Below are 131,120 nucleotides of genomic sequence, written 5' to 3'. Positions count from 1 at the left end.
CGCCGCGTTACATAACCCGAATGGCATTCTTAAGAATTCGAACAGACCAAACGGAGTTATGACAGCAGTTTTTGGAATGTCCGCTTGATTTACTGGTATCTGGTAATAAGCTTTCAGCAAGTCAAATTTTGAAAATACAGTGGAACCAGATAATAACATGGAAAAATCGTTAAGGTATGGTATAGGGTAACTATCTGGGACAGTTATTTTGTTCAGTGCCCTATAGTCCCCACAAGGACGCCAAGAACCATCCGATTTGCGGACCATATGTAATGGATTGGACCAATTACTATTACTGGGACGAATAATACCTTTTTCCATAAGATACTGAAACTCAACCTTTGCAGCAGCTAATTTCTCAGGATCTAATCTTCGGGGCCTTGCCTTAACTGGGTTTCCGTTAGTAGTAATTTGATGTAACACTTGGTGTTGGACATCTATTTTGTTAAGGTTATGCGAAAGTAATTCAGGATATTGTTTTACAATTTCGTGATATTTGCTTTCATCTGTAACCATTTTTATTTGAATATTAGAGCAACCCAAGCTTGATAGTGGTGAATTCAAAAAAGTGTTCCCATCGACTAAGCATTTTCTTTGAAGATCTGGCAATAAATGAAAGAATTTTAAAAAATCGGCACCAATGATTGGTTTGGGTACATCGGCCAAAATGAATACCCATTTAAATTCTCTTCTTAAACCCAAATCGAGAACAATAAGTTTCTCACCAAACGTTGAGATAGGAGTATTGTTGGCAGCATATAAAACTAGCTTTGAAGGGTTTTTTGAGGATTTGCATGGAAAAATTGAAATGTCAGCTCCAGAATCAATCAAGTATTTTATTTTAGTACGGCGTTCAGTAATAAATAAACGATTATTACTACCATCGCCGAGAGACGCCGAACTGTCACACGATGGTTTTACTAGTTTTTTGATAATTGAAACTTACATGGTTGAACGCATTTTGATGCTTTATCAGCAAATCGCCAATGATACCAACACAAACCCGAGTCTTTACGGCTTCTAGATTTAGATCGAGCTCGTGGGACTTGCACAATTTGTTTCGCTTGGTGTTGACGGGAGCGCCGTTCGAGCGCATCAATTCGATGAATAATTTCGTTCAACTTACCATCCAACCCGGATGAATCTTGGTTAGTTTTATTATTTGAAGAAATTTCGGAAATTGTTGTTGATGCTGAAAATTGTTCGTAAATTTTGTCTGCTATACCAGATAGATTATCTAAGTCCATGGTATCGGTTACAGCGAGGATGCATTTAACATTTTCTGGAAGACGGTCCATAAACAACGTGCGCATAATTTCATTGCTTACCCTGGTGCCAGCAAGAGATTTCATTCTATGTAGAAGATGTGACGGCTTTTGATCACCTAATTCCAAACCGCTCAGCAATTTCTTCAACTGCGACTCATCTGATTCAGCGAAATGTTTGATTATTCTAGCTTTCATTGCTGCGTATCTTCCAGTTGATGGTGGGTTTATCACGATATCCTTCAATACAAACAAAATTGATGGGTCCAGATGACTAATCAGATATTCATATTTAGTAGAATCTTGCGTAATTCCATTTAAATTGAAGCTGGATTCGACTTGTAAGAACCAAATTTCGGGCTCCTCACGCCAAAATGGGGGCAGTTTTGCAATTCTAGCAGCAAAAATGTGCATTGAATTCGAGGGATGAGAATCCCCAACTAAATGCGTATCTCCTCCTGACTGCGATGTGCGAACGTTTTCTTCAGCCATTTCAATTATCGGGGTCACCAAATTGTGGTTAAAACACAATTTATTATAAAAATATTAATAATTATTTATTTTAATAAAAACCAACTTCGTTAGTTGAAAATATTTTTAAGAATGAAAAAATGTGTATTACATGAATTCAAAATATGTATAAACCAAAACCTAAGGCTACATAGTTTCAATTAAAAAGCAAAGTTAAATGTTCAAAGTAAATATGGGAAAACCCCTACACATCCCATTTCGTCCAGCCATTTTTGTTGGATTTTCTCAGAGTAATATCTGTGAATAATAATAACGAAAAACGCAAGCACATCATTTTCTTTTGCAATCAATTTTGTGTTGTAATTAACTATAGCACTTTTAACCCTATGTAAATGGCTTACTATGAGATTTGAATAGAAAATGTTGTGTAGAATACTTCTTGGTTTGACACTTTCTGCCTAAAAGTAAATGTTATGTTTCTTTCATAAAGCAAATCAAAAAAGTCGTTACAATTTTTTTTAATAAATTTAAAATAAAATAAATTTAAAATTTTGGGCAACCTTGATACAATTTTTTTGAAGATATTTTTTTATTTGATTACTTATAGTGAAGTCTGATGAAAAATATCATAGTCGTAGACGTCATGGTTCTAAAATGATTCTTTGTACGAGAATTTTGCGAAAATCACACGAAGTACTACAAGTCTTAAGGTGCCATAAGTTGTATTTTATGTCACACTCTTAAGACGTATTTCATGCCATAGAAGACGACCTTAGGTGTCTTATATGCCATAGACGACACTTTAGGTTTCTTGTATGCTGTAGAGGACTGTTAAGGCGTCGCCTGTGCTATAGGAGATTTCTTCCCCAATCTTACACTACAACCCACAATAATCCCACAACCAAATTTCAGGATTCCAGCTCTATCGGTTCACCGAAATCCAAATTGTACCAGATTTAGCATACATAAGTTCAACATTTCCAAAACTATCTCAATATACCAATACAATACTCCGCCAGTAATGACAATTTAAAATTTCAGGATTGCAACTCCATCCGATTCTTCAAATTCAAATTGTACCACATTTATTACCGTTTATTAATTTTCGTATACATGCACTGCATTGCATCACATGCAGATCAGATAATTAACTGTACTTTTTTTCAGGCTCTCTCAGAGCTCGCAACGAATACGGCGAAAAATCATCCATTCTCCAAAAAGGACGCACATTTTATTTACGAATTCTATTAGTTGACGTACTTTAGAGATTTTTTTTAGAAAATAAAATGAAATAAAATCCTATTGCCATTTTTTACTTGAATTTTAAATGAAATAATATTCTAAATATGGTAATTTTAATACCCCCACTAGGAAGTAAAGACAACAATAAAAAAAGATCGTAATCAGGAATTTATATTTCATTTAATATTTAAAAAATTATATTTTTTATAATAAAAAATATTTCATTTAAGAAATGCATAATCGTGTCACAACAATGTCAAATGGGAAACCAAAATTTATTTTTGTTATTCTTTTAAAATTGTTGTATGAAGAAAAAACAAGATTGTACAAAGATAGTATGAACAGTTGTATTTATGTATAAAATATTGTAATTAAACTAAAAAAAATAATTATATTTATAAAAAAAAAAAAAATTCATAATATGGAACATTTAAGAAGAGATAAGAAACACTTTTAATTATGTGTTCTTCTAACGGCTTCGGCAAACATCATAGAGACATCAATGCACTGTATTTTGGGACAATCTCTATATGGCCATCCTGGGGAATAGTATTTGTAACAACCACAGCCTCAAAGCAGGCATTCTTTATGCGAGAAATCGCTGGTCCAGAAAAGATACCATGTGTCAAAATAGCATAAACCGTTGTAGCACCTGCTTCCACCAAACGATCGGCAGCATGAACAATTGTACCGCATGTATCGGCCATATCATCGACCAATACGGCAATTTTATCTTTGACATCACCGACAAGCACCATCGAAGCAACTTCATTGGCCTTCTTGCGTTTTTTGCGAATCAGTGCAAATTCAACGTTCAAACGATCAGCAATGGACGTCACACGTTTAGCCCCACCAGCATCAGGTGAGACAATAATAGAATTCTTCCATTCTGTAATATTTTCTTTGATCCATTTTAGAACGGCTGGTTCAGCATAAAGATTATCCACGGGAATATCAAAGAAACCTTGAATTTGAGATGCATGCAAGTCCATAGTAATAATGTGATCTGCTCCGGCCACTTATAGCATATTTGCAACCAATTTCGTGGATATTGGGGCGCGACTCATATCTTTCTTATTTTGGCGAGCATATGGGAAACAAGGAATCACAGCTTTTCCACGGGATGCTGATGCGATCTCACCGGAACCAGATTGTACAATGTACACATCAAGGTAGATGTAACAGGTAACCGCATCGGCGATTTGCTACAACAAAACAACTTTTGTGGTACCCTCAAATGTCAAAATTGACATCTAAGGCGAAAAACATGCATTCGCTATGACATTTAAAGTTTGCGGCGAACTTGTTTCAACCAATCAGAAACGAAGTCTTTGTTTACATTTTATGTTTTGTTTGGAAATTAAGCCAAGTAATAATACGACTCTCGGGAACCATTGTAACAATCCCCAGTTGATTTTTTTACTTTTTTTCTGGTTATTCACTCTAAACTTGTTCTTACATTTTGCAATATCAGAAAAAAATATTTTTAGTAAAGAAGACATAAACAAACTTTGTTTTTTTGTTGCATTTATTTAGGGCGAATCAGCATTACAACAACTTTTTTTTACATTTAAAGGTGCCTTCAGCTGGGGTGATGCAACTACCTAGTAGATCTACATTGGTACACATCTTCACCACGCACAGACTCACCAATTTCAACACATGTTTCCAAGTTGCTGAATTTATTGGTGATCACTTTGCCTAAATCGATACCCAAACTGTCAACAATCCTTTGAGCCAGATATGGATGCCATGTACCCGAAAACACTTTAATGTTTGGCATTCTTGTTTCTCCAATTTGCAGATTTTGCGCGTAGAGAAGTGGCAGATTGAACTGAGAACTGTAAGGTCTTTTATTATTGTTTCGAGGAAATACCAACGGAATGACATGGTTATAGCATGATGGAGGGTATTCGAAATAATATTGGTAGTTATATGAATTTAATGCATATAGGTTTCAAATCTATAAAGAAACATGAGTACGAAAACTGTCTGACGGACTTGACAACGCTGTCGTCGAGGACGCCTTAAGGTGCAATCTGGACGCTGAAGGCCTGAGAGGTCTCAGGCAACTGCCTTCTGGTGCCTTAAAAAGGCTGCTTAAAGAAGGGTTGTTGTACGTTGATGGGGAACTCCGTTTTTACCATCGGCGTCACAACACCCTTGATGTACATAATGTTGTGTACACAGTACGTGGCCTCAGAGGTCATCTCTAAAATTGTAAATACTGTAATAGTAGTTGTAGTTCTTAGATATTAGTTTTAGATTTTAAGTCATTCTAAAAGTAGTAGATTTCGCCCATTTTTTAATATTGGAATTTTTTGGGTCATTTATGTTTTAAGTTTCATTTCTTTATATATATGTTGATAGTTGCTAATTGCCAGGAGCATAGCGAATTTTTTGTAATAAGTAGTAGATAGCGAATAGCCATATATAGTTAAGAAAATAGTACAGTAAGCCATTTCTGTTAGTATGTAAGACTATTGTCCAAATAAATATGGTCATAGGCAATATCGAAAACTGTGTGGTGAAAAACAACTGCGCATCTTTTGCTTAACCAATTTCAAGGAGTGGTGAGTTAAAAAATGCATTTAATTCATATTATTTCGAATATCCTACATCATGCTATAACCTTTGTCATTCCGTTTGTAGACTCTCGAAATACCTATGCCATGAGGCCAAAATTACAATTAAAAAATTACTGGAAAACACACACAAATTTACCTTTACATGTTTTTATATTTCAGTTGCTTTTTGAAAATAGCTCCAATATGAGCAATGAAAAACGATAGTACAATCTTTGAAACTTTAGTAACTGGTAATCACTTGGGCTGAGAGTATGTTACATTCTAAACAAAATCGTTGTTATGCCTTATACGTTTTACGAAATTAATAAATAAGACAAAAATTTGTTAAATCGAATATAATAAAAGAGAGATTAATTTTAAATAATTCATTATTTTTTGTGGAAATTTAAAATGAAAAATTGATTTGAAATATTTCTTTTTTGATACTTTTACCAACAAAGACAAGGATAAGGATTTTTACTGCAAAAAACCTGTTGATGTTTTTGTTTATGTGTGTGTGGGTGAAAAATTGGGACCTGCCTCAATTTGGCAGAATAATATGTTTTAGATTTTTCGAAGGCACAACAAATTTCCAGCGATTTCCAGCTCAGTAAAAAGAGCTTTTTGATTTTTTAATTTCACTGAAGTTTTAAAGCCGGTTTAGGCTCTTTGTAACTTCTGAACTTTATTTTCGATTTCGCCCTTACATATAAAACATAACGGTACTTAATCCTAGATTTTGTTTTCTTAATATGTCCTTAAAATTAACAATCCTTAAGTGCCCTGGAGACGTTCAAATTTTTTCGTCAAGCTGCTTATATTTGTGTGTCCATGTGAATCTAATCGGCTTTCGTCGGCTACACACATTTGTTGTCGGCTCTGCTTGATGGAAAATCAAAATATTTTGATATTTTTATTAGTGTTTGTCAAACAAAATGCCATTTGCGTTGTAACGTTGAGGAGAAATGTGCGGACAGACGCGTACAGTAATAGGAATGAGAAGAAAAAAAAAAAAAAAAAAAAAAAAATATATATATATATATATATATATATATATATATATATATATATATATATATATATATATATATATATATATATATATATACCCCGATGGTACCGTTCGCAAAAGGTTTTCATTTGTAAATCTTTTGCGCTGTTTATATCACCTTTTCATCCATATTTTCTTTTTCATTTCCAATTTTTTTAACACAACTGCTGTCACGAAAAGTCACTCATCTTCCGACGACATGACTGCACTCAACGAAAATAGTTAAAAATGAATGTTTGTCAAACTTGTTTGTACGTTTGCGGGCAAAACACGAAGTTACACACTAATACATACGCACTTGCTTGATGAAAAAATTTGAACGTCTCCAGGGCACTTTAAAGCTACAGCAAAAAATTTAAATGTTTTTTTCAATTATAAGTAGATTTTTATATGTTTTCTTATACTGCGTCAATCGGAGGCTATTATAATCAACGTTTTTCAACAATTTTTATAAATTTAAATAATTTTTCATTCAACATTTTCAATTCCAAAATTGAATTGACAGTTCATTGTCCCAGCAGCTGTGTCGACGCGTCTACCTATATTCTTCTACCATGCTACAGCTGTTAATCAGTTGTCTACTTAGCCTAGTTACTGGTGATCAATACAAGGGAAGTTCGGATGCATTAATTTATCGTAACATTACACCCTTACCATTAAAAATATGTTTTGTTTTGTAAAAATTATTTTGCATTATTCTTTTCAATATAAATTAATTAACTATAACTCCATTTTTTAAAACATTATTGTGGTATTTCTTGAATTTACCATTTATATCTATTACAGTATTGACTCCAGCAGTACTAATGACTAATACGGTGATTGAAATTTTTTTCTATTTATTAATCTTAATAAGACTAAAAGTACGTTTATATATATGATGGTTAACCCACTGGATTTGGATTTAAATTGTCATATCCATTACTTTTGCTTCAAATAAATCCTCTCAAAGTAGGTTAACCCTACAAAAAGTTCAAGCGTAAACATGGCATAAATCACCTTTATTTATTTTTAGTGGATTAAAAGTTTCGGTCTTAGTAGTTCTTTTAATTTTAGATTTTTCCAAATATTCCTTAGATTTACAGAGAGAAAACCTAAGTCTTCGCTTAATTTCATTTGAATATTCTTCAATATTGTAAAATTTCGATTCTTTTATAATTTCATCATTGGGTAAATATGACAGTTTCCCAAAAACTAACTCATAAGAGGAATAGTTAGTATCAGTATGTGGTGTGGTATTGTATGCAAAGGCAAAATATGGAATCCAAATGTCCCAGTCTTCACTATTTGAAAAAATTTGTAGAAATTCATTAAGAACCCTATGAATTCTCTCCACCGAACCCAATGTTTCATGATGATAAGGAGTGCCAAATATGCGTTTATTTCCAATAAACGACATACCTCAGACATTAACTGATTAGAGAACTCTGAACCATTATCAGACTTTAGTGTTTTAAAATTTCCATAAATCAAAATAAAGAGAACGGCCCTTGTAAGCCATCATCCACATCAAATATGCCTGATGAGCCGCTTAACCAACGGCGAAACGCGTCGCATAGTGGTGAGTGTGTGATAGTGTCTATCTGGCTTTCCTTTTCACTGCAAATTTCTGATCATTAAGCTCGTCTCGAAAGAGAAAACAAACATCAAAATAAAGCTCTCCATAACAGTCTTTGCCACAGTCCTTACATCTTTTGTTTCCATAGGACATGCTACTATGTATTTGGTTAAATGACATTGTATTGTTAGTATGTATCTGTAACAATTTGATATTCTCGGTGGACCTACCTCAAAACTAGTTCCTGGTGTATCTGTTAATGTCATTGTTTCTTTTGTGTGTATAGTTTGTTTATTGATTCTACATTGTGGACAATTTAAAACATATCCTTTTATCATTTTCGACATATTTATACCCTACACCACAAGGTGGTCAGGGTATTATGTCTTTGTGCATTTGTTTGTAAAAGAAACAAGATAGACCACATTCTGCGTCGATTTATGCATGTCCGGAAGTCTGTCTGTCCGTCTGTCCATGTATTTTTGTGAACAAAGTACACTTCGTATTGAATACCCGATCCAGATGAAATTTTGCACAAATCAATTGTTTGGCTCAAGGACGAACCCTATTGAAATTGGAAATAATCGGTGAAAATTTAAATATAGCTCCCATATATATTTCGTCCGATTTGCCTTTATTGTGAACCAAATAATATAGAATTTTAGTATGGAATTTTGCACATACAACCAAACTAGGCCTGAAAATAAGTATGCCAAATTTGATCCAAATCGAGATATATCTCCGATATATCTTGTTCATCCGATTTGTTATTTTTGTTCTCCGCAGCCGTAATATGCACTCTGTAACAACAATATTTGGGGAAATATATCAAATACAGCTTAGAAATACATTTGCTAAATTTTATCGAGATCGGTTCAGATTTGGATATAGCTCCAATATATAACTTCGTCCGATTTAACTTTTATTTGTCCAAATGGGATGGACCGAATTGAGTCATGTATGTCAAATTTGGTGACATTTTTGTTTATGTGTGTGTGGGTGAAAAATTGGGACCTGCCTCAATTTGGCAGAAAAATATGTTTTAGATTTTTCGAAGGCACAACAAATTGCCAGCGATTTCCAGCTCAGTAAAAAGAGCTTTTTGATTTTTTAATTTCACTGAAGTTTTAAAGACGGTTTAGGCTCTTTGTAACTTCTGAACTTTATATATATATATATTTTATATATATATATATATATATATATATATATATATATATATATATATATATATATATATATATATATATATATATATATATATATATATATATATATATATATATATATATATATATATATATATATATATATATATATATATATATATATATATATATATATATATATATATATATATCTTCCGACGACATGACTGCACTCAACGAAAATAGTTAAAAATGAATGTTTGTCAAACTTGTTTGTACGTTTGCGGGCAAAACACGAAGTTACACACTAATACATACGCACTTGCTTGATGAAAAAATTTTAACGTCTCCAGGGCACTTTAAAGCTACAGCAAAAATTTAAATGTTTTTTTCAATTATAAGTAGATTTTTATATGTTTTCTTATACTGCGTCAATCGGAGGCTATTATAATCAACGTTTTTCAACAATTTTTATAAATTTAAATAATTTTTCATTCAACATTTTCAATTCCAAAATTGAATTGACAGTTCATTGTCCCAGCAGCTGTGTCGACGCGTCTACCTATATTCTTCTACCATGCTACAGCTGTTAATCAGTTGTCTACTTAGCCTAGTTACTGGTGATCAATACAAGGGAAGTTCGGATGCATTAATTTATCGTAACATTACACCCTTACCATTAAAAAATATGTTTTGTTTTGTAAAAATTATTTTGCATTATTCTTTTCAATATAAATTAATTAGCTATAACTCCATTTTTTAAAACATTATTGTGGTATTTCTTGAATTTACCATTTATATCTATTACAGTATTGACTCCAGCAGTACTAATGACTAATACGGTGATTGAACTTTTTTTCTATTTATTAATCTTAATAAGACTAAAAGTACGTTTATATATATGATGGTTAACCCACTGGATTTGGATTTAAATTGTCATATCCATTACTTTTGCTTCAAATAAATCCTCTCAAAGTAGGTTAACCCTACAAAAAGTTCAAGCGTAAACATGGCATAAATCACCTTTATTTATTTTTAGTGGATTAAAAGTTTCGGTCTTAGTAGTTCTTTTAATTTTAGATTTTTCCAAATATTCCTTAGATTTACAGAGAGAAAACCTAAGTCTTCGCTTAATTTCATTTGAATATTCTTCAATATTGTAAAATTTCGATTCTTTTATAATTTCATCATTGGGTAAATATGACAGTTTCCCAAAAACTAACTCATAAGAGGAATAGTTAGTATCAGTATGTGGTGTGGTATTGTATGCAAAGGCAAAATATGGAATCCAAATGTCCCAGTCTTCACTATTTGAAAAAATTTGTAGAAATTCATTAAGAACCCTATGAGTTCTCTCCACCGAACCCAATGTTTCATGATGATAAGGAGTGCCAAATATGCGTTTTATTTCCAATAAACGACATACCTCAGACATTAACTGATTAGAGAACTCTGAACCATTATCAGACTTTAGTGTTTTAAAATTTCCATAAATCAAAATAAAGAGAACGGCCCTTGTAAGCCATCATCCACATCAAATATGCCTGATGAGCCGCTTAACCAACGGCGAAACGCGTCGCATAGTGGTGAGTGTGTGATAGTGTCTATCTGGCTTTCCTTTTCACTGCAAATTTCAGATCATTAAGCTCGTCTCGAAAGAGAAAACAAACATCAAAATAAAGCTCTCCATAACAGTCTTTGCCACAGTCCTTACATCTTTTGTTTCCATAGGACATGCTACTATGTATTTGGTTAAATGACATTGTATTGTTAGTATGTATCTGTAACAATTTGATATTCTCGGTGGACCTACCTCAAAACTAGTTCCTGGTGTATCTGTTAATGTCATTGTTTCTTTTGTGTGTATACTTTGTTTATTGATTCTACATTGTGGACAATTTAAAACATATCCTTTTATCATTTTCGACATATTTATACCCTACACCACAAGGTGGTCAGGGTATTATGTCTTTGTGCATTTGTTTGTAAAAGAAACAAGATAGACCACATTCTGCGTCGATTTATGCATGTCCGGAAGTCTGTCTGTCCGTCTGTCCATGTATTTTTGTGAACAAAGTACACTTCGTATTGAATACCCGATCCAGATGAAATTTTGCACAAATCAATTGTTTGGCTCAAGGACGAACCCTATTGAAATTGGAAATAATCGGTGAAAATTTAAATATAGCTCCCATATATATTTCGTCCGATTTGCCTTTTATTGTGAACCAAATAATATAGAATTTTAGTATGGAATTTTGCACATACAACCAAACTAGGCCTGAAAATAAGTATGCCAAATTTGATCCATATCGAGATATATCTCCGATATATCTTGTTCATCCGATTTGTTATTTTTGTTCTCCGCAGCCGTAATATGCACTCTGTAACAACAATATTTGGGGAAATATATCAAATACAGCTTAGAAATACATTTGCTAAATTTTATCGAGATCGGTTCAGATTTGGATATAGCTCCAATATATAACTTCGTCCGATTTAACTTTTATTTGTCCAAATGGGATGGACCGAATTGAGTCATGTATGTCAAATTTGGTGACATTTTTGTTTATGTGTGTGTGGGTGAAAAATTGGGACCTGCCTCAATTTGGCAGAAAAATATGTTTTAGATTTTTCGAAGGCACAACAAATTGCCAGCGATTTCCAGCTCAGTAAAAAGAGCTTTTTGATTTTTTAATTTCACTGAAGTTTTAAAGACGGTTTAGGCTCTTTGTAACTTCTGAACTTTATATATATATATATATATATATATATATATATATATATATATATATATATATATATATATATATATATATATATATATATATATCTCCCGACGACATGACTGCACTCAACGAAAATAGTTAAAAATGAATGTTTGTCAAACTTGTTTGTACGTTTGCGGGCAAAACACGAAGTTACACACTAATACATACGCACTTGCTTGATGAAAAAATTTGAACGTCTCCAGGGCACTTTAAAGCTACAGCAAAAAATTTAAATGTTTTTTTCAATTATAAGTAGATTTTTATATGTTTTCTTATACTGCGTCAATCGGAGGCTATTATAATCAACGTTTTTCAACAATTTTTATAAATTTAAATAATTTTTCATTCAACATTTTCAATTCCAAAATTGAATTGACAGTTCATTGTCCCAGCAGCTGTGTCGACGCGCCTACCTATATTCTTCTACCATGCTACAGCTGTTAATCAGTTGTCTACTTAGCCTAGTTACTGGTGATCAATACAAGGGAAGTTCGGATGCATTAATTTATCGTAACATTACACCCTTACCATTAAAAAATATGTTTTGTTTTGTAAAAATTATTTTGCATTATTCTTTTCAATATAAATTAATTAACTATAACTCCATTTTTTAAAACATTATTGTGGTATTTCTTGAATTTACCATTTATATCTATTACAGTATTGACTCCAGCAGTACTAATGACTAATACGGTGATTGAAATTTTTTTCTATTTATTAATCTTAATAAGACTAAAAGTACGTTTATATATATGATAGTTAACCCACTGGATTTGGATTTAAATTGTCATATCCATTACTTTTGCTTCAAATAAATCCTCTCAAAGTAGGTTAACCCTACAAAAAGTTCAAGCGTAAACATGACATAAATCACCTTTATTTATTTTTAGTGGATTAAAAGTTTCGGTCTTAGTAGTTCTTTTAATTTTAGATTTTTCCAAATATTCCTTAGATTTACAGAGAGAAAACCTAAGTCTTCGCTTAATTTCATTTGAATATTCTTCAATATTGTAAAATTTCGATTCTTTTATAATTTCATCATTGGGTAATATGACAGTTTCCCAAAAACTAACTCATAAGAGGAATAGTTAGTATCAGTATGTGGTGTGGTATTGTATGCAAAGGCAAAATATGGAATCCAAATGTCCCAGTCTTCACTATTTGAAAAAATTTGTAGAAATTCATTAAGAACCCTATGAGTTCTCTCCACCGAACCCAATGTTTCATGATGATAAGGAGTGCCAAATATGCGTTTTATTTCCAATAAACGACATACCTCAGACATTAACTGATTAGAGAACTCTGAACCATTATCAGACTTTAGTGTTTTAAAATTTCCATAAATCAAAATAAAGAGAACGGCCCTTGTAAGCCATCATCCACATCAAATATGCCTGATGAGCCGCTTAACCAACGGCGAAACGCGTCGCATAGTGGTGAGTGTGTGATAGTGTCTATCTGGCTTTCCTTTTCACTGCAAATTTCAGATCATTAAGCTCGTCTCGAAAGAGAAAACAAACATCAAAATAAAGCTCTCCATAACAGTCTTTGCCACAGTCCTTACATCTTTTGTTTCCATAGGACATGCTACTATGTATTTGGTTAAATGACATTGTATTGTTAGTATGTATCTGTAACAATTTGATATTCTCGGTGGACCTACCTCAAAACTAGTTCCTGGTGTATCTGTTAATGTCATTGTTTCTTTTGTGTGTATACTTTGTTTATTGATTCTACATTGTGGACAATTTAAAACATATCCTTTTATCATTTTCGACATATTTATACCCTACACCACAAGGTGGTCAGGGTATTATGTCTTTGTGCATTTGTTTGTAAAAGAAACAAGATAGACCACATTCTGCGTCGATTTATGCATGTCCGGAAGTCTGTCTGTCCGTCTGTCCATGTATTTTTGTGAACAAAGTACACTTCGTATTGAATACCCGATCCAGATGAAATTTTGCACAAATCAATTGTTTGGCTCAAGGACGAACCCTATTGAAATTGGAAATAATCGGTGAAAATTTAAATATAGCTCCCATATATATTTCGTCCGATTTGCCTTTTATTGTGAACCAAATAATATAGAATTTTAGTATGGAATTTTGCACATACAACCAAACTAGGCCTGAAAATAAGTATGCCAAATTTGATCCATATCGAGATATATCTCCGATATATCTTGTTCATCCGATTTGTTATTTTTGTTCTCCGCAGCCGTAATATGCACTCTGTAACAACAATATTTGGGGAAATATATCAAATACAGCTTAGAAATACATTTGCTAAATTTTATCGAGATCGGTTCAGATTTGGATATAGCTCCAATATATAACTTCGTCCGATTTAACTTTTATTTGTCCAAATGGGATGGACCGAATTGAGTCATGTATGTCAAATTTGGTGACATTTTTGTTTATGTGTGTGTGGGTGAAAAATTGGGACCTGTCTCAATTTGGCAGAAAAATATGTTTTAGATTTTTCGAAGGCACAACAAATTGCCAGCGATTTCCAGCTCAGTAAAAAGAGCTTTTTGATTTTTTAATTTCACTGAAGTTTTAAAGACGGTTTAGGCTCTTTGTAACTTCTGAACTTTATATATATATATATATATATATATATATATATATATATATATATATATATATATATATATATATATATATCTCCCGACGACATGACTGCACTCAACGAAAATAGTTAAAAATGAATGTTTGTCAAACTTGTTTGTACGTTTGCGGGCAAAACACGAGTTACACACTAATACATACGCACTTGCTTGATGAAAAAATTTGAACGTCTCCAGGGCACTTTAAAGCTACAGCAAAAAATTTAAATGTTTTTTTCAATTATAAGTAGATTTTTTATATGTTTTCTTATACTGCGTCAATCGGAGGCTATTATAATCAACGTTTTTCAACAATTTTTATAAATTTAAATAATTTTCATTCAACATTTTCAATTCCAAAATTGAATTGACAGTTCATTGTCCCAGCAGCTGTGTCGACGCGCCTACCTATATTCTTCTACCATGCTACAGCTGTTAATCAGTTGTCTACTTAGCCTAGTTACTGGTGATCAATACAAGGGAAGTTCGGATGCATTAATTTATCGTAACATTACACCCTTACCATTAAAAAATATGTTTTGTTTTGTAAAAATTATTTTGCATTATTCTTTTCAATATAAATTAATTAACTATAACTCCATTTTTTAAAACATTATTGTGGTATTTCTTGAATTTACCATTTATATCTATTACAGTATTGACTCCAGCAGTACTAATGACTAATACGGTGATTGAAATTTTTTTCTATTTATTAATCTTAATAAGACTAAAAGTACGTTTATATATATGATAGTTAACCCACTGGATTTGGATTTAAATTGTCATATCCATTACTTTTGCTTCAAATAAATCCTCTCAAAGTAGGTTAACCCTACAAAAAGTTCAAGCGTAAACATGACATAAATCACCTTTATTTATTTTTAGTGGATTAAAAGTTTCGGTCTTAGTAGTTCTTTTAATTTTAGATTTTTCCAAATATTCCTTAGATTTACAGAGAGAAAACCTAAGTCTTCGCTTAATTTCATTTGAATATTCTTCAATATTGTAAAATTTCGATTCTTTTATAATTTCATCATTGGGTAAATATGACAGTTTCCCAAAAACTAACTCATAAGAGGAATAGTTAGTATCAGTATGTGGTGTGGTATTGTATGCAAAGGCAAAATATGGAATCCAAATGTCCCAGTCTTCACTATTTGAAAAAATTTGTAGAAATTCATTAAGAACCCTATGAGTTCTCTCCACCGAACCCACTGTTTCATGATGATAAGGAGTGCCAAATATGCGTTTTATTTCCAATAAACGACATACCTCAGACATTAACTGATTAGAGAACTCTGAACCATTATCAGACTTTAGTGTTTTAAATTTCCATAAATCAAAATAAAGAGAACGGCCCTTGTAAGCCATCATCCACATCAAATATGCCTGATGAGCCGCTTAACCAACGGCGAAACGCGTCGCATAGTGGTGAGTGTGTGATAGTGTCTATCTGGCTTTCCTTTTCACTGCAAATTTCAGATCATTAAGCTCGTCTCGAAAGAGAAAACAAACATCAAAATAAGCTCTCCATAACAGTCTTTGCCACAGTCCTTACATCTTTTGTTTCCATAGGACATGCTACTATGTATTTGGTTAAATGACATTGTATTGTTAGTATGTATCTGTAACAATTTGATATTCTCGGTGGACCTACCTCAAAACTAGTTCCTGGTGTATCTGTTAATGTCATTGTTTCTTTTGTGTGTATACTTTGTTTATTGATTCTACATTGTGGACAATTTAAAACATATCCTTTATCATTTTCGACATATTTATACCCTACACCACAAGGTGGTCAGGGTATTATGTCTTTGTGCATTTGTTTGTAAAAGAAACAAGATAGACCACATTCTGCGTCGATTTATGCATGTCCGGAAGTCTGTCTGTCCGTCTGTCCATGTATTTTTGTGAACAAAGTACACTTCGTATGAATACCCGATCCAGATGAAATTTTGCACAAATCAATTGTTTGGCTCAAGGACGAACCCTATTGAAATTGGAAATAATCGGTGAAAATTTAAATATAGCTCCCATATATATTTCGTCCGATTTGCCTTTTATTGTGAACCAAATAATATAGAATTTTAGTATGGAATTTTGCACATACAACAAAACTAGGCCTGAAAATAAGTATGCCAATTTGATCCAAATCGAGATATATCTCCGATATATCTTGTTCATCCGATTTGTTATTTTTGTTCTCCGCAGCCGTAATATGCACTCTGTAACAACAATATTTGGGGAAATATATCAAATACAGCTTAGAAATACATTTGCTAAATTTTATCGAGATCGGTTCAGATTTGGATATAGCTCCAATATATAACTTCGTCCGATTTAACTTTTATTTGTCCAAATGGGATGGACCGAATTGAGTCATGTATGTCAAATTTGGTGACATTTTTGTTTATGTGTGTGTGGGTGAAAAATTGGGACCTGCCTCAATTTGGCAGAAAAATATGTTTTAGATTTTTCGAAGGCACAACAAATTGCCAGCGATTTCCAGCTCAGTAAAAAGAGCTTTTTGATTTTTTAATTTCACTGAAGTTTTAAAGACGGTTTAGGCTCTTTGTAACTTCTGAACTTTATATATATATACATTTTATATATATATATATATATATATATATATATATATATATTATATATATATATATATATATATATATATATATATATATATATAATATATATATATATATATATATATATACCCCGATGGTACTGTTGAAGACGTTAATTAAAAATAAATATCCTCAAAAAATTTCTGTAGTCATCAACACTACTCATTCGCAAAAGGTTTTCATTTGTAAATCTTTTGCGCTGTTCATACCACCGTTTCATCCATATTTTCTTTTTCATTTCCAATTTTTTAACACAACTGCTGTCACGAAAAGCCACTCATCTTCCGACGACATGACTGCATTCAACGAAAATAATTAAAAATGAATGTTTGTCAAACTTGTTTGTACGTTTGCGGGCAAAACACGAAGTTACACACTAATACATACGCACTTGCTTGATGAAAAAATTTGAACGTCTCCAGGGCACTTTAAAGCTACAGCAAAAAAATTTAAATGTTTTTTCAATTATAAGTAGATTTTTATATGTTTTCAGTCGGAGGCTATTATAATCAAGGTTTTTCAACAATTTTTATAAATTTAAATCATTTTTCATTCAACATTTTCAATTCCAAAATTGGATTGACAGTTCATTGTCCCAGCAGCTGTGTCGACGCGTCTACCTATATTCTTCTACCATGCTACAGCTGTTAATCAGTTGTCTACTTAGCCTAGTTACTGGTGATCAATACAAGGGAAGTTCGCATGCATTAATTTATCGTAACATTACACCCTTACCATTAAAAAATATGTTTTGTTTTGTAAAATTATTTTGCATTATTCTTTTCAATATAAATTAATTAACTATAACTCCATTTTTTAAAACATTATTGTGGTATTTCTTGAATTTACCATTTATATCTATTACAGTATTGACTCCAGCAGTACTAATGACTAATTCGGTGATTGAAATTTTTTTCTATTTATTAATCTTAATAAGACTAAAAGTACGTTTATATATATGATTGTTAACCCACTGGATTTGGATTTAAATTGTCATATCCATTACTTTTGCTTCAAATAAATCCTCTTAAAGTAGGTTAACCCTACAAAAAGTTCAAGCGTAAACATGGCATAATTCACCTTTATTTATTTTTAGTGGATTAAAAGTTTCGGTTTTAGTAGTTCTTTTAATTTTAGATTTTTCCAAATATTCCTTAGATTTACAGAGAGAAAACCTAAGTCTTCGCTTAATTTCATTTGAATATTCTTCAATATTGTAAAATTTCGATTCTTTTATAATTTCATCATTGGGTAAATATGACAATTTCCCAAAAACTAACTCATAAGAGGAATAGTTAGTATCAGTATGTGGTGTGGTATTGTATGCAAAGGCAAAATATGGAATCCAAATGTCCCAGTCTTCACTATTTGAAAAATTTAGTAGAAATTCATTAAGAACCCTATGAGTTCTCTCCACCGAACCCAATGTTTCATGGTGATAAGGAGTGCCAAATATGTGTTTTATTCCAATAAACGACATACCTCAGACATTAACTGATTAGAGAACTCTGTACCATTATCAGAATTTAGTATTTTAAAATTTCCATAATCAAAATAAACCTCTCCATAAGAGTCTTTGCTACAGTCCTTACATCTTTTGTTTCATAGGACATGCTACTATGTATTTGGTTAAATGACATTGTATTGTTAGAATGTATCTGTAACAATTTGATATTCTCGGTGGACCTACCTCAAAACTAGTTCCTGGTGTATCTGTTAATGTCATTGTTTCTTTTGTGTGTATAGTTTGTTTATTGATTCTACATTGTGGACAATTTAAAACATATTCTTTTATCATTTTCGACATATTTATACCCTACACCACAAGGTGGTCAGGGTATTATGTCTTTGTGCATTTGTTTGTAAAGGAAACGAGATAGACCCATAGTTCCTTTTGATGATCTGCGTAGAATCACATTCTGCATCGATTTATGCATGTCCGGAAGTCTGTCTGTCCGTCTGTCTATGTATTTTTGTGAACAAAGTACACTTCGTATTGAATACCCGATCCAGATGAAATTTTGCACAAATCAATTGTTTGGCCCATGGACGAACCCTATTGAAATTGGAGATAATCGGTAAAAATTTAAATATAGCTCCCATATATATTTCGTCCGATTTGCCTTTTATTGTGAACCAAATAATATAGAATTTTAGTATGGAATTTTGCACATACAACCAACTAGGCCTGAAAATAAGTATGCCAATTTGATCCAAATCGAGATATATCTCCGATATCTTGTTCATCCGATTTATTATTTTTGTTCTCCGCAGCCGTAATATGCACTCTGTAACAACAATATTTGGGGAAATGTATCAAATACAGCTTAGAAATACATTTGCTAATTTTATCGAGATCGGTTCAGATTTGGATATAGCTCCCATATATAACTTCGTCCGATTTAACTTTTATTTGTCCAAATGGGATGGACCGAATTGAGTCTAGTATGTCAAATTTGGTGAAGATCGGTTCAGATATAGCTAAAGCTCCCATATATACTGTTCATCCCATTTGTTATATTTGTTACCCACAGCCGTAATATGGACTCTGTAACAACGATATTCCGGGAAATATATCAAATACAGCTCAGAAATATCTTTGCCTAATTTTATCGAGATCGGTTCCGATTTGGATGTAGCTCCCATATATATCTTTCTACGATTTCAAATTAATTGTGTACCAAATGGGCAATTCAAGTCCGAATTAAAAAAGTACAAATGCTTCGGCATATTTAGTTCTTTGAACTTTAAATTATAATTATAATCATAGCGTGTATGATTGATTTCTCCCATAAAAACTTTTAATTGTTATGCGGAGCTCTACTAAATGGCAAAGTGGTGTGGGGTATCATAACATGACTTTATTTACTGGGTTTCCAAATGTAACGCTGTTTGTGTTTTAAAGTTGTCTTTCTGACACCTAAATGTCCTCCATGCGTTTAATCATGATACTCTGATATTAATTGTAATTGTGTATTTTGGCAGTAAATTCTTTGAAGATCTCGGTGTATAGTTATTAGTAAATTGTGTTTCGTTCTTTCTGTAATTTGTTCAGTAATGTTTTAAACTCTTTCATGGCATGGATTTGAATATTTCATCATTTTTGTTCGTCGGTAGCTCTTTTATACCTTTTTGAATTGTTATTGTTAACAGTTTCTCCAAAGACAAATCTATGTTCATTGGATTATCGCTGTAACTCACAGTTATTATGTCTTTTCCAATCTCAATTGTTGGTTTCTTCCTTTCTTTGAGTAGTGTTGACTTAAGTTTTCTTATGTTCTTTATATCTGTGAGTGATGTACATTCCCAAATCAAAGTTGATCAGGCTTTGGATGAGGGCTGTCATAATCTATATTTTTATTGTTTGAGTTTTTGTTGCTTAAAAGTTTTGTTTGCTCCTGGTAATAGCAAGAACTTTATGGTCACGTTCGGGTGTCGAGATTTATGTTGAGATTTATTCTGGACAATGTGTCAGCATTCCAATTGCGTCTGCGGAAGTCTATAATTTTTATGTATACTGGTAAGGAATCTGTAATTTGTATTTTTTAGTGTAAAAATTGTTCACACTTAACGGCTCCCCAGGCAAATGAAAAATATCTTGTAATTCTACAAGGATTGTACGAACTAATTGTATAGCGTATGGATCATTTGTGCCGATGTCTAACCCATCAAGTAATGTCGAAAGCCTTTTATCTTTTTTTATTTTGTAGCTTTAGAGTAGTATATATGGTAATTTTTAATGAGTTGAGTTGGCAATTCAGTTTACGTCTTACGTATCATCAGTAGTATTTAACACCTTAACATGCACTTTACCATTAACAGGAACTAAACAACTCGCTAGAAAGACTCCTTCAGATATTTCCTTATTGAGTGTTATGCTACCCTCATCTACTATCATATCAAGCGGTAATATCGTTCCCGATCTTGCAGATATTAACAACTGCTTATTCTGAATCGGCCTTGCATTCATTGACACTAAAATCCTTCTATTATTAATATTAAATCTATGGTGTTTGTTTCAAAGTCTATTTTGCAGTAATATTTTGCCAAATATCTCGACCAATAATTCCATCTGTATGTATGGGCAAATCATCTGCGAATACGTAAAATCATGACACAATGTCTCTCCTTCAAATTCTAACATGAGTTTGAAGTCCCAACACATTGAATAGCTTCTTTAGTTATGCCAGTTAATCTTGCAGTATTTTTTTTGTTCACGGATGCAAATGTGTGTTTGCATATGGAGATATCAGCTCCGGTATCTATTAACGTTAAACGCTTATCGTTAGAATTCAAAGAAATAAAAGCGATTGTCATCAAAGTGACATTAAATATCCTTAATTTTGAATTCTTCCGTCAACCGGCCGTCTGAGTTTCCCTGTTGACATGTACATGGAAAAGCCTTATAATTTCTGACTTCAATATGCTTGATTCTGCCATTTTTACCATTATTGTATTTCACACTGCCGTGTATAATTTTATATTCTGCATTCTTATTGTTGTTTCCTTGATATTAATAGCGATTATTGCAATTATCTATTTACAAATAATACATTCTTCGTATTCAGACCTAAACTTCTCTCAGCTGTAATACATCTTTGGGTCGCCTCATTTAAATTTGTAGGCATATTAGTCAACAAAATTTGCTGAAATTCAGTGTTAGACCCTTTCATAAAAACATTTATTGCCATAAATTTCCTATTTCAAAACGGTTCAATTCATCACAAAGTTCAGATATCTTTTCCCTAAATGAGGTCATTGTTAATTGCTTGGTTGTTCCTCATTCATTTAATAGCTGTTGTAGCGTTCTTGGGTTTGGATAAGCATCTTCCAGTGCCTTTTTAATTGTACAAATGTCGCTGGCATGTATGAACGACTTAAAATACTCCTTACTTGGTCTGATAACTTGAAATTATAGATGTTCTTAATGTATAATTCTTTATATTGTTCTTGTAGTAAATCATGCAGCAATTCTGCTTGGAAAATAGAGTCTTCTAAATATTTGAATTCGCCTTCAAATACATGCAAATTAAATAAATCTGGCTTTTAAAAGATAATCTTTATCATCTTCACGTTGCTAATCATTCACCGCATTGACCAATTCTTATAATCTTCCTAATTTTTCTTTAACGTATTTTTGTAAAAATCTTATTTTTACATTTCTTTAAATTCAATTTTAATTTTTCTAATTCATTACCTATCTCCATTTATATTATTTGCAACTAACATTAATACTTAAAATAAATTGTATTAATCCTTAATAAAAATTTCAAATTTAACGGTCGCTTAATATTGAACTAATGAGTACAGGGTTGCAAAAGTAGCGTTTTTACAATGATGGTTACCAATTACTTTTACACTAATTATTTATCAATCAGTTAACACTAATCATCATTTCATTTTTTTTTTTTTTTTTGATCGACATTTTAGTTGTGTTCCAGTACTTTTTTAGTAGTAAAACTAGCAGAAGAGAGAACAGTACGAAATGCCATTCTCATTTAGATGTGCTCAAAAATAGGGGAACGGAAAATTAGAAGAAATGCGATAAAATATCAACATTCAAAATTCCAAAAGAAAACAGTCTAACTCGGACTTGTGAAACCTTTCTGAAATGGATGCCAAAAATTAAAAAAAATGAGTATTGAAAATAAGTTAAAATTTATAATTATTTTTTAATGCTGTTTATTTAGAAAGTTTTGTTTTCAAAATGCGTTGAAGAGTATTTAGAGGTGGAGTTTTCTCAAAACCCAATCCCGGTGGCCTGGAGACGTTCAATTTTTTTCTTCAAGCAGCTTATATTTGTTTGTCCATGTGAGTCTAATCGGCTTTCGTCGGCTACACACATTTGTTGTCGGCTCTGCTTGATGGAAAATCAAAATATTTTGATATTTTTATTTGCGTAAATCTATTTGAACGTCTCCATTAGTGTTTGTCAAACAAAATGTCATTTGTGTTGTAACGTTGAGGAGTAAAATTACAATAAAATTTATTGAAATGTACCAATGCCTTGATGCATTGTGAAATGTGCGGACAGACGCGTACAGTAATAGGGATGAGAAGAAAAAACAATATAATATAGTCCCAGATTTTTATAAGGAAAAAATGATGAAAAAATGTGAACGTCTCCAGGGCACTTTAAAGCTACAGCAAAAGAATTTAAATGTTTTTTCAATTATAAGTAGATTTTATATGTTTTCTTATACTGCGTCAGTCGGAGGCTATTATAATCAACGTTTTTCAACAATTTTTATAAATTTAAATAATTTTTCATTCAACATTTTCAATTCCAAAATTGGATTGACAGTCCATTGTCCCAGCAGCTGTGTCGACGCGTCTACCTATATTATTCTACCATGCTACAGCTGTTAATCAGTTGTCTACTTAGCCTAGTTACTGGTGATCAATACAAGGAAGTTCTCATGCATTAATTTATCGTAACATTACACCCTTATCATTAAAAAATATGTTTTGTTTTGTAAAAATTATTTTGCATTATTCTTTTCATTATAAATTAATTAACTATAACTCCATTTTTTAAAACATTATTGTGGTATTTCTTGAATTTACCATTTATATCTATTACAGTATTGACTCCATCAGTACTAATGACTAATACGGTGATTGATATTTATTAATCTTAATAAGACTAAAAGTACGTTTATATATATGAGGGTTAACGCACTGGATTTGGATGTAAATTGTCATATCCATTACTTTTGCTTCAAATAAATTCTCTCAAAGTAGGTTAACCCTACAAAAAGTTCAAGCGTAAACATGGCATAAATCACCTTTATTTATTTTTAGTGGATTAAAAGTTTCGGTTTTAGTAGTTCTTTTAATTTTAGATTTTTCCGATATTCCTTAGATTTATAGGGAGAAAACCTAAGTCTTCGCTTAATTTCATTTGAATATTCTTCAATATTGTAAAATTTCGATTCTTTTATAATTTCATCATTGGGTAAATATGACAGTTTCCCAAAACTAACTCATAAGGGGAACAGTTAGTATCAGTATGTGGTGTGGTATTGTATGCAAAGGCAAAATATGGAAACCAGATGTCCCAGTCTTCACTATTTAAAAAATTTAGTAGAAATTCATTAAGAACCCTATGAGTTCTCTCCACCGAACCCAATGTTTCATGGTGATAAGGAGTGCCAAATATGTGTTTATTTCCAATAAACGACATACCTCAGACATTAACTGATTAGAGAACTCTGTACCATTATCAGACTTTAGTATTTTAAAATTTCCATAAATCAAAATAAACCTCTCCATAAGAGTCTTTGCTACAGTCCTTACATCTTTTGTTTCCATAGGACATGCTACTATGTATTTGGTTAAATGGCATTGTATTGTTAGAATGTATCTGTAACAATTTGATATTCTCGGTGGACCTACCTCAAAACTAGTTCCTGGTGTATCTGTTAATGTCATTGTTTCTTTTTTGTGTATAGTTTGTTTATTGATTCTACATTGTGGACAATTTAAAACATATCCTTTTATCATTTTCGACATATTTATACCCTACACCACAAGGTGGTCAGGGTATTATGTCTTTGTGCATTTGTTTGTAAAGGAAACGAGATAGACCCATAGTTCCTTTTGATGATCTGCGTAGAATCACATTCTGCGTCGATTTATGCATGTCCGGAAGTCTGTCTGTCCGTCTGTATATGTATTTTTGTGAACAAAGTACACTTCGTATTGAATACCCGATCCAGATGAAATTTTGCACAAATCAATTGTTTGGCCCAAGGACGAACCCTATTGAAATTGGAGATAATCGGTAAAAATTTAAATATAGCTCCCATATATATTTCGTCCGATTTGCCTTTTATTGTGAACCAAATAATATAGAATTTTAGTATGGAATTTTGCACATACAACCAAACTAGGCCTGAAAATAAGTATGCCAAATTTGATCCAAATCGAGATATATCTCCGATATATCTTGTTCATCCGATTTGTTATTTTTGTTCTCCGCAGCCTTAATATGCACTCTGTAACAACAATATTTGGGGAAATATATCAAATACAGCTTAGAAATACATTTGCTATTTTTTATCGAGATCGGTTCAGATTTGGATATAGCTCCCATATATAACTTCGTCCGATTTAACTTTTATTTATCCAAATGGGATGGACCGAATTGAGTCTAGTATGTCAAATTTGGTGAAGATCGGTTCAGATATAGCTAAAGCTCCCATATATATTGTTCATCCCATTTGTTATATTTATAACCCACAGCCGCAATATGGACTCCGTAACAACGATATTCCGGGAAATATATATGTTTTAAACTCTTTCATGGCCATGGATTTGAATATTTCATCATTTTTGTTCGTCGGTAGCTCTTTTATACCTTTTTGAATTGTTATTGTTAACAGTTTCTCCAAAGACATATCTATGTTCATTGGATTATCGCTGTAGCTCACAGTTATTATGTCTTTTCCAATCTCAATTGTTGGTTTCTTCCTTTCTTTGAGTAGTGTTAACTTAAGTTTTCTTATGTTCTTTATATCTGTGAGTGATGTACATTCCCAAATCAAATGTTGATCAGGCTTTGGATGAGGGCTGTCATAATCTATATTTTTATTGTTTGAGTTTTTGTTGCTTAAAAGTTTTTGTTTGCTCCTGGTAATAGCAAGAATTTTATGGTCACGTTCGGATGTCGTGGGAATTAAACCCTTTAAAGAATAGCTGTTGAGATTTATTCTGGACAATGTGTCAGCATTCCAATTGCGTCTGCGGAAGTCTATAATTTTTTATGTATACTGGTAAGGAATCTGTTATTTGTATTTTTTGAGTGTAAAAATTGTTCACACTTAACGGCTTCTCAGGCAAATGAAAAATATCTTGTAATTCTACAAGGATTGTACGAATTAATTGTATAGCGTATGGATCATTTGTGCCGATGTCTAACCCATCAAGTAATGTCGAAAGCCTTTTATCTTTTTTTATTTTGTAGCTTTAGAGTAGTATATATGGTAATTTTTAATGAGTTGAGTTGGCAATTCAGTTCGTTTACCTTTACGTCTTCATCAGTAGTATTTAACACCTTAACATGCACTTTACCATTAACAGGAACTAAACAACTCGCTAGAAAGACTCCTTCAGATATTTCCTTATTGAGTGTTATGCTACCCTCATCCACTTTCATATCAAGCGGTAATATCGTTCCCGATCTTGCAGATATTAACCACTGCTTATTCTGAATCGGCCATGCATTCATTATTAATATTAAATTCTATGGTGTTTGTTTCAAAGTCTATTTTGCAGTAATATTTTGCTAAAATATCTCGACCAATAATTCCATCTGTATGTATGGGCAAATCATCTGCGAATACGTAAAAATCATGACACAATGTCTCTCCATCAAATTCTAACATGAGTTTGAAGTGACAATACATTGAATAGCTTCTTTAGTTATGCCAGTTAATCTTGCAGTATTTGTTTTGTTCACGGATGCAAATGTGTGTTTGCATATGGAGATATCAGCTCCGGTATCTATTAACGTTAAACGCTTATCGTTAGAATTCAAAGAAATAAAAGCGTTTGTCATCAAAGTAACATTAAATATCCTTAATTTTGGGCCTCCTGGATGAATTCTTCCGTCATCCGGACGTCTGAGTTTCCTTGTTGACATGTACATGGAAAAGCCTTATAATTTCTGACTTCCATATGCTTGATTTTGCCATTTTTACCATTATTGTATTTCACACTGCCGTGTATAATTTTATATTCTGCATTCTTATTGTTGTTTCCTTGATATCTAGTAAATCATGCAGCAATTCTGCTTGGAAAATAGAGTCTTCTAAATATTTGAATTCGCCTTCAAATACATGCAATTTTTTGCTAACCATTGACATGTCGAATTGTGCCATATTTACGTTACTATTTCTTCTTTTATATTCAATTCATTAAATAAAACCGAAATTTCTATTTTCAATTCAATAAATCTCGCTTTTAAAAGATAATCATTCTCATCTTCACGTTGGTATTCATTCATCGCATTGACCTATTCTTCTAATCTTCCTAATTTTTCTTTAACGTATTTTTTGTAAAAATCTTTTTTGTAAAAAAACGCGTCTCGAACAATTTCGGTGGGTATTGTACCTAAACTCGTCAAAATACCGAATATCGGGAGATACCGTTATATGGGGCCTAAAGGAAGACGTGGACCTGCACAGACAATTTTGTGTCACAGATTGTAGTTTCCATTACGAACTCTAAATACGTAATTTGAAACTACTACGGTCAATAACGACACTAAAATCATCAAAATACCGAATATTGGGAACAGCTCTATTTTAGTAAAAACTTTTCAATTTTTTCGAAATTTTTTTCAGAGGTAGGTATTTTTACCCTTATTCCGGGAAACTATTCGTGGGGGACGGACTCGGAACCCCCGATCTTTTGACTCGAAAGTCCAGGTCCATGAAAACTTATGAAAATACCTATCCAACAAATGGTCACATGATGGGGTTATTTGAAGCGGTTCGGAAGTTATAGTCAAATTATCGATTTTTCGGACCCGGATTTTTTATAAATCCCCCAAAATGTCGAAAAATAGCCCATTATGTGGGTCAACAAAGTTGATGCCAAATTATAGCTGACACTCTTTCCTTTCCAAAATGGTACCATTTGTGTTAATAACTTTTCTGAGTCCAGAGATATTAATTGTATAAGTAAAACTTGATTTTTATGAAATTCGGTTGGTCATAATTATTGTACAACAACTGTCAATATGTAAGTATATTTTTATACCCTGCATCATACATAGTATGGAGGGTATATTAAGTTCGTCATTTCGTTTGTAACTCATCGAAATAATCATTTTAGACTCAACAAGGTATATATATTCTGATCAGCGTAAAATTCTAAGACGATTTAGCAATGTCCGTCCGTCTGACCGTCTGTTGTAATCACGCTACAGTCTAATCGAATTAAGATAGGAAGCTAAAATTTTGCAAAGATCCATCTTTTGTCTGCAGGCAGATTAAGTTCGAAGATGGGCTATATCGGTCCACGATATCGTATAGCCCCCATATATCGGTACCCTCTGATATTCGGTATTTTGATGATCTTAGCCACATTTTTCAACGGAATTGTCTGATAATCCACACCAGGAGTTCCTTGTGGGTAAATTATCGCTTGGAAGAGGATTATCTATATAGGTCCACGATATCGTACAGCCACCATGTAACGGTACCCCCCGATATTCGGTATTTTGATGATTTTACCCACATTTTTACACGGAATTATCTGAAAATCCACACAAGTAGTACCTTGTGGGTACTTTATACCTCGGAAGAGAATTATCTATATAGGTCCACGATATCGTATAGCCCCAATATAACGGTACCCCCGATATTGGGTATATTGATGATTTCAGCCACATTTTTCAATGGAATTGACTGAAATTTCACACGAGGAGTTCATTGTAAGTACTTTATCAATTGGAAGAGAATTATTTATATAGGTCTACGATATTATTAGCCCCCTATATAACAGTACCCCTGATATTCGCATTTTTGATGATTTTAGCCATTTTTTTCTATGATTTTGGCCATCTTTTCTATGTCTGAAAATCCACACAAGGAGTTCTTTGTGAGCACTTTAACCCCTGAATGGTAATTGTCTATATAGGTCCACAATTTCCTATACCCCCCATATGTCGGCACCTTCCGATATAAGATATTTTAAAGATTTTAACAGAATTTTTAATGGATTATATTTGTTGAAAATTTTTCTAATTCGTTCCAAATGGTGGAGGGTATTCAAAGTTCGGCCCGGCCGAACTTACTGCTGTTTTACCTGTTATCCTTTAAGCTTACAAAGCCGTTAAGTCAGTTGTAATTAGGTGCGCTTACAAATATAAATATGAAAACAAAAAAAAACCGTTATGAGAAAGATGGTTTAAGGAAAAAATAAATTTAAATAAAAAATTAATATTGAGCGAACGTATTACTGAACTTAATGATTTATTTAATCATGTGATTTGGGGTAAAATCCCCGAAAATGCTCTGAAAGCTTTAATTGCCTGGGGTATTATACCGCCAGAGGGCAAATTAAAGTGCCACAAAGGGCATTCACTAAGATTAGTGAAAAGTTCAACAACAGCGGACGGCTGGGTTTGGCGGTAAGTACATAAATTTCTTTTCAAATTTTTAATTAATACTTTCCTTTTTAGATGTACCGAACGGTATTTAAAAATCCATAAAAGAGGTGGAAGGTGTACCTTCAGCCAGTCCATAAGGAAAGGTTCCTTCCTGGACCGGTCCCACTTGTCGGCCTACCAAATACTGGAGTTTTCATATTTATGGTGTGGTAATTTACCCATAAATTTTATAAAGGAAACAGCCAATATCACAGGTGTGCAATCTGCAACGGATTGGAACAACTTCTGCAGGGAAGTGGTGGTTTTCGGTTCGTTCCAGGACACAGTGAGGCTTGGCTGCCCAGGAAAATCGTTGAGATAGACGAGAGTAAAATCGGGAGAAGAAAATTTTACAGAGGACACTGGGTAGAGGGGCAGTGGGTTTTTGGAGGAGTGGAGAGAGGCTCCAATAAATGTTTTATTGTCACGGTGGAAGAAAGGACAAGGGAAAGCCTCTTGCTCCTTATTAAAAAATATATTCTCCCGGGAATTATAATAGTCTCGGATTGCTGGAAGGTATCCTTTTTATATTATATTAAAATACAATTAATAATATTTGTGTATATATATTATAGGCTTATGACACGCTGGCGGAGGAAGGCTATACCCAACATAAGTTGAACCATTCCCTTCATTTTGTGGACCCTCAGACAGGGTACCATACCAATACAATTGAAGGGTTATGGAGACATTTTAAAGCTTCGCTGCCGCAATATAGCCGTCGAAAAATCTTTTTCAACAGTTATATACAAAAATATACATTTATACGATGGTGTAGCATGACCGGCAAGGATATATTTTCCGAATTTTTAAAATATGCCGGTATAATGTATAATCCCGCAAATCCAAAAGCGTAGGAAGATCGATTACAATTTTTGACTGAACCGCAGAAGAGGAGATCGAAATAGAAATGTGATATCTTATAATTAATAAATTTTTATAAAATCATATGATTGTTATATTCTATTTGAATAAAATGTTGATTTTTTTTAATTTTTTCGAAAATGTGCACATTTTATCTTTTCTGGGTATATTTAACCGGCTATGCTAAATTTTCTAAATTTAACAATTTTTGTAAGTAGCCGGCCTTCAGCCGGTTCTTGCGATTTTCTCATCTGGGCACGTCCCACACCGGCTAATATGCACCAAAGTTTTCTAAAATTGATACTTTTGTTAAAAACATAATTTATTGAACTGGTTAGAATCGGGATTTGCGGATGGATAGACCCATATCTCTGGACCCAGAAAAGGTATAACACGAAATGTACCATATTGAAAAGGTAAGAGTGTCAGCTATAATTTGGCATCAATTTTGTTGATCCTCATAATGGGCTCTTTTTCGACTTTTCGGGGATTTATAAAAAATCCGAGTCCAAAAAATCGATAATTTTACTATAACTTCCGAACAGCTTCAAGTAACCAAGATGTGACCACTTGTTGGATAGGTATTTTCATAAGCGATACCCATATTGTCTATATCGGGTAAGTGGATCCGGGTCCAGTTCTGGTTAAAAATCGGGGGTCCCGGATCCGTCCCCAAGAAAAAAATAGTTCCCCGGAATCAGGGTAAAAATACCTATCACTGTAATATTTTTTGAAAAAATTGAAGAGTTTTTTCGTTACGATTTCATAAAACGTATGGCATAATGCATAATGGAATGTAACATACTCTTAGCCCAAGTGATTACAAGTTACTAAAGTTTCAAAGATTGTACTATCGTTTTTCATTGCACATGTTGGGGACACTCCTCAACCTTTCTAGGGTTGACCACCACGGACCACTTATCCCTGGCCAACCTGGTTCCCTCTCTATAACGCAGGACTACTTACTCTGTCGCCAATCACTTTACGCGTTCTCTGCCTACGGAGAATCTGCTGGGCACTACATGTCTGCTGGAACTTGGTCACAAAGTAAGGCACAACTTTCACTTATTTTTTCTTCCTTTTATTCAATATTTCAATTTCACAAATTATTTCTCTATTTTTTTAAGGCTTCAGGTTTAACTACTTTGGCGGTTGCACTGTTAATGGCCGATCAAACGAAAAAACAAAAAAAAAACGAAAACAAAACAAAAGAGAACACAAAAGTTGTGTTCCAGAACCTGCCAATTAGTACTAATTAGCGCTAATTCTGCTACAACGCGTTCCCGTACTCCAAAAACTAGCAAAACTTGCAGCTCTCTCGAGAAAAAATGGCGCTGAGTGGTGCACATTTCTGCTTGTTTTAGCTACATGAATTTGGTCGAGCAGAAATGTGCAAATTGTAAATTTGACATTTAGTTAGCAGGGCTAACAAGGTTGAAAAATGTATTGATACATTTCAATAAAGAAAATGATTAACATGAAAACTAAAGGAAAAACTAATATTTGTCGTGCAAAAAACAAAAAGAGAAAATATGGAGCAACTGATGTATTCACTTTTGGATGATTCCAGCAGTGAAGAGGACTGGCAGAATGAGGAATCAGATTATAAATTACTATTATAAATTATTACTTTTAACTTATCGTCTTCAATACTAATTTTTTAAGTGTTGGCGCCCTTTTCAGTAAAGTTTCACCAGTCCGATTTAGGCTGTTTTCTTTTGGAATTTTGAATTGTGACATTTTATCGCATTTCTGCTAATTTTCCGTTCCCTTATTTATTGAGCAAACCTAAATGAGAATGACATTTCGAACTGTTCTCTCTTCTGCTAGTTTTACTACTAAAAAGTACTGGAACACAACTAATATGAGTGTTCTATGTCCGTGTCATTGCCAGTGGCCGCCGTTAGAAATAGAGGAGCGGGCGACGTTTATGGGGATCATTTTAGTGTTGCCCATTCGGCGTTTCCCCATAAACATCCTCCCCCGTTGGGATCTTTCCCAACTTAAAAAAAAAAACAATTCAATTTTAAAATAGGTTAATTCAATAATATAATATAACTCAAGGATGAATTCATCAGGTTCCAGCCTGAACGGTAAATTAAAGTCCTTCTGCTAGCCTCGGGTAAGTTAGCACCGCTTGGGAATTTCTCCAAAAAACGTCCAACCAAAAATCGTGTTTTGGACGCATGGCATACTTGGCTCCAAAATAGGCAGTCCCATATATATGCCATCAGTGGCATCTCTTCCTAAAATGACGCTAATTGGGCCAGGTCGGTAAAAGTGCGTGTCGGCTACAACCTGTTTCGGGTAAATAGATGGTATACGACGGACGTCGAGATAATGCCAGGTTTCCATGATGCGGTCCGATTGACATATCCGTATTGTGGCTGTATACGTCCTCACGTTGTTGTTCGTTGAGGTCAACACTACCTTGAGGAAGGAGCCAAATTGGGGGTCATATGCCGGCAGAGGATGGCCAAAATAAATACAGCTATCCTGGGCCATAGGGTTAAGCAGTACCCTAACTTTCACAGCGGGCTCTATTTTGCCAGGACTGTGTAGAAATGCCTCCGCGGTCATTTTCAACCAATATTTTAGGTTCGCATCCAAGGGATGCATCAAAGTGTGGTGGGCGAGTTTACAGGTACGGCAACCGGTTTGACAGGGACAGAAGGCGATACGGTGGCCCATGCCGAGACAGTTAATGCAGTACCGCGACCTGCGCACAAATTGAGCCTTTCCTCCGGGATCGAGTTGGAGGAAGGTTCTGCAGTGACGCAAAGAATATATGGTGTAACACATCGGGCATTTGAAGTCGTCGTTGAAGCTCATCTGCAAGGGAGGGAAATACAATTAATAACACAATTTCGTAGGAAAAGACATCATGGGACCATTGTGGCTGGAATGTAAAGCAAGTTTTATTCAGAGCGAGGAAGTACAACTAATTTGTGGACCGGGCGAGAAATATTACCCCACTGGGTTTTCAAGTCCACAACACGCACTCGATTGTCCTGACCATGGTGCAACTTTATGACCCGACCCAAACGCCAATCAGTTGGGCAAGAGCGTCATTTTGTATCACCACTAAGTCGTTTAAACGCAGACCCTCGTGGGCCTTTTTCCATTTGGGGCGTTTGTGAAGTTCCTTTAGATCTTGAGAAATCAACTTCACACGTCGCCAACGATTCAATAAAGAAGATTTATTTTCGACTTCCTCTGGTTCAGCTGGGGAAAGTAATGAACTTCCAATTAGAAAGTGCCCTGGAGTAAGGGCATTGAAGTCATCAATATTGTCGGATAGAGGAGTAAGAGGCCGAGAATTCAAACACGCTTCTATATTGGCGAGAATAGTCGAAAATTCTTCGAAAGTATGTCTTATCTGCCCTGCTATCTTCTTCAGGTGACCTTTACAGCTTTTGACTCCGGCCTCCCAGAGACCACCCATGTGAGGTATGAAATGCCATTCTAATTTTTGGAATCCATATCGAGTAACGGTATCCTCCTTCATTTCTGAGACAACCTTAATCAAATTAGCCCGAAGTTCTCGATCAGCACCTACAAAGTTTTTCCCATTGTCTGAGTACATATGGGTAGGACACCCACGTCTGGCTACAAATCGAGAAAGTGCGGCCATGAAGGCAGGGGTGGATAGATCGCTCACAGGTTCCAGATGGATAGCCTTTGTGGCAAAACATACGAACAAACAAATGTAACCCTTCGAAATGCGACAACCTCTACCATTAAACGTTTTTATTTCAAAAGGGCCAGCGAAATCTACTCCAGATGTGGAAAATGGTCTACCAAAGGTGGTCCTTTGGGGAGGAAGTGCCGCCATCAGCTGAGTTTGTCGTTTTCTTTGAGCCAAGACACACTTGGTACATGATCTATAATGGTTCTTCACCAAATTTCTCCCTCTGATGATCCAACATTCGAGTCTAATAGTGGCAAGAGTAAGCTGAATGCCGCCGTGATTAGTCTGCCTATGAACGTGATCGACATACAGCTTGGCAAATCGACTTCGATAAGCTAAAATTATTGGATGCCTTTCATTATACGAGAGTGTAAGAGAGGAACTTAAACGCCCGTTTGCCCGAATGAGTCGATCCTTGTCTAAAAAGGGGTTTAGAGAAAGTAAAGGGCTGCAAGATTCCAGTCGTTTATTTTTGGTGAGACAGTCGTACTCTGAGGGAAAGTGAATTCTTTGAGACAAAGACATCAAACGATTACGGGCAAAGCTAATTTCTTTGGACGAAAGCTTTATACTTTTAAAATGAGCTAACTTTTTACTGTCTGGGTGGGTTCTTCGGACAAACCGAAAAGCGTAAGCAATAGCGTGAACAGCTGTTGATAGTCGAGAAAATCTTTCTAAAACATCCTCTTCCACGGCAGATCGAGCAAGTTTAACTTTGATTGCTTTCGATTCAAGACTGGTCTCCTGAATCATTATCATTTGTTGTTATCTAGTTTAAGCCAATGGGGTCCATGCCACCACAAATCAGACTCCTTAAGCTCCAAGGGAGTCCGCCTCCGGGTTGCTAGATCTGCAGGGTTTTCATTAGTTGGCACATGACGCCATTCATTTCCAACTTTTTCCTGAATAATCGAAACTCTATTCGCTACAAAGGTTGTTCAAGTAAACGACGGTTTTTTGAGCCATGCTAATACTATGGTTGAACCAGACCACTCAAACAGCGGAGCCTTTGGTAGTTCTAATTGCGAATTAATCGAATCTATTAATTCTGCTAGAAGAAAAGCTCCACATAGCTCCAAACGAGGCAATGACATTTTCTTTAAAGGAGCAACTTTTGACTTAGCTACGAGTAAGTTTGAAAAAATAGAGCCATCAAGTTCCACCCTCAAGTAAATAGCTGCAGCATATGCTAACTCCGAGGAAAAACCATGTATTTCAATCTTACAATTCGGCGAATATTTTACCCAACGTGGTATGCTTAGTTCCTCTATTCCTCTAGAATTGGAGACAAAAGATTTCCAATTTAAAAGGGTAAGGGATTTCAGTGGATCGTCCCAACCAATATCATCCAGCCAAAACTGCTGCAATAAAAGTTTTGCCGTCACGACAATTGGAGCAAGCCATCCGAGAGGGTCGAAAATCTTTGCAATTGTCGATAAAACTTGTCTCTTTGTGTATGAAGTTTTTTCCTCTATTTTCTCAATTACGAAGTAAAAACTATCCGCAGAGGCATTCCATCTAATGCCCAACTTCTTCGCAGAACACTTGTCCCCGAGTTCAAGAAATTCTGCATGCAAGAGATGCTCACGAGCCAGACCATTCAAAATTTCTTTTGAGTTAGCTGTCCACTTTCTTAGCTCAAATCCAGCTGATTTTAAAATACCTGTAAGCTGGTCACGAGCTGTTAGTCCTTCTGAGACCTTATGGACTCCCACCAAGGCGTCATCGACATACATATTATTTCTCAAAATTTTCGAGCCAATAGGAAACTTATCTTCCTCGTCATCTGCTAATTTTAAAAGCGTTCTAAGGGCCAGATAGGGTGCGCAATTAACACCAAAAGTGACTGTCTTCAACTGATATTCAACTATTTCTTCCTCTGGGGAAGTTCTAAACAATAAACTTTGCGTGTTTTGGATTTATCCAGATTTGGCGATACATCTTTGAAATATCCGCATTAAATACATATTTGTATATGCGCCAATTTAACACCAGGGATATAATATCCTTTTGCAATGTCGGACCAACGTATAACGCATCGTTTAAACTTTTCCCATGAACTGAGGGACACGAGGTATGAAAAACCACCCTCAACTTTGTCGTTGTGCTTTCAGGCTTAAACACCCCATGGTGGGGTAAATAAAAACAATCCTGGTAGTTTACAAGTCCTTCAACCTTCTCCATATGTCCCAGAGCTAAATATTCTAAAAGGACCTCCTCGTAATCAGACTTGCGACTCGGATTTCGCAATAATGAGGTTTCGTTACGCAAAAATTGAGTAAGGGCTATATACCGACTAGATTTGGACGACGGAGAGTAAGATAAATCAGAACGGAAGGGCAAGTCTACTACATATCTTCCATCGGGACATCGCAACGTAGTAGATCGAAATATTTCCTCGCACCTCTGGTCGTCCGATGATACAATAGGGGCCTTAGGTACTTCCTCAATTTCCCAAAATTTAGCCAATTGATTTTGTACCGAAACTCTAGTGCAGTGTGAGACATGAACCGAATATTGTTTGACCAAATTCGTAGCTGGTCCGGTCAATATCCATCCAAAAACAGTTTCTTGGGCTACCAGAGATCCGGGTATATTTTTCCTAACTCCACTGAGCAATATATTTGGATATACATTTCCACCGAGTAAGATGTCAATGGGACCACTTTCATAAAATTTGGGATCCGCATAATCTAAGTCCGGAAGTTCCTCAACACTAACTTTATCTAATGGCTGTGTGGGAATATCCCCAGTTATTTCTGGCACCACAAACGCCTCTAAGTCCAATGAGAATGATCGGTTCTTAATTGATCCAATTGTGACAGATGCAATTTTTGAACATTTTGTTAAATGCTCTCCACCGAGTCCAGAAATATCGGCAGACACAGAACATGTTGGCAATTTTAACATCTTCTGAATACGAGAAGAAATAAATGTATCGTCTGAGCAAGGGTCCACCAACGATCGAATTCTATATGAAACTCCATTTTTCATAATGTTTACCCAAGCTGTAGCAAGCATTGTCCTATTAGAGACCTTTGTATGAAATATACGTGCATTTGAAGAAGTCGTTTGTTCATCCGAGGGTAAGTTTGTAGTCGAATTAGAATAGTTAGTGGGTTCATTGACATTATTCCCATTTTTCGGAGGCATTCTCTCCTTATGAAGAACAATATTATGCATTGACTTGCATTTTGAACAACACACTGATCTACAGTCTGCTGCTCTGTGACCTTGAGCTAAACAATTTATGCACCGGTTTTCTCTTTTTACAGCATTCAGTCTATTCCTAAAACCCATGCTCAGAAATTTAGGACAAGATTGCAAAGAATGAGTTCCTTTGCACAGATTGCATTTATTACCATTTGTTTTAGTATGATGAACTCTAAATGGTTTTGATTTATCATACTGGTTAAATTTGGGGCGAGCGTTTTGATTGGACTGGTTCCAATTTGAGCAAGTTATGTCGGAGACACTTTCCAAAGCTTGAAATCTGTCCGTCAAAAATTTATTCAAGTCCTCCCAATGAGGCATTTCAGTTTTATTCACTATGGACTTTTCCCAAAGAGAAAGAGTAAGCTTCGGTAGTTTAGAGGAGCATTGATATACAAAAATTGGGTCCCATGACTTCACATCGATTTTGTATTACTCAAGCACAGAAATGCAATTTCTGACATCCCGTTGTAACCTCTTTAGGCTGCTAGCCGATTCTTGCCCACAATGAGCCAAATTAAATAAATTTCTCAACTGTGTATTTACCAATATTCTCTTATTTTCATATTGGTTTTTCAGATTATCCCATGCAATCGTAAAACCTTCGGCAGTTAGGGGAATGTGATGATTTATCTCCCTTGCTTCACCGCTCGTCTTTTGAAAAAGTTGGTATAATTTCTCAACAGAGCTAAGTTTTTTGTTATTAATATATATGGCTGTAAATAAATCACAAAAACTGGGCAATGATATGTAGTCTCCTTGAAAAATTTCCGTATCGCAAGGTGGTACAGCAATTGAAGAAGAAGACTTTTGAGTCAACGAGCTCGGTACCTCCTTAATTTTCTTCTTCCAATCCCCCAGGATATTCACACATCGAATATAGCTCTCATGAGCAAGTTTCTTTTTTGTTTTAAGGAATTCCTTATTCTTTTTACTGCATTCCGGATCAGCAGTACAATGTTTGTAGGATTCCTTCCAATCGGCCCATAAACTTTGGATCTCTGCCCGCTCGGCTTCAATTGCCGATTCATTGTACCCCGACGCATCTGTATCCTTAAGATTCTCCTCAAAGGAATTAATTTCCTCACACTTTTAATGAGAAAGTTGAATAACAAAGAACGATTTTGTAAATACTCTTTGACGTGAGCAAGTTCCAAAAAATGTCCAAAATATTCCAAAAATTTAAAACTTTCCAATTTAGTTAGTGAAAGCCGTCAATTTTCAAACAAAATTATCCATTTCTCCCAGAAAAATTCTTATTGAGCAATATTTACCACAAAAATGCCCAAAATGTTTCAAACATAAAACATTCAATAAACACAGCGCAAAAAAAATTCAATATTTTCTCATACACAGGCCGCTCTGTTTGTAATATTCAGCTTAACTAAATGTAGCGTTGACATATCAATTACCAAAGATCCAAATGATCCCTAAAACGTCATTACGTTTTAACATGAGTCAGTTTTCTATGTTGAGAAAGAGAACTGGTCAGATTTGCAAACCACCAACAGTACAGGCAAACCAACAACAATAACAAATATGGATTTATTTGCTATATTTACTCGCTTCTATTTTCTCATGAGATATTAACACCAGCCGAGCAACCAGTCACACAAACAACAATCTATCTCAGCAAAACATCCACCATCATCAGTAAGAGCGAGTAAGAGAACCACATAATTATAATTATTTCACAAAAGAGCAAGCAAACTCATAGCCACTGAGAAAACGCAGCAGCAACCCAACTGCATACAAGCAGCACTGCCAGCGCAAGAGTTAGCAACCCACAGACAAGTCAGCATATAACGGGTTTTTTTTCACTAAATCAAATTATTTTTCTCACCGGTTCACAAAGGACCATATGTTGGGGACACTCCTCAACCTTTCTAGGGTTGACCACCACGGACCACTTATCCCTGGCCAACCTGGTTCTCTCTCTATAACGCAGGACTTACTCTGTCGCCAATCACTTTACGCGTTCTCTGCCTACGGGGAATCTGCTGGGCACTATATGTCTGCTGGAACTTGGTCACAAAGTAAGGCACAACTTTCACTTATTTTTTCTTCCTTTTATTCAATGTTTCAATTTCACAAATTATTTCTCTATTTTTTTAAGGCTTCAAGTTTAACTACTTTGGCGGTTGCACTGTTAATGGCCGATCAAACGAAAAAACAAAAAAAAAACGAAAACAAAACAAAAGAGAACACAATATGAGTGTTCTATGCCTGTGTCATTGCCAGTGGCCACCGTTAGAAATAGAGGAGCGGGCGACGTTTATGGGGATCATTTTAGTGTTGCCCATTCGGCGTTTCCCCATAAACAGCTCATATTGGAGCTATTTTCAAAAAGCAACTGAAATATAAAGACTTGTAAAGGTAAATTTATGTGAGTTTCCCAGTAATTTGTATACCCTCCACCAAAAAAGGTATGGAGGGTATATTAAGATCGTCATTCCGTTTGTAACTCATCGAAATAATCATTTTAGACCCAACACAGTATATATATTCTTGATCAGCGTAAAATTCTAAGACGATTTAGCCCTGTCCGTCCGTCTGTTGTAATCACGCTACAGACTAACGAATTAAGATAGGAAGCTAAAATTTTGCACAGATCTCTCTTTTGTCTGCAGACAGGTCAAGTTCGAAGATGGGGTATATCAGTCCACGATATCGTATAGCCCCCATATAACGGTACCCCCGATATTCGGTATTTTGATGATTTTAGCCACATTTTTCAACGGAATTGTCTGAAAATCCACACAAGTAGTTCCTTGTGGGTACTTTATACCTCGGCAGAGAATTATTTATATAGGTCCACGATATCGTATAGCCCCCATATAACGGTACCCCCGATATTTGGTATTTTGATGATTTTATCCACATTTTTCAACGGAATTATCTGAAAATCCACACAAGTAATTCCTTGTAAGTACTTTACCCCCTGAGAGAGAATTGTCTACACAGGTTCACGATATCGTATATCCCCCATATAACTGTACCCCCCGATATTCGGTATTTTGATAATGTTAGCCACATTTTTCAATGGAATTGTCTGAAATTCCACAAAAGGAGTCTCTTGTGGGCATTTTACCCCCTAAAAAGAATTGTCTATATAGGTCCACGATATCGTATATCCCCCATATAACTGTACCCCCCGATATTCGGTATTTTCATGATGTTAGCCACATTTTTCAATCGAATTGTCTTAAAATCCACACAAGTAGTTCCTTGTGAGTACTTTACACCCTGAGAGAGAATTGTCTATACAGGTCCACGATATCGTATATCCCCCATATAACGGTACCCCCGATATTCGGTATTTTGATGATTTTACCCACATTTTTCAACGGAATTGTCTGAAAATCCACACAAGGAGTTCCTTGTGGGTACTTTATACCTCGGCAGAGAATTATCTATATCGGTTATATCCCCCATATAACGGTACCCCCCGATATTCGGTATTTTTATGATTTTACGCACATTTTTTATCGGAATTGTCTGAAAATCCTCACAAGGAGTTCCTGGTGGGTATTTTATGCCTTTATGTCATTGCCAGTGGCCACCGTTAGAAATAGAGGAGCGGGCGACGTTTATGGGGATCATTTTAGTGTTGCCCATTCGGCGTTTCCCCATAAACAGCTCATATTGGAGCTATTTTCAAAAAGCAACTGAAATATAAAGACTTGTAAAGGTAAATTTATGTGAGTTTCCCAGTAATTTGTATACCCTCCACCAAAAAAGGTATGGAGGGTATATTAAGATCGTCATTCCGTTTGTAACTCATCGAAATAATCATTTTAGACCCAACACAGTATATATATTCTTGATCAGCGTAAAATTCTAAGACGATTTAGCCCTGTCCGTCCGTCTGTTGTAATCACGCTACAGTCTAAACGAATTAAGATAGGAAGCTAAAATTTTGCACAGATCTCTCTTTTATCTGCAGGCAGGTCAAGTTCGAAGATGGGGTATATCGGTCCACGATATCGTATAGCCCCCATATAACGGTACCCCCGATATTCGGTATTTTGATGATTTTAGCCACATTTTTCAACGGAATTGTCTGAAAATCCACACAAGTAGTTCCTTGTGGGTACTTTATACCTCGGCAGAGAATTATTTATATAGGTCCACGATATCGTATAGCCCCCATATAACGGTACCCCCGATATTTGGTATTTTGATGATTTTATCCACATTTTTCAACGGAATTATCTGAAAATCCACACAAGTAATTCCTTGTAAGTACTTTACCCCCTGAGAGGGAATTGTCCATACAGGTTCACGATATCGTATATCCCCCATATAACTGTACCCCCCGATATTCGGTATTTTGATAATGTTAGCCACATTTTTCAATGGAATTGTCTGAAATTCCACAAAAGGAATCCCTTGTGGGCATTTTACCCCCTAAAAAGAATTGTCTATATAGGTCCACGATATCGTATATCCCCCATATAACTGTACCCCCCGATATTCGGTATTTTCATGATGTTAGCCTCATTTTTCAATCGAATTGTCTTAAAATCCACACAAGTAGTTCCTTGTGAGTACTTTACCCCTGAGAGAGAATTGTCTATACAGGTCCACGATATCGTATATCCCCCATATAACGGTACCCCCGATATTCGGTATTTTGATGATTTTACCCACATTTTTCAACGGAATTGTCTGAAAATCCACACAAGGAGTTCCTTGTGGATACTTTATACCTCGGCAGAGAATTATCTATATCGGTTAACGATATTGTATATCCCCCATATAACGGTACCCCCCGATATTCGGTATTTTTATGATTTTACGCACATTTTTTATCGGAATTGTCTGAAAATCCACACAAGGAGTTCCTGGTGGGTAATTTATGCCTCGACAGAGAATTATCTATATAGGTGCACGATATCGTATAGCCCTTATATAACGGTACCCCCGATATTCGGTATTTTGATGTTTTTAGCCATATTTTTCAAGGGAATGGTCACAAGGGATTCTTTGTACACAAGGGGTTCTTTGTGAGCACTTTACCCCCCGACAGAGAATTCTCTAGCCCCCATATAACGGTACCCCGCGATATTCGGTATTTTGATGATTTTAGCCACATTTTCCAATCGTATTGTCTGAAAATCCACACACGGAGTTCTTTGTGAGCACTTTACTCCTGAAACGGAATTGTCTATATAGGTCCACAATATCGTATACCCCCCATATAACAGTACTCCCCTGTATTCGTTATTTTGATGATTTTACCCACATTTTTCAACGGAATTGTCTGATAATCCACACAAGGAGTTCTTTGTAAGTACTTTACTCCCTGAAAGAGAGTTGTCTATATAGGTCCACGATATCGTGTATCCCCCATATAACGGTACCCTCTGATATTCGGTATTTTGATAATTTCAGCCACATTTTTCAACGGAATTGTCTGAAATTCCACACAAGGTGTTCTTTGTGAGTACTTTACCCCCTGACAAAGAGTTCTCTATATAGGTTAATGATATCGTATAGCCCCCATATAGCGGTACCCCCGTTATTCGGTATTTTGATGATTTTAGCTATATATTCTAATGGTATTCCCTGAAAATCCACACAAGGATTTTTTGTGAGCACTTTAACCCCTGAAATGTATTTGTCTATATAGGTCCACAATATCGTATATCCCCCATATAACGGTACCCCCGACATTCGGGGTTTGATGATTTCAGCCACATTTCCTGTAAGCGGGAGAAGAGAGTACACGACCGTATCGTCTGGCTGTTGGTTCAATTCTAATTTTATTTTTAAAATATGTTCCTTACGTACTACTGAAACTAATCTAACTTAACCTAGTCGCAGCCACACAATTGTTCTTATCTATTATTAGATTTAAAAGAAACATTGCATGGGTGCTTGTCCCTTCATTCAAGTGGTCTTGGCTATCCACTGTACGCATCGATACTGTGTGTGTGGGTCATGACCTTTATTATCTTACACATTATCGTATGCGACAGCGCACAAGATCACTTAATTCTACACATGTGATATTTTATGACCGCTGGGAAACTGATAATTTGGAAATATTTATTTTTAATTGTTGGATTTTCCCAGCGCCTCAATCTCACTCAAAAGTATGTACAAAGTATTTTGTACATTCTCCCGGGCGGCTTAAATGTGTATATTTTTATAGTGGACTGTATTTTTTTTTTATAAAATGATTGGCACGAAATATTCAAATATAACAATATGAAATATAATCTATATATAAACATGTATATACTATGTAAAATAATATGAATGTCTCGTTAAGTAACCGCTTTCAGGAAACGACTCCATTTCTTTGCCCAGTCTCTCTTGTCGATACCGCCACCTTTATCTGCCGGCTTCATTGTCCATGCTGCCGATTTGATAGTCCATCGTTGCAGACTGTCATCATCACTGTAGAAAAGTATTGGCAATGGTTTTATGGTAAGTTTCGGTTTGTCGTCTTCTGTTTTAATGGCCATTGACGGTTTGCTATTGATTTCTTTCGGAACCGGAGCCAGAGAAATTTGTTCGGCTTTTCCCACTTCTTCGATGCGTTCTTTTCCGTTAGAATCGTTGTCGTAATAATTATATTCGCCGTAAATGTTGGGGCCTTTTGTGCATAACGGCTTTCCTTCTTTTGTCTCTTCTGCAACAAGATTATTTATTTCTTCTCTTACCAAATGTATATTTAGGTAGTCCCCATTATCAATCTTTTCGTTGTCATCGTAAAAATCCATTCGTTCTTCACCGAGTGCTTCATTGGTGGGGGCGGATTCGACCTCTGAATTTCCTCCATCATCTTGTTCCTCAAATTGAGGACTTGCCGGCGGGAAAAACTTCACAATATTACCTTCTAAGCAGCGAATCTGTTTTAGATTATCAGCATTAAGTCCCTCTCTTAAATTTGTCAGTTGTTTGGGCAGGTCATCTCTCTCAGCTTCGACGACTTGCCGCGCTCCTTCCAAACTAGCTAATTTTTCATTCATATTTTCTAACTTGGTTTCCAGATGTCGCACTTGACCTTTATGAACACGATATTTCTCTTCCAATTCTTCATCCTTGGCCCGCATGTTTTCTTCATGTTGGGCGAGCAGATATTTTTCGTGGGCCTTCGCATTTCTCAATATCCGTTCACTTTTTTCAACTTCGATTTTTATTTGAGAACGCAGTTTGATTACTTGCCCCTGCAGAGATTGTAAATTGTGTTCATAGGCTCGCATTTGTCCGTGCAAACCATCTTCCAATTCTCTGTCGTAATCTTCCTTTTTTTCTACGTAGTTTAATTGTCTGCTTTCTTCCAATTGTTCTTCCCAAGTTGAATAGTCACATTTTACGGAGAGCATCCATCCTAATGGAGGTTTCATCGACTCTTCGATTTCATCATCGATGTACATATCTGTGGATTTCCGACTCCGAGTTGTTAGAAGTTTCATTGCCGACAGTAAACACATATCCACCTCACATGGTAATGCATTCATATGGCTTGGAAGATATTTTTGGTATATCCTCAAGTACCGTCGTAACTGGTAAAATGTATTTTCTACCAGTACTTTCCATGCCTCGACGTGTTTCACTTTTTCAAAGGTTGACGTCGACGTTAACACCTCGAAATAGTCTGCCAAAGTGGTGACAGCTTCTTCTATGTCTTTGAACATTTTTGAATGAATTTAAAATTTTTTAGATGGGACTCTTTGTCCTCTTTTCAAAACTATGTATATATATTTTTTTTTATTTGGGACTTCTGTTGTCCTCTTTTCGTTTTATTTTTATTTTTGCCCCTATGGCTTTTTTTTGTTTTTGCCCCTATGGCTTTTTTTATTTTGCCCCTATGGCTTTTTTTTTTATTTTGCCCCTATGGCTTTTTTATTCAAATTAGTCCCTTCGGCTATTTCAAAATGCCCCTATGGTCTTATATTTAAAATGCCTTAACGGACTTTGTTTTTTGTAGAAATTCTCCTCTATTTCTGGAGAATATCTATTTCTGCTTGTAGTGAGTCTCTTACCACTGGTGGGGGAAAACTCCTACAATTTTTTTACGGCCGCTAGTTATTTCCACTTTATAAAAAAGTGAAGGCTCGATTGACCATATGTAAGCGGGAGAAGAGAGTACACGACCGTATCGTCTGGCTGTTGGTTCAATTCTAATTTTATTTTTAAAATATGTTCCTTACGTACTACTGAAACTAATCTAACTTAACCTAGTCGCAGCCACACAATTGTTCTTATCTATTATTAGATTTAAAAGAAACATTGCATGGGTGCTTGTCCCTTCATTCAAGTGGTCTTGGCTATCCACTGTACGCATCGATACTGTGTGTGTGGGTCATGACCTTTATTATCTTACACATTATCGTATGCGACAGCGCACAAGATCACTTAATTCTACACATGTGATATTTTATGACCGCTGGGAAACTGATAATTTGGAAATATTTATTTTTAATTGTTGGATTTTCCCAGCGCCTCAATCTCACTCAAAAGTATGTACAAAGTATTTTGTACATTTCCCAATGGAATTATCTGAAATGGAGTTCCTTGTGAGTACTTTACACCCAGACATAGATTTGTCTATATAGGTCCACAATAGCGTATATCCCCCATATATCGGCACCTTCCGATATTAGGTATTTTAAAGATTTTAACAGAATTTTCAATAGATTTTATTTTTTTGAATATTTTCTAATTCGTTCCAAATGGTCGAGGGTATTTAAAGTTCGGCCCGGCCGAACTTACTGCTTTTTTACTTGTTTAATTCTTATTTTGGTTTCATTGCGTAGGTATTTCGAGGGACTACAAACGGAATGACAAATATAATATAAAAAAGGGTGGTAGAAAGTTAAACAACACATTAAATTTATATAACTACCAATATTATTTTGAGTAATCTCTATCAGGATATAACCATGTCATTCCGTTTGTAGGTTCTTGAAATACCATTAAAAGACCTCACAGTTATCAGTTCAATCTGCTAATCCGATACGCGTAAAATCTGCAATTTGGAGAAACAAGAATGCCAAACATTAAAGTGTTTTCGGGTACACCACATCCAGATCTGGCTCAATGGATTGTCGACCGTTTGGGTATGGATTTGGGCAAAATGGTCACCAATAAATTCAGCAACTTGGAAACATGTATTGAAATTGGTGAGTCTGTGCACGGTGAAGATTTTATTCATTGTACAATCTGGTTCCGGTGAGGTTAATGACAACTTGATGGAATTGCTAATCATGAACAATGCTTGCAAGCTGTGATTCCTTGTTTCCCATATGCTCGCCAAGATAAGAAAGATATGAGTCGCGCCCCAATTTCCGCGAAATTGGTTGCAAATATTCTATCAGTGGCCGGAGCAGATCACATTATTACTATGGACTTGCATGCATCTCAAATTCAAGGTTTTGGTATTCCTGTGGACAATCTTTATGCTGAACCAGCCGTTCTAAAATGGATCAAAGAAAACATTACAGAATGGAAGAATTCCATTATTGTCTCACCTGATGCAGGTGGGGCTAAACGTGTGACGTCCATTGCTGATCGTTTGAACGTTGAATTCGCACTGATTCACAAAGAACGCAAGAAGGCCAATAAAGTTGCTTCGATGGTGCTTGTCGGTGATGTCAAAGATAAAATTGCTGTATTGGTCGATGATGTTGCCGATACATGCGGTATAATTGTTCATGCTGCCGATCACAATACTTTATACATAAATACTATTGTTCATACTACCCTTGTACAATCTTGTTTTTTCTTTACAAAATAATTTAAAAAAAATAAATTTTGGTTTTTCATTTGACATTGTCGTTAGACAATTATGCATTTCTTAAATGAAATATTTTATACCCTCCACCATACTATGGAGGGTATATTAACTTTGTCATTCCGTTTGTAACTCCTCGAAATACTTATGTCAAACCCAACAAAGTATATATATTCTTGATCAGCGTAAAATTCTAATACGATCTGGCGATGTCCGTCTGTCTGTTGTAATCACGCAATCTTTCGAACGAATTCGAAAAATATGATTTTTTATATATTAAATGAAATATAAATTCTAGATTACGATCTTTTTATTTTAATGGTTGTATTTACTTCATGGTGAGGGCATTAAAATTACCATATTTAGAATATTATTTCATTTAAGATTTAAGTAAAAAATGGAAATAGGATTTTATTTAATTTTATTTTCTAATGATAGACAACGAAAAAAATCTCTCTAAAATGCATCAACAAATAGAATTCGTAATTCGTTGGTTTTGTGTTGTGGGTAACAACAACACTGTTGTTTGTCAGTTTAGTATGTATGTATAGTAACATACATATTAATATTGTGGCCCTTTGTTTTGTTTACATTTTGTTTTGTGCGAATTTCATATTTCACGATTTGATCGTCGTTTATTTTGATGTTTTCCCCTTTTTGTAAGCTTTAAGAAGGGATTACAAAAAAGATTAGATTAGTTGATATATGACCGGCAAACATATTGAAGCGAAATAAACTTGTAATTAAATTCGAAACTTTTCTGTCATACATTTTGGCGACTTGACTGGACGATAGCTTTTAAAATTAAAAAAAATTAATTATAGAACAGTGTTGGCATGTTTGTTTGGGATACCGTAGTATTTTGTTGTTGCAAAAATCCTCTGGCTTAATCCCATTATTGTTGTTTTTATAAAACAACGTTTGTGTATTAGTGGAGAACGATGGTAATGCTTACCAGGGGGTAAGGCAGGGAATCGAGAGCGTAAGATCGTAAGCTCAATAGAAGAGGAACCAAAGAACTATATAAAACTAAAACTCTTTTGGAAAATCATTTAAATCTTACAACCGCACTTATAAACATTTACATCTTTCTCCACTAGTTATGTTTTCTTTTTACCTCAACGAAAACAAGTAAAAAACATTAAGTTCGGCCGGGCCAAACTTTTAATACCCTCCACCCTAGGGTAAAAGAACATTAGAAGAAATGTGGCAAAAAACATTAAAATGCCGAATATCGGGAGGTACCGTTATATAGGGGCTACACCAACACGTGCACCTATAATTACAATGTTTCGCCACACGAACTAGGACCCATTATGACCCACAAATACCAACTTTTACACAAATCAGTGAAAAAATGTGGCATAAATCATCAAAATACCGAATATCGGGAGGTACCGTTATATGGGGACTATACCAGAACGTGGACCTATACATGCAATGTTTTGCCACACGCTCAGGGACCCGTTGTGACCTACAAATACCAATTTTCAGACAAATCCGTGAAAAAATGTGGCATAAATCATCAAAATACCGATTATCGGTAGGTACCGTTATATGGGGGCTATACCAAAACGTGGACCTATACATGCAATGTTTTGCCACACGCTCAGGGACCCGTCATGACCTACAAATACCAATTTTCAGATAAATCCTTGAAAAAATGTGGCATAAATCATCAAAATACTGAATATCGGGAGGTACCGTTATATGGGGACTATACCAGAACGTGGACCGATATATCTCATTTTCAATACCAACCATCCTAGGGACAATACACACACTTGTGCCAAATTTCAAAGGTCTACGTCAAATAATGTGGGCTCTATCGTGATTTCAACAGACAGACAGACAGACAGACAGACAGACGGACATCGCTAAATCGTCTTAGAATTTTATGCTGATTATGAATATATATACTTTATGGGGTCTACGACGAATATTTAGAGGTGTTACAAACGGAATGACAAAGTTAATATACCCTCCTACCCATGGTGGAGGGTATAAAAACATAACCATATAAGTTGGTTTTGTCTGTTACAAGAAAAACTTTTTCGTCGACCGTGCCTTTGTCTATCAATAGAACAGTGTTGGCATGTTTGTTTGGGATACTGTAGTATTTTGTTGTTGCAAAAATCGTCAGGCTTAAACCTTAACAAGGCAAAACTTAAACCATTATTGTTGTTTTTATAAAACAACATTTATTTATTAGCTGTCCTATTGATAGACACTGGCACGGTCGACGAAAGGGTTTCTGTTGTAACAGACAAAACCAACTTACATGGTTAAGTTTTTTCGTTGAGGTAAAACGAAAACATAACAAATGGAGGAAGATGTAAATGTTTATAAGTGCGGTTGTAAGATTTAGAAGATTTTCCAAAAGAGTTTTAGTTTTATATAATTCTTTGGTACCTCTTCTATTGAGCTTACGATTTCGTCACTTGAGTAAAAAAGTTTTTTGTCATAGGAGTTATTTTAAAATAACTTCTTGGGAGATTTTCCCAGCCAAAAAACAAAGGAACTGATGAGGATTGGTGGCTCTTTCCGAAACCTAGGTATTCCCTGCCTTACCCCTTGGTAAACATTACCTTCGTTCACCACTAATAAACAAATGTTAATTTATAAAAACAACAATAATGGTATTAAGCCTGACGATATTTGCAACATAAATTAATTATTAAAAAAATTAATTAATCTTTAATATAAAGTAAACATTAGCATTTCACGTGCATATTTTTCGTTGTCATTCGTGTTGTTGCTATACACATTCGGTGTTGCAACACAAATAATACAAACTTCTTCGACTTTATTTAAAACTTTTCGTCAGTTAATTTTAATTGCTGCCGCCGTTGATAATAAAATAAACTGTTGTTCGAAAAGAATAAATATTATTCTTTAATACAGAAAGTGTTTTTTTTTTTTTGTCCTAGATAGAATTGGTGTTACGCAATCGCGATTCGGAACACATTCACAAACAAAAATATCGTAGTTCGTGGAAATATTAGAAAATACTCACCAATATACACATACAAGTATATTCTAATTGGTATTAGAAAATACAAAATATCAACTATATTGAGTTAAATTTGTGGTTTCATAAAGATTTGGCGCGCTTATTAAAAAATAAATAGTTCGATGAAGAAAAACATTTCTAACATACAAAAGAAAGTGTAACAAGTTAAAAAGCAGTAAGTTCGGGGTCTATACAACGTGGACATACATAGGCATTGTTTGTCATAAGCCATTACCATATTCAAATTCGAAACTTGAAATAAACGGTGAATAATGTAGCTAAAATCATCAAAATACCGAATATAGGGAGGTACCGTTATATGGGGGCTATACGAAGACCTGGACCCGCACAGACAATTTTCTGTCACAGACTGTAGTTCCCATAACGAACTTCAAATTCCAATTTTAAAACAATTCCGGTGAATAGTGTCGCTAAAATCATCAAAATACCGAATATAGGGAGGTACCGTTATATGGGGGCTATATGAATACGTGGACCTGCACAGACAATTTTCTGTCTTAAGGTGTAGTATCCATTTTGAACTTCAAATACCAAATTTGAAACAATTCTGGCAAATAATGTCGCTAAATTCATCAAAATACCGAATATCGGGAGGTACCGTTATATGGGGGCTATACGAAGACGTGGGCCTACACGGATAATTTTCCGTCTTAGGGTGTAGTATCCATTTTGAACTTCTAATACCAAAGTTGAAACAATTCCCGTGTATAATGTTGCTAAAATCATCAAAATACCGAATATAGGGAGGTACCGTTATATGGGGGCTATATGAAAACGTGGACCTACATGGCCCATTTACGAACTTAACCTGCCTACTGGAAAAATAAACATGTGTGCAAAATTTTAGCCACCTATCTCAATTCATTCGAAAGATAGCGTGATTACAACAGACGGACAGACAGACAGACAGACAGACGGACAGACAGACAGACAGACAGACGGACATCGCTAAATCGACTTAGAATTTTACGCTGATCAAGAATATATATACTTTGTTAGGTCTGATATGAGTATTTCAAGGAGTTACAAACGGAATGACAAAGTTAATATACCCTCCATAGTATGGTGGAGGGTATAAAAAGAAGGCTCGAAAATGGATTCAACCATTTTAGAATGTCGGCTCGAAATATTACAAGGTTATTTCAAACAGTTGTGCGATATACAAACGAAAATTTAATCAATTAATTCAAGTGACAATTCTCGAATGGAACTAGAAGAAGCATTTATAGTGGCAAAATCGAAAATCGTTAAATTGTTAAAGAAAAATCGTGGCTCGATATCTATGGAACCTAGTTTCATGAATGCTTCTATGACTAGTGGTTCTAGTTCTCGGTTGCCCTCGTTGAAGTTGCCCAAATTCGATGGAAAATACAGTGAATTTCAAAATTTCATATCTGCATTTAACAACATAGTGAATTATAACCCAACAATAAGTTTGATCGAAAAATTCAACTACTTACTGAACTGTCTCTCGGGTCCTGCGTTAGACGTAGTCGAACCATTTCAAGTATGTGAAGAAAACTATGAAAAGGCATTAACTAGACTGCAAGATCGCAACGATAACAAAGTGCTAATTTTCTTAGAACATATCGATTCATTGTTCAATGTGGCAAGAATGCAAAAAGGTGATAGTGTTTCGTTGCGTCATCTCATTGATACTGTTTCTGCAGTGCGTGGCTCATTATTGTCGCTCGGCTCCGAAACAGATGTTATAAATGCAATTTTATTGCATATGGTGTTATTGAAAGTGGATAGTGACACAAAAGAGAACTATGATGAGAAACAAGATTTAAAATCGTTGCCCTCATGGGATATGTGCTACGAACTTTTAAGTCGTCGTCGCCAGTTTCTCGAAAGTCATCGAAAAAGAACTGAAGTCTCAGAAAAAGTTGTTCCACATAAACCCAAACCAAATCCTAGATTCAATCGGTCGGCTCAAACGTTTGTCAAATCAAATTCGAAGTGTTCATATTGTAACTAAAGTAAACATAATCTCCCAACTTGCTTGCAAATATAGTCGTTTCGGAACGTTCTAATTTCGTAAAACGTAGTGGACATTGCATCAACTGCCTTCGAAAAGATCATATGGTGTAAGTCTCGGTGCAGAGTTTGTAACTCTGCGCATCATACAATTCTACATATATATATAGTATCCCAGAACAACAAAACACATCATCGTCATAGTAGCTCGCCTCAACCATCTACAAGCTCCAATCCAGTGTAATTCGCGGCTCGTTCGTTTAAAAGAGCAATAATTCCAACAGCTGTGATTCTCATGAAGGGCAATTGTGGTACATATCGACGGTAAGAGATCTGTTAGATTCTTGTACTGAACTAAATTTTACTCAGAAAAAACAACCAAGCTCATATTTCATCCATTCTCGCAAGAAATTTCGAGAACTGCAATTAAGTTTTCCATTGAAGCCACAATAAAATCTAGAAGTAACTCGTCCTCAAGTTTTGCAGTTTCTAAAACAATATCGTTTCGTCAACCCGGAGATTTGATCAATTCTTCGCATTGGAATATCCCGCAAAATATTGAATTGGCTGATCCACTGTTCTATAAGCCACAATGAATCGACGTGCTCCTCCCGATTTGTTCTTGGATGATAGAATCTCACTTGGAGACGGTCTTCTCTGTCTTACAAATACAGTCTTTGGTTGGATAGTTGGTGGTTCGTCGCCCAGTTGTCCCAATTCTTCGTTGATGACGTGTAACTTAACAGTAAATACACAAAAACAAAATATTGATGATTTTTTGAAACGATTCCACGTCTCTTACAACTTATACTGAAGAAGAACAAGCTTGCGAAGATCGTTTTGTTGCTCATAGTCTTTTTAATTCGGATGGAAGAGTAGTGGTTCGTCTCCCATTCAAGAAATCCCCTGAATGCCTTGGTAGTTCATTCGAAATGGCTCGTAGACGTTTTTTGTCGCTCGAAAGACGACTTAAACGTGACTCAACTTTAAAATCGATGTATTAAGAATTCATGCATGAGTATGTGTCGCTCGGACATATGTCGCCCTATACTAAATCGTTCGATCGTTCGATCGTTCGAATTACATAATACCACATCATTGTGTCCTCAAACCTCACAGTCTTACCACTAAACTTCGAGTAGTATTTGATGCATCAGCTCGTAGCTCTTCGAATCATTCATTGAATGATATATTGATGTTCGGTCCAACAATACAACATGATTTGATCACCACACTTGTCTCGTTTCGTTTGCACAAATACTCTCTCACTGCTGACATTTGGTCGACTTGATGAAAGTTATAAACTCATATTATGGAGGAATAATAAAAATTAGGTATTCCAATCGAGCACTGTTACTTATGGCTTATCGGCCGCCCCCTTTTTGGCAATTCGGAGTTTGTTTCTCATTGCAGATATATACAAAACATAACATCCTTGTGGTTCAGAGGTCTTACGACAAGATCTTTACGTCGATGACGTACTTACTGGCGTCGATAATATCGAAACTCTAGCCCTTAAGAGGTTCGAGTTAATTTAGATTCTCGAATTCCATGGTATCGAATTGGCCAAGTGGAATAGCAACCATACGTCGCTCACATCGAATGATGATACAGAAATCGTCATAAAAACATCACCAAAACCATGGGTATGTCGTGGAAACCTCAGCAAGATGCCTTCCTCTATCGCTTCGAGTTGCCCGATATCACAAATACTACTAAAAGATCAATTTTGTCACTCGTATCAAAGATCTACGATTTGCTTGGGCTTCTGCTGTCGCTTTTATTTTTCGTATTTCCAAAAGATAGATAGTTCTTTGAAGCCCATAGATGTCATCCATGTAGCTCCATCAGAACTATAAGATGTATTTGGAAGATTGTGTCTCTCATCCAGCAGTCTTGCTATGCCTCTGACATTCAGACACTCTCAATTGGCAACGTTGTACAACCATCTCTGCAAAAGCTGACATCATTTTTCCAAAAATTGAACATTGGCACTATAGAAATCAACATCTCACGAGTTGGCGAGTGATTAGCGAATGCCTCCATTCTTTTTGATGCTCGTTTTCCTGCCTTGTTGCCCAAAAACCATCGTTTCGTTAATATATATGTTGAACACTTGCATCGCACATATCTACATGCTGGGCCTAAAGTGCTGTTGGCCATATTGCGCCAGAAGATATGGATCGTAAACGCCAGAGAAGTTGTTCGGAAAGTAGTTCGAAATTGCGTCCACTGCTTTCACTACAAGCCAAAATTGTTGGGGCAAATTATGGGTAATTTGCCTATTGATCGTTTTCGAGCTCAACGTCCATTCCTAGTCACTGGAGTTGATTTTTGTGGTCCATTCATGACATCGTATCGAATTCGTGGAAAGTCAAAACATAAATCGCTGATTTTGTTTGCTTCAGTTCTAAAGCAACACATTTGGAACTTGTTTCGGATTTGTCAACAAACAACTTCATAATGTGTCTCTCTGTATTCCCCCAAAGCTCTTTTGCGACAACGCTACCAATTTCGTTGGAGCCCATAATCAGCTCAGAGAAATCAAAGAATCGTTTTACAAAGATGAAGTTGTCCAGAAGATGAAGTCTGTTTGCTGCCAAATGGGTCTTCAATTCAATTTCATACCCCCTCGTGCCCTACACTTCGGCGGATTGTAAGAGGCTGCCGTTAAACCGACAAAAACGTTGTTCATTAAAAATATTTCTGAGGCGTATCTCACATTTGAAGAGTTGCAAACACTCGTTGTTGAAATCGAAGCTATACTGATTTCTCGTCCAATAGCTCCCATGTCCGATGATCCTAATGATGGAGAAGCCTTAACCCCTGGCCACCTCTTAATTGGTTCCTCGATGGTGGCAATACCAGAACCAAATTTAGAAGTCACAAAACCATCTTTACTTACACGATGGCAAAAAATCTCATACTTAAAACTACAGTTTTGGAATATGAGGTCCAGAGATTACCTATTGTCGCTCCAACAACGCTCCAAGTGGTTAACCGAATCGAGAAATATCGTTGAAGGCCAACTCGTCGTCGTCCATGAAGACAACACACCCTCTCAACAGTGGCTCTTAGCGCGAATTACCAAATGTATTCCAGGTCGTGATGGCAAAGTACGAGTTGCGGAATTACAAACGAAGAATGGATCCAGTTGTCGGCCAATCCGTAAAATGGCTCCTTTACCACACCAAGATGTTTGAACCTTGACGCTTCAACGGGCGGAGGATGTTGGAGGAGAATAAATTCATGTATTTTGAGTGCTTTTCGTCGATTTGTTAATTTTAATTACTTCGTTAATTACTACTTGTGTTGGGTCGTTCATTTCATTGTATTGTTTAATTTAATATTAATTTTATATATTCTTATTTTTGTCGACCCACACTAATGTTCCATATTTCCTAAATTTATTCGTCACAACCTAATGTGTGTATTGTTATCGTTGTTTCGTTTTGTGTTATATGCGTCTCAACGAGAGACAATAACAACAATGCCAACAGTCGTTTAGGCATTTGTCTGTTATTCGTCTTCTTCGTTGGTTTTGTGTTGTGGGTAACAACAACAACACTGTTGTTTGTCAGTTTTGTATGTATGTATAGTAACATACATATTTATAACTGTGGCCCTTTGTTTTGTTTACATTTTGTTTTGTGCGAATTTCATATTTCACGATTAGTCGTCGTTTGTTTTGAAGTTTCAGATTTTGTTTTGTTCCCCCTTTTTTGTAGCCCTTAAGAAGGGATTAGAAAATAGATAGAGTAGAATTTAGTTGACATATGACCGGCAAACATATTGAAGCAAAATAAACTTGTAATTTCGGGTTAAAAATCGTTGTCCCAGGTCCGTCCCCCAAGAAAAAATAGTTTCCCGGAATCAGGGTAAAAATACTTACCTCTGGAAAAAATCGAAGGGTTTTTACTAAACTAGAGTTGCTCCAAAGTATCAGATTAAGCGAAGATTTGGTTTGCGCAGACGGTGAAATAAAAGTTTGCCCAAGTACCCGAAACCTTTTTGGGGTTTTGATCCAAAAACCCGGTACCATAAAATTCCCTTGGAGTTTTCTACAGCCTAGTGGGGGTTGAATGTTTGCAGCAAATTCAGATAAAGTGCTGACTTTGTGTAAATTAAAAATGGAAAATTGATCTGAAATATTTCTTTTATTGATACTTTTCCCAACAAAGACAAAAGTATTAAGGAAGATTTTTACTAAAAAAAGAAAAACAAAAAACGCAAACACATAATTTTCCTTTGCAATGAATTTTGAATTGTAATTAACTATATCACTTTTAAGCCTATGTAAATAGCTTACTATGATTTTGGAATAGAAAAAAAAAACATTTTCTGCCTAAAAGTAAATGTTATGTTTCTTTCATGAAGCAAATCAAAAAAGTCGGTAAAATTTTATTAATAAAAGTGCGAAATATTTTCAAAATTTTAGGCAACTTTGATACAAGTTTCTTTGAAGATCTTTTTTATTTGATTACTTATAGTGAAATCCGATGAAGGATATCATAATCGTAGACGTCATGCTTCTAAAATGATTCTTTGTAGGAGAATTTTGCGAAAATCACATGAAGTACTGCGAGTGGAAGTCGTCAAAATACAGAGTATAGTATTTATTGGATCTAATATAAGTACGTCGAAAAGTTACAAATGGAATGATACAACAACCAATTTTATTATTTGATGTTTTACATTATTAGGTGTTGCATCAGATGTTGAAGATGATGCAGATCAGATAATTAACTGTACTTTTTCAGGCCCTCTCAGAGCACGCAACGAAGACGGCGAAAAATTTGGCATTCTCCATTCTACAAAAAGCAGGCACATTTTTATTTACGAATTCTATTAGTTGACGCATTTTAGAGAGATTTTTTTTCGCTGTCTATAATAAGAAAATAAAATGAAATAAAATCCTTATACCATTTTTTACTTAAATTTATTATTTAATTTTAATACCTCCCCATGAAGTAGACAACCATTAAAATAAAAAGATCGTTATCAAGAATTTATATTCCATTTAATATATAAAAATATCATATTTTTTATAATTAAAAACATTTCATTTAAGAAATACATAATCGTCTAACGACAATGTCAAATGGGAAACCAAAATTTATTTTTGTTATTCTTTTAAAATTGTTGTATGAAGAAAAAAGAAGATTGTACAAAGATAGTATGAACAGTAGTATTTATGTATAAAGTATTATGATTAATATAAAAATTTAACATATTTATAAATATGGAACATTTGAGAAGGGATAAGAAACACTTTCGCCGTTATGTATTCCTCTAACGGCTTCCGCAAACATCATAGAGATATCAATGCACTGTATTTTGGGACAATCTCTATATGGCCACCCTGGGGAATAGTATTTGTAGCAATAGTATTTGTAGCAACCACGCTCAAAGCAGGCATTATTTATGCGAGAAATCGCTGTTCCAGCAGCATGATCGGCAGCATGAACAATTGTACCGCATGTATCGGCCATATCATCAACCAATACAGCAATTTTATCTTTGCAACTTCATTGGCCTTCTTGCGTTCTTTGTGAATCAGTATGAATTCAACGTTCAAACGATCAGCAATGGACGTCACACGATTAGCCCCACCAGCATCAGGTGAGACAATAATGGAATTCTTCCATTCTGTAATATTTTCTTTGATCCATTTTAGAACGGCTGGTTCAGCAAAAAGTTTGTCCACGGGAATATCAAAGAAACCTTGAATTTGAGATGCATGCAAGTCCATAGTAATAATGTGATCTGCTCCGGCCACTGATAGCATATTTGCAACCAATTTCGCTGAAATTGGGGCGCGACTCATTTCTTTCTTATCTTGGCGAGCATATGGGAAACAAGAAATCACAGCTGTTACACGGGATGCTGATGCGATCTTGCAGGCATTGATCATGATCAGTAATTCCATCAAGTTGTCATTAATCTCACCGGAACCAGATTGTACAATGTACACATCTTCACCGCGCTCAGACTCGCCAATTTCGACACAAGTTGCTGAATTTATTGGTGACCACTTTGCCCAAATCGATACGCAAACGGTCGACAATCCTTTGAGCCAGATGTGGATGCGAAGTACCCGAAAACACTTTAATGGTTGGCATTCTTGTTTCTCCAAATTGTAGATTTTGTGCGTAGCTAAGTGGCAGATTGAACTGAGAAATGTGAGGTCTTTTATTGATATTTCGAGGAACTACAAACGGAATGACATGGTTATAGCATGATGGAGGGTATTCGAAATAATATTGGTAGTTATATGAATTTAATGCGTTATTTAACTTTCCACCACCCTTTTTTATATTATAGGTTTCAAATCTATAAAGAAACATGAGCACGAAAACTGTGTGGTGAAAAACAACAGCGCATCTTTTGCTTAACCAATTTCAATGAGTGGTGAGTTAAAAAATGCGTTTAATTCATATTACTACCAATATTATTTCGAATATCCTATATCATGCTATAATCTTTGTCATTCCGTTTGTAGACACTCGAAATACCTATGCAATAAGGCCAAAATTACAATAAAAAATTAGTGTGAAACTCACACAAATTTACCTTTACAAGTGTTTATATTTCAGTTGTTTTTTGAAAATAGCTCCAATATGAGCAATTAAAAACGATAGTACAATCTTTGAAACTTTAGTAACTGGTAATCACTTGGGCTGAGAGTATGTTACATTCTAAACAAAATCGTTGTTATGCCTTATACGTTTTACGAAATCAATAAATAAAACAAATATTTGTTAAATCAAATATAATAAAAGCGAGATTTATTTTAAATAATTCATTATTTTTTGTGGAAATTTCAAATGAAAAATTGATCTGGAATATTTCTTTTTTGATACTTCTCCCAACAAAGACAAAAGTATTAAGGATTTTTACTGAAAAAAAAAAAAAAACAAAAAACGCAAACACATAATTTTTTCTTGCAATAAATTTTGAATTGTAATTAACAAAACAGTGTTGGCTTGTTTGTTCGGGATATCATTGTATTTTGTTGTTGCAAAATGGCCCTTTATTGTTGTTTTTATAAAAACGCAGTTTGTTTATTAGGGGAGAACGATATTTACCGATGATAGGCAGGGAATACCTAGTTTTTGGAAAGAGCCACCAATCCTCATCAGTTCCCTTGTTTTTTGTCTGTGATATTCTCCTCAGAAGTTATTTAAAAAATAACAGAATTTATTTAAAAAAATTCTATGAAAATTTTTTACCCAAGTGACAAGTGCGTAAGCCCAATAGAAGAGGAATTAAAGAATTACATTAAAGCAAAATTCTTTTGGTAAATCTTCTAAATCATACAACCGCATTTCTAAACATTTTCATCTTTCGCAACTTGTTATGCTTTCGTTTTATATGAACGAAGTAGCATAACCATGTAAATTGGTTTTGTCTGTTTTGTTTTTGCTCTTTCCAAAACCTAGGTATTCCCGTCATTGCCCCCTGGTAAACATTATCATCGTTTCCCGCTAATAAACAAACTTTGTTTTTATAAAAACATCAATAAATGGATTAAGCCTGACCATTTTGCAACAACAAAATACTATGGTATCCCGAACATCTTTTCCGTTAATTACAATTCAAAATTGATTGCAAGAAAAAATTATGCGTTTTCGTTTTTTGTTTTTTTCAGTAAAAATCCTTAATACTTTTGTCTTTGTTGGGAAAAATAAGAAGAAATATTCCATATCAATTTTTCATTTTTAATTTCCACAAAAATAATGAATTATTTAAAATAAATCTCTCTTTTATTATATTCGATTTAACAAATATTTGTCTTTCTTATTGGTTTCGTAAAACGTATAATGTTTAGTTTTGTAGAAACTGTACATGTTGTAAAAATAGTTTGTGTGTTGATTGTTCTTCTTTAAATTCCTATCTCATTTTTATTTGTCTTTCGAAGAATGTAAATTAGCTAAATAATGAAAACACTTAAGATGCATGTGTTTTTCAAATGCTATGTTGATGGTCTGTAATAAATAATGTAATAAATGTCACGGCCATAAATAAAATATAAGAAAGGGTCGATCACAAATTAGGTACGTTTCGTTTTCTCCCGCAACGTAAAGTGTGCGTTAAAGCACAGCGTGCATTAGTAAATAAAATGCATGTGTTAATGTATTAGATGTAAGCTTTAGTGTTAACAATGTGTTGTAAATAAATTGAGTTCCCATCCAACCACGGAACGAGAAACATCATTTCGCGGGGTTTTCTCTTTTGTTAGTTACATCGCTTGTGATGAGGTTAGGAGTCGACTTCATCATTTGGTGACCCCGACGTGATAGTATCTCGTGTAGTGATTCGACAGGCTATATTTTCTGTGCCCGAGAAAATATTAGATTATGCGAAATAAATAACGTGATAGGCGCACATTTTCGTAGTAGTGAAGTGTGATAGGCTTATTTGCTGTAGCGACGTAAAAGATGCACTGTTGAAGCAGATGGATTGCATAGACACCTTGGGTGTGTGCTATGCGACTAAAGATATCGAGAGAGTTCTAAACGGCATAGGTGTTTTTGTGCCCATAGAAATACCATGTTTAGATATCGATTATTTAGCTGAGGTGAACAGCTTAAGTTCATCGGAACAGTGTGGGAAAAATGTCTTACTATTCCATTCACAGCCGCCAGAAATTGGGACAACGGTTCAACTTATCGATGCTTTATTTTATTTTTGGGAGGAGATTGGAAAAGGTAATTTCTCAAGAATAGAAAAGATCGATAGAAAATTTCAAACATTATCGTCACAATACGTGCGGTATTTGGATGTAGTTGGAAACCAGGATGACTACACAAGTCATTACCATTTTCTTAGAATTTGTTACCGCATTGTGAGAAGTGGGAACATTTCAAAAATAGCACCTAAAAGGTGAACATGAAGAATCATGTTGATAACGTTTCAGGTAGTTTAGGGACTCAGAAAACAGTATTTGAGGATTTAGAAGCTATCGGAGGAAAAAATTAAAACGTTCGCGTTGATGCTCCACGAGTCGAAGAAAAAATAACGCGTAAAATTAAAAATGAAGGGCTGCCAACAAGGAATATGCTGAAACACAAAAATCTTCTATTTGCTGATCCTGACAAAGAAGAAAGTGAAATCCGTGCCAGGGATTGTATTGGCGATGGACATAAAGAGAAGATTGATAATTTCCGTCTGGAACGTGCGAAATGGTTCAGAAGGCGTGGTGAACATAACAACATGGCTATAAGTAAACGACGTATCCATGCAGAAGATATGCCATTGAATTATGGCATGGATTTAAAAATATCCCGGGTATCTGGTCATCGCTGGCGGAGAGATCCAGACTTTAAGTGGTTGGTGGATGTTATGGGTGCAATTACCTTGTTTCAAGTAGCATACTTCGGTGATTATGATTACGTTAGAAACTAATTTTAAAATAAGATATAACTTTAGCACAGTTTTATTCAATTCTTAATTAAACCATCTTAAACCACCTTAAACCATCGTTTCGTTAATATATATGTTGAACACTTGCATCGAACACATCTACATGCTGGGCCTAAAGTGCTGTTGGCCATATTGCGCCAGAAGATATGGATCGTAAACGCCAGAGAAGTTGTTCGGAAAGTAGTTCGAAATTGCGTTCACTGCTTTCATTACAAGCCAAAAATTGTTTGGGCAAATTATGGGTAATTTGCCTGTTGATCGTTTTTCGAGCTCAACGTCCATTCCTAGTCACTGGAGTTGATTTTTGTGGTCCATTCATGACATCGTGTCGAATTCGTGGAAAGTCACCCTACAAAACATACATCGCTGTTTTTGTTTGCTTCAGTTCTAAAGCAACACATTTGGAACTTGTTTCGGATTTGTCAACAAACAACTTCATAATGTGTCTCAAAAAGCTACCAATTTCGTTGGAGCCCATAATCAGCTCAGAGAAATCAAAGAATCATTTTACAAAGATGAAGTTGTCCAGAAGATGAAGTCTGTTTGCTGCCAAATGGGTCTTCAATTCAATTTCATACTCCCTCGTGCCCTACACTTCGGCAGACTGTAAGAGGCTGCCGTTAAACCGACAAAAACGTTGCTCATTAAAACATTTCTGAGGCGCATCTCACATTTGAAAAGTTGCAAACACTCGTTGTTGAAATCGAAGCTATACTGAACTTTCGTCCAATAGCTCCCATGTCCTTAACTCCTGGCTACCTCTTAATTGTTTCCTCGATGGTGGCAATACCAGAACCAAATTTAGAAGTCACTAAACCATCTCTACTTACACGATGGCAAAAAATCTCATACTTAAAACGACAGTTTTGGAATATGAGGTCCAGAGATTACCTATTGTCGCTCCAACAACGCTCCAAGTGGTTCACCGAATCGAGAAATATCGTTGAAGGCCAACTCGTCGTCGTCCATGAAGACAACACACCCTCTCAACAGTGGCTCTTAACGAGAATTACCAAATGTATTCCAGGTCGTGATGGCAAAGTACAAGTTGCGGAATTACAAACGGAGAATGGATCCAGTTGTCGGCCAATACGTAAAATGGCTCCTTTACCACACCAAGATGTTTGAACCTTGGCGCTTCAACGGGCGGAGGATGTTGGAGGAGAATAAATTCATGTATTTTATGTGCTTTTCGTCGATTTGTTAAGTTTAATTACTTCGAAGTGTTGTGTCGTTCATTTCATTGTATTGTTTAATTTAATATTAATTTTATATATTCTTATTTTTGTCGACCCACACTACCGTTCCATAATTTCTAAATTTATTCGTCACAACCTAATGTGTGTATTGTTATCGTTGTTTCGTTTTGTGTTATATGCGTCTCAAAGAGAGACAATAACAACAATGCCTACAGTCGTTTAGGCATTTGTCTGTTATTCGTCTTCTTCGTTGGTTTTGTGTTGTGGGTAACAACAACAACACTGTTGTTTGTCAGTTTTGTATGTATGTATAGTAACATACATATTTATAACTGTGGCCCTTTGTTTTGATTACATTTTGTTTTTTATGAATTTCATATTTCGCGATTTGTCGTCGTTTGTTTTGAAGTTTCAGATTTTGTTTTGTTCCCCCTTTTTTTGCAGCCCTTAAGAAGGGATTAGAAAATAGATAAGTTTAGTTGACATATGACCGGCAAACATATTGAAGGAAAATAAACTTGTAATTAAATTCGAAACCTATAGTGCGTTTTATTTATTAATTCGGGCGCAAAAATAAATAAAACCTTCTGTCATACAACCTTGATTCCGGAAAACTATTTTTTCTTGGAGGTCGATTTCGGGACCCCCGATTTTTGACCCGGTTATGAAAATACCTATCCAACAAGTGGTCACATTAAGTTTTCACGGTTTGGAATATATAGTCAAATTATTGATTTTTTGGACCCGGATTTTTTATAAAAACTCAAAAAGTCGAAAAAGGTCCCATTATAGGGGTCAACAAAGTTGATGCCAAATTATAGCTGACACTCTTACCTTTCCAAAATCCTACAATTTGTGCTAATACCTTTTTCGGGTCCAGAGATATGGGTATTTCCATTCGCATAACTCAATTCCAAAATGCTACAATTTGTGATAACACATTTTTCGGGTTCAGAGATATTCTCTTCTGGGTAAATTTAACAGTTGTTGTAAGTAGCCGGCCTTCGTCCGGGGCTCGAGATTTTCTTCTCTGGGTATGTGCCACACCGGCTAACGCGAACCAAAGTTTTCCAAATTTGATACTTTTTGTAAGTCGCGGCCATCGGCCGGGGCTTGAGGTTTTCTCCTCTGGGTATGTCCTACACCGGCTAACGCGAACTTGGACTTTCGGGTTAAAAATCGTGGTCCCAGGTCCGTCCCCAAGAAAAAAATAGTTTCCCGGAATCATGGCAAAAATACTTACCTCTGGAAAAAATCGAAGAGTTTTTACTAAACTAGAATTGCTCCAAAGTATCAGATTAAGGGAAGATTTGGTTTGCGCAGCCGGTGAAATAAAAGTTTGCCCAAGTACCCGAAACCTTTTTGGAGTTTTGATCCACAAACCCGGTACCATAAAATTCCCTAGGAGTTTTCACAGCCCACTGGGTGTTGAATGTTTGCAGCAAATTCAGATAAAGTGCTGACTTTGTGTAAATTAAAAAATGGAAAATTGATCGGAAATATTTCGTCTATTGATACTTTTCCCAACAAAGACAAAAGTATTAAGGAAGATTTTTACTGAAAAAAAAAAAACAAAAAAACGCATACACATAATTTTCCTTTGCAATGAATTTTGAATTGTAATTAACTATAGCACTTTTAAGCCTATGTAAATAGCTTACTATGATTTTAGAATAGAAAAATACATTTTCTGCCTAAAAGTAAATGTTATGTTCCTTTTTGATGAAATCAAAAAAGTAGGTAAAATTTTATTAATAAAAGTGCGAAATATTTTCAAGATTTTGGGCAACCTTGATACAAGTTTTTTTTGAAGATTACTTATAGTGAAATCTGATGAAGGATATCATAATCGCAGACGTCATGCTTGCGAAAATCACATGAAGTACTGCGAGTCGAAGTCGTCAAAATACAGAGTATAGTATTTATTGGATCTAATATAAGTACGTCGAAAAGTTACAAATGGAATGATAAAGTTAATACAACAACCAATTTATTATTTGATGTTCTACATTAGGTGTGTCTGGTTACCCTAAAATTTTTAACATTTGTTACAGATTGTTACTGGAAGTCGTCTGTTAACCCAAAAGTTCTGCAAAAGAGAGCGGTCGGAGAGAGAAATTTTGACAGTTCTTTCAGTGAGAGTTTGCAAATTCTTGCTGGACAAATTTCTTCTTGCAATCACTTGCAACTCTTCTTCTTCACATTCATCGGCATTCAATCAGATGTTTTCTATTGTTTGTTTATTTCTTTTTGTGCTTTCAATTTGAAAATATTTTTTTTTTTTTTTGGAATGGGCAAGTCTAATTGTTTTTTGAGATAAACTTTACAAAATGTGAAAAACGTAAATATTAATATGTAATAAGAAAATAAAGGCTATTTCCAACGTTTTTAGACAAACGCCATTAGAAACAAATTTAAAGGACTCCGGGAAACACTAAAATCTATCTTTCTTTTATTGCTCATATTTTTGTTTAATTGCTAATTTCTTTTTATTTAAAAAAAATTGTAAAATTGGTGGTGCTTCCTTTCTTTTTATTCTTATAATAGGGGACAAATTGGTTTGTTATGACAAATCAGCTGATTAGTTGCAAGCTTTTGCAGGAATACTGTCTGTTTACTTTTCCCGTTTTCCTTGCAACAGAGAATAAAACTACCTTACTCTCTCAGAAAGATTTTGCTGGACAATTCCTACAGGAAAAGTAACCAGACACACCTGTTATTAGGTGTTGCATCAGATGTTGAAAATACTTTTTTCAGGTTCTCTCAGAGCACGCAACGAAGACGGCGAAAAATTTTGGCATTCTCCATTCTACAAAAAGGACGCACATTTTTATTTACGAATTCTATTAGTTGACGCATTTTTGAGAGATTTTTTTTGTTGTCTATAATAAGAAAATAGAATGAAATAAAATCCTATTACCATGTTTTACTTAAATTGAAGTAGACAACCATTAAAATAAAAAGATCGTTATCAAGAATTTATATTTCATTTAATATATAAAAATATCATATTTTTTATAATTAAAAACATTTCATTTAAGAAATACATAATCGTCTAACGACAATGTCAAATGGGAAACCAAAATTTATTTTTGTTATTCTTTTAAAATTGTTGTATGAAGAAAAAAAAAAATATTGTACAAAGATAGTATGAACAGTAGTATTTATGTATAAAGTATTGTGATTAATATAAAAAATTTAACATATTTATAAATATGGAACATTTGAGAAGAGATAAGAAACACTTTCGCCGTTATGTGTTCTTCTAACGGCTTCGGCAAACATCATAGAGACATCAATGCACTGTATTTTGGGACAATCTCTCATATGGCCATCCTGGGGAATAGTATTTGTAACAACCACAGCCTCAAAGCAGGCATTGTTTATGCGAGAAATCGGTTGGTGTCAAAATAGCATAAACCTTCCAGCAAACGATCATGTATCGGCCATATCATCGACCAATACAGCAATTTTATCTTTGACATCACCGACAAGCACCATCGAAGCAACTTCATTGGCCTTCTTGCGTTCTTTGTGAATCAGTGCGAATTCAACGTTCAAACGATCAGCAATGGACCTCACACGTTTAGCCCCACCAGCATCAGGTGAGACAATAATGGAATTCTTCCATTCTGTAATATTTTCTTTGATCCATTTTAGAACGGCTGGTTCAGCAAAAAGATTGTCCACGGGAATATCGAAGAAACCTTGAATTTGAGATGCATGCAAGTCCATAGTAATAATGTGATCTGCTCCGGCCACTGATAGCATATTTGCAACCAATTTCGCGGAAATTGGGGCGCGACTCATATCTTTCTTATCTTGGCGAGCATATGGGAAACAAGGAATCACAGCTGTTTCACGGGATGCTGATGCGATCTTGCAGGCATTGATCATGATCAGTAATTCCATCAAGTTGTCATTAATCTCACCGGAACCAGATTGTACAATGTACACATCTTCACCGCGCACAGACTCACCAATTTCGACACATGTTTCCAAGTTGCTGAATTTATTGGTGACCACTTTGCGAAGTACCCGAAAATACTTTAACGGTTGGCATTCTTGTTTCTCCAATTTGCAGATTTTGTGCGTAGCTAAGTGGCAAATTGAACTGAGAAATGTGAGGTCTTTTATTGGTATTTCGAGGAACTACAAACGGAATTACATGGTTATAGCATGATGGAGGGTATTCGAAATAATATTGGTAGTTATATGAATTTAATGCGATGTATAACTTTTCACCACCCTTTTTTATACTATAGGTTTCAAATCTATAAAGAAACATGAGCACGAAAACTGTGTGGTGAAAAACAACAGCTCATTTTTTGCTTAAACGATTTCAAGGAGTGGTGAGTTAAAAAATGCATTTAATTCATATTACTACCAATATTATTTCGAATATCCTACATCATGCTATAATCTTTGTCATTCCGTTTGTAGACCCTCGAAATACCTATGCAATAAGGCCAAAATTACAATAAAAAAAATTAGTGTGAAACTCACGCAAATTTTCCTTTACAAATCTTTATATTTCAGTTGCTTTTTGAAAATAGCACCAATATGAGCAATTAAAATCGATAGTACAATCTTTGAAACTTTAGTAACTGGTAATCACTTGGGCTGAGAGTATGTTACATTCTAAAGAAAATCGTTGTTATGCCTTATACGTTTTACGAAATCAATAAATAAGACAAATATTTGTTAAATCGAATATAATAAAAGCGAGATTTATATTAAATAAATCATTATTTTTTGTGGAAATTTAAAATGAAAAATTGATCTGGAATATTTCTTTTTTGATACTTCTCCCAACAAAGACGAAAGTATTAAGGATTTTTACTGAAAAAAAAAAAACAAAAAACGCAAACACATAATTTTTTTCTTGCAATCAATTTTGAATTGTAATTAACAAAACATTGTTGGCTTGTTTGTTCGGGATATCATTGTATTTTGTTGTTGCAAAATGGCCCTTTATTGTTGTTTTTATAAAAACGCAATTTGTTTATTAGTGGGGAACGATGATAATGTTTACCGACAATAGGCAGGGAATACCTAGTTTTTGGAAAGAGCCACCAATCCTCATCAGTTCCCTTGTTTTTTGTTTGTGATATTCTCATCAGAATTTATTTTAAAAATAACAGCATTTTTTTTGCTCTTTCCAAAACCTAGGTATTCCCGTCATTGCCCCCTGGTAAACATTATCATCGTTTCCCGCTAATAAACAAACTTTGTTTTTATAAAAACATCAATAAAGGGATTAAGCCTGACCATTTCGCAACAACAAAATGCTATGGTATCACTAACAAACACGCCAACACTGTTCTGTTATTTACAATTCAAAATTGATTACAAGAAAAAATTACGCGTTTCCGTTTTTTGTTTTTTAGTAAAAATCCTTAATACTTTTGTCTTTGTTGGGAAAAATAAGAAGAAATATTGCAGATCAATTTTTCATTTTTAATTTCCACAAAAAATAATGAATTATTTAAAATAAATCTCTCTTTTATTATATTCGATTTAAAAAATATTTGTCTTATTTATTGATTTCGTAAAACGTATAATGTTTAGTTTTGTAGAAACTGTACATGTTGTAAAAATAGTTTGTGTGTTGATTGTTCTTTAAAATCTTATCTCTTTTTTATTTGTCTTTTCCGAAGAATGTAAATTAGCTAAATAATGAAAACACTTAAGATGCATGTGTTTTCCATAAGCTGTAAGTAAGTTTTAGTGTTAAGAATATGTTGTAAATAATTTGAGTTCCCTTCCAGCCACGGAACGAGAAACATCATTTCGCGGCGTTTTCTCTTTCATTAGTTACATCGCTTGTGATGAGGTTAGGAGTCGACCTCATCATTTGGGGACCCCGACGTGATAGTATCGCGTGTAGTTAGTGAAGTGATGGGCTATAATTTCAGTGCCCGAGAAAATATTAGATTATGCGAAATAAATAACATGATAGGCGCGCATTTTCGTAGTAGTGAAGTGTGTAAGGGTTATATGCTGTAGCGACGTAAAAGATGCACTGTTGAAGCAAAGAGCGTCAGAACTTTTAGTTGTGTAAAAGGAGACATGATAGGTAGCAGTGAAAGATTCTGTCGATCTATATCTCCATTTACTAACGCAATAGAAGAGTAGTTAAAAGTGATTATTCGTTTATTTTTTGAGTGCACATATATTTCGTCAATATGAATTTTGTAGACTTCATTCAACATAAAAGGATGTTGGGCGAGTATATTGTGTCACTTTATTTAGAAATGGAAAGAATTGCTCTGTGTGGTGTAACTGAAGAAGCTAGGGAAAAATGTACCGAATTAGGTAGTTCCTTTACAGAAGCAAGAAAGGAATATCTAGATAACGAGAGGGAACTTCGTCGTATGAAAAAAATTACATACTCGAATTGCATAGACGCCTTGGGTGTGTGCTATGCGACTAAAGATATCGAGAGAGTTCTAAACGGCATAGGTGTTTTTGTGCCCATAGAAATACCACGTTTAGATATCGATTATTTAGCTGAGGTGAACAGCTTAAGTTCATCGGAACAGTGTGGGAAAAATGTCTTACTATTCCATTCACAGCCGCCAGAAATTGGGACAACGGTTTAGGGACTCAGAAAACAGTATTTGAGGATTTAGAAGCTATCGGAGGAAAAAATTAAAACGTTCGCGTTGATGCTCCACGAGTCGAAGAAGAAATAACGCGTAAAATTAAAAATGAAGGGCTGCCAACAAGGAATATGCTGAAACACAAAAATCTTGTATTTGCTGCTCCTGACAAAGAAGAAAGTGAAATCCGGGCCAAGGATTGTATTGGCGATGGACATAAAGAGAAGATTGATAATTTCCGTCTGGAACGTGCGAAATGGTTCAGAAGGCGTGGTGAACATAACAACATGGCTATAAGTAAACGACGTATCCATGCAGAAGATATGCCATTGAATTATGGCGTGGATTTAAAAATATCCCGGGTATCTGGTCATCGCTGGCGAGATATCCAGACTTTAAGTGGTTGGAGAATGTCATGGGTGCAATTACCTAGTTTCAAGTAGCATACATCGGTGATTATTATTACGTTAGAAATTAATTTTAAAATATGATATACTTTAGCACAGTTTTATTCAATTCTTAATTAAACCATCTTAAACCACCTTAAACCATCGTTTCGTTAATATATATGTTGAACACTTGCATCGAACACATCTACATGCTGGGCCTAAAGTGCTGTTGGCCATATTGCGCCAGAAGATATGGATCGTAAACGCCAGAGAAGTTGTTCGGAAAGTAGTTCGAGATTGAGTTCACTGCTTTCATTACAAGCCAAAATTGTTGGGGCAAATTATGGGTAATTTGCCTGTTGATCGTTTTCGAGCTCATCGTCCATTCCTAGTCACTGGAGTTGATTTTTGTGGTCCATTCATGACATCGTATCGAATTCGTGGAAAGTCACCCTACAAAACATACATCGCTGTTTTTGTTTGCTTCAGTTCTAAAGCAACACATTTGGAACTTGTTTCGGATTTGTCAACAAACAACTTCATAATGTGTCTCAACAGGTTCGTTGGAAGACGTGGTATTCCCCAAAAGCTCTTTTGCGACAACGCTACCAATTTCGTTGGAGGCTGACGTTAAACCGACAAAAACGTTGCTCATTAAAAACATTTCTGAGGCGTACATTTCTGAGGCGTATCTCACATTTGAAGAGTTGCAAACACTCGTTGTTGAAATCGAAGCTATACTAAACTTTCGTCCAATAGCTCCCATGTCCTTAACCCCTGGCCACCTCTTAATTGGTTCCTCGATGGTGGCAATACCAGAACCAAATTTAGAAGTCACAAAACCATCTTTACTTACACGATGGCAAAAAATCTCATACTTAAAACTACAGTTTTGGAATATGAGGTCCAGAGATTACCTATTGTCGCTCCAACAACGCTCCAAGTGGTTAACCGAATCGAGAAATATCGTTGAAGGCCAACTCGTCGTCGTCCATGAAGACAACACACCCTCTCAACAGTGGCTCTTAGCGCGAATTACCAAATGTATTCCAGGTCGTGATGGCAAAGTACGAGTTGCGGAATTACAAACGAAGAATGGATCCAGTTGTCGGCCAATCCGTAAAATGGCTCCTTTACCACACCAAGATGTTTGAACCTTGACGCTTCAACGGGCGGAGGATGTTGGAGGAGAATAAATTCATGTATTTTGAGTGTTTTTCGTCGATTTGTTAATTTTAATTACTTCGAAGGGTTGGGTCATTCATTTCATTGTATTGTATAATTTAATATTAATTTTATACATTCTTATTTTTGTCGACCCACACTAATGTTCCATATTTCCTAAATTTATTCGTCACAACCTAATGTGTGTATTGTTATCGTTGTTTCGTTTTGTGTTATATGCGTCTCAACAAGAATTAATAACAACAATGCCTACAGTCGTTTAGGCATTTGTCTGTTATTCGTCTTCTTCGTTGGTTTTGTGTTGTGGGTAACAACAACAACACTGTTGTTTGTCAGTTTTGTATGTATGTATAGTAACATACGTATTTATAACTGTGGCCCTTTGTTTTGTTTACATTTTGTTTTGTGCGAATTTCATATTTCACGATTAGTCGTTGTTTGTTTTGAAGTTTCAGAATTTGTTTTGTTCCCCCTTTTTTGTAGCCCTTAAGAAGGGATTAGAAAATAAATAAGTTTAGTTGACATATGGCCGGCAAACATATTGAAGCAAAATAAACTTGTAATTAAATTCGAAACCTGTAGTGCGTTTTATTTATTAATTCGGGCGCAAAAATAAATAAAACCTTCTGTCATACAACCTTGATTCCGGAAAACTATTTTTTCTTGGAGGACGATCCCGGGACCCCCGATTTTTGACCCGAAAGTCCGGGTTCAAGACCCGGACCCGGTTATGAAAATACCTATCCAACAAGTGGTCACATGAAGTTGTCACGGTTTGGAATATATAGTCAAATTATCGATTTTTTGGACCCGGATTTTTTATAAAAACTCAAAAAGTCGAAAAAGGTTCCATTATAGGGGTCAACAAAGTTGATGCCAAATTATAGCTGACACTCTTACCTTTCCAAAATCCTACAATTTGTGCTAATACCTTTTTCGGGTCTAGAGATATGGGTCTTTCCATTCGCATAACTCAATTCCAAAATGCTACAATTTGTGCTAATACATTTTTCGGGTCCAGAGATATTCTCTTCTGGGTAAATTTAACAGTTGTTGTAAGTAGCCGCCTTCGTCCGGGGCTTGAGATTTTCTTCTCTGGGTATGTGCCACACCGGCTAACGCGAACCAAAGTTTTCCAAATTTGATACTTTTTGTAAGTCGCGGCCATCGGCCGGGGCTTGAGGTTTTCTCCTCTGGGTATGTTCTACACCGGCTAAAGCGAACTTGGACTTTCGGGTTAAAAATCGTGGTCCCAGTCCCCCAAGAAAAAAATAGTTTCCCGGAATCATGGCAAAAATACTTACCTCTGGAAAAAAATCGAAGAGTTTTTACTAAACTAGAATTGCTCCAAAGTATCAGATTAAGGGAAGATTTGGTTTGCGCAGCCGGTGAAATAAAAATTTGCCCAAGTACCCGAAACCTTTTAGGGGTTTTGATCCACAAACCCGGTACCATAAAATTCCCTTGGAGTTTTCTACAGCCTACTGGGTGTTGAATGTTTGCAGCAAATTCAGATAAAGTGCTGACCTTGTGTAAATTAAAAATGGAAAATTGATCTGAAATATTTCTTCTATTGATACTGAAAAAAAAAAAACCAAAAAACGCAAACAATTAATATTCCTTTGCAATGAATTTTGAATTGTAATTAACTATAACACTTTTAAGCCTATGTAAATAGCTTACTATGATTTTGGAATAGAAAAAAAAAAACATTTTCTGCCTAAAAGTAAATGTTATGTTTCTTTCATGAAGCAAATCAAAAAAGTCGGTAAAATTTTATTAATAAAAGTGCGAAATATTTTCAAAATTTTAGGCAACTTTGATACAAGTTTCTTTGAAGATCTTTTTTATTTGATTACTTATAGTGAAATCTGATGAAGGATATCATAATCGTAGACGTCATGCTTCTAAAATGATGCTTTGTATTTGCGAAGTCGTCAAAATACAGAGTATAGTATTTATTGGATCTAATATAAGTACGTCGAAAAGTTACAAATGGGATGAAAAGTTAATACAACAACCAATTTTATTATTTGATGTTTTACATTATTAGGTGTTGCATCAGATGTTGAAGATGATGCAGATCAGATAATTAACTGTACTTTTTTCAGGCTCTCTCAGAGCACGCAACGAAGACGGTGAAAAATTTGGCATTCTACATTCTACAAAAAGGACGCACATTTTTATTTACGAATTCTATTAGTTGACGCATTTTAGAGAGATTTTCTTCGTTGTCTATAATAAGAAAATAGAATGAAATAAAATCCTTTTACCATTTTTTACTTAAATTTATTATTTAATTTTAATACCTCCCCTTGAAGTAGACAACCATTAAAAAAGATATTTCATTTATTATATAAAAATATATTTTTTATAATTAAAAACATTTCATTTAAGAAATACATAATCGTCTAACGACAATGTCAAATGGGAAACCAAAATTTATTTTTGTTATTCTTTTAAAATTGTTGTATGAAGAAAAAAGAAGATTGTACAAAGATAGTATGAACAGTAGTATTTATGTATAAAGTATTATGATTAATATAAAAAATTTAACATATTTAAAAATATGGAACATTTGAGAAGAGATAAGAAACACTTTCGCCGTTATGTGTTCTTCTAACGGCTTCGGCAAACATCATAGAGACATCAATGCACTGTATTTTGGGACAATCTCTCATATGGCCATCCTGGGGAATAGTATTTGTAACAACCACAGCCTCAAAGCAGGCATTGTTTATGCGAGAAATCGCTGGTCCAGAAAATATACCATGTGTCAAAATAGCATAAACCTTTGTAGCACCTGCTTCCACCAAACGATCGGCAGCGTGAACAATTGTACCGCATGTATCGGCCATATCATCGACCAATACAGCAATTTTATCTTTGACATCACCGACAAGCACCATCGAAGCAACTTCATTGGCCTTCTTGCGTTCTTTGTGAATCAGTGCGAATTCAACGTTCAAACGATCAGCGATGGACGTCACACGTTTAGCCCCACCAGCATCAGGTGAGACAATAATGGAATTCTTCCATTCTGTAATATTTTCTTTGATCCATTTTAGAACGGCTGGTTCAGCAAAAAGATTGTCCACGGGAATATCAAAGAAACCTTGAATTTGAGATGCATGCAAGTCCATAGTAATAATGTGATCTGCTCCGGCCACTGATAGCATATTTGCAACCAATTTCGCGGAAATTGGGGAGCGACTCATATCTTTCTTATCTTGGCGAGCATATGGGAAACAAGGAATCACAGCTGTTACACGGGATGCTGATGCGATCTTGCAGGCATTGATCATGATCAGTCGTCAAGTTGTCATTAATCTCACCGGAACCAGATTGTACAATGTACACATCTTCACCGCGCACAGACTCACCAATTTCGACACATGTTTCCAAGTTGCTGAATTTATTGGTGACCACTTTGCCCAAATCGATACCCAAACGGTCGACAATCCTTTGAGCCAGATGTGGATGCGAAGTACCCGAAAACACTTTAATGGTTGCCATTCTTGTTTCTCCAATTTGCAGATTTTGTGCGTAGCTAAGTGTCAGATTGAACTGAGAAATGTGAGGTCTTTTATTGGTATTTCGAGGAACTACAAACGGAATGACATGGTTATAGCATGATGGAGGGTATTCGAAATAATATTGGTAGTTATATGAATTTAATGCGTTGTTTAACTTTCCACCACCTTTTTTATGTTATAGGTTTCAAATCTATAAAGAAACATGAGCACGAAAACTGTGTGGTGAAAAACAACAGCGCATCTTTTGGTTAACCTATTTCAAGGAGTGGTGACTTAAAAAATGCATTTTATTCATATTACTACCAATATTATTTCGAATATCCTACATCATGCTATAACCTTTGTCATTCCGTTTGTAGACCCTCGAAATACCTATGCAATAAGGCCAAAATTACAATAAAAAAATTACTGTGAAACTCACGTAAATTTTACCTTTACAAGTCTTTATATTTCAGCTGCTTTTTGAAAATAACTCCAATATGAGCAATTAAAAACGATAGTACAATCTCTGAAACTTTAGTAACTGGTAATCAGTTACTGAGGGCTGAAAGTATGTTACATTCTAAACAAATCGTTGTTATGCCTTATACGTTTTACGAAATCAATAAATAAGACAAATATTTGTTAAGCTGGCCTCAGACACACCAACAGTTGGCCCTACTTGTGACAAGTTGGTACAACTATTGGTACGTTTGGGGGCTAGTTGTACAACTTTTTCGAAAGTTGGTTGAAGTTGGTTGGAAATATCAAAAATTTTTGATAATTTCGTAAGTTGGGCCATTTATGTCTTGACTTTGGTGAAGCAGCACATACATAAGCTGAGCGCTGAGCGCAAGAAGAGAAACGAAAACAAAACACACAAAGTAGCGCAAGAGCATCCGAGTTCATGTTGGCGCTTCAAAAATACTTTGTAAATGAAAAGTTGGTACGTGCGAGGAGACCGACCAACTTTTTCATACAACTTAAAAGTGACAAGTTGGGCCAACTGTTGGTGTGTCTGAGGCCAGCTTTAAATCAAATATAATAAAAGCGAGATATATTTTAAATAATTCATTATTTTTTGTGGAAATTTCAAATGAAAAATTGATCTGGAATATTTCTTTTTTGATACTTCTCCCAACAAAGACAAAAGTATTAAGGATTTTTACTGAAAAAAAAAAAAAACAAAAAACGCAAACACATAATTTTTTCTTGCAATCAATTTTGAATTGTAATTAACAAAACAGTGTTGGCTTGTTTGTTCGGGATATCATTGTATTTTGTTGTAGCAAAATGGCCCTTTATTGTTGTTTTTATAAAAACGCAGTTTGTTTATTAGTGGGGAACGATGATAATGTTTACCGATGATAGGCAGGGAATACATAGTTTTTGGAAAGATCAACCAATCCTCATCAGTTCCCTTGTTTTTTGTCTGTGATATTCCCTCAGAAGTTATTTTAAAAATAACAGAAGTTATTTAAAAAAATTCTATGACAATTTTTTACCCAAGTGACAAGTGCGTAAGCCCAATAGAAGAGGAATCAAAGAATTACATTAAAGCAAAATTCTTTTAGTTAATCTTCTAATTCTTACAACCGCACTTCTAAACATTTTCATCTTTCTCAACTTGTTGTGCTTTCGTTTCATATGAACGAAGTAGCATAACCATGTATGTTGGTTTTGTCCGTTTTGTTTTTCCTCTTTCCAAAACCTAGGTATTCCCGTCATTGCCCCCTGGTAAACATTATCATCGTTTCCCGCTAATAAACAAACTTTGTTTTTATAAAAACATCAAACAATTCAAAATTGATTGCAAGAAAAAATTATGCGTTTGCGTTTTTTGTTTTTTCAGTAAAAATCCCTAATACTTTTGTCTTTGTTGGGAAAAATAAGAAGAAATATTCCATATCAATTTTTCATTTTTTAATTTCCACAAAAAATAATGAAGTATTTAAAATAAATCTCTCTTTTATTATATTCGATTTAACAAATATTTGTCTTATTCATTGGTTTCGTAAAACGTATAATGTTCAGTTTTGTAGAAACTGTATATGTTGTAAAAATAGTTTGTGTGTTGATTGTTCTTCTTTAAATTCTTATCTCATTTTTATTTGTCTTTTTCGAAGAATGTAAATTAGCTAAATAATGAAAACACTTAAGATGCATGTGTTTTCCATATGCTAGGTTTATGGTCTGTAATAAATAATGTAATAAATGTCACGGCCATAAATAGAAGATAAGAAAGGGTCGATCACAAATTAGGTACGTTTCTATATCTCCATATACTAACGCAATAGACGAGTAGTTAAAAGAGATTAGTTTATTCGTTTATTTTTTGAGTGCACATATATTTCGTTAATATGAATTTTGTAGACTTCATTCAACATAAAAGATGTTGGGCGCATATATTGTGTCACTTTATTTAGAAATGGAAAGAATTGCTCTGTGTGGTGTAACTGAAGAAGCTAGGGAAAAATGTACCGAATTAGGTAGTTCCTTTACAGAAGCAAGAAAGGAATATTTAGATAACGAGAGGGAACTTCGTCGTATGAAAAAAATTACATACTCGGATTGCATAGACGCCTTGGGTGTGTGCCATGCTACTAAAGATATCGGGAGAGTTCTAAACGGCATAGGTGTTGTTGTGCCCATAGAAATACCATGTTTAGATATCGATTATTTAGCTGAGGTGAACAGCTTAAGTTCATCGGAACAGTGTGGAAAAAATGCCTTACTGTTCCATTCACAGCCGCCAGAAATTGGGACAACGGTTAAACTTATCGATGCTTTATTTGATTTTTGGGAGGAGATTGGAAGAGGTAATTTCTCAAGAATAGAAAACATCGATACAAAATTTCAAACATTATCGTCACAATACGTGCGATATTTGGATGTAGTTGGGAAATAGGATGACTACACAAGTCATTACCATTTTCTTAGAATTTGTTACCGCATTGTGAGAAGTGGGAACATTTCAAAAATAGCACCTAAAAAGGTGAACATGAAGAATCATGTTGATAACGTTTCAGGTAGTTTAGGGATACACCAAACAGTATTTGAGGATTTAGAAGCTATCCGAAGAAAAAATGATAACGTTCGCGTTGATGCTCCACAAGTCGAAGGAAAAATAACGCGTAAAATTAAAATTGAAGAAGGGCTGCCAACAAGGAATATGCTGGAACACAAAAATCTTCTATTTGCTGGTTCTGACAAAGAAGAAAGTGAAATCCGGGCCGGGGATTGTATTGGCGATGGACATAAAGAGAAGATTGATAATTTCCGTCTGGAACGTGCGAAATGGTTCAGAAGGCGTGGTGAAGATATGCCATTAAATTATGGCATGGATTTAAAAATATCCCGGGTATCTGGTCATCGCTGGGGGAGAGATCCAGACTTTAAGTGGTTGGGGGATGTCATGGGTGCAATTACCTAGTTTCAAGTAGCATACTTCGGTGATTATTATTACGTTAGAAATTAATTTTAAAATAAGATATAACTTTAGAACAGTTTTATTCAAGTTTTAATTAAACCATCTTAAACCACCTTAAACCATCGTTTCGTTAATATATATGTTGAACACTTGCATCGCACATATCTACATGCTGGGCCTAAAGTGCTGTTGGCCATATTGCGCCAGAAGATATGGATCGTAAACGCCAGAGAAGTTGTTCGAAAAGTAGTTCGAAATTGCGTTCACTGCTTTCATTACAAGCCAAAATTGTTGGGGCAAATTATGGGTAATTTGCCTGTTGATCGTTTTGGAGCTCATCGTCCATTCCTAGTCACTGGAGTTGATTTTTGTGGTCCATTTATGACATCGTATCGAATTCGTGGAAAGTGACCCTACAAAACATACATCGCTGTTTTTGTTTGCTTCAGTTCTAAAGCAACACATTTGGAACTTGTTTCGGATTTGTCAACAAACAACTTCATAATGTGTCTCAAAAGGTTCGTTGGAAGACGTGGTATTCCCCAAAAGCTCTTTTGCGACAACGCTACCAATTTCGTTGGAGCCCATAATCAGCTCAGAGATATCAAAGAATCGTTTTACAAAGATGAAGTTGTCCAGAAGATGAAGTCTGTTTGCTGCCAAATGGGTCTTCAATTTCATACCCCCTCGTGCCCTACACTTCGGCGGATTGTAAGAGGCTGCCGTTAAACCGACAAAAACGTTGCTCATTAAAAATATTTCTGACGCGTATCTCACATTTGAAGAGTTGCAAACACTCGTTGTTGAAATCGAAGCTATACTGAACTCTCGTCCAATAGCTCCCATGTCCGATGATCCTAATGATGGAGAAGCCTTAATCCCTGGCCACTTCTTAATTTGTTCCTCGATGGTGGCAATACCAGAACCAAATTTAGATGTAACAAAACCATCTTTGCTTACACGATGGCAAAAAATCTCATACTTAAAACGACAGTTTTGGAATATGAGGTCCAGAGATTACCTATTGTCGCTCCAACAACGCTCCAAGTGGTTCACCGAATGGAGAAATATCGTTGAAGGCCAACTCGTCGTCGTCCATGAAGACAACACACCCTCTCAACGGTGGCTCTTAGCGCGAATATCCAAATGTATTCCAGGTCGTGATGGCAAAGTACGAGTTGCGAAATTACAAATGAAGAATGGATCCAGTTGTCGGAAAATCCATAAAATGGCTCCTCTACCACACCAAGATGTTTGAACCTTGACGCATCAATGGGCGGAGGATGTTGGAGGAGCATAAATTCATATATTTTATGTGCTTTTCGTCGATTTGTTAATTTTAATTACTTCGAAGTGTTGGGTCATTCATTTCATTGTATTGTTTAATTTAATATTAATTTTATATATTCTTATTTTGTCGACCCACACTAATGTTCCACATTTCCTAAATTTATTCGTCACAACCTAATGTGTGTATTGTTATCGTTGTTTCGTTTTGTGTTATATGCGTCTCAACAAGAGACAATAACAACAATGCCTACAGTCGTTTAGGCATTTGTCTGTTATTCGTCTTCTTCGTTGGTTTTGTGTTGTGGGTAACAACAACAACACTGTTGTTTGTCAGTTTTGTATGTATGTATAGTAACATACATATTTATAACTGTGGCCCTTTGTTTTGTTTACATTTTGTTTTGTGCAAATTTCATGTTTCACGATTAGTCGTTGTTTGTTTTGAAGTTTCAGAATTTGTTTTGTTCCCCCTTTTTTGTAGCCCTTAAGAAGGGATTAGAAAATAAATAAGTTTAGTTGACATATGACCGGCAAACATATTGAAGCAAAATAAACATGTAATTAAATTCGAAACCTATAGTGCGTTTTATTTATTAATTCGGGCGCAAAAATAAATAAAACCTTCTGTCATACAACCTTGATTCCGGAAAACTATTTTTTCTTGGAGGACGATCCCGGGACCCCCGATTTTTGACCCGAAAGTCCGGGTTCAAGACCCGGACCCGGTTATGAAAATACCTATCCAACAAGTGGTCACATGATGTTGTCACGGTTTGGAATATATAGTCAAATTATCGATTTTTTGGACCCGGATTTTTTATAAAAACTCAAAAAGTCGAAAAAGGTTCCATTATAGGGATCAACAAAGTTGATGCCAAATTATAGCTGACACTCTTACCTTTCCAAAATCCTACAATTTGTGCTAATACCTTTTTCGGGTCCAGAGATATGGGTCTTTCCATTCGCATAACTCAATTCCAAAATGCTACAATTTGTGCTAATACATTTTTCGGGTCCAGAGATATTCTCTTCTGGGTAAATTTAACAGTTGTTGTAAGTAGCCGCCTTCGTCCGGGGCTTGAGATTTTCTTCTCTGGGTATTTGCCACACCGGCTAACGCGAACCCAAGTTTTCCAAATTTGATACTTTTTGTAAGTCGCCGGCCTTCGGCCGGGGCTTGAGGTTTTCTCCTCAGTGTATGTCCTACACCGCGAACTTGGACTTTCGGGTTAAAAATCGTGGTCCCAGGTCCGTCCCCCAAGAAAAAAGTAGTTTACCCGGAATCAGGGTAAAAATACTTACCTCTGGAAAAAATCGAAGAGTTTTTACTAAACTAGAGTTGTTCCAAAGTATCAGATTAATGGAAGATTTGGTTTGCGCAGCCGGTGAAATTAAAGTTTTGCCCAAGTACCCGAAACCTTTTTGGGGTTTTGATCCACAAACCCGGTACCATAAAATTCCCTTGAAGTTTTCTACAGCCTCCTGGGTGTTGAATGTTTGCAGCAAATTCAGATAAAGTGCTGACTTTGTGTAAATTAAAAATGGAAAATTGATCTGAAATATTTCTTCTATTGATACTGAAAAAAAAAAAAACAAAAAACGCAAACACATAATTTTCCTTTGCAATGAATTTTGAATTGTAATTAACTATAACACTTTTAAGCCTATGTAAATAGCTTACTATGATTTTGGAATAGAAAAAAAAAAACATTTTCTGCCTAAAAGTAAATGTTTTGTTTCTTTCATGAAGCAAATCAAAAAAGTCGGTAAAATTTTATTAATAAAAGTGCGAAATATTTTCAAAATTTTGGGCAACTTTGATACAAGTTTCTTTGAAGATCTTTTTTATTTGATTACTTATAGTGAAATCTGATGAAGGATATCATAATCGTAGACGTTATGCTTCTAAAATGATGCTTTGTATTTGCGAAGTCGTCAAAATACAGAGTATAGTATTTATTGGATCTAATATAAGTACGTCGAAAAGTTACAAATGGAATGAAAAGTTAATACAACAACCAATTTTATTATTTGATGTTTTACATTATTAGGTGTAGCATCAGATGTTGAAGATGATGCAGATCAGATAATTAACTGTACTTTTTTCAGGCTCTCTCAGAGCACGCAACGAAGACGGTGAAAAATTTGGCATTCTACATTCTACAAAAAGGACGCACATTTTTATTTACGAATTCTATTAGTTGACGCATTTTAGAGAGATTTTCTTCGTTGTCTATAATAAGAAAATAGAATGAAATAAAATCCTATTACCATTTTTTACTTTAATTTATAATTTAATTTTAATACCTCCCCATGAAGTAGACAACCATTAAAATAAAAAGATCGTAATCAAGAATTTATATTTCATTTATTATATAAAAATATCATATTTTTTATAATTAAAAACATTTCATTTAAGAAATACATAATCGTCGAACGACAATGTCAAATGGGAAACCAAAATTTATTTTTGTTATTCTTTTAAAATTGTTGTATGAAGAAAAAAGAAGATTGTACAAAGATAGTATGAACAGTAGTATTTATGTATAAAGTATTATGATTAATATAAAAAATTTAACATATTTAAAAATATGGAACATTTGAGAAGAGATAAGAAACACTTTCGCCGTTATGTGTTCTTCTAACGGCTTCGGCAAACATCATAGAGACATCAATGCACTGTATTTTGGGACAATCTCTCATATGGCCATCCTGGGGAATAGTATTTGTAACAACCACAGCCTCAAAGCAGGCATTGTTTATGCGAGAAATCGCTGGTCCAGAAAATATACCATGTGTCAAAATAGCATAAACCTTTGTAGCACCTGCTTCCACCAAACGATCGGCAGCATGAACAATTGTACCGCATGTATCGGCCATATCATCGACCAATACAGCAATTTTATCTTTGACCTCACCGACAAGCACCATCGAAGCAACTTCATTGGCCTTCTTGCGTTCTTTGTGAATCAGTGCGAATTCAACGTTCAAACGATCAGCGATGGACGTCACACGTTTAGCCCCACCAGCATCAGGTGAGACAATAATGGAATTCTTCCATTCTGTAATATTTTCTTTGATCCATTTTAGAACGGCTGGTTCAGCAAAAAGATTGTCCACGGGAATATCAAAGAAACCTTGAATTTGAGATGCATGCAAGTCCATAGTAATAATGTGATCTGCTCCGGAAATTGGGGCGCGACTCATATCTTTTTTATCTTGGCGAGCATATGGGAAACAAGGAATCACAGCTGTTACACGGGATGCTGATGCGATCTTGCAGGCATTGATCATGATCAGTAATTCCATCAAGTTGTCATTAATCTCACCGGAACCAGATTGTACAATGTACACATCTTCACCGCGCACAGACTCACCAATTTCGACACATGTTTCCAAGTTGCTGAATTTATTGGTGACCACTTTGCCCAAATCGATACCCAAACGGTCGACAATCCTTTGAGCCAGATGTGGATGCGAAGTACCCGAAAACACTTTAATGGTTGCCATTCTTGTTTCTCCAATTTGCAGATTTTGTGCGTAGCGAAGTGTCAGATTGAACTGAGAAATGTGAGGTCTTTTATTGGTATTTCGAGGAACTACAAACGGAATGACATGGTTATAGCATGATGGAGGGTATTCGAAATAATATTGGTAGTTATATGAATTTAATGCGTTGTTTAACTTTCCACCACCTTTTTTATGTTATAGGTTTCAAATCTATAAAGAAACATGAGCACGAAAACTGTGTGGTGAAAAACAACAGCGCATCTTTTGGTTAACCAATTTCAAGGAGTGGTGACTTAAAAAATGCATTTTATTCATATTACTACCAATATTATTTCGAATATCCTACATCATGCTATAACCTTTGTCATTCCGTTTGTAGACCCTCGAAATACCTATGCAATAAGGCCAAAATTACAATAAAAAAATTACTGTGAAACTCACGTAAAATTTACCTTTACAATCTTTATATTTCAGCTGCTTTTTGAAAATAACTCCAATATGAGCAATTAAAAACGATAGTACAATCTCTGAAACTTTAGTAACTGGTAATCAGTTACTGAGGGCTGAAAGTATGTTACATTCTAAACAAAATCGTTGTTATGCCTTATACGTTTTACGAAATCAATAAATAAGACAAATATTTGTTAAGCTGGCCTCAGACACACCAACAGTTGGCCCTACTTGTGACAAGTTGGTACAACTATTGGTGCGTTTGGGGGCTAGTTGTACAACTTTTTCGAAAGTTGGTTGAAGTTGGTTGGAAATATCAAAAATTTTTGATAATTTCGTAAGTTGGGCCAACTGTTGGTGCGTGCGAGGGCAAGTTGTACCAACTTCAGTGTTTTCTTCATTTATGTCTTGACTTTGGTGAAGCAGCACATACATAAGCTGAGCGCTGAGCGCAAGAAGAGAAACGAAAACAAAACAAACAAAGTAGCGCAAGAGCATCCGAGTTCATGTTGGCGCTTCAAAAATACTTTGTAAATGAAAAGTTGGTACGTGCGAGGAGACCGACCAACTTTTTCATACAACTTAAAAGTGACAAGTTGGGCCAACTGTTGGTGTGTCTGAGGCCAGCTTTAAATCGAATATAATAAAAGCGAGATTTATTTTAAATAATTCATTATTTTTTGTGGAAATTTCAAATGAAAAATTGATCTGGAATATTTCTTTTCTGATACTTCTCCCAACAAAGACAAAAGTATTAAGGATTTTTACTGAAAAAAAAAAACAAAAAACGCAAACACATAATTTTTTCTTGCAATCAATTTTGAATTGTAATTAACAAAACAGTGTTGACTTGTTTGTTCGGGATATCATTGTATTTTGTTGTAGCAAAATGGCCCTTTATTGTTGTTTTTATAAAAACGCAGTTTGTTTATTAGTGGGGAACGATGATAATGTTTACCGATGATAGGCAGGGAATACCTAGTTTTTGGAAAGATCAACCAATCCTCATCAGTTCCCTTGTTTTTTGTCTGTGATATTCCCTCAGAAGTTATTTTAAAAATAGCAGAAGTAATTTAAAAAAATTCTATGACAATTTTTTACCCAAGTGACAAGTGCGTAAGCCCAATAGAAGAGGAATCAAAGAATTACATTAAAGCAAAATTCTTTTAGTTAATCTTCTAATTCTTACAACCGCACTTCTAAACATTTTCATCTTTCTCAACTTGTTGTGCTTTCGTTTTATATGAACGAAGTAGCATAACCATATATGTTGGTTTTGTCCGTTTTGTTTTTTCTCTTTCCAAAACCTAGGTATACCCGTCATTGCCCCCTGATAAACATTATCATCGTTTCCCGCTAATAAACAAACTTTGTTTTTATAAAAACATCAAACAATTCAAAATTGATTGCAAGAAAAAATTATGCGTTTGCGTTTTTTGTTTTTCGGTAAAAATCCCTAATACTTTTGTCTTTGTTGGGAAAAATAAGAGGAAATATTCCATATCAATTTTTCATTTTTTAATTTCCACAAAAAATAATGAAGTATTTAAAATAAATCTCTCTTTTATTATATTCGATTTAACAAATATTTGTCTTATTCATTGGTTTCGTAAAACGTATAATGTTTAGTTTTGTAGAAACTGTATATGTTGTAAAAATAGTTTGTGTGTTGATTGTTCTTCTTTAAATTCTTATCTCATTTTTATTTGTCTTTTTCGAAGAATATAAATTAGCTAAATAATGAAAACACTTAAGATGCATGTGTTTTCCATATGCTAGGTTTATGGTCTGTAATAAATAATGTAATAAATGTCACGGCCATAAATAGAAGATAAGAAAGGGTCGATCACAAATTAGGTACGTTTCTATATCTCCATATACTAACGCAATAGACGAGTAGTTAAAAGTGATTAGTTTATTCGTTTATTTTTTGAGTGCACATATATTTCGTTAATATGAATTTTGTAGACTTCATTCAACATAAAAGGATGTTGGGCGCATATATTGTGTCACTTTATTTAAAAATGGAAAGAATTGCTCTGTGTGGTGTAACTGAAGAAGCTAGGGAAAAATATACCGAATTAGGTAGTTCCTTTACAGAAGCAAGAAAGGAATATTTAGATAACGAGAGGGAACTTCGTCGTATGAAAAAAATTACATACTCGGATTGCATAGACGCCTTGGGTGTGTGCCATGCTACTAAAGATATCGGGAGAGTTCTAAACGGCATAGGTGTTGTTATGGGCACAACAATGTTTAGATATCGATTATTTAGCTGAGGTGAACAGCTTAAGTTCATCGGAACAGTGTGGAAAAAATGCCATACTGTTCCATTCACAGCCGCCAGAAATTGGGACAACGGTTAAAATTATCGATGCTTTATTTGATTTTTGGGAGGAGATTGGAAGAGGTAATTTCTCAAGAATAGAAAACATCGATACAAAATTTTAAACATTATCGTCACAATACGTGCGGTATTTGGATGTAGTTGGGAAATAGGATGACTACACAAGTCATTACCATTTTCTTAGAATTTGTTACCGCATTGTGAGAAGTGGGAACATTTCAAAAATAGCACCTAAAAAGGTGAACATGAAGAATCATGTTGATAACGTTTCAGGTAGTTTAGGGATACACCAAACAGTATTTGAGGATTTAGAAGCTATCCGAAGAAAAAATGAAAACGTTCGCGTTGATGCTCCACAAGTCGAAGGAAAAATAACGCGTAAAATTAAAATTGAAGAAGGGCTGCCAACAAGGAATATGCTGGAACACAAAAATCTTCTATTTGCTGGTTCTGACAAAGAAGAAAGTGAAATCCGGGCCGGGGATTGTATTGGCGATGGACATAAAGAGAAGATTGATAATTTCCGTCTGGAACGTGCGAAATGGTTCAGAAGGCGTGGTGAAGATATGCCATTAAATTATGGCATGGATTTAAAAATATCCCGGGTATCTGGTCATCGCTGGGGGAGAGATCCAGACTTTAAGTGGTTGGGGGATGTCATGGGTGCAATTACCTAGTTTCAAGTAGCATACTTCGGTGATTATTATTACGTTAGAAATTAATTTTAAAATAAGATATAACTTTAGAACAGTTTTATTCAAGTTTTAATTAAACCATCTTAAACCACCTTAAACCATCGTTTCGTTAATATATATGTTGAACACTTGCATCGCACATATCTACATGCTGGGCCTAAAGTGCTGTTGGCCATATTGCGCCAGAAGATATGGATCGTAAACGCCAGAGAAGTTGTTCGAAAAGTAGTTCGAAATTGCGTTCACTGCTTTCATTACAAGCCAAAATTGTTGGGGCAAATTATGGGTAATTTGCCTGTTGATCGTTTTGGAGCTCATCGTCCATTCCTAGTCACTGGAGTTGATTTTTGTGGTCCATTTATGACATCGTATCGAATTCGTGGAAAGTGACCCTACAAAACATACATCGCTGTTTTTGTTTGCTTCAGTTCTAAAGCAACACATTTGGAACTTGTTTCGGATTTGTCAACAAACAACTTCATAATGTGTCTCAAAAGGTTCGTTGGAAGACGTGGTATTCCCCAAAAGCTCTTTTGCGACAACGCTACCAATTTCGTTGGAGCCCATAATCAGCTCAGAGATATCAAAGAATCGTTTTACAAAGATGAAGTTGTCCAGAAGATGAAGTCTGTTTGCTGCCAAATGGGTCTTCAATTTCATACCCCCTCGTGCCCTACACTTCGGCGGATTGTAAGAGGCTGCCGTTAAACCGACAAAAACGTTGCTCATTAAAAATATTTCTGACGCGTATCTCACATTTGAAGAGTTGCAAACACTCGTTGTTGAAATCGAAGCTATACTGAACTCTCGTCCAATAGCTCCCATGTCCGATGATCCTAATGATGGAGAAGCCTTAATCCCTGGCCACTTCTTAATTTGTTCCTCGATGGTGGCAATACCAGAACCAAATTTAGATGTAACAAAACCATCTTTACTTACACGATGGCAAAAAATCTCATACTTAAAACGACAGTTTTGGAATATGAGGTCCAGAGATTACCTATTGTCGCTCCAACAACGCTCCAAGTGGTTCACCGAATGGAGAAATATCGTTGAAGGCCAACTCGTCGTCGTCCATGAAGACAACACACCCTCTCAACGGTGGCTCTTAGCGCGAATATCCAAATGTATTCCAGGTCGTGATGGCAAAGTACGAGTTGCGAAATTACAAATGAAGAATGGATCCAGTTGTCGGCCAATCCATAAAATGGCCCCTTTACCACACCAAGATGTTTGAACCTTGACGCATCAATGGGCGGAGGATGTTGGAGGAGCATAAATTCATATATTTTATGTGCTTTTCGTCGATTTGTTAATTTTAATTACTTCGAAGTGTTGGGTCATTAATTTCATTGTATTTAATTTAATATTAATTTTATATATTCTTATTTTTGTCGACCCACACTAATGTTCCATATTTCCTAAATTTATTCGTCACAACCTAATGTGTGTATTGTTATCGTTGTTTCGTTTTGTGTTATATGCGTCTCAACGAGAGACAATAACAACAATGCCTACAGTCGTTTAGGCATTTGTCTGTTATTCGTCTTCTTCGTTGGTTTTGTGTTGTGGGTAACAACAACAACACTGTTGTTTGTCAGTTTTGTATGTATGTATAGTAACATACATATTTATAACTGTGGCCCTTTGTTTTGTTTACATTTTGTTTTGTGCGAATTTCATGTTTCACGATTAGTCGTTGTTTGTTTTGAAGTTTCAGAATTTGTTTTGTTCCCCCTTTTTTGTAGCCCTTAAGAAGGGATTAGAAAATAAATAAGTTTAGTTGACATATGACCGGCAAACATATTGAAGCAAAATAAACTTGTAATTAAATTCGAAACCTATAGTGCGTTTTATTTATTAATTCGGGCGCAAAAATAAATAAAACCTTCTGTCATACAACCTTGATTCCGGAAAACTATTTTTTCTTGGAGGACGATCCCGGGACCCCCGATTTTTGACCCGAAAGTCCGGGTTCAAGACCCGGACCCGGTTATGAAAATTCCTATCCAACAAGTGGTCACATGAAGTTGTCACGGTTTGGAATATATAGTCAAATTATCGATTTTTTGGACCCGGATTTTTTATAAAAACTCAAAAAGTCGAAAAAGGTTCCATTATAGGGATCAACAAAGTTGATGCCAAATTATAGCTGACACTCTTACCTTTCCAAAATCCTACAATTTGTGCTAATACCTTTTTCGGGTCCAGAGATATGGGTCTTTCCATTCGCATAACTCAATTCCAAAATGCTACAATTTGTGCTAATACATTTTTCGGGTCCAGAGATATTCTCTTCTGGGTAAATTTAACAGTTGTTATAAGTAGCCGCCTTCGTCCGGGGTTTGAGATTTTCTTCTCTGGGTATTTGCCACACCGGCTAACGCGAACCAAAGTTTTCCAAATTTGATACTTTTGTAAGTCGCCGGCCTTCGGCCGGGGCTTGAGGTTTTCTCCTCAGTGTATGTCCTACACCGCGAACTTGGACTTTCGGGTTAAAAATCGTGGTCCCAGGTCCGTCCCCCAAGAAAAAAGTAGTTTACCCGGAATCAGGGTAAAAATACTTACCTCTGGAAAAAATCGAAGAGTTTTTACTAAACTAGAGTTGTTCCAAAGTATCAGATTAATGGAAGATTTGGTTTGCGCAGCCGGTGAAATTAAAGTTTTGCCCAAGTACCCGAAACCTTTTTGGGGTTTTGATCCACAAACCCGGTACCATAAAATTCCCTTGGAGTTTTCTACAGCCTCCTGGGTGTTGAATGTTTGCAGCAAATTCAGATAAAGTGCTGACTTTGTGTAAATTAAAAATGGAAAATTGATCTGAAATATTTCTTCTATTGATACTGAAAAAAAAAAAAAAAAAAACAAAAAACGCAAACACATAATTTTCCTTTGCAATGAATTTTGAATTGTAATTAACTATAACACTTTTAAGCCTATGTAAATAGCTTACTATGATTTTGGAATAGAAAAAAAAAACATTTTCTGCCTAAAAGAAAATGTTTTGTTTCTTTCATGAAGCAAATCAAAAAAGTCGGTAAAATTTTCTTAATAAAAGTGCGAAATATTTTCAAAATTTTGGGCAACTTTGATACAAGTTTCTTTGAAGATCTTTTTTATTTGATTACTTATAGTGAAATCTGATGAAGGATATCATAATCGTAGACGTTATGCTTCTAAAATGATGCTTTGTATTTGCGAAGTCGTCAAAATACAGAGTATAGTATTTATTGGATCTAATATAAGTACGTCGAAAAGTTACAAATGGAATGAAAAGTTAATACAACAACCAATTTTATTATTTGATGTTTTACATTATTAGGTGTAGCATCAGATGTTGAAGATGATGCAGATCAGATAATTAACTGTACTTTTTTCAGGCTCTCTCAGAGCACGCAACGAAGACGGTGAAAAATTTGGCATTCTACATTCTACAAAAAGGACGCACATTTTTATTTACGAATTCTATTAGTTGACGCATTTTAGAGAGATTTTCTTCGTTGTCTATAATAAGAAAATAGAATGAAATAAAATCCTATTACCATTTTTTACTTAAATTTATTATTTAATTTTAATACCTCCCCATGAAGTAGACAACCATTAAAATAAAAAGATCGTAATCAAGAATTTATATTTCATTTATTATATAAAAATATCATATTTTTTATAATTAAAAACATTTCATTTAAGAAATACATAATCGTCTAACGACAATGTCAAATGGGAAACCAAAATTTATTTTTGTTATTCTTTTAAAATTGTTGTATGAAGAAAAAAGAAGATTGTACAAAGATAGTATGAACAGTAGTATTTATGTATAAAGTATTATGATTAATATAAAAAATTTAACATATTTAAAAATATGGAACATTTGAGAAGAGATAAGAAACACTTTCGCCGTTATGTGTTCTTCTAACGGCTTCGGCAAACATCATAGAGACATCAATGCACTGTATTTTGGGACAATCTCTCATATGGCCATCCTGGGGAATAGTATTTGTAACAACCACAGCCTCAAAGCAGGCATTGTTTATGCGAGAAATCGCTGGTCCAGAAAAGATACCATGTGTCAAAATAGCATAAACCTTTGTAGCACCTGCTTCCACCAAACGATCGGCAGCATGAACAATTGAACAAATATTTGTCTTATTCATTGGTTTCGTAAAACGTATAATGTTTAGTTTTGTAGAAACTGTATATGTTGTAAAAATAGTTTGTGTGTTGATTGTTCTTCTTTAAATTCTTATCTCATTTTTATTTGTCTTTTTCAAAGAATATAAATTAGCTAAATAATGAAAACACTTAAGATGCATGTGTTTTCCATATGCTAGGTTTATGGTCTGTAATAAATAATGTAATAAATGTCACGGCCATAAATAGAAGATAAGAAAGGGGCGATCACAAATTAGGTACGTTTCTATATCTCCATATACTAACGCAATAGACGAGTAGTTAAAAGTGATTAGTTTATTCGTTTATTTTTTGAGTGCACATATATTTCGTTAATATGAATTTTGTAGACTTCATTCAACATAAAAGGATGTTGGGCGCATATATTGTGTCACTTTATTTAAAAATGGAAAGAATTGCTCTGTGTGGTGTAACTGAAGAAGCTAGGGAAAAATGTACCGAATTAGGTAGTTCCTTTACAGAAGCAAGAAAGGAATATTTAGATAACTAGAGGGAACTTCGTCGTATGAAAAAAATTACATACTCGGATTGCATAGACTCCTTGGGTGTGTGCCATGCTACTAAGATATCGGGAGAGTTCTAAACGGCATAGGTGTTGTTATGGGCACAACAATGTTTAGATATCGATTATTTAGCTGAGGTGAACAGCTTAAGTTCATCGGAACAGTGTGGAAAAAATGCCTTACTGTTCCATTCACAGCCGCCAGAAATTGGAACAACGGTTAAAATTATCGATGCTTTATTTGATTTTTGGGAGGAGATTGGAAGAGGTAATTTCTCAAGAATAGAAAACATCGATACAAAATTTCAAACATTATCGTCACAATACGTGCGGTATTTGGATGTAGTTGGGAAATAGGATGACTACACAAGTCATTACCATTTTCTTAGAATTTGTTACCGCATTGTGAGAAGTGGGAACATTTCAAAAATAGCACCTAAAAAGGTGAACATGAAGAATCATGTTGATAACGTTTCAGGTAGTTTAGGGATACACCAAACAGTATTTGAGGATTTAGAAGCTATCCGAAGAAAAAATGAAAACGTTCGCGTTGATGCTCCACAAGTCGAAGGAAAAATAACGCGTAAAATTAAAATTGAAGAAGGGCTGCCAACAAGGAATATGCTGGAACACAAAAATCTTCTATTTGCTGGTTCTGACAAAGAAGAAAGTGAAATCCGGGCCGGGGATTGTATTGGCGATGGACATAAAGAGAAGATTGATAATTTCCGTCTGGAACGTGCGAAATGGTTCAGAAGGCGTGGTGAAGATATGCCATTAAATTATGGCATGGATTTAAAAATATCCCGGGTATCTGGTCATCGCTGGGGGAGAGATCCAGACTTTAAGTGGTTGGGGGATGTCATGGGTGCAATTACCTAGTTTCAAGTAGCATACTTCGGTGATTATTATTACGTTAGAAATTAATTTTAAAATAAGATATAACTTTAGAACAGTTTTATTCAAGTTTTAATTAAACCATCTTAAACCACCTTAAACCATCGTTTCGTTAATATATATGTTGAACACTTGCATCGCACATATCTACATGCTGGGCCTAAAGTGCTGTTGGCCATATTGCGCCAGAAGATATGGATCGTAAACGCCAGAGAAGTTGTTCGAAAAGTAGTTCGAAATTGCGTTCACTGCTTTCATTACAAGCCAAAATTGTTGGGGCAAATTATGGGTAATTTGCCTGTTGATCGTTTTGGAGCTCATCGTCCATTCCTAGTCACTGGAGTTGATTTTTGTGGTCCATTTATGACATCGTATCGAATTCGTGGAAAGTGACCTACAAAACATACATCGCTGTTTTTGTTTGCTTCAGTTCTAAAGCAACACATTTGGAACTTGTTTCGGATTTGTCAACAAACAACTTCATAATGTGTCTCAAAAGGTTCGTTGGAAGACGTTGTATTCCCCAAAAGCTCTTTTGCGACAACGCTACCAATTTCGTTGGAGCCCATAATCAGCTCAGAGATATCAAAGAATCGTTTTACAAAGATGAAGTTGTCCAGAAGATGAAGTCTGTTTGCTGCCAAATGGGTCTTCAATTTCATACCCCCTCGTGCCCTACACTTCGGCGGATTGTAAGAGGCTGCCGTTAAACGGACAAAAACGTTGCTCATTAAAAATATTTCTGACGCGTATCTCACATTTGAAGAGTTGCAAACACTCGTTGTTGAAATCGAAGCTATACTGAACTCTCGTCCAATAGCTCCCATGTCCGATGATCCTAATGATGGAGAAGCCTTAATCCCTGGCCACTTCTTAATTTGTTCCTCGATGGTGGCAATACCAGAACCAAATTTAGATGTAACAAAACCATCTTTACTTACACGATGGCAAAAAATCTCATACTTAAAACGACAGTTTTGGAATATGAGGTCCAGAGATTACCTATTGTCGCTCCAACAACGCTCCAAGTGGTTCACCGAATGGAGAAATATCGTTGAAGGCCAACTCGTCGTCGTCCATGAAGACAACACACCCTCTCAACGGTGGCTCTTAGCGCGAATATCCAAATGTATTCCAGGTCGTGATGGCAAAGTACGAGTTGCGAAATTACAAATGAAGAATGGATCCAGTTGTCGGCCAATCCATAAAATGGCCCCTTTACCACACCAAGATGTTTGAACCTTGACGCATCAATGGGCGGAGGATGTTGGAGGAGCATAAATTCATATATTTTATGTGCTTTTCGTCGATTTGTTAATTTTAATTACTTCGAAGTGTTGGGTCATTCATTTCATTGTATTGTTTAATTTAATATTAATTTTATATATTCTTATTTTTGTCGACCCACACTAATGTTCCATATTTCCTAAATTTATTCGTCACAACCTAATGTGTGTATTGTTATCGTTGTTTCGTTTTGTGTTATATGCGTCTCAACGAGAGACAATAACAACAATGCCTACAGTCGTTTAGGCATTTGTCTGTTATTCGTCTTCTTCGTTGGTTTTGTGTTGTGGGTAACAACAACAACACTGTTGTTTGTCAGTTTTGTATGTATGTATAGTAACATACATATTTATAACTGTGGCCCTTTGTTTTGTTTACATTTTGTTTTGTGCGAATTTCATGTTTCACGATTAGTCGTTGTTTGTTTTGAAGTTTCAGAATTTGTTTTGTTCCCCCTTTTTTGTAGCCCTTAAGAAGGGATTAGAAAATAAATAAGTTTAGTTGACATATGACCGGCAAACATATTGAAGCAAAATAAACTTGTAATTAAATTCGAAACCTATAGTGCGTTTTATTTATTAAATCGGGCGCAAAAATAAATAAAACCTTCTGTCATACAACCTTGATTCCGGAAAACTATTTTTTCTTGGAGAACGATCCCGGGACCCCCGATTTTTGACCCGAAAGTCCGGGTTCAAGACCCGGACCCGGTTATGAAAATTCCTATCCAACAAGTGGTCACATGAAGTTGTCACGGTTTGGAATATATAGTCAAATTATCGATTTTTTGGACCCGGATTTTTTATAAAAACTCAAAAAGTCGAAAAAGGTTCCATTATAGGGATCAACAAAGTTGATGCCAAATTATAGCTGACACTCTTACCTTTCCAAAATCCTACAATTTGTGCTAATACCTTTTTCGGGTCCAGAGATATGGGTCTTTCCATTCGCATAACTCAATTCCAAAATGCTACAATTTGTGCTAATACATTTTTCGGGTCCAGAGATATTCTCTTCTGGGTAAATTTAACAGTTGTTGTAAGTAGCCGCCTTCGTCCGGGGTTTGAGATTTTCTTCTCTGGGTATTTGCCACACCGGCTAACGCGAACCAAAGTTTTCCAAATTTGATACTTTTTGTAAGTCGCCGGCCTTCGGCCGGGGCTTGAGGTTTTCTCCTCAGTGTATGTCCTACACCGCGAACTTGGACTTTCGGGTTAAAAATCGTGGTCCCAGGTCCGTCCCCCAAGAAAAAAGTAGTTTACCCGGAATCAGGGTAAAAATACTTACCTCTGGAAAAAATCGAAGAGTTTTTACTAAACTAGAGTTGTTCCAAAGTATCAGATTAATGGAAGATTTGGTTTGCGCAGCCGGTGAAATTAAAGTTTTGCCCAAGTACCCGAAACCTTTTTGGGGTTTTGATCCACAAACCCGGTACCATAAAATTCCCTTGGAGTTTTCTACAGCCTCCTGGGTGTTGAATGTTTGCAGCAAATTCAGATAAAGTGCTGACTTTGTGTAAATTAAAAATGGAAAATTGATCTGAAATATTTCTTCTATTGATACTGAAAAAAAAAACAAAAAACGCAAACACATAATTTTCCTTTGCAATGAATTTTGAATTGTAATTAACTATAACACTTTTAAGCCTATGTAAATAGCTTACTATGATTTTGGAATAGAAAAAAAACATTTTCTGCCTAAAAGAAAATGTTTTGTTTCTTTCATGAAGCAAATCAAAAAAGTCGGTAAAATTTTCTTAATAAAAGTGCGAAATATTTTCAAAATTTTGGGCAACTTTGATACAAGTTTCTTTGAAGATCTTTTTTATTTGATTACTTATAGTGAAATCTGATGAAGGATATCATAATCGTAGACGTTATGCTTCTAAAATGATGCTTTGTATTTGCGAAGTCGTCAAAATACAGAGTATAGTATTTATTGGATCTAATATAAGTACGTCGAAAAGTTACAAATGGAATGAAAAGTTAATACAACAACCAATTTTATTATTTGATGTTTTACATTATTAGGTGTAGCATCAGATGTTGAAGATGATGCAGATCAGATAATTAACTGTACTTTTTTCAGGCTCTCTCAGAGCACGCAACGAAGACGGTGAAAAATTTGGCATTCTACATTCTACAAAAAGGACGCACATTTTTATTTACGAATTCTATTAGTTGACGCATTTTAGAGAGATTTTCTTCGTTGTCTATAATAAGAAAATAGAATGAAATAAAATCCTATTACCATTTTTTACTTAAATTTATTATTTAATTTTAATACCTCCCCATGAAGTAGACAACCATTAAAATAAAAAGATCGTAATCAAGAATTTATATTTCATTTATTATATAAAAATATCATATTTTTTATAATTAAAAACATTTCATTTAAGAAATACATAATCGTCTAACGACAATGTCAAATGGGAAACCAAAATTTATTTTTGTTATTCTTTTAAAATTGTTGTATGAAGAAAAAAGAAGATTGTACAAAGATAGTATGAACAGTAGTATTTATGTATAAAGTATTATGATTAATATAAAAAATTTAACATATTTAAAAATATGGAACATTTGAGAAGAGATAAGAAACACTTTCGCCGTTATGTGTTCTTCTAACGGCTTCGGCAAACATCATAGAGACATCAATGCACTGTATTTTGGGACAATCTCTCATATGGCCATCCTGGGGAATAGTATTTGTAACAACCACAGCCTCAAAGCAGGCATTGTTTATGCGAGAAATCGCTGGTCCAGAAAATATACCATGTGTCAAAATAGCATAAACCTTTGTAGCACCTGCTTCCACCAAACGATCGGCAGCATGAACAATTGTACCGCATGTATCGGCCATATCATCGACCAATACAGCAATTTTATCTTTGACATCACCGACAAGCACCATCGAAGCAACTTCATTGGCCTTCTTGCGTTCTTTGTGAATCAGTGCGAATTCAACGTTCAAACGATCAGCAATGGACGTCACACGTTTAGCCCCACCAGCATCAGGTGAGACAATAATGGAATTCTTCCATTCTGTAATATTTTCTTTGATCCATTTTAGAACGGCTGGTTCAGCAAAAAGATTGTCCACGGGAATATCAAAGAAACCTTGAATTTGAGATGCATGCAAGTCCATAGTAATAATGTGATCTGCTCCGGCCACTGATAGCATATTTGCAACCAATTTCGCGGAAATTGGGGCGCGACTCATATCTTTTTATCTTGGCGAGCATATGGGAAACAAGGAATCACAGCTGTTACACGGGATGCTGATGCGATCTTGCAGGCATTGATCATGATCAGTAATTCCATCAAGTTGTCATTAATCTCACCGGAACCAGATTGTACAATGTACACATCTTCACCGCGCACAGACTCACCAATTTCGACACATGTTTCCAAGTTGCTGAATTTATTGGTGACCACTTTGCCCAAATCGATACCCAAACGGTCGACAATCCTTTGAGCCAGATGTGGATGCGAAGTACCCGAAAACACTTTAATGGTTGGCATTCTTGTTTCTCCAATTTGCAGATTTTGTGCGTAGCTAAGTGTCAGATTGAACTGAGAAATGTGAGGTCTTTTATTGGTATTTCGAGGAACTACAAACGGAATGACATGGTTATAGCATGATGGAGGGTATTCGAAATAATATTGGTAGTTATATGAATTTAATGCGTTGTTTAACTTTCCACCACCTTTTTTATGTTATAGGTTTCAAATCTATAAAGAAACATGAGCACGAAAACTGTGTGGTGAAAAACAACAGCGCATCTTTTGGTTAACCAATTTCAAGGAGTGGTGACTTAAAAAATGCATTTTATTCATATTACTACCAATATTATTTCGAATATCCTACATCATGCTATAACCTTTGTCATTCCGTTTGTAGACCCTCGAAATACCTATGCAATAAGGCCAAAATTACAATAAAAAAATTACTGTGAAACTCACGTAAAATTTACCTTTCCAATCTTTATATTTCAGCTGCTTTTTGAAAATAACTCCAATATGAGCAATCTCTGAAACTTTAGTAACTGGTAATCAGTTACTGAGGGCTGAAAGTATGTTACATTCTAAACAAAATCGTTGTTATGCCTTATACGTTTTACGAAATCAATAAATAAGACAAATATTTGTTAAGCTGGCCTCAGACACACCAACAGTTGGCCCTACTTGTGACAAGTTGGTACAACTATTGGTGCGTTTGGGGGCTAGTTGTACAACTTTTTCGAAAGTTGGTTGAAGTTGGTTGGAAATATCAAAAATTTTTGATAATTTCGTAAGTTGGGCCATTTATGTCTTGACTTTGGTGAAGCAGCACATACATAAGCTGAGCGCTGAGCGCAAGAAGAGAAACGAAAACAAAACACACAAAGTAGCGCAAGAGCATCCGAGTTCATGTTGGCGCTTCAAAAATACTTTGTAAATGAAAAGTTGGTACGTGCGAGGAGACCGACCAACTTTTTCATAGAACTTAAAAGTGACAAGTTGGGCCAACTGTTGGTGTGTCTGAGGCCAGCTTTAAATCGAATATAATAAAAGCGAGATTTATTTTAAATAATTCATTATTTTTTGTGGAAATTTCAAATGAAAAATTGATCTGGAATATTTCTTTTTTGATACTTCTCCCAACAAAGACAAAAGTATTAAGGATTTTTACTGAAAAAAAAAAAACAAAAAACGCAAACACATAATTTTTTCTTGCAATCAATTTTGAATTGTAATTAACAAAACAGTGTTGGCTTGTTTGTTCGGGATATCATTGTATTTTGTTGTAGCAAAATGGCCCTTTATTGTTGTTTTTATAAAAACGCAGTTTGTTTATTAGTGGGGAACGATGATAATGTTTACCGATGATAGGCAGGGAATACCTAGTTTTTGGAAAGATCAACCAATCCTCATCAGTTCCCTTGTTTTTTGTCTGTGATATTCCCTCAGAAGTTATTTTAAAATAGCAGAAGTTATTTAAAAAAATTCTATGACAATTTTTTACCCAAGTGACAAGTGCGTAAGCAAAATAGAAGAGGAATCAAAGAATTACATTAAAGCAAAATTCTTTTAGTTAATCTTCTAATTCTTACAACCGCACTTCTAAACATTTTCATCTTTCTCAACTTGTTGTGCTTTCGTTTTATATGAACGAAGTAGCATAACCATGTATGTTGGTTTTGTCCGTTTTGTTTTTTCTCTTTCCAAAACCTAGGTATTCCCGTCATTGCCCCCTGGTAAACATTATCATCGTTTCCCGCTAATAAACAAACTTTGTTTTTATAAAAACATCAAACAATTCAAAATTGATTGCAAGAAAAAATTATGCGTTTGCGTTTTTTGTTTTTTCAGTAAAAATCCCTAATACTTTTGTCTTTGTTGGGAAAAATAAGAAGAAATATTCCATATCAATTTTTCATTTTTTAATTTCCATAAAAAATAATGAAGTATTTAAAATAAATCTCTCTTTTATTATATTCGATTTAACAAATATTTGTCTTATTCATTGGTTTCGTAAAACGTATAATGTTTAGTTTTGTAGAAACTGTATATGTTGTAAAAATAGTTTGTGTGTTGATTGTTCTTCTTTAAATTCTTATCTCATTTTTATTTGTCTTTTTCGAAGAATATAAATTAGCTAAATAATGAAAACACTTAAGATGCATGTGTTTTCCTTATGCTAGGTTTATGGTCTGTAATAAATAATGTAATAAATGTCACGGCCATAAATAGAAGATAAGAAAGGGTCGATCACAAATTAGGTACGTTTCTATATCTCCATATACTAACGCAATAGACGAGTAGTTAAAAGTGATTAGTTTATTCGTTTATTTTTTGAGTGCACATATATTTCGTTAATATGAATTTTGTAGACTTCATTCAACATAAAAGGATGTTGGGCGCATATATTGTGTCACTTTATTTAGAAATGGAAAGAATTGCTCTGTGTGGTGTAACTGAAGAAGCTAGGGAAAAATGTACCGAATTAGGTAGTTCCTTTACAGAAGCAAGAAAGGAATATTTAGATAACGAGAGGGAACTTCGTCGTATGAAAAAAATTACATACTCGGATTGCATAGACGCCTTGGGTGTGTGCCATGCTACTAAAGATATCGGGAGAGTTCTAAACGGCATAGGTGTTGTTGTGCCCATAGAAATACCATGTTTAGATATCGATTATTTAGCTGAGGTGAACAGCTTAAGTTCATCGGAACAGTGTGGAAAAAATGCCTTACTGTTCCATTCACAGCCGCCAGAAATTGGGACAACGGTTAAAATTATCGATGCTTTATTTGATTTTTGGGAGGAGATTGGAAGAGGTTATTTCTCAAGAATAGAAAACATCGATACAAAATTTCAAACATTATCGTCACAATACGTGCGGTATTTGTAGTGTAGTTGGGAAATAGGATGACTACACAAGTCATTACCATTTTCTTAGAATTTGTTACCGCATTGTGAGAAGTGGGAACATTTCAAAAATAGCACCTAAAAAGGTGAACATGAAGAATCATGTTGATAACGTTTCAGGTAGTTTAGGGATACACCAAACAGTATTTGAGGATTTAGAAGCTATCCGAAGAAAAAATGAAAACGTTCGCGTTGATGCTCCACAAGTCGAAGGAAAAATAACGTGTAAAATTAAAATTGAAGAAGGGCTGCCAACAAGGAATATGCTGGAACACAAAAATCTTCTATTTGCTGGTTCTGACAAAGAAGAAAGTGAAATCCGGGCCGGGGATTGTATTGGCGATGGACATAAAGAGAAGATTGATCATTTCCGTCTGGAACGTGCGAAATGGTTCAGAAGGCGTGGTGAAGATATGCCATTAAATTATGGCATGGATTTAAAAATATCCCGGGTATCTGGTCATCGCTGGGGGAGAGATCCAGACTTTAAGTGGTTGGGGGATGTCATGGGTGCAATTACCTAGTTTCAAGTAGCATACTTCGGTGATTATTATTACGTTAGAAAGTAATTTTAAAATAAGATATAACTTTAGAACAGTTTTATTCAAGTTTTAATTAAACCATCTTAAACCACCTTAAACCATCGTTTCGTTAATATATATGTTGAACACTTGCATCGCACATATCTACATACTGGGCCTAAAGTGCTGTTGGCCATATTGCGCCAGAAGATATGGATCGTAAACGCCAGAGAAGTTGTTCGAAAAGTAGTTCGAAATTGCGTTCACTGCTTTCATTACAAGCCAAAATTGTTGGGGCAAATTATGGGTAATTTGCCTGTTGATCGTTTTGGAGCTCATCGTCCATTCCTAGTCACTGGAGTTGATTTTTGTGGTCCATTTATGACATCGTATCGAATTCGTGGAAAGTGACCTACAAAACATACATCGCTGTTTTTGTTTGCTTCAGTTCTAAAGCAACACATTTGGAACTTGTTTCGGATTTGTCAACAAACAACTTCATAATGTGTCTCAAAAGGTTCGTTGGAAGACGTTGTATTCCCCAAAAGCTCTTTTGCGACAACGCTACCAATTTCGTTGGAGCCCATAATCAGCTCAGAGATATCAAAGAATCGTTTTACAAAGATGAAGTTGTCCAGAAGATGAAGTCTGTTTGCTGCCAAATGGGTCTTCAATTTCATACCCCCTCGTGCCCTACACTTCGGCGGATTGTAAGAGGCTGCCGTTAAACGGACAAAAACGTTGCTCATTAAAAATATTTCTGACGCGTATCTCACATTTGAAGAGTTGCAAACACTCGTTGTTGAAATCGAAGCTATACTGAACTCTCCTCCAATAGCTCCCATGTCCGATGATCCTAATGATGGAGAAACCTTAATCCCTGGCCACTTCTTAATTTGTTCCTCGATGGTGGCAATACCAGAACCAAATTTAGATGTAACAAAACCATCTTTACTTACACGATGGCAAAAAATCTCATACTTAAAACGACAGTTTTGGAATATGAGGTCCAGAGATTACCTATTGTCGCTCCAACAACGCTCCAAGTGGTTCACCGAATGGAAAAATATCGTTGAAGGCCAACTCGTCGTCGTCCATGAAGACAACACACCCTCTCAACGGTGGCTCTTAGCGCGAATATCCAAATGTATTCCAGGTCGTGATGGCAAAGTACGAGTTGCGAAATTACAAATGAAGAATGGATCCAGTTGTCGGCCAATCCATAAAACGGATGTTTGAACCTTGACGCATCAATGGGCGGAGGATGTTGGAGGAGCATAAATTCATATATTTTATGTGCTTTTCGTCGATTTGTTAATTTTAATTACTTCGAAGTGTTGGGTCATTCATTTCATTGTATTGTTTAATTTAATATAAATTTTATATATTCTTATTTTTGTCGACCCACACTAATGTTCCATATTTCCTAAATTTATTCGTCACAACCTAATGTGTGTATTGTTATCGTTGTTTCGTTTTGTGTTATATGCGTCTCAACGAGAGACAATAACAACAATGCCTACAGTCGTTTAGGCATTTGTCTGTTATTCGTCTTCATCGTTGGTTTTGTGTTGTGGGTAACAACAACAACACTGTTGTTTGTCAGTTTTGTATGTATGTATAGTAACATACATATTTATAACTGTGGCCCTTTGTTTTGATTACATTTTGTTTTTTGTGAATTTCATGTTTCACGATTAGTCGTTGTTTGTTTTGAAGTTTCAGAATTTGTTTTGTTCCCCCTTTTTTTGCAGCCCTTAAGAAGGGATTAGAAAATAGATAAGTTTAGTTGACATATGACCGGCAAACATATTGAAGGAAAATAAACTTGTAATTAAATTCGAAACCTATAGTGCGTTTTATTTATTAATTCGGGCGCAAAAATAAATAAAACCTTCTGTCATACAACCTTGATTGCGGAAAACTATTTTTTCTTGGAGGACGATCCCGGGACCCCCGATTTTTGACCCGAAAGTCCGGGTTCAAGACCCGGACCCGGTTATGAAAATACCTATCCAACAAGTGGTCACATGAAGTTGTCACGGTTTGGAATATATAGTCAAATTATCGATTTTTTGGACCCGGATTTTTTATAAAAACTCAAAAAGTCGAAAAAGGTTCCATTATAGGGATCAACAAAGTTGATGCCAAATTATAGCTGACACTCTTACCTTTCCAAAATCCTACAATTTGTGCTAATACCTTTTTCGGGTCCAGAGATATGGGTCTTTCCATTCGCATAACTCAATTCCAAAATGCTACAATTTGTGCTAATACATTTTTCGGGTCCAGAGATATTCTCTTCTGGGTAAATTTAACAGTTGTTGTAAGTAGCCGCCTTCGTCCGGGGCTTGAGATTTTCTTCTCTGGGTATTTGCCACACCGGCTAACGCGAACCAAAGTTTTCCAAATTTGATACTTTTTGTAAGTCGCCGGCCTTCGGCCGGGGCTTTAGGTTTTCTCCTCAGTGTATGTCCTACACCGCGAACTTGGACTTTCGGGTTAAAAATCGTGGTCCCAGGTCCGTCCCCCAAGAAAAAAGTAGTTTACCCGGAATCAGGGTAAAAATACTTACCTCTGGAAAAAATTGAAGAGTTTTTACTAAACTAGAGTTGTTCCAAAGTATCAGATTAATGGAAGATTTGGTTTGCGCAGCCGGTGAAATTAAAGTTTTGCCCAAGTACCCGAAACCTTTTTGGGGTTTTGATCCACAAACCCGGTACCATAAAATTCCCTTGGAGTTTTCTACAGCCTCCTGGGTGTTGAATGTTTGCAGCAAATTCAGATAAAGTGCTGACTTTGTGTAAATTAAAAATGGAAAATTGATCTGAAATATTTCTTCTATTGATACTGAAAAAAAAAAAAAAAACAAAAAACGCAAACACATAATTTTCCTTTGCAATGAATTTTGAATTGTAATTAACTATAACACTTTTAAGCCTATGTAAATAGCTTACTATGATTTTGGAATAGAAAAAAAAACATTTTCTGCCTAAAAGAAAATGTTTTGTTTCTTTCATGAAGCAAATCAAAAAAGTCGGTAAAATTTTATTAATAAAAGTGCGAAATATTTTCAAAATTTTGGGCAACTTTGATACAAGTTTCTTTGAAGATCTTTTTTATTTGATTACTTATAGTGAAATCTGATGAAGGATATCATAATCGTAGACGTCATGCTTCTAAAATGATGCTTTGTATTTGCGAAGTCGTCAAAATACAGAGTATAGTATTTATTGGATCTAATATAAGTACGTCGAAAAGTTACAAATGGAATGAAAAGTTAATACAACAACCAATTTTATTATTTGATGTTTTACATTATTAGGTGTAGCATCAGATGTTGAAGATGATGCAGATCAGATAATTAACTGTACTTTTTTCAGGCTCTCTCAGAGCACGCAACGAAGACGGTGAAAAATTTGGCATTCTACATTCTACAAAAAGAACGCACATTTTTATTTACGAATTCTATTAGTTGACGCATTTTAGAGAGATTTTCTTCGTTGTCTATAATAAGAAAATAGAATGAAATAAAATCCTATTACCATTTTTTACTTAAATTTATTATTTAATTTTAATACCTCCCCATGAAGTAGACAACCATTAAAATAAAAAGATCGTAATCAAGAATTTATATTTCATTTATTATATAAAAATATCATATTTTTTATAATTAAAAACATTTCATTTAAGAAATACATAATCGTCTAACGACAATGTCAAATGGGAAACCAAAATTTATTTTTGTTATTCTTTTAAAATTGTTGTATGAAGAAAAAAGAAGATTGTACAAAGATAGTATGAACAGTAGTATTTATGTATAAAGTATTATGATTAATATAAAAAATTTAACATATTTAAAAATATGGAACATTTGAGAAGAGATAAGAAACACTTTCGCCGTTATGTGTTCTTCTAACGGCTTCGGCAAACATCATAGAGACATCAATGCACTGTATTTTGGGACAATCTCTCATATGGCCATCCTGGGGAATAGTATTTGTAACAACCACAGCCTCAAAGCAGGCATTGTTTATGCGAGAAATCGCTGGTCCAGAAAAGATACCATGTGTCAAAATAGCATAAACCTTTGTAGCACCTGCTTCCACCAAACGATCGGCAGCATGAACAATTGTACCGCATGTATCGGCCATATCATCGACCAATACAGCAATTTTATCTTTGACATCACCGACAAGCACCATCGAAGCAACTTCATTGGCCAATCAGTGCGAATTCAACGTTCAAACGATCAGCAATGGACGTCACACGTTTAGCCCCACCAGCATCAGGTGAGACAATAATGGAATTCTTCCATTCTGTAATATTTTCTTTGATCCATTTTAGAACGGCTGGTTCAGCAAAAAGATTGTCCACGGGAATATCAAAGAAACCTTGAATTTGAGATGCATGCAAGTCCATAGTAATAATGTGATCTGCTCCGGCCACTGATAGCATATTTGCAACCAATTTCGCGGAAATTGGGGCGCGACTCATATCTTTTTTATCTTGGCGAGCATATGGGAAACAAGGAATCACAGCTGTTACACGGGATGCTGATGCGATCTTGCAGGCATTGATCATGATCAGTAATTCCATCAAGTTGTCATTAATCTCACCGGAACCAGATTGTACAATGTACACATCTTCACCGCGCACAGACTCACCAATTTCGACACATGTTTCCAAGTTGCTGAATTTATTGGTGACCACTTTGCCCAAATCGATACCCAAACGGTCGACAATCCTTTGAGCCAGATGTGGATGCGAAGTACCCGAAAACACTTTAATGGTTGACATTCTTGTTTCTCCAATTTGCAGATTTTGTGCGTAGCTAAGTGTCAGATTGAACTGAGAAATGTGATTTCGAATATCCTACATCATGCTATAACCTTTGTCATTCCGTTTGTAGACCCTCGAAATACCTATGCAATAAGGCCAAAATTACAATAAAAAAGTTACTGTGAAACTCACGTAAAATTTACCTTTCCAATCTTTATATTTCAGCTGCTTTTTGAAAATAACTCCAATATGAGCAATTAAAAACGATAGTACAATCTCTGAAACTTTAGTAACTGGTAATCAGTTACTGAGGGCTGAAAGTATGTTACATTCTAAACAAAATCGTTGTTATGCCTTATACGTTTTACGAAATCAATAAATAAGACAAATATTTGTTAAGCTGGCCTCAGACACACCAACAGTTGGCCCTACTTGTGACAAGTTGGTACAACTATTGGTACGTTTGGGGGCTAGTTGTACAACTTTTTCGAAAGTTGGTTGAAGTTGGTTGGAAATATCAAAAATTTTTGATAATTTCGTAAGTTGGGCCAACTGTTGGTGCGTGCGAGGGCAAGTTGTACCAACTTCAGTGTTTTCTTCATTTATGTCTTGACTTTGGTGAAGCAGCACATACATAAGCTGAGCGCTGAGCGCAAGAAGAGAAACGAAAACAAAACAAACAAAGTAGCGCAAGAGCATCCGAGTTCATGTTGGCGCTTCAAAAATACTTTGTAAATGAAAAGTTGGTACGTGCGAGGAGACCGACCAACTTTTTCATACAACTTAAAAGTGACAAGTTGGGCCAACTGTTGGTGTGTCTGAGGCCAGCTTTAAATCGAATATAATAAAAGCGAGATTTATTTTAAATAATTCATTATTTTTTGTGGAAATTTAAAATGAAAAATTGATCTGGAATATTTCTTTTTTGATACTTCTCCCTACAAAGACAAAAGTGTTAAGGATTTTTACTGAAAAAAAAAAAACAACATACTATGGTATCCCGAACAAACAAGCCAACGCTGTTCTGTTATTTACAATTCAAAATTGATTGCAAGAAAAAATTATTCGTTTGCGTTTTTTGTTTTTTCAGTAAAAATCCCTAATACTTTTGTCTTTGTTGGGGAAAATAAGAAGAAATATTCCATATCAATTTTTCATTTTTTAATTTCCACAAAAAATAATGAAGTATTTAAAATAAATCTCTCTTTTATTATATTCGATTTAACAAATATTTGTCTTATTCATTGGTTTCGTAAAACGTATAATGTTTAGTTTTATAGAAACTGTACATGTTGTAAAAATAGTTTGTGTGTTGATTGTTCTTCTTTAAATTCTTATCTCATTTTATTTGTCTTTTTCGAAGAATGTAAATTAGTTAAATAATGAAAACACTTAAGATGCATGTGTTTTCCATATGCTAGGTTTATGGTCTGTAATAAATAATGTAATAAATGTCACGGCCATAAATAGAAGATAAGAAAGGGTCGATCACAAATTAGGTACGTTTCTATATCTCCATATACTAACGCAATAGACGAGTAGTTAAAAGTGATTAGTTTATTCGTTTATTTTTTGAGTGCACATATATTTCGTTAATATGAATTTTGTAGACTTCATTCAACATAAAAGGATGTTGGGCGCATATATTGTGTCACTTTATTTAGAAATGGAAAGAATTGCTCTGTGTGGTGTAACTGAAGAAGCTAGGGAAAAATGTACCGAATTAGGTAGTTCCTTTACAGAAGCAATAAAGGAATATTTAGATAACGAGAGGGAACTTCGTCGTATGAAAAAATTACATACTCGGATTGCATAGACGCCTTGGGTGTGTGCCATGCTACTAAAGATATCGGGAGAGTTCTAAACGGCATAGGTGTTGTTGTGCCCATAGAAATACCATGTTTAGATATCGATTATTTAGCTGAGGTGAACAGCTTAAGTTCATCGGAACAGTGTGGAAAAAATGCCTTACTGTTCCATTCACAGCCGCCAGAAATTGGGACAACGGTTAAACTTATCGATGCTTTATTTGATTTTTGGGAGGAGATTGGAAGAGGTAATTTCTCAAGAATAGAAAACATCGATACAAAATTTCAAACATTATCGTCACAATACGTGCGGTATTTGGATGTAGTTGGGAAATAGGATGACTACACAAGTCATCACCATTTTCTTAGAATTTGTTACCGCATTGTGAGAAGTGGGAACATTTCAAAAATAGCACCTAAAAAGGTGAACATGAAGAATCATGTTGATAACGTTTCAGGTAGTTTAGGGATACACCAAACAGTATTTGAGGATTTAGAAGCTATCCGAAGAAAAAATGAAAACGTTCGCGTTGATGTTCCACAAGTCGAAGGAAAAATAACGCGTAAAATTAAAATTGAAGAAGGGCTGCCAACAAGGAATATGCTGGAACACAAAAATCTTCTATTTGCTGGTTCTGACAAAGAAGAAAGTGAAATCCGGGCCGGGGATTGTATTGGCGATGGACATAAAGAGAAGATTGATAATTTCCGTCTGGAACGTGCGAAATGGTTCAGAAGGCGTGGTGAAGATATGCCATTGAATTATGGCATGGATTTAAAAATATCTCGGGTATCTGGTCATCGCTGGGGGAGAGATCCAGACTTTAAGTGGTTGGGGGATGTCATGGGTGCAATTACCTAGTTTCAAGTAGCATACTTCGGTGATTATTATTACGTTAGAAATTAATTTTAAAATAAGATATAACTTTAGAACAGTTTTATTCAAGTTTTAATTAAACCATCTTAAACCATCGTTTCGTTAATATATATGTTGAACACTTGCATCGCACATATCTACATGCTGGGCCTAAAGTGCTGTTGGCCATATTGCGCCAGAAGATATGGATCGTAAACGCCAGAGAAGTTGTTCGAAAAGTAGTTCGAAATTGCGTTCACTGCTTTCATTACAAGCCAAAATTGTTGGGGCAAATTATGGGTAATTTGCCTGTTGATCGTTTTGGAGCTCATCGTCCATTCCTAGTCACTGGAGTTGATTTTTGTGGTCCATTTATGACATCGTATCGAATTCGTGGAAAGTGACCTACAAAACATACATCGCTGTTTTTGTTTGCTTCAGTTCTAAAGCAACACATTTGGAACTTGTTTCGGATTTGTCAACAAACAACTTCATAATGTGTCTCAAAAGGTTCGTTGGAAGACGTTGTATTCCCCAAAAGCTCTTTTGCGACAACGCTACCAATTTCGTTGGAGCCCATAATCAGCTCAGAGATATCAAAGAATCGTTTTACAAAGATGAAGTTGTCCAGAAGATGAAGTCTGTTTGCTGCCAAATGGGTCTTCAATTTCATACCCCCTCGTGCCCTACACTTCGGCGGATTGTAAGAGGCTGCCGTTAAACGGACAAAAACGTTGCTCATTAAAAATATTTCTGACGCGTATCTCACATTTGAAGAGTTGCAAACACTCGTTGTTGAAATCGAAGCTATACTGAACTCTCGTCCAATAGCTCCCATGTCCGATGATCCTAATGATGGAGAAACCTTAATCCCTGGCCACTTCTTAATTTGTTCCTCGATGGTGGCAATACCAGAACCAAATTTAGATGTAACAAAACCATCTTTACTTACACGATGGTAAAAAATCTCATACTTAAAACGACAGTTTTGGAATATGAGGTCCAGAGATTACCTATTGTCGCTCCAACAACGCTCCAAGTGGTTCACCGAATGGAGAAATATCGTTGAAGGCCAACTCGTCGTCGTCCATGAAGACAACACACCCTCTCATCGGTGGCTCTTAGCGCGAATAACCAAATGTATTCCAGGTCGTGATGGCAAAGTACGAGTTGCGAAATTGCAGATAAAGAATGGATCCAGTTGTCGGCCAATCCATAAAATGGCCCCTTTACCACACCAAGATGTTTGAACCTTGACGCATCAATGGGCGGAGGATGTTGGAGGAGCATAAATTCATATATTTTATGTGCTTTTCGTCGATTTGTTAATTTTAATTACTTCGAAGTGTTGGGTCATTCATTTCATTGTATTTAATTTAATATTAATTTTATATATTCTTATTTTTGTCGACCCACACTAATGTTCCATATTTCCTAAATTTATTCGTCACAACCTAATGTGTGTATTGTTATCGTTGTTTCGTTTTGTGTTATATGCGTCTCAACGAGAGACAATAACAACAATGCCTACAGTCGTTTAGGCATTTGTCTGTTATTCGTCTTCTTCGTTGGTTTTGTGTTGTGGGTAACAACAACAACACTGTTGTTTGTCAGTTTTGTATGTATGTATAGTAACATACATATTTATAACTGTGGCCCTTTGTTTTGTTTACATTTTGTTTTGTGCGAATTTCATGTTTCACGATTAGTCGTTGTTTGTTTTGAAGTTTCAGAATTTGTTTTGTTCCCCCTTTTTTGTAGCCCTTAAGAAGGGATTAGAAAATAAATAAGTTTAGTTGACATATGACCGGCAAACATATTGAAGCAAAATAAACTTGTAATTAAATTCGAAACCTATAGTGCGTTTTATTTATTAATTCGGGCGCAAAAATAAATAAAACCTTCTGTCATACAACCTTGATTGCGGAAAACTATTTTTTCTTGGAGGACGATCCCGGGACCCCCGATTTTTGACCCGAAAGTCCGGGTTCAAGACCCGGACCCGGTTATGAAAATACCTATCCAACAAGTGGTCACATGAAGTTGTCACGGTTTGGAATATATAGTCAAATTATCGATTTTTTGGACCCGGATTTTTTATAAAAACTCAAAAAGTCGAAAAAGGTTCCATTATAGGGATCAACAAAGTTGATGCCAAATTATAGCTGACACTCTTACCTTTCCAAAATCCTACAATTTGTGCTAATACCTTTTTCGGGTCCAGAGATATGGGTCTTTCCATTCGCATAACTCAATTCCAAAATGCTACAATTTGTGCTAATACATTTTTCGGGTCCAGAGATATTCTCTTCTGGGTAAATTTAACAGTTGTTGTAAGTAGCCGCCTTCGTCCGGGCTTGAGATTTTCTTCTCTGGGTATTTGCCACACCGGCTAACGCGAACCAAAGTTTTCCAAATTTGATACTTTTTGTAAGTCGCCGGCCTTCGGCCGGGGCTTGAGCTTTTCTCCTCAGTGTATGTCCTACACCGCGAACTTGGACTTTCGGTTTAAAAATCGTGGTCCCAGGTCCGTCCCCCAAGAAAAAAGTAGTTTACCCGGAATCAGGGTAAAAATACTTACCTCTGGAAAAAATCGAAGAGTTTTTACTAAACTAGAGTTGTTTCAAAGTATCAGATTAATGGAAGATTTGGTTTGCGCAGGTTGAAAAAAAAAAAACAAAAAACGCAAACACATACAGGCATGTCACAGAAGTTTTACGAAATCGATTTATTTCACCTTTTCCAAATCGTTACGATTTGCTTTTGCTTCTTCAGCACTCGTACGATTTGACTAATCCGGAAAAAAAATCATTTCACATTTTTGAAATAAAAATATGGTAACTCCATGAAAAAAAAAAGTCGTAAACAAATTATTGACAATTAAAAAAGGAGTTTAAATTGTTTTTTATAATATAAACACCAAAGTAAAAATGCCAGGGGCTTCAATACTTGCGAAGAAGACGAGATACCTGTTACAAATGAGGAAAATTCTGAAAACGACCAAAATATTGTGGATATCTACCCTGAAATAAATATGTACAACGTAGCCAAACGTATTAGAAATAATATTGCTAGTCAAATGAACTAATACATTTTTTATTTCAATTCATTTAAATAATAAAAAAAAAAAAACATTTTATAAAACGAAAAACAGATTGTTTTTAGTCCATTGTGTAAAATAATGTAAAGTTAAGAACGAGTCGTATTTGCTTTTTCCTGTTCTACAGCATACTTAAAGAGTTTCAAGTTCAACTATTTTGAGTTTCATTTCGTTTCGTTCACGCATTCTCTTTTGCATTTCAATATTATGTAACTGCTCTTCCACATACTTTTTTTCCAGGATGTTACAAAGTCTGTCCAACTTTTCAGTTTGTTTTTTCATTTCCTTACTGTTATCTTCTAGAATTTTACAAATTTTTTCCAAGTTTGTAAATGAGAATTTTCCTCAACTAAAAGCGCATTTAGATCTTGCTTTGAGGGAGTTTTTGCCCGGGGTCTTTTTACTGCAGGCGTGGGTTTTGCTTTTGTTAGGCTGCCCGACACTTGTCTTATTGGTGTAGATGGCGGAGAACACGATAAGCTTTTATTTCTAAGTCGTTTTTGAATAGGTGTTCGCGAACGGATTTCTTCCAATGTTGGTGTTATTGGATCAATTGCCAATGTAGAAACATTTTTAAAATCAGCTGGAATGCATGATCTTGGTCTATCTTTTTTATTTAAAATCGAAGTGGTCTGCTTTGAAGTTAAGGGTGAAAAATTAAGCTCTTCGTTTTCAGATTCACTTAAAACTAATTGACTTGATTTTCGAGTTCTTGGAATATGTGTAGATGATGACGAATCAAAGTTTTCTTTTTCAGAACAACTGAGGTCTAATTCACTTACAAAATCCGCAAAGCTTACTGCACCACCAACTCCATCGACACTTTTATACAATCCGCAAATTCTGATTAAACTGTTCTCGTGTTCACTGAAAACATATTGATTGATATCACCACCACCAGTTCCTCGCAAGTCCTTTTTATTATGGCACATCTTCGCCTTAACATTTCCTTTCCAATCTGACCAAACTTTCTTCCATTCTTTACAGGTTTTACTTGGTGGACCTGAACTATTCAGCAAAGCTGTCAATTCCGTCTATAGAGAATCAACAACAACCTTATCACCTTTTACATAGCTCCTGGCAATATCGTGATGTTTATCCATAAAATTGATAAAAATTTTGTCCTGTTTAACGTTTCTGTGTTTGCCCCTAAAGTATAAAATAAATTAAATAAACAGTTTTTGACGAAAATTTAGAAATATGTATGTAAATACTTACATTTTTGCCCGATTGACTGAAGCGCTCTGTCTCAAACCAAACAATTAATTGTTTTTTGTTTTTCCCCTTTCTTGCTTTTTGGTCTGTCAGTTGTACATTTCTACACCTTCTTCTTCAACACATATGGCAATAATTCAACAATACAAGTCTGCCGTTCATTTCTGCATATTTTTTTGCGTTTTCATCATGGATTAGAAAAATAATAGATTTTTTGTAAAATAAATTCCAAAAACATGTTCATTCTAAGAGAATTTGGTTAATACAATATTTTCTGTTAAATGTATGTGTCTTCTGTTTATTTTTTACGTTAAAATCACTAAACATTTCAATTTCACCCTGCTTTTTGAAAGTGATATCAAAACGCAAAATTTTTGCGTTTTCCGTTTTTTAGAGAAGCTAAAACCGTTTTCGTTTTCACTCTTGAACGATTTTACATTCTGTGACATGCCTGATAATTTTCCTTTACAATGAATTTTGAATTGTAATTAACTATAACACTTTTAAGCCTATGTAAATAGCTTACTATGATTTGGAATAGAAAAAAAACATTTTCTGCCTAAAAGTAAATGTTTTGTTTCTTTCATGAAGCAAATCAAAAAAGTCGGTAAAATTTTATTAATAAAAGTGCGAAATATTTTCAAAATTTTGGGCAACTTTGATACAAGTTTCTTTGAAGATATTTTTTATTTGATTACTTATAGTGAAATCTGATGAAGGATATCATAATCGTAGACGTCATGCTTCTAAAATGATGCTTTGTATTTGCGAAGTCGTCAAAATACAGAGTATAGTATTTATTGGATCTAATATAAGTACGTCGAAAAGTTACAAATGGAATGAAAAGTTAATACAACAACCAATTTTATTATTTGATGTTTTACATTATTAGGTGTAGCATCAGATGTTGAAGATGATGCAGATCAGATAATTTACTGTACTTTTTTCAGGCTCTCTCAGAGCACGCAACGAAGACGGTGAAAAATTTGGCATTCTACATTCTACAAAAAGGACGCACATTTTTATTTACGAATTCTATTAGTTGACGCATTTTAGAGAGATTTTCTTCATTGTCTATAATAAGAAAATAGAATGAAATAAAATCCTATTACCATTTTTTACTTAAATTTATTATTTAATTTTAATACCTCCCCATGAAGTAGACAACCATTAAAATAAAAAGATCGTAATCAAGAATTTATATTTCATTTATTATATAAAAATATCATATTTTTTATAATTAAAAACATTTCATTTAAGAAATACATAATCGTCTAACGACAATGTCAAATGGGAAACCAAAATTTATTTTTGTTATTCTTTTAAAATTGTTGTATGAAGAAAAAAGAAGATTGTACAAAGATAGTATGAACAGTAGTATTTATGTATAAAGTATTATGATTAATATAAAAAATTTAACATATTTAAAATATGGAACATTTGAGAAGAGATAAGAAACACTTTCGCCGTTATGTGTTCTTCTAACGGCTTCGGCAAACATCATAGAGACATCAATGCACTGTATTTTGGGACAATCTCTCATATGGCCATCCTGGGGAATAGTATTTGTAACAACCACAGCCTCAAAGCAGGCATTGTTTATGCGAGAAATCGCTGGTCCAGAAAAGATACCATGTGTCAAAATAGCATAAACCTTTGTAGCACCTGCTTCCACCAAACGATCGGCAGCATGAACAATTGTACCGCATGTATCGGCCATATCATCGACCAATACAACAATTTTATCTTTGACATCACCGACAAGCACCATCGAAGCAACTTCATTGGCCAATCAGTGCGAATTCAACGTTCAAACGATCAGCAATGGACGTCACACGTTTAGCCCCACCAGCATCAGGTGAGACAATAATGGAATTCTTCCATTCTGTAATATTTTCTTTGATCCATTTTAGAACGGCTGGTTCAGCAAAAAGATTGTCCACGGGAATATCAAAGAAACCTTGAATTTGAGATGCATGCAAGTCCATAGTAATAATGTGATCTGCTCCGGCCACTGATAGCATATTTGCAACCAATTTCGCGGAAATTGGGGCGCGACTCATATCTTTTTTTATCTTGGCGAGCATATGGGAAACAAGGAATCACAGCTGTTACACGGGATGCTGATGCGATCTTGCAGGCATTGATCATGATCAGTAATTCCATCAAGTTGTCATTAATCTCACCGGAACCAGATTGTACAATGTACACATCTTCACCGCGCACAGACTCACCAATTTCGACACATGTTTCCAAGTTGCTGAATTTATTGGTGACCACTTTGCCCAAATCGATACCCAAACGGTCGACAATCCTTTGAGCCAGATGTGGATGCGAAGTACCCGAAAACACTTTAATGGTTGGCATTCTTGTTTCTCCAATTTGCAGATTTGTGCGTAGCTAAGTGTCAGATTGAACTGAGAAATGTGAGGTCTTTTATTGGTATTTCGAGGAACTACAAACGGAATGACATGGTTATAGCATGATGGAGGGTATTCGAAATAATATTGGTAGTTATATGAATTTAATGCGTTGTTTAACTTCCACCACCTTTTTTATATTATAGGTTTCAAATCTATAAAGAAACATGAGCACGAAAACTGTGTGGCGAAAAACAACAGCGCATCTTTTGGTTAACCAATTTCAAGGAGTGGTGACTTAAAAAATGCATTTTATTCATATTACTACCAATATTATTTCGAATATCCTACATCATGCTATAACCTTTGTCATTCCGTTTGTAGACCCTCGAAATACCTATGCAATAAGGCCAAAATTACAATAAAAAAAATTACTGTGAAACTCACGCAAATTTACCTTTACAAGTCTTTATATTTCAGCTGCTTTTTGAAAATAACTCCAATATGAGCAATTAAAAACGATAGTACAATCTCTGAAACTTTAGTAACTGGTAATCAGTTACTGAGGGCTGAAAGTATGTTACATTCTAAACAAAATCGTTGTTATGCCTTATACGTTTTACGAAATCAATAAATAAGACAAATATTTGTTAAGCTGGCCTCAGACACACCAACAGTTGGCCCTACTTGTGACAAGTTGGTACAACTATTGGTACGTTTGGGGGCTAGTTGTACAACTTTTTCGAAAGTTGGTTGGAAATATCAAAAATTTTTGATAATTTCGTAAGTTGGGCCAACTGTTGGTGCGTGTGAGGGCAAGTTGTACCAACTTCAGTGTTTTCTTCATTTATGTCTTGACTTTGGTGAAGCAGCACATACATACGCTGAGCGCTGAGCGCAAGAAGAGAAACGAAAACAAAACAAACAAAGTAGCGCAAGAGCATCCGAGTTCATGTTGGCGCTTCAAAATACTTTGTAAATGAAAAGTTGGTACGTGCGAGGAGACCGACCAACTTTTTCATACAACTTAAAAGTGACAAGTTGGGCCAACTGTTGGTGTGTCTGAGGCCAGCTTTAAATCGAATATAATAAAAGCGAGATTTATTTTAAATAATTCATTATTTTTTGTGGAAATTTAAAATGAAAAATTGATCTGGAATATTTCTTTTTTGATACTTCTCCCTACAAAGACAAAAGTGTTAAGGATTTTTACTGAAAAAAAAATCAACATACTATGGTATCCCGAACAAACAAGCCAACGCTGTTCTGTTATTTACAATTCAAAATTGATTGCAAGAAAAAATTATTCGTTTGCGTTTTTTTGTTTTTTTCAGTAAAAATCCCTAATACTTTTGTCTTTGTTGGGGAAAATAAGAAGAAACATTCCATATCAATTTTTCATTTTTTAATTTCCACAAAAAATAATGAAGTATTTAAAATAAATCTCTCTTTTATTATATTCGATTTAACAAATATTTGTCTTATTCATTGGTTTCGTAAAACGTATAATGTTTAGTTTTATAGAAACTGTACATGTTGTAAAAATAGTTTGTGTGTTGATTGTTCTTCTTTAAATTCTTATCTCATTTTTATTTGTCTTTTTCGAAGAATGTAAATTAGTTAAATAATGAAAACACTTAAGATGCATGTGTTTTCCATATGCTAGGTTTATGGTCTGTAATAAATAATGTAATAAATGTCACGGCCATAAATAGAAGATAAGAAAGGGTCGATCACAAATTAGGTACGTTTCTATATCTCCATATACTAACGCAATAGACGAGTAGTTAAAAGTTATTAGTTTATTCGTTTATTTTTTGAGTGCACATATATTTCGTTAATATGAATTTTGTAGACTTCATTCAACATAAAAGGATGTTGGGCGCATATATTGTGTCACTTTATTTAGAAATGGAAAGAATTGCTCTGTGTGGTGTAACTGAAGAAGCTAGGGAAAAATGTACCGAATTAGGTAGTTCCTTTACAGAAGCAATAAAGGAATATTTAGATAACGAGAGGGAACTTCGTCGTATGAAAAAAATTACATACTCGGATTGCATAGACGCCTTGGGTGTGTGCCATGCTACTAAAGATATCGGGAGAGTTCTAAACGGCATAGGTGTTGTTGTGCCCATAGAAATACCATGTTTAGATATCGATTATTTAGCTGAGGTGAACAGCTTAAGTTCATCGGAACAGTGTGGAAAAAATGCCTTACTGTTCCATTCACAGCCGCCAGAAATTGGGACAACGGTTAAACTTATCGATGCTTTATTTGATTTTTGGGAGGAGATTGGAAGAGGTAATTTCTCAAGAATAGAAAACATCGATACAAAATTTCAAACATTATCGTCACAATACGTGCGGTATTTGGATGTAGTTGGGAAATAGGATGACTACACAAGTCATTACCATTTTCTTAGAATTTGTTACCGCATTGTGAGAAGTGGGAACATTTCAAAAATAGCACCTAAAAAGGTGAACATGAAGAATCATGTTGATAACGTTTCAGGTAGTTTAGGGATACACCAAACAGTATTTGAGGATTTAGAAGCTATCCGAAGAAAAAATGAAAACGTTCGCGTTGATGCTCCACAAGTCGAAGGAAAAATAACGCGTAAAATTAAAATTGAAGAAGGGCTGCCAACAAGGAATATGCTGGAACACAAAAATCTTCTATTTGCTGGTTCTGACAAAGAAGAAAGTGAAATCCGGGCCGGGGATTGTATTGGCGATGGACATAAAGAGAAGATTGATAATTTCCGTCTGGAACGTGCGAAATGGTTCAGAAGGCGTGGTGAAGATATGCCATTGAATTATGGCATGGATTTAAAAATATCTCGTGTATCTGGTCATCGCTGGGGGAGAGATCCAGACTTTAAGTGGTTGGGGGATGTCATGGGTGCAATTACCTAGTTTCAAGTAGCATAATTCGGTGATTATTATTACGTTAGAAATTAATTTTAAAATAAGATATAACTTTAGAACAGTTTTATTCAATTTTTAATTAAACCATCTTAAACCACCTTAAACCATCGTTTCGTTAATATATATGTTGAACACTTGCATCGCACACATCTACATGCTGGGCCTAAAGTGCTGTTGGCCATATTGCGCCAGAAGATATGGATCGTAAACGACAGAGAAGTTGTTCGAAAAGTAGTTCGAAATTGCGTTCACTGCTTTCATTACAAGCCAAAATTGTTGGGGCAAATTATGGGTAATTTGCCTGTTGATCGTTTTGGAGCTCATCGTCCATTCCTAGTCACTGGAGTTGATTTTTGTGGTCCATTCATGACATCGTATCGAATTCGTGGAAAGTCACCCTACAAAACATACATCGCTGTTTTTGTTTGCTTCAGTTCTAAAGCAACACATTTGGAACTTGTTTCGGATTTGTCAACAAACAACTTCATAATGTGTCTCAAAAGGTTCGTTGGAAGACGTGGTATTCCCCAAAAGCTCTTTTGCGACAACGCTACCAATTTCGTTGGAGCCCATAATCAGCTCAGAGATATCAAAGAATCGTTTTACAAAAATGAAGTTGTCCAGAAGATGAAGTCTGTTTGCTGCCAAATGGGTCTTCAATTTCATACCCCCTCGTGCCCTACACTTCGGCGGATTGTAAGAGGCTGCCGTTAAACGGACAAAAACGTTGCTCATTAAAAATATTTCTGACGCGTATCTCACATTTGAAGAGTTGCAAACACTCGTTGTTGAAATCTAAGCTAGACTGAACTCTCGTCCAATAGCTCCCATGTCCGATGATCCTAATGATGGAGTAGCCTTAACCCCTGGCCACTTCTTAATTTGTTCCTCGATGGTGGCAATACCAGAACCAAATTTAGATGGAACAAAACCATCTTTACTTACACGATGGCAAAAAATCTCATACTTAAAACGACAGTTTTGGAATATGAGGTCCAGAGATTACCTATTGTCGCTCCAACAACGCTCCAAGTGGTTCACCGAATGGAGAAATATCGTTGAAGGCCAACTCGTCGTCGTCCATGAAGACAACACACCCTCTCAACGGTGGCTCTTAGCGCGAATAACCAAATGTATTCCAGGTCGTGATGGCAAAGTACGAGTTGCGAAATTACAAACGAAGAATGGATCCAGTTGTCGACCAATCCTTAAAATGGCTCCTTTACCACACCAAGATGTTTGAACCTTGACGCATCAATGGGCGGAGGATGTTGGAGGAGCATAAATTCATATATTTTATGTGCTTTTCGTCGATTTGTTAATTTTAATTACTTCGAAGTGTTGGGTCGTTCATTTCATTGTATTGTTTAATTTAATATTAATTTTATATATTCTTATTTTTGTCGACCCACACTAATGTTCCATATTTCCTAAATTTATTCGTCACAACCTAATGTGTGTATTGTTATCGTTGTTTCGTTTTGTGTTATATGCGTCTCAACGAGAGACAATAACAACAATGCCTACAGTCGTTTAGGCATTTGTCTGTTATTCGTCTTCTTCGTTGGTTTTGTGTTGTGGGTAACAACAACAACACTGTTGTTTGTCAGTTTTGTATGTATGTATAGTAACATACATATTTATAACTGTGGCCCTTTGTTTTGTTTACATTTTGTTTTGTGCGAATTTCATATTTCACGATTAGTCGTTGTTTGTTTTGAAGTTTCAGAATTTGTTTTGTTCCCCCTTTTTTGTAGCCCTTAAGAAGGGATTAGAAAATAAATAAGTTTAGTTGACATATGACCGGCAAACATATTGAAGCAAAATAAACTTGTAATTAAATTCGAAACCTATAGTGCGTTTTATTTATTAATTCGGGCGCAAAAATAAATAAAACCTTCTGCCATACAACCTTGATTCCGGAAAACTATTTTTTCTTGGAGGACGATCCCGGGACCCCCGATTTTTGACCCGAAAGTCCGGGTTCAAGACCCGGACCCGGTTATGAAAATACCTATCCAACAAGTGGTCACATGAAGTTGTCACGGTTTGGAATATATAGTCAAATTATCGATTTTTTGGACCCGGATTTTTTATAAAAACTCAAAAAGTCGAAAAAGATTCGATTATAGGGATCAACAAAGTTGATGCCAAATTATAGCTGACTCTCTTACCTTTCCAAAATCCTACAATTTGTGCTAATACCTTTTTCGGGTCCAGATATATGGTTCTTTCCATTCGCATAACTCAATTCCAAAATGCTACAATTTGTGCTAATACATTTTTCGGGTCCAGAGATATTCTCTTCTGGGTAAATTTAACAGTTGTTGTAAGTAGCCGCCTTCGTCCGGGGCTTGAGATTTTCTTCTCTGGGTATTTGCCACACCGGCTAACGCGAACCAAAGTTTTCCAAATTTGATACTTTTTGTAAGTCGCCGGCCCTCGGCCGGGGCTTGAGGTTTTCTCCTCAGTGTATGTCCTACACCGCGAACTTGGACTTTCGGGTTAAAAATCGTGGTCCCAGGTCCGTCCCCCAAGAAAAAAGTAGTTTACCCGGAATCAGGGTAAAAATACTTACCTCTGGAAAAAATCGAAGAGTTTTTACTAAACTAGAGTTGCTCCAAAGTATCAGATTAATGGAAGATTCGGATTGCGCAGCAGGTGAAATTAAAGTTTGCCCAAGTACCCGAAACCTTTTTGGGGTTTTGATCCACAAACCCGGTACCATAAAATTCCCTTGGAGTTTTCTACAGCCTCCTGGGTGTTGAATGTTTGCAGCAAATTCAGATAAAGTGCTGACTTTGTGCAAAATAAAAATGGAAAATTGATCTGAAATATTTCTTCTAATGATACTGAAAAAAAAAACCAAAAAACGCAAACACATAATTTTCCTTTGCAATGAATTTTGAATTGTAATTAACTATAACACTTTTAAGCCTATGTAAATAGCTTACTATGATTTTGGAATAGAAAAAAACATTTTCTGAGTAAAAGTAAATGTTATGTTTCTTTCATGAAGCAAATCAAAAAAGTCGGAAAAATTTTATTAATAAAAGTGCGAAATATTTTCAAGATTTTGGGCAACTTTGATACAAGTTTCTTTGAAGATATTTTTTATTTGATTACTTATAGTGAAATCTGATGAAGGATATCATAATCGTAGACGTCATGCTTCTAAAATGATGCTTTGTATTTGCGAAGTCGTCAAAATACAGAGTATATTATTTATTGGATCTAATATAAGTACGTCGAAAAGTTACAAATGGAATGAAAAGTTAATACAACAACCAATTTTATTATTTGATGTTTTACATTATTAGGTGTTGCATCAGATGTTGAAGATGATGCAGATCAGATAATTAACTGTACTTTTTTCAGGCTCTCTCAGAGCACGCAACGAAGACGGTGAAAAATTTGGCATTCTACATTCTACAAAAAGAACGCACATTTTTATTTACGCACATTTTTTGGGAAACCAAAATTTATTTTTGTTATTCTTTTAAAATTGTTGTATGAAGGAAAAAGAAGATTGTACAAAGATAGTATGAACAGTAGTATTTATGTATAAAGTATTATGATTAATATAAAAATTTAACATATTTAAAAATATGGAACATTTGAGAAGAGATAAGAAACACTTTCGCCGTTATGTGTTCTTCTAACGGCTTCGGCAAACATCATAGAGACATCAATGCACTGTATTTTGGGACAATCTCTCATATGGCCATCCTGGGGAATAGTATTTGTAACAACCACAGCCTCAAAGCAGGCATTGTTTATGCGAGAAATCGCTGGTCCAGAAAAGATACCATGTGTCAAAATAGCATAAACCTTTGTAGCACCTGCTTCCACCAAACGATCGGCAGCATGAACAATTGTACCGCATGTATCGGCCATATCATCGACCAATACAGCAATTTTATCTTTGACATCACCGACAAGCACCCTCGAAGCAACTTCATTGGCCAATCAGTGCGAATTCAACGTTCAAACGATCAGCAATGGACGTCACACGTTTAGCCCAGCATCGTTTAGACCAGCATCAGGTGAGACAATAATGGAATTCTTCCATTCTGTAATATTTTCTTTGATCCATTTTAGAACGGCTGGTGCAGCAAAAAGATTGTCCACGGGAATATCAAAGAAACCTTGAATTTGAGATGCATGCAATTCCATAGTAATAATGTGATCTGCTCCGGCCAGTGATATCATATTTGCAACCAATTTCGCGGAAATTGGGGCGCGACTCATATCTTTTTTATCTTGGCGAGCATATGGGAAACAAGGAATCACAGCTGTTACACGGGATGCTGATGCGATCTTGCAGGCATTGATCATGATCAGTAATTCCATCAAGTTGTCATTAATCTCACCGGAACCAGATTGTACAATGTACACATCATCACCGCGCACAGACTCACCAATTTCGACACATGTTTCCAAGTTGCTGAATTTATTGGTGACCACTTTGCCCAAATCGATACCCAAACGGTCGACAATCCTTTGAGCCAGATGTGGATGCGAAGTACCCGAAAACACTTTAATGGTTGACATTCTTGTTTCTCCAATTTGCAGATTTTGTGCGTAGCTAAGTGTCAGATTGAACTGAGAAATGTGAGGTCTTTTATTGGTATTTCGAGGAACTACAAACGGAATGACATGGTTATAGCATGATGGAGGGTATTCGAAATAATATTGGTAGTTATATGAATTTAATACGTTGTTTAACTTTCCACCACCTTTTTTATGTTATAGGTTTCAAATCTATAAAGAAACATGAGCACGAAAACTGTGTGGTGAAAAACAACAGCGCATCTTTTGGTTAACCAATTTCAAGGAGTGGTGACTTAAAAAATGCATTTTATTCATATTACTACCAATATTATTTCGAATATCCTACATCATGCTATAACCTTTGTCATTCCGTTTGTAGACCCTCGAAATACCTATGCAATAAGGCCAAAATTACAATAAAAAAATTACTGTGAAACTCACGTAAAATTTACCTTTCCAATCTTTATATTTCAGCTGCTTTTTGAAAATAACTCCAATATGAGCAATCTCTGAAACTTTAGTAACTGGTAATCAGTTACTGAGGGCTGAAAGTATGTTACATTCTAAACAAAATCGTTGTTATGCCTTATACGTTTTACGAAATCAATAAATAAGACAAATATTTGTTAAGCTGGCCTCAGACACACCAACAGTTGGCCCTACTTGTGACAAGTTGGTACAACTATTAGTGCGTTTGGGGGCTAGTTTTTTTTTTTTTTTTTTTTTTAATTGTTTAATTTATTGAATCTTTCATATATTTAATGAAAATAACAATAAGGTTTCATATCTTATATACTAATATTTTTTTATAGGGAGGTTGTCAAAACAATCACCCCATATTTTTTTCATGCTTTAATTATTAATTATTGATTTTTTATGATATAGATGTGTGTTATTTTGTGGGCTTGTGGATACAATTATATCCGTGAATTGATGAATAGGTAGTTAAGATTATTTTAGATACAGATATATCTAAATGAATCGCGGACTACAGAAATAGTCTTATCGATTTCTTCACTAATCTTCCCGCGGACTACAGTAATAGTCTTTTCGATTTCTTCACAGAAGCAGCTTCCAATTTAGCATACTACTACCTGTAGAAGTATAAAAATGGGCGACGTTCAATTGGCCAGACAAGAGCTGAAAATAATGAGAGCGTAAGACAAAAAAATAAACTATATGATAGAAAGAGTGTCACGTCTGCGCAGTCTATCGTGTCCTCCGAATAGTAGGAGTTGGCGGGCCAAGTTATTTGGGTGCTCGGATAGTTTGTTTAAGTACTTGCGGCAAAGCTTCTTTATTTCTTCTTCAACAGTAAGTATATTTAGGTCCTTGTGGATGTTTGCGTTCCTTATGTACCATGGTGCAACTGTAATAGATCGAAGAATATTCGACTGTCTTCTTTGTAGTTTACTTACGTTAGAGGCACTAGCTGTACCCCAGAGCTGTATGCCATACGTCCAAATTGGCTTTATTATAGTCTTATATAATAGGACTTTATATTCTAATTTAATAGAAGAACGTATACCAATTAACCACTCAAGATTGGCCTTTTTTAGTTTAATTTGTGTGATTTTTGCATCGATGTGTTGCTTCCATGTAAGTCTTCGGTCCAGGTGCATTCCGAGATATTTTACGGTATCTTTCTGTGGAACTTGAGTATTAAAGATTTTTATCGTGGGGCAAAGTTCACGTCTTAGAGCAAAAGTAACATGTATGCACTTGCTAGCATTTACCGATATTCTCCATTTTGTCAGCCAATTTTCGAGAAGATATACATGGTATTGTAGTTTTTCCGACGCAATCAGAGGATCCTTGTGTATGCTAATGAAAGCAGTATCATCAGCAAACGTTGAGGTTAGAGTTTCATATGTTGTGGGCATATCGGCAGTAAATAACACGTACAGAATTGGTCCTAAGATACTACCCTGTGGGACGCCAGCCAATATTTTTCTCGAATTTGAAAGTATGTCTTTCGATTTAACAACAAACGTACGATTTGACAAATAACTACAAAAAAGTTTATGAGTGTTTTTAGGTAGAGTTTCACAAATTTTGTATAGAATTCCAAGATGCCAGACTCTGTCAAACGCTTGGGAAATGTCTATAAATAGCGCCGAGCAGTACTCCTTCCTTTCGAATGCCATTCTAATGTTTGTGACTATGCGGTGCACTTGCTCAATAGTACTGTGGTTCTTACGGAAGCCGAATTGGTGGTCGGGGATAATACTGCTATTTGTAATATGGGGAGTTAACTTCCTTAGTAAAGTTGTTTCGAACAGCTTTGAGAGTATAGATAGAAGACTGATGGGTCTATACGATTTTACCTGCGTTGGATCTTTTCCAGGTTTCGGAATCATTACTATTTCAGATTCTTTCCATACAGACGGGAAGTACCCTACTCGAAGAATGCTGTTAAATATAAATAACAATAATTTAACGGCCGGTGTTGGTAATTTCTTGAGCATGTTTGGGGTAATTCTATCTTTACCCGGGGATTTTTTTAGTTTTATCGAGGCTATAGAACTTTCGATTTCTTTTAGAGAAAATCGTATTGGATTCGGAACAATGTCGTCAATTAAAGGTTGAACAACTGTCGATGGTCCGGGATTTGGGGTAAATACAGATTCAAGATGTTCGGCAAATGCGTTTACTTTTTCTTCTGTAGATCTTGCCCAAGTCCCATTTTCTAGGCGAATTGGAGATTCGTGGGCGATAGGTCTTCTCAAGTTTTTTGTGGCTTTCCATAAGCTGTAGTCAGTTCTCTCTGTGGCATCCAGGTTATTTAGGAATATTTTTAGGTTTCGCTCTTCATTTAATCTGAGTGCTTGTTGTAAGAGTTTTTCACATTCTTTTAGTTTTTCCCGAAACCTAGGTGATCGGTGCTTCTGCCATTCTCTTCTGGCCTTCCTTTTATCAGACACGAGTTTTCGAATGGCCGATGGATTATAGGAATTATTTTCTAGTTTTGAAAATTTAGTGGGAGTGGCAACATTGACAGCGGTGTTGACTATCGAAGTAAATATTTTAACTGCATTGTCAATTTCTTCTCCGGACTTTAGAGGAGTGTTAGAATTCACATGTGTACTGACATATTTTTTGTACTTCATCCAGTTTGTATATTTATTTGGTAGATAATCCGAGTTGAACATCATTTAATGTTATTATAGTTGGGGAATGGTCTGACGACAAGTCAAACGAGGGTACCACGGACATTTGTTCCCTCTTAATATTCTTTGTTACCGCAAAGTCAATTAAGTCAGGACTTTTTTGCAGGTCTGATCGCCAGTAAGTAGGCTGGCCAGTAGATAACACGTCCAGTTTAGCGGACGAAATGGAGTTTAAAAGCTGTCTACCTCTGGGTGTAATAAGTCTAGATCCCCAGAAGGTGTGTTTGGCATTATAATCTCCAGCTGCAATGAATCTACTACCAAGAGATGAGAAAAAGTGTGCGAATTCATCTTTGCTTATACTATGTCTAGGAGGACAATATATTGCAGATATAGCTGTATTAGTTGAAGATAGTGCAACTGTTGTAGCTTGTAGGTGGTCAAACTTATATTCTGGCATGGGGTAATGCTGAATTTTATTAGAAATTATCGCCGCGGTGCCACCGTAAGCTCTCCCACTAGGGTGTTTAGTGTCGTATGTACTGTAACCGTTTATTCTAAAACAGTTTCTAGAAGTGAAATGAGTTTCAGATACCAGTAAAATGTGTATATTGAGTGAGTGAATAAAGTTTTCGACCTCGTGTTTATGTTGGCTTAAGCCGTTTGCGTTCCAAAAACAGATTCAAATTTTATCTATTTTTGTTTTAAAACTATTTGCATAATCATAGATTGATTTCTCACAATATCTTGCATCATGCTTTGCATACTTGTCATAAAAGAATTCATGGTGACGATTAGTTTTTCGATAGATGATTCTATATTTGAATTTTTATAGTTGGGTGAGTCATTTCTCAAAGTGTCAGAATATAAGTATTGCATATTCTGTGAGGGGAGATTGTAATTAGGAGCGGTGGTTTCATTCCTCTTGTTTAGCTCGGGGAAATCAGCTGTTTTGATATTAAATTGTGGATTTTCCCGTACCCGGTAGCTTGTAGGCTTTTTTGTGGCTAAGCTAGATTTTGTTAAGTGGATATATACAGGACATCCTCTGTAGTTTGCAGTATGATTTCCACCGCAATTGCTGCACTTTTTGACGCTTGGGTCAGTTTTGGGATGTGGACATTCCGAAGATTTGTGGAGGTCACCACAAGTAACACAAACCGATAGCAATTTACAATACGTTTTGGTATGCCCATACTCTTGGCAGTTTGTACATTGAGGTTGGCCTTTTCTTTTTTGAGGTTCTTCAATTTTCACACCGCGATTACAAAGAAACCTAAGGCTATAAATTGGATGAAATTGTCCCTTTTTCTTTAGTTGCGAAGATTCGTATGTTAGTTCTACTTTAAACATAGGCTGCGGAGTTTTATCTTTATTGAAAATGTTGATGATAGACTTTGTTTCGAATCCTTCTGCTGCGAGAGCATCTTTTATGTCCTCTATGGGTGTAGAACTATGAAGGCCTTTAATGACGACGACTAGCCCTTTTGAGCTCTTAATCTGATAGGTGTAGTAATTCTTCTTCTCAGAATCCAGAGCACGAACTAGGTCCTTATAATGCGACTCAGTATAGGTTTGTATTTTCGTCTCTTGGAGATTTCCTCTCTTAAGAGATACCACGTGAAAATTAGGTTTACCCAATATTTGGGAGAGTTTGTTCACAAGATTGTTTGTAGTTTCTTCGCGAAGATATAGTGGGGGAGGTTTTTGGGATCTAACCGGTTGTATCATTTCATCAGTCTCGTTATTCGAGCCGAGAATTGAGAATCTGTTGTTGCGGTCATTGTTTATAGACTTTTGGGTTTTAGCTTTTGGTTCCTTGGTTGGAGTTCTAGAACTAGCCTTACGCTTTGTTACTAAGACATATCGGTCCATGCCTGGAGGAACTATGTTTTGCTTCTTGTTTTTTTACTTGTACAACTTTTTCGAAAGTTGGTTGAAGTTGGTTGGAAATATCAAAATTTTTTGATAATTTCGTAAGTTGGGCCAACTGTTGGTGCGTGCGAGGGCAAGTTGTACCAACTTCAGTGTTTTCTTCATTTATGTCTTGACTTTGGTGAAGCAGCACATACATAAGCTGAACGCTGAGCGCAAGAAGAGAAACGAAAACAAAACAAACAAAGTAGCGCAAGAGCATCCGAGTTCATGTTGGCGCTTCAAAAATACCATGGTAGAAGAATATAGGTAGACGCGTCGACACAGCTGCTGGGACAATGAACTGTCAAACCAATTTGGGAATTGAAAATGTTGAATGAAAAATTATTTAAATTTGTAAAAATTTATGAAAAACGCGAATTATAATAGCCTCCGAATGACGTAGTATAAGAAAACATATAAAAATTTACTTATATTTGAAAAAACATTTAAAATTTTTTGACATATCAATGCTCCCAAGCGTTGATGCATCTACCTGTATTTTTCTGCCTTGAAAAATACTTTGTAAATGAAAAGTTGGTACGTGCGAGGAGACCGACCAACTTTTTCATACAACTTAAAAGTGACAAGTTGGGCCAACTGTTGGTGTGTCTGAGGCCAGCTTTAAATCGAATATAATAAAAGCGGGATTTATTTTAAATAATTCATTATTTTTTGTGGAAATTTAAAATGAAAAATTGATCTGGAATATTTCTTTTTTGATACTTCTCCCAACAAAGACAAAAGTATTAATGATTTTTACTGAAAAAAAAAAAAAAAAAAAAAACAACATACTATGGTATCCCGAACAAACAAGCCAACACTGTTCTGTTATTTACAATTTAAAATTGATTGCAAGAAAAATTATGCGTTTGCGTTTTTTGTTTTTTCAGTAAAAATCCTTAATACTTTTGTCTTTGTTGGGAAAAATAAGAAGAAATATTCCATATCAATTTTTCATTTTTTAATTTCCACAAAAAATAATGAAGTATTTAAAATAAATCTCTCTTTTATTATATTCGATTTAACAAATATTTGTCTTATTCATTGGTTTCGTAAAACGTATAATGTTTAGTTTTATAGAAACTGTACATATTGTAAAAATAGTTTGTGTGTTGATTGTTCTTCTTTAAATTCTTATCTCATTTTTATTTGTCTTTTCGAAGAATGTAAATTAGCTAAATAATGAAAACACTTAAGATGCATGTGTTTTCCATATGCTAGGTTTATGGTCTGTAATAAATAATGTAATAAATGTCACGGCCATATATAGAAGATAAGAAAGGGTCGATCACAAATTAGGTACGTTTCTATATCTCCATATACTAACGCAATAGACGAGTAGTTAAAAGTGATTAGTTTATTCGTTTATTTTTTGAGTGCACGTATATTTCGTTAATATGAATTTTGTAGACTTCATTCAACATAAAAGGATGTTGGGCGCATATATTGTGTCACTTTATTTAGAAATGGAAAGAATTGCTCTGTGTGGTGTAACTGAAGAAGCTAGGGAAAAATGTACCGAATTAGGTAGTTCCTTTACAGAAGCAATAAAGGAATATTTAGATAACGAGAGGGAACTTCGTCGTATGAAAAAAATTACATACTCGGATTGCATAGACGCCTTGGGTGTGTGCCATGCTACTAAAGATATCGGGAGAGTTCTAAACGGCATAGGTGTTGTTGTGCCCATAGAAATACCATGTTTAGATATCGATTATTTAGCTGAGGTGAACAGCTTAAGTTCATCGGAACAGTGTGGAAAAAATGCCTTACTGTTCCATTCACAGCCGCCAGAAATTGGGACAACGGTTAAACTTATCGATGCTTTATTTGATTTTTGGGAGGAGATTGGAAGAGGTAATTTCTCAAGAATAGAAAACATCGATACAAAATTTCAAACATTATCGTCACAATACGTGCGGTATTTGGATGTAGTTGGAAAATAGGATGACTACACAAGTCATTACCATTTTCTTAGAATTTGTTACCGCATTGTGAGAAGTGGGAACATTTCAAAAATAGCACCTAAAAAGGTGAACATGAAGAATCATGTTGATAACGTTTCAGGTAGTTTAGGGATACACCAAACAGTATTTGAGGATTTAGAAGCTATCCGAAGAAAAAATGAAAACGTTCGCGTTGATGCTCCACAAGTCGAAGGAAAAATAACGCGTAAAATTAAAATTGAAGAAGGGCTGCCAACAAGGAATATGCTGGAACACAAAAATCTTCTATTTGCTGGTTCTGACAAAGAAGAAAGTGAAATCCGGGGATTGTATTGGCGATGGACATAAAGAGAAGATTGATAATTTCCGTCTGGAACGTGCGAAATGGTTCAGAAGGCGTGGTGAACATAACAACATGGCTATAAGTAAACGACGTATCCATGCAGAAGATATGCCATTGAATTATGGCATGGATTTAAAAATATCCCGGGTATCTGGCCATCGCTGGGGGAGAGATCCAGACTTTAAGTGGTTGGTGGATGTCATGGGTGCAATTACCTAGTTTCAAGTAGCATACTTCGGTGATTATTATTACGTTAGAAATTAATTTTAAAATAAGATATAACTTTATCACAAATTTATTCAATTCTTAATTAAACCATATTAAAACGCCTTAAACCATCGTTTCATCAATATATATGTTGAACACTTGCCTCGCACACATCTACAAGCTGGGTCTAAAGTGCTGTTGGCCATATTGCGCCAGAAGATATGGATCGTAAACGCCAGAGAAGTTGTTCGAAAAGTAGTTCGAAATTGCGTTCACTGCTTTCATTACAAGCCAAAATTGTTGGGGCAAATTATGTGTAATTTGCCTGTTGATCGTTTTGGAGCTCATCGTCCATTCCTAGTCACTGGAGTTGATTTTTGTGGTCCATTCATGACATCGTATCGAATTCGTGGAAAGTCATCCTACAAAACATACATCGCTGTTTTTGTTTGCTTCAGTTCTAAAGCAACACATTTGGAACTTGTTTCGGATTTGTCAACAAACAACTTCATAATGTGTCTCAAAAGGTTCGTTGGAAGACGTGGTATTCCCCAAAAGCTCTTTTGCGACAACGCTACCAATTTCGTTGGAGCCCATAATCAGCTCAGAGATATCAAAGAATCGTTTTACAAAGATGAAGTTGTCCAGAAGATGAAGTCTGTTTGCTGCCAAATGGGTCTTCAATTTAATACCCCCTCGTGCCCTACACTTCGGCGGATTGTAAGAGGCTGCCGTTAAACCGACAAAAACGTTGCTCATTAAAAATATTTCTGACGCGTATCTCACATTTGAAGAGTTGCAAACACTCGTTGTTGAAATCGAAGCTATACTGAACTCTCGTCCAATAGCTCCCATGTCCGATGATCCTAATGATGGAGAAGCCTTAATCCCTGGCCACTTCTTAATTTGTTCCTCGATGGTGGCAATACCAGAACCAAATTTAGATGTAACAAAACCATCTTTACTTACACGATGGCAAAAAATCTCATACTTAAAACGACAGTTTTGGAATATGAGGTCCAGAGATTACCTATTGTCGCTCCAACAACGCTCCAAGTGGTTCACCGAATGGAGAAATATCTTTGAAGGCCAACTCGTCGTCGTCCATGAAGACAACACACCCTCTTAACGGTGGCTCTTAGCGCGAATATCCAAATGTATTCCAGGTCGTGATGGCAAAGTACGAGTTTCGAAATTACAAATGAAGAATGGATCCAGTTGTCGGCCAATCCTTAAAATGGCTCCTTTACCACACCAAGATGTTTGAACCTTGACGCATCAATGGGCGGAGGATGTTGGAGGAGCATAAATTCATATATTTTATGTGCTTTTCGTCGATTTGTTAATTTTAATTACTTCGAAGTGTTGGGTCGTTCATTTCATTGTATTGTTTAATTTAATATTAATTTTATATATTCTTATTTTTGTCGACCCACACTAATGTTCCATATTTCCTAAATTTATTCGTCACAACCTAATGTGTGTATTGTTATCGTTGTTTCGTTTTGTGTTATATTTGAGACGCATATAAGAGACAATAACAACAATGCCTACAGTCGTTTAGGCATTTGTCTGTTATTCGTCTTCTTCGTTGGTTTTGTGTTGTGGGTAACAACAACAACACTGTTGTTTGTCAGTTTTGTATGTATGTATAGTAACATACATATTTATAACTGTGGCCCTTTGTTTTGTTTACATTTTGTTTTGTGCGAATTTCATATTTCACGATTAGTCGTTGTTTGTTTTGAAGTTTCAGAATTTGTTTTGTTCCCCCTTTTTTGTAGCCCTTAAGAAGGGATTAGAAAATAAATAAGTTTAGTTGACATATGACCGGCAAACATATTGAAGCAAAATAAACTTGTAATTAAATTCGAAACCTATAGTGCGTTTTATTTATTAATTCGGGCGCAAAAATAAATAAAACCTTCTGTCATACAACCTTGATTCCGGAAAACTATTTTTTCTTGGAGGACGATCCCGGGACCCCCGATTTTTGACCCGAAAGTCCGGGTTCAAGACCCGCACCCGGTTATGAAAATACCTATCCAACAAGTGGTCACATGAAGTTGTCACGGTTTGGAATATATAGTCAAATTATCGATTTTTTGGACCCGGATTTTTTATAAAAACTCAAAAAGTCG

The 131,120-nt window shown here is 35.2% G+C and overlaps 3 protein-coding genes, 1 long non-coding RNA gene and 8 pseudogenes across 4 annotated transcripts; 2 read left to right on the top strand and 10 right to left on the bottom strand.

The window, feature by feature from the left end:
- Nucleotides 1-3,431: 3,431 nt before the first annotated feature.
- On the bottom strand, nt 3,432-4,761 carry LOC131802560 (ribose-phosphate pyrophosphokinase 1-like; annotated as a pseudogene).
- A 41,187-nt stretch (nt 4,762-45,948) lies between these two features.
- On the top strand, nt 45,949-46,993 carry LOC131802529 (ribose-phosphate pyrophosphokinase 1-like; annotated as a pseudogene).
- A 4,235-nt stretch (nt 46,994-51,228) lies between these two features.
- On the top strand, nt 51,229-52,005 carry LOC131802528 (uncharacterized). The gene has a single exon (XM_059122860.1). The coding sequence runs from the start codon at nt 51,229-51,231 to the stop codon at nt 52,003-52,005; it is 777 nt and encodes a 258-aa protein (XP_058978843.1).
- Nucleotides 52,006-57,080: 5,075 nt separating this feature from the next.
- Nucleotides 57,081-58,509, bottom strand: LOC131802548 (ribose-phosphate pyrophosphokinase 1-like; annotated as a pseudogene).
- A 7,309-nt stretch (nt 58,510-65,818) lies between these two features.
- On the bottom strand, nt 65,819-66,795 carry LOC131802547 (ribose-phosphate pyrophosphokinase 2). Its single transcript, XM_059122868.1, has one exon. It carries the CDS (start codon nt 66,539-66,541, stop codon nt 66,065-66,067), a length of 477 nt encoding a protein of 158 aa, XP_058978851.1. The 5' UTR covers nt 66,542-66,795; the 3' UTR covers nt 65,819-66,064.
- A 6,431-nt stretch (nt 66,796-73,226) lies between these two features.
- On the bottom strand, nt 73,227-74,515 carry LOC131802536 (ribose-phosphate pyrophosphokinase 1-like; annotated as a pseudogene).
- A 6,974-nt stretch (nt 74,516-81,489) lies between these two features.
- Nucleotides 81,490-82,743, bottom strand: LOC131802534 (ribose-phosphate pyrophosphokinase 1-like). The gene has a single exon (XM_059122862.1). The coding sequence runs from the start codon at nt 82,551-82,553 to the stop codon at nt 81,627-81,629; it is 927 nt and encodes a 308-aa protein (XP_058978845.1). The 5' UTR covers nt 82,554-82,743; the 3' UTR covers nt 81,490-81,626.
- A 12,598-nt stretch (nt 82,744-95,341) lies between these two features.
- Nucleotides 95,342-96,623, bottom strand: LOC131802532 (ribose-phosphate pyrophosphokinase 1-like; annotated as a pseudogene).
- Nucleotides 96,624-103,571: 6,948 nt separating this feature from the next.
- On the bottom strand, nt 103,572-105,033 carry LOC131802533 (ribose-phosphate pyrophosphokinase 1-like; annotated as a pseudogene).
- A 6,029-nt stretch (nt 105,034-111,062) lies between these two features.
- Nucleotides 111,063-112,070, bottom strand: LOC101888634 (uncharacterized). The gene is made up of 2 exons (XR_009342268.1): nt 111,618-112,070; nt 111,063-111,548 (listed from the first exon to the last, which is right to left on the bottom strand). It is a non-coding gene; the product is annotated as an uncharacterized LOC101888634 (long non-coding RNA).
- A 925-nt stretch (nt 112,071-112,995) lies between these two features.
- Nucleotides 112,996-113,999, bottom strand: LOC131802527 (ribose-phosphate pyrophosphokinase 1-like; annotated as a pseudogene).
- Nucleotides 114,000-120,494: 6,495 nt separating this feature from the next.
- On the bottom strand, nt 120,495-121,622 carry LOC131802561 (ribose-phosphate pyrophosphokinase 1-like; annotated as a pseudogene).
- Between the last annotated feature and the right edge of the window lie 9,498 nt (nt 121,623-131,120).

This window comes from Musca domestica, unplaced genomic scaffold, assembly GCF_030504385.1.
Source record: "Musca domestica strain aabys unplaced genomic scaffold, Musca_domestica.polishedcontigs.V.1.1 210, whole genome shotgun sequence".
NCBI classification, from domain to species: domain Eukaryota; kingdom Metazoa; phylum Arthropoda; class Insecta; order Diptera; family Muscidae; genus Musca; species Musca domestica.
The sequence above is the reverse complement of the archived record's forward strand: the minus strand, read 5'-3'. Positions and strand labels throughout refer to the sequence as shown.

What these genes read in the sequence shown, in the direction of transcription:
- LOC131802528 (XM_059122860.1), top strand. Translation starts at nt 51,229, where the DNA reads ATGGAACTAGAAGAAGCATTTATAGTGGCAAAATCGAAAATCGTTAAA.
- LOC131802547 (XM_059122868.1), bottom strand. Translation starts at nt 66,541, where the DNA reads ATGGAATTACTGATCATGATCAATGCCTGCAAGATCGCATCAGCATCC.
- LOC131802534 (XM_059122862.1), bottom strand. Translation starts at nt 82,553, where the DNA reads ATGGCAACCATTAAAGTGTTTTCGGGTACTTCGCATCCACATCTGGCT.